The following is a 144,179-nucleotide window of genomic DNA, read 5'->3' on the forward strand; positions in this document are numbered from 1 at the left end:
AAATTTCTGGGCAATGCTGAAGGGTTTAAAATAAATAGGCCTGACCAGCGATGTGTGCAATCAGAACACTCGGGTGGTGACATCATATGGTGTTGGGAAGTTTTTCCTTTATTAGCTAAAAACCTCAACACTTTCTCAAGTGAAGCAACGCTTGTTTCTTCTTTCTGGTGACATGGATCTCAGGTATTTCTTGTTAGGTTCTCAGAACCCACATCAAAAGTGCTTCTTGGACACAATATACAATGAGCTTTGACTGTGGTTGCCAATGGTATGACCACATTAACCCCTTCTATGCCCATGGCGAGATAGTCTCGTCATGGAGCGCGGTTGCGCTGTGCCCATGACGAGACTATCTCGTCATGGACCCCGCCCGCTAATGAAAGGCCCGGCACTGGAGGGGGAAAGGGCGGGGCACTCAAGGGGTTAACATCCAGAATATATTCACTGGGCAACATAATATTCTCTGAAATTGACATAATACAACAGGATATGTCTATTTTACACCATGGACAATCTCAACTATGGTCCATTGTAATATTCAGCTGGTTGTTGTAAACATTACGTTCTGGATACGTGGTGTGGCAATATATCAACATCATGAGTCTGTTTTCTGCATACGAACTGACTGAAAGACAGATATTATGTGCACAAAGAGATGCAAAATATACCATGTTGCACATTGAAAAAATTAGACCAATTACCTTTCACCATGGCTGAGACACCATTCACCAACTGGATAATCCATTGTTACATCACCTTACCAGTCACAACTTTCCAATTCCAATATTGTCTACCATTCCACCAGGTAGGCATATATGAAGCAATAGGGGAAGGTTATATGCATGAATACTAAGCCTGGGCGAAGCACTACGCTACGCTCGCGTAGTTTGCGAAGTTCGCGCTACTTCGCACTACGCGAACTGCACGTAGCACAGTGCGAACACGCGTAGCGTAGTGTTGCGTAGTGCTGCGGTCATTTTTTGCTTGCTCGCGGTCCTCAACGTCAAGTTGGCGACCGCGAGCAAGCTAAATGACATCCCGGCGAGACTTTTTCCTTGTTCGCGATCAGCAACATCAAGTTGGCGATCGCGAGCATGGAAAATAAACCTCCTGGCGAGATTCCCAAAGCGAGGTGGTCAGGTTTCTCATTGCGAGGGGTCGCGTATGCTCGCGACCGCTTGCGATGAGAAACTACCAGTTCGCATTGAGAAAGCTGCTGCTCGAGTAAAAATCTACTCGAGCAGCAGAAAACTACAGCTCGCACTGTGCAAGATGCCATTTTCAATGATTGCACAGTGCCGGTTGCTTGTCCGCACTGTGCAATCATTGAAAACAACATCTTGCACAGTGCGAACATGTTACTACGCAGTTCGCGAAGTGCTACGCGTAGCTCGCGTAGTGCGAACTTCACTTTGCGTAGCTTCGCGAAGTGCTACTTCGCGAACTACGCCCACCCTTAATGAATACTGGGAATTACTATTCAGGATTAGATGCAGGAATGGGGACACGGACGTTTTCCTTAGTGGTTCCAAATGTCAGGATGCTTTTGCGGGTCCTCAATTTGCAAGGATATTTCACTTCATGGGGTGTGCAATGCTTCAGTTGAAAATTTGAACTGTTATCTGAAGGGTTCCACAGCTGCCATGGTTCAGCTGTTTTTCAAGCTGCTCTTCACCGGTAGCTATTTGATCCTGAATGATCTATGCTGCTGCGGAATGGAGCCAGGCATTGCTTATCTGGTAACAGTTAATTCCATATTCACTTGTTGCACACAAGTACTGTTTCCACCTGCCGCACAGTTAGAGAGGTAACGCTATGGACTTTGATAAATGTTTCCAACATACGCTTTGATTCTCTGAGCAAACGGGAAGCCGTGGTTTTTCAAAAAGATGTGGCCTTTAATCAGCCAGAGCGACGTTTGATCTTCAGGTTGCAAGGCCCTCGTCTGAGATACAAACGCTACTCCATACTAACTTCCAGCTGCATTTTGGGGAGCTGGTCCACTGTATATTTAATATGTATGATATGAAGGGTATAGTGCACTTTTTCTAAATCTATTGGCTCTGGACTGGCTATCATCACCTTTCAGACGATTTTCGGAGTTATGCCATCTTTCATACACTCCTTGTTGGGAAGTGTTTTTGGAGATCCCCCCATGTCCTGCTGTTTGTGGCAGGAATTCTGATTTTGAATTTTCTGCTGTGCAATGGACATCCCGGTTCAACCCAGAATGGAGACAGCACGGGCTGTGCTGCAATGCCGTGAGTGCGTGATACACGGCTTCGGCACACCTCAGCTTCTAGAACTGAATGAGCATTGGTTCTTGTCATTTAGGCCTGTTTGGCTTCATTGCATACAATCTGTATTCTACTTCCTGCTCTGTAGCCATGAATGTGCATTGGATCTATGTCTCGGATCACAAACGGTCGGGCCAATGGACATTGAAATGCTGATGGACCCCTTAAAGGCCCATGGGTAGTGTTGTTCCTAGCGTATTCTATTGCTGATGAATGCATTCTTCAAGCCACTCTGGGATGCTTAGGCTCCTTGTGAACTGCTCTACGACACGCTTACCGGATGCAGTGCCTCCCTCAGTGGCAGCTGTGGGAATTCAATGGAACTACCCTTGCTCATAAGCCTGCTTCGAGGTGCGCCTCTGGGAACATCGTTTGCAATTGCTAGCAACAACAATTTTGCGTCTAACACTTAAAAAATTGGCTTTTCCTTGTGGTGGGAACTATTTGGCCTGTTTTTTAAACAAAACAAATCAAAACAGTTTTTGCTTTATTTTTCTAGGCACCATGGTTTTCTGAGTGCTTGGAATTTCAAATAGTATAATGACTTTTAAGGCTTTTATGAATATTTTAAAGGGAAGTTTGCTTTTAGAAGATTTTTTTAGACCTTTTTTAGTATTAATATCATTATTTCCTGCTGGCTTTTAGATAGCTTTTACATATTGACTCTTAGTATGATGAGTGGGTGTTATGTGCCCAGGTTAGGTCTATGTAGTGGAGCTGCTCATTTCTTACATTGTCCTCTTTTTCAGAATAACATTTCTGCTGTGACCTTTTGCACATATTTGCTTGCGTGACAATGTTGGATTAATTTCTTTGAAATAACTTCTGTTTACACATCTGGCTTTGTATCACATTTTACCAATGCCTCGAACACCAAGTACAGGTCCTTTAAGCACGAATGTACAAATGTTGTTCTATCTTCATCCATGGGGAGACAGGGCTGACTACATATCCATAACATTACTGATCTACACGTACATTGCAAGGATGCTTTTTATTATAAATATTCATCCCCACATAGCATTAGCAGAGGAAGCAATTCAGCTGACACGGAGGGTCCCTGTATGCTGAGACTTCACCATGCAGTGGTCTGACATCGCCGTGATGGGTGTCCAGTTTGTGACCAAGAAAGGGTCCTACATTCTCTCCCGACAGGTAATGGGATTGGATCATCCTTTGGGGGGCTTCTTGGCTCTACACCCACACACTCTAAGTAAAAACATAGTCGGGTTCTCATAGTAGGAGTACACCTGATTACTACCTTGTGTTACATGCCTGCATGAGTACACTGTTTTAGCACCATGTTAGAACTATATCTACTATTTACTCTATTAGTGCTTGTAATCACTTTCATCTGCTTCTGTCTACTGATTATCACATCACATTTATTTTATACAAGAATAATGTTGGTTCAATAAATATTTTGAAAACATCCTAATGTGTTTTCTCTGCATATTTCTCTGAAAACAAAAGAGCACAACTGACTGTGCGAGAGGTTCTGATCTGTTACCACAATCCCTTAGGGGTCAGGGATGTCATGTTCAGTGGTTGTCAGAAACTATTCGCTCTCTGGTAGGGTTAGGGGGGCTTATGGTGGCACTGTGAGCTAGCTGGTGTCTAGGCCAACATATCCTGCAGGGGCTTTGAATAAGTCTAGGGCGAGAAAGCAAAAGACACATAATTGGTGGACGGCATGCAGAACAAATCAAAACATTCACCCTCAGTCAAGAGATCTGGGTTAAATCCATCATTCTTTTGCTCACCATGCCACCCCAGTTTAGACCTGGCCATATGCAAATCAGTCCCTGTGCCTCACGGGAACATTCCAGCCCGAACTGCCAAGCCAGGACCTACCTGGACCGGAAACAAGCATCATAGGACTGGTTTCAGGGTTCTGAAAGCACAAACCTATTATAAGCTGGGAAAGAGCTGGAGATCTTGCCCTTGTCACTCTGTGTAGCTTCTTATTGCCCTAAGGGATGCAGTGGAATGTTCCCTGACAGCCTCATGTTAGCAGATATACTGTGCTGCCTGAGGCATGCACAGTATCTATGTTAAACAAAATGGATTGTGCCTGTGTGAGGAAATTGTAGATGAACTACGTTCCTTAGACATGACCAGTCCAGAAATTCACCAACAAATGTGGGGCCTCACAGAAAGGCATGATGGTTACACTCTGGAGCACCTGGCAATGAGCCGCCACTGCAAGTCAGACTAGAGTGAAATTTGGTAGTTTACAGTAAATAGTTTTCATTTCAAAGTCTCTATGGGCTTAATATCGTTTCCGGAAAAGTAGTAAACAATGCTTCCACAGACGTCTACCTTCAATCATCAGTTTTGCAATGTTGGAACAGACTCTGCACCTGGATGACACTCGTGTTACAGCAGAGTGTTGCTGAATTTGAAAAATGTTTTAAAGTCATTTGAGAACTACTGCTCAGTCCTGTGTCCCGGCTAGCTATACATACACTCCTTAGGTGCTGGATATTTGCCAACCCCAGTGCTGAGTCTTTTTGTTGAATTTTGTGGCTAAATTTGCATCCTTTCTTTACACATCTTGGTGTTTCCTAACGTACCAAGGGCTTCAGGAATCCCTTGAGGCGAACTGAGAAAATAGCCAAAATATAGTCTTGTCTTATAAAAATGGTAAAAAAAGTGCAGCGCAAGGAAGCATATGTTTTTCACTAAAAATGGCATGAATACAATATTTGTTTTACTAGGATTACCATCTACCCAGCTTTCAGGAACAAGCGAAATTGTAAAGGAAAACCATTTTTTACAAACATTTTAGCATTTTTCTAATTGGCAGGCCATGGTTTTTGCAGTTAAACCTACTAACAGTTTGTGGTAAAAAAAAGTAGTAAAATCCATGGTTGAATCCAGAAATCTATACATTTTTTAAACCTAGACAAAAGTCCAAACCAAGCAAGGGGTCATTCGTTTTGGTTGCTCATGGTTTTCCAAAAGAAACTAATAGTTGAAAATTAAAATGTATAAAAAAAATATAGGAAAGAATAGCAATAGGAGATACAGTTTTCATCTGTAATTCTTTTTGCCTAATCATGGTTGATTTACAAAAGTAACATATTGTTACGTCTGTCAGACTATTCTGCCCACAGTATTATATATATATATATATATATATATATATATATATATATATATATATATATTCCATCATAAAAGTTTCCCACTAATGAAGAACCTCACACAGGTAGGTGAATTTTCTCGTTTATTTCAGGAAGCTGCAGAAAGTTGGAGGAGATTCTTTCACCAAAGTAAGCTGCCTGACGCGTTTCATGCGCAACCGCATTTCTCCAGAGGCAGACGATGAATACACTGCGTGTAGCCGAGGCATCCCAATTATTACAACCACCTGCCTCAGTGGGCGTTGGCTCTCGCTGAGCCTCCTGGTCTAGGTAGTGCCATTGATTAAACTCGAGTGAGTGGCTTTACACGCAGTGAAAATGTCAAATTTAAAACAACCACAGTGGGTCTGGAAAGAGTCTCAAAACAGCAATCTGCACTGTAATCCTTCCAAAACGACCTTCCTGTCCAAATTGTGCTGCTGGCGTTTGCTGCTGCACTGGTCCATTTCTCTCGTGGCAGGGTTCCTCAAACGACCGGGACCAGCCGTCTATATTCCATCATAAAAGTTTCCCACTAATGAAGAACCTCACACAGGTAGGTGAATTTTCTCGTTTATTTCAGGAAGCTGCAGAAAGTTGGAGGAGATTCTTTCACCAAAGTAAGCTGCCTGACGCGTTTCATGCGCAACCGCATTTCTTCAGAGGCAGACGATGAATACACTGCATGAGCAGCTCACTGTAGCGTTATTGTGGCACTTCTAAGACCAGCAGGCTCTGGGTGAGCCAATGCCCACTGGGGCAGGTGTTAATCATTATAAGATGCCGGTGCTCTTTGCAATGTTAAAGGAAGCCTCTGAAGAAATGCTCGTGGAGCATGAAACGCGTCAGGCAACAAATTCTTTTGGACTCTGTTTTCATTGCCCTGCGCTGTTTTCCTGCACATTAAAACGAAGATTTACCTACCTGTAAGCTGGCTCTTCTAAGTGGGAAACTTTGGATGTTGGATGTATAACGGCTGATCCCGGTCGGGGAAGAGCCCTGCCACAGAGGTGTGGACCGAGCTGCAGGTATTATGCAAGCAGCACTGAGGGCAGGAAGGTCGTGATGCAGGTCAGAGGGCAGCGCAGAGACTTTGAGACATTTTCCATACCCACTGTGGTGTTTAATTTTAATTAAAACTGACATTGCATTTGAGCAGCTCACTGTAGCGTTATTGTGGCACTTCTAAGACCAGCAGGCTCTGGGTGAGCCAACGCCCACTGGGGCAGGTGTTAATCATTATAAGATGCCGGTGCTCTTTGCAATGTTAAAGGAAGCCTCTGAAGAAATGCTCGTGGAGCATGAAACGCGTCAGGCAACAAATTCTTTTGGACTCTGTTTTCATTGCCCTGCGCTGTTTTCCTGCACATTAAAACGAAGATTTACCTACCTGTAAGCTGGCTCTTCTAAGTGGGAAACTTTGGATGTAGGATATATATATATATATATATATATATATATATATATATATATATATATATATATATATATATATATTACTTACTGGCGGTCGCCAGTAGGTAGTTATTGTTAGGACCTATTTTCCATAGGAAATCCGCAACATTCTATTCCCAATAAGTCTGGCGCCGGTTGACGAATCTTTGCAAAATTTTCCAAACTTTTGGCCAGCTCCGGTCCGCTCCTATCCTGAAAGTTTCGTGGTGATTCGTCAAGCGGGGGCTGAGAAAAAAGGGGGGTCCCAAAACACGTTTTCCCCATGCAGTTTCCCATAGGACCTGTTGACGCAGCTACAGCCCGAACTGCTGAACGGAATTACACCAAATTTGGCAGAAAGGTAGACCTTGGTTCAGAGTCGTGCCTTTTGCTTAAATGGTGTAAATCCGTTCAGTAGTTCCTGAGAAAATCAAAAGTAAATTCACATATATATCTGGGCGGAGCCTAACCACACATCTCATCGTGAGATCTGATTGGCTGTCAGCACTTCATCCAAGAAGTGTTGGCAGCCATCTTGGGACCAATATACATGATACCACCTCATTAAAAAGCCTTGCAGTTAATAGAAGGTTTTAAGACTTTAGTTACATTATAAATCATTTGTTGATGGTACCATTCTCATTTTAGGAATTGTGGTATGTTCTAAGGTGATTTTACCATGTGAAAAAGCCTTCTGCTGGGATATCATGAATCATGTTTGAGAGAAAACTATTTTCACATGCTTTTCCCACAGAGGTTTGGAAGGTGATTTATAAGCTAAACTGAGAGCATATTTTCTGTAAATTCACATTATCTTTCTTAGTCTTGTGAGAATGAAGTCTGACATTCTCAGTAAAATATGTACATCCAACAAGGGCAGAGACTGTCAGTTGATTCCTTTGTGTTCTACTGCAGCTTCCCAAAGTGTTCCAAAGAACAACTAGAGCGCTAACACTCCTACTTATGATAAATGTATGGCACACCTGAAGCCATCTTGATTGGAATAAAGTGGTAACTCTTAAAACATTTAATTTAAAAAGGAACAAAATGAGCGGGTTCATTTTGCCATAGAATGTATGATTAGTGCTGCAGAAAGAAAAATTAGGGCACATTTGTTTTTGAGTGACTTCTCAAATCCTCTTCTATTTCATTAAAGAATTCTGACATGCAGACTGAAACATGCACTTTCAATACCAGCAGCAGACTTCCCTGGTGAGCAGTAGCTTTACTACAGTGATCTCATAAGCAACTAGAGTGCTAACATTCTGAATTTCTGGCAAATGTGTGACACATCTGAATGCTTTCTTGATGGAATCAAAGTAAAAAACTGAAAGTATTTCCTACTGAGGAGACTGCAGTAAATGAGGAAATTAGGAAACTTCATAACAAATAAGTCTCCCAAAATGGCCACCAGAGACAAAAGAGCCCAAATGTAGCCCAAATATCACCCAGATGTAGCCCAAGTATAGCCCAATGACAGAATGTCCCATTCGCGCGATCCGTAGCTTCTGAAACGGAAACGCGCGTACACGCACACCCATATTCAATAAAACACTTTCACCTCCCCTTCCAGCTCTGGCGTTCGGAGCGGGGTACCGACGGACAGGTAAGCGTTTCTGTCTTCTACCGTTTTCTCTGTGGTGTTATTCTGGGTCAGACACCTGCACAAAACGCTTTCCCCTGTTGTGTTATTCTGTGTCAGACACTTGCACAAAATCTTTGTAAGCGGTAACCTCGATACTTAAGCTGCTTAATCGGGCAGTATCACACAGCCGATTAGGCTCTCTTTAGAGATTTATTATTGTTACCTCCTTTGCTCTTCTCAGACCATGCCGTAAGATCACAACGGTTTCTAAAAGACAGCCTGTTCTAGCCACTCACAGTCCACTCTCCTGCCCATGGGTAGTAGTCTGTTGATTTAATTTCTTGTTTGTCGTTTTACTTTTTTCTGCCATGGTTTTAGCATAGCTTCCACAAGTACCATTTAAGGGATTTCCGATTTGCCAGCTGAGGCAGTAGAGGGTTTCTGGCCCACGGGCATAACATAATTTGTCTTTGGAATTTCCCTTTTTAGAGCGGTGCCTCAAAAGGCCTGAGCGGATGCCAGGTGAGGCGAGGTGCGTACCCACACTAAATCGGGTAAGTGCACATTAGTACGTGTGTCAATAACACCTTTTGTCTCAAAAAAAATATATCTTCTATATCCTTGAGAATTCATACGATTTTATGAGTGTATATTATATTTAATTACACACAACATTTTGGATCGGTAATGTATACTGTTGTACAACATGATTAAGTAGAGTATCCTTATTAGAATACCTTTTTGTTTTGATTCTATTCAAAGGTTCACCACCAGACAATGCCTATAACTGATCCAATGTGAAACACAGGACTCGATCAGGTTGTATCTGGGTACCAACCATTGATTCAGGCTATTGTCTAGTATCACAGATTTTGTTTTTCTATCACGCTTTTTGCAGTAGCGTTTACATGGTCCTGACGAGAGCTTGGACTTCCCTGTCCACAAGCCGAAACATGTAGACCTAAGATCTGACAGTTATTTGTTTAGGCTGTCAATACTGTTTTTAATTTGGCACCAAGATAGCGCCAGAATAAAGTACACAGTGTCTTGGTAGTCATTTTTAACATCACTTTTGCTTTATCACTATTCTTCGCACTGCAATCATCACCCTACCGTTGGTAACAATTTGGCACGGTTGCCTGGGATAACCAGGGTACCATCACAATCTTCACAGTGGTTGGTACTCTAGGGAATGTCCCTAGTTCCCAAATGATGATGAACCACCTCCGGTGGGTGATGGGAACTTTAACCTCAGTGGAGGTTTCCACATACCTGTCTTAGCTACCTCGGATCTTCTCTCTTTTTCTTGCTCCACCAGTATTTGTTCTGATCCCTGCATTCTAGACCGATAGTATACCTTGTGAGTACTGTATTTGATTTGGGGATTTATACTGTGCAGGTCTTTAAATTGATCCCTAGGACCCCCTTGTACATTTCTTTGTTTGCTATATATATACACATACATATATATAAATGCATATGCATATATATGCATATATATATGTGCATATGTGTGCATGTACAGAGAGGTAGAGAGGTAGAGGTGTATAGGTAGAGGTGTAGAGGTAGAGAGGTAGAGAGTAGTAGAGAGAGAGGTAGAGAGAGGTTGAGATGTAGAGAGCGAGTAATAGAGAGTAGAGAGTGAGTAGTAGAGAGTAGTAGAGAAAGTATCAGAGAGTGAGTAGTAGAGAGTAGTAAAGTGAGTAGTAGAGAGTGAGTGGTAGAGAGTGAGTATTAGAGAGTGAGTAGTAGAGAGTAGTAGAGAGTGAGTAGCAGAGAGAGAGTATTAGAGAGCAGTAGAGAGTGAGTAGCAGAGTGAGTAGTAGAGAGTAGTAGAGAGAGAGTAGTAAATAGTGAGTAGTAGAGAGTGAGTGGTAGAGAGTGAGTATTAGAGAGTGAGTAGTAGAGAGTAGTAGAGAGTGAGTAGTAGAGAGTAGTAGAGAGTGAGTGGTAGAGAGTGAGTATTAGAGAGTGAGTAGTAGAGAGTAGTAGAGAGTGAGTAGTAGAGAGTAGTAGAGAGTGAGTAGTAGAGAGTGAGTAGTAGAGAGTAGTAGAGAGTGAGTAGCAGAGAGAGAGTATTAGAGAGCAGTAGAGAGTGAGTAGCAGAGTGAGTAGTAGAGAGTAGTAGAGAGAGTAGTAAATAGTGAGTAGTAGAGAGTAAGTAGTAGAGAGTAGTAGAGAGTAAGTAGTAGAGAGTGAGTAGTAGAGAGAGAGTAGTAGAGTAGTAGAGAGTGAGTAGTAGAGAGTAGTGGAGTAGTAGAGAGTAGTGGAGTAGTAGAGAGTAGTAGAAAGTGAGTAGTAGAGTGAGTACTAGAGAGTAGTAGAGAGCGAGTAGCAAAGAGCAAGTAGTAGAGAGGGTGTAGTAGAGAGTGAGTAGTAGAGAGTAATTGAGAGCGAGTAGTAGAGAATGAGTAGTGGAGAGTGAGCAGTAGAGAGTAGTAGAGAGTGAGTAGTACAGAGTGAGTAGTAGAGAGTGAGTAGTAGAGAGAGAGTAGTAGAGAGTGAGTAGTAGAGTAGTAGAGAGTGAGTGGTAGAGAGTAGGAGAGAGTAGTAGAGTGAGTTGTAGAGAATAGTAGAGAGTGAGTAGTAGAGAGTAGTAGAGTAGTGGAGAGTGAGTAGTAGAGAGTGAGCAGCAGAGAGAGTAGAAGAGAGTAGTAGAGAGTGAGTAGTAGAGAGTAGTAGAGAGCGAGTAGTAGAGAGTGAGTAGTGGAGAGTGAGTAGTAGAGAGCCAGTAGTAGAGAGTGAGTAGTAGAGAGTGAATAGTAGACAGTGAGTAGTAGAGAGAGAGTAGTAGAGAGTGAGTAGTAGAGAGTAGTAGAGTGAGTAGTAGAGTGAGTAGTAGAGAGTGAGTAGTAGAGAGTAGTAGAGAGTGAGTAGTAGAGAGAGAGTAGTAGAGAGAGAGTAGTAGAGAGTGAGAGGTAGAGAGCAGCAGAGAGTAGTAGAGTGAGTAGTAGAGAGTAGTAGAGAGTGAGTAGTAGAGAGTGAATAGTAGAGAGTAGTAGTAGAGAGTAGTAGAGAGTGAGTAGTAGAGAGTAGTAGCGAGTGAGTAGTAGAGAGTAGTAGAGAGTGAGTGGTAGAGAGTAGTAGAAATTAGTAGAGTGAGTAGTGAGGAGTGAGTAGTAGAGAGTGAATAGTAGAGAGTAGTAGCGAGTAAGTAGTAGAGAGAGTAGTAGTAGACAGTGAGTAGTAGAGAGTAATAGAGCGTGAGTAGTAGAGAGTGAGCAGTAGAGAGTGCGTAGTTGAGAGTGAGTAGTAGAGAGTGAATAGTAGAGAGTAGTAGAGTAGTAGAGAGAGAGTAGTAGAGAGTGAGTAGTAGAGAGTGAGTAGTAGAGAGAGAGTAGTAGAGAGTAGTAGAGAGTCAGTAGTAGAGTAGTAGAGAGTAGTCAGTCAGTGTCAGTCAGTGTCAGTCAGTGTCAGTCAGTCAGTGTCAGTCAGTCAGTCAGTGTCAGTCAATCAGTGTCAGTCAATCATTGTCAGTCAGTGTCAATCAGTGTCAGTCAGTGTCAGTCAGTCAGTCAGTGTCAGTCAGTCAGTGTCAGTCAATCAGTGTCAGTCAGTGTCAGTGTCAGTCAATCTGTGTCAGTCAGTGTCAATCAGTCAGTGTCAGTCAGTCAGTGTCAGTCAGTCAGTGTCAGCTAGAGCAGCTCTGCTTGCCTGGTTCTCTGGCTCTAAAGCAGGTCTGCTGCCCTGGTTCTCTGGTTTTAGAGCAGCTCTGCTGACCTAGTTCTTATGCTACAGAGCAGCTCTACTGATCTAGTTCTCTGGCTCTACAACAGCTCTGCTGACCTGGTTTTCTGGCTCTAAAGCAGCTCCGCTGACCCAGTTCTATGGCTCTGAAGCAGTTCTGCTGACATGGTTCTCTGGCTCTAGAGCAGCTCTTCTGACCTAGTTCTCTCCCTCTAAAGCAGCTCTACTGACCTGGTTTCTCTGGCTCTGCAGCAGCTCTGCAGACCTGGTTCTCTGGCTCTAGAGCAGCTCTGTTGACCTGGTTCTTAGGCTCTAGAGCAGCTCTACTGACCTGGTTCTCTGGCTCTAAAGCAGCTCTGCTGACCTGGTTCTCTGGCTCTAAACCAGCTCTGCTAACCTGGTTCTCTGGCTCTAAAGCAGCTCTGCTGGCCTGGTTCTCTGGCTCTAAAGCAGCTCTGCTGACCTGGTTCTCTCCCTCTAAAACAGCTCTGCTGACCTGGTTTCTCTGGCTCTACAGCAGCTCTGATGACCTGGTTCTCTGGCTCTAGAGCAGCTCTGCTGACCTAGTTCTTAGGCTCTAGAGCAGCTCTGCTGACCTGGTTCTCTGGCTCTACAGCAGCTCTGCTGACCTGGTTTTCTGCACTCACGATGCACGCACCCGACTTCGCAAAAATATATTTAAAAATAATATAAGTTTATTATAAGTACAAATATATTATTTTGATGAATTTCTTACATAATCTCTTGCCTTAATATATATATTAAAGACACATACATATCATAGCATAGCACCCAGCGCGCCCCAGCACATATATGATGTCACGCGGGACCCGCAACCGTGCAAACATCTCATACCGTAATGCGCATGTGTCGCGAATGCGCGGGAGCAGGAGTCGCAGACTGGTCGCATACCAATCAGGCATATCAAGTGATATTAAATGTATATGATGTAACTGAAAAACACGCAGCCGTCGCACACCATACGCGGATCCTTCATGACTTTTCTAAAATGGCGGCTAGAATGCGCTTACCCACCGTGATGTGTACACTTTGACTGCGCGATTTTTTTTTTAAAGAAAATAATATAAATATATTAAAATGAAAACAAGAAAATGAATCAATATTTCAGTTTTAATTTTGCAATTTTCAGAAAAATATAAAATTTTATTTAATGAATAAAATATTTATAAATAAACAGTTAAAAAACTGTAGGAAATCAGTACAAAAAAATAGATATAACTACTATCACACTTAAAAGTTAGCATTTAAAAAACCTTTGAAATTCACTGAAAAAAAACATAGGTTTCAGAGACGTTATAGTTAGAAATTAGCATTTAAGAAACCTAAGAAATTCACAGAAAAAAACCATAGGTTTCAGGGGTGTTATAGTTAGTTGCCCATTTCACTCATACAAAACCATAGAAATTCCTCCGTTATAGTTAGTTCTGTAACTATAATTCACGCGCCCGCAATGCACTGCTGAGGATGTCACATATTGCATCATTCATGACATGGTCAGTGACATCACTGATGACATCTCAAATGACATCACTGATGACATCATCCACTTGACAATCTGATACACCTCATCATACACTAGTATAACCTTTCATCACTCACTGTAAAATACAGTGTAACATATTTGAAACCATTGACACACCAATACCAGTTACTACATACCCACTCACTGATTCCTAAGTCTACACACACAACTACCCATTCAACAACAGAATCATCTATACATGCAGTCATTAATTAATAGAACACTATCAAATGCACTTATACACATATATAGACATTGACACATCAGCAGTCATCTTAGTCGGTTATGCAGTCATCCTACTCACTCATGAAAAAAATGTATCGCACTTACATTTACTCACTTACACAATTATCCAACAACACCTCATTTATTCAAACACATAGTAACTCATCGTTAATATGTTAAAAAAGCACCATTACAATTATACACTCATTCATATAGTTACTCTCACAATCACTGACTCTTACACATACTTATTTACATACACCAACTCTCACATACAATGCCTTTTATTGCTTTACTTTGTTGAAGATGTACAACTAAAACATATATTCGCTCACCAACACACAAATAAATACACTCAGTCACCCAAACAACTGTTTCCATATGCACTCTTAAACCCATACACCTAGTCAATCAACCATTCACACATCTCTGTATAGAGTTACACACACCCCATCCAACCACACACAAACTCAGTGTCCCATACAAATACTCACCCAACTAATCAATAACTAATATACACACTCATGTAATTAGTGACCAACTGATGCAGCATGTTATACAACAACAGAGACAGTGCTGCACACATTCACATAGTTTAGTTACTAATCCATGTATTAAGTGAGACACTTTTAATTACTCACTTAAAAAGACAGTCAGACAGCTACTAAATCCTCCATCCAGACAGGTATATATCCACTCAATCTTCAATACAGATTGGTATATATAATACATATTTAAATTTCAAACTAAACCACATTCAGTGAATGATGTCATCAGTGATGTCATCAGTGATGTCATTTGAGATGTCATCAGTGATGTCATCAGTGATGTCACTGACCATGTCATGAATGGTGCAAAAAGTGACATCTGCAAAAACAACAATTGATGGACAGAATGCAGAACAATGTCATACATTCACCCCAGTACAGAGATCTGGGCCTAAATCCATCATTTTTTTGCTCACCATGCCATTCCAGTTTGAACCCAGCCATATGCAAATCAGTCTTGACCCTGTACCTCATGGGAACAGTCCAGCCCGAACTGCCAAGCCAGGTCCTCCCTGGACTGGAACCAAGCATCCTAGGACTGGTTTCGGGGTTTCACCCCTCTTCAGCCAGGATAGCTTGATTCCAGTGGCATGGAGAGCAAGGGACTCACGTCTGAGCATACCCGTCCCACTCGGGGTGACAAATGCAAAAACAACAATTGATGGACAGAATGCAGAACAATGTCATACATTCACCCCAGTACAGAGATCTGGGCCTAAATCCATCATTTTTTTGCTCACCATGCCATTCCAGTTTGAACCCAGCCATATGAAAATCAGTCTTGACCCTGTGCCTCATGGGAACAGTCCAGCCCGAACTGCCAAGCCAGGTCCTCCCTGGACTGGAGCCAAGTATCCTAGGACCGGTTTCGGGGTTTCACCCCTCTTGTGACATCATCAGCAGTGCATTGCGGGCGCGTGAGTTATAGTTAGCAGAACTAACTATAACGGAGAAATTTCTATGGTTTTGTATGAGTGAAATGGGCAGCTAACTATAACACCCCTGAAACCTATGGTTTTTTCTGTGAATATATATATATATATATATATATCCATGAACCCTCCAGCAGAACTGTAGGAAGAGGCCACACGAGGAACTCAGGAAAGAAGCCTTTAATGGACATGCAGGTAAGGCATAATGCATTTCGACCTTGTAGTCTTCCTCAGATGCCACTGCTACACTGAGAACCAGCCCCACGCCTCCACTTTTGAATCCAACTGCAGACCTCCCACTTCAGAAAGGAAGCACCTCCCCTGCCATGTGATCGCTCACCTGCTGTAGTGCTGTCAGTCCTACAGCTCCCAGAATGCATCATCTCTGGGTAGGTGCTGCGAGGGGAATGGATGATTAAAGTACAAGTGGCATTGGTGCATTGCAGAGTGGGGCGCACTGGTACTAGTGCAAGTTAAGTCCTCGGGCTTCCCTGGGTCCCCGCATACGTCATAGCCGCCTCAGCACCAGTCCGCAGAATTGTAGGCCGGTAAAATATCCGAACCTTTCCGTGAAGTCACGAGCTGCCGGTTGACAGCTACCCTGCTTGACTCGTGCTGACGAGGTGGGCTGGAGCAATCCGATACCTCGGGTGCAAAGAAAAACTGCTCACGCAGACGCCAGTAATGCCACAGCCACTTGACAGACGGGGTCCTCTTAAAGCGTCCCTGGCCGACGCTGTAAATATCCATGAACCCTCCAGCAGAACTGTAGGAAGAGGCCACACGAGGAACTCAGGAAAGAAGCCTTTAATGGACATGCAGGTAAGGCATAATGCATTTCGACCTTGTAGTCTTCCTCAGATGCCACTGCTACACTGAGAACCAGCCCCACGCCTCCACTTTTGAATCCAACTGCAGACCTCCCACTTCAGAAAGGAAGCACCTCCCCTGCCATGTGATCGCTCACCTGCTGTAGTGCTGTCAGTCCTACAGCTCCCAGAATGCATCATCTCTGGGTAGGTGCTGCGAGGGGAATGGATGATTAAAGTACAAGTGGCATTGGTGCATTGCAGAGTGGGGCGCACTGGTACTAGTGCAAGTTAAGTCCTCGGGCTTCCCTGGGTCCCCGCATACGTCATAGCCGTCAGACAGCTACTAAATCCTCCATCCAGACAGGTATATATCCACTCAATCTTCAATACAGATTGGTATATATAATACATATTTAAATTTCAAACTAAACCACATTCAGTGAATGATGTCATCAGTGATGTCATCAGTGATGTCATTTGAGATGTCATCAGTGATGTCATCAGTGATGTCACTGACCATGTCATGAATGGTGCAAAAAGTGACATCTGCAAAAACAACAATTGATGGACAGAATGCAGAACAATGTCATACATTCACCCCAGTACAGAGATCTGGGCCTAAATCCATCATTTTTTTGCTCACCATGCCATTCCAGTTTGAACCCAGCCATATGCAAATCAGTCTTGACCCTGTACCTCATGGGAACAGTCCAGCCCGAACTGCCAAGCCAGGTCCTCCCTGGACTGGAACCAAGCATCCTAGGACTGGTTTCGGGGTTTCACCCCTCTTCAGCCAGGATAGCTTGATTCCAGTGGCATGGAGAGCAAGGGACTCACGTCTGAGCATACCCGTCCCACTCGGGGTGACAAATGCAAAAACAACAATTGATGGACAGAATGCAGAACAATGTCATACATTCACCCCAGTACAGAGATCTGGGCCTAAATCCATCATTTTTTTGCTCACCATGCCATTCCAGTTTGAACCCAGCCATATGAAAATCAGTCTTGACCCTGTGCCTCATGGGAACAGTCCAGCCCGAACTGCCAAGCCAGGTCCTCCCTGGACTGGAGCCAAGTATCCTAGGACCGGTTTCGGGGTTTCACCCCTCTTGTGACATCATCAGCAGTGCATTGCGGGCGCGTGAGTTATAGTTAGCAGAACTAACTATAACGGAGAAATTTCTATGGTTTTGTATGAGTGAAATGGGCAGCTAACTATAACACCCCTGAAACCTATGGTTTTTTCTGTGAATATATATATATATATATATATATATATATATATATTACCTACTGGCGGTCGCCAGTAGGTAGTTATAGTTAGGACCCTGTTTCCATAGGAAATCCGCAACATTCTATTTTGAATAACTTTGGCGCCGGTCGACGAATCCTCGCGAATTTCTCAAAATAGGTGGGGCGCTACGCTCCGCTCCTACCCTGAAAGTCTCGGGGGGATTCGTCAAGCGGGGGCTGAGATAAAAGGGGGGTCCCAAAACGCGTTTTTCCCATGCATTTTTCCATAGGACCTTTAGACAGGGCTACAGCCCGAACGGCTGAACAGAATTACTAGAAATTTGGCAGAGAGGTAGTCCTCAGGTCAAGGAAGTGCCTTTTGTAGGTTTGGTGTAAATCTGTTCAGTAGATTCTGAGAAAATAGCCTTTAAATCAATATATATATCTGAGCCAGCTTACGGTACGTTTACCGTAAGCTTACCGTACGCGTACGGTGGCGTGCGCGAGCGCGATTCTGATTGGCTGTTACATCTAAGTAAACATTCGAATCGGTCGAAACCAGGAAGCGGCGGCCGCCATTTTCTCTCTTATTTTTTGAAAATTTCGCCGATTACGCTTACCGTACGCGTACGGTGCGCTTACGCTAAAAATTTTAATAAAAAAAAAAAACACTCTCTGTGCATGGCATATTATTGTCATCACTTACAAATTAAATTTAACAGATTACCTATCACAAGGAAGCGCATAATATGTCCTCCATGTGCGCACGGTGCGTAACGTGGGCACGCGGTGCGCGTAGCGCACTGCGTGCCCACCTTGCGTGTACGGCGTACCGCAATCTTCTGCTGATGACATATGTGTCTTTATGAAAAAAAAATATTTGTAATATATGTATAGCTAAAAATTTATGGAAGAAGACATGGGCAAATAAGTGTCTAAATACAGTATTAGCATCAGCAGAGGATTGCGGTCGCGTGAGTTATAGTTGCCTGCACTAACTATAACGGGGGAATTTCATTGGTTTTTTATCAGTAAAATTTCCGCTAACTATAACATGTCTGAAACCTATGGTTTTTTCAGTGAATATATATATATATATATATATATATATATATATATATATATATATACATATATATATATATATATATATATATATATATATATATATATATATATGTGTGAGTGTTTGCTGGTTTCCTAAAACATGCAGCGTCCAGAGTTAACCAATGAGCTGTAGCTTGTTTTTTCATTGTGTTCTGACCATGCAACAACTCATATGGCAAAATCTAATGAATGAAAAGTGGCTGTGAAGGATAGCTATGTTTCATTGAAATGTGCACAAGATACACAGTTTATCAGTTGTGGGGATGTGGAGACCTCTGAAGTTGGGGTCATTCATAATATTTTGTGATTCAGTGAGTCATTTGCAAAAAATTGCACATTGGATAACATTTAGAAGTCAATAATGGAGAGAAATTGTATTCATAATTACAAATGTTATACTATCCTGTGCTCCCACAATTCTTCTTGATTGGTATCCAAGTAGTTATCTTCTTGTTATAAAGCATCAAACATCAAACAAGTCAAGCACCGCCACAACCAATGAGTTTAATTCTACTGAAGGTTACCAGGGCTGTAAATATAACACATATATAAAAAATTTGTAAAATACATATAGCAACACAGATATATACAAAATTTACAGTACAAAGTATCTCATAACAATAATCTATACAATATTTATAGTGCAAAACATCTCATAACAGAAGAATTTACAAGATACCACTATCGACAACCACGATTTCAATAAACCAAAATGTCATCCAAGAGAGAGCCTATCAGTACTCCAGTGTAGCTAAACATTATCATACATTGCTATTGTGTCGTTAAGTTTGAAACCATATAATTGCACCAATATTAAGTTTATAAATCTTAAGGAAAGCAATGTGATTATAACATTTTTGATTATGAAAATCCAAATTCATATATCCCAAAAAAAGAGAGCAGCACTGTTATTGTGAAAATCCATGATCACTATATGGCCTACTCCCCAACATTGACTTTCAGTAATAAAACAAGACATCATTTAATTTAGTGATATAAAGAAAATGTCATCTACCTAAAAGAAACTAGGTAATAACTTACAGTATTCCTTATAAGAACATCAGTGTCACATATCATGTGAACTGTTAGGTCATCTATATCGTCAACATTTCTTCAAAGTCCACATATATACTGGTCCACTTTCATTACCATCAGAGCACTATGTAGTCCAGAATAAGTAATTTTCAACTTCCAAACATATAATAATATTGCAACGTGCAGATAGTCTCCGCCTCACAGCCTTAAATATTGCGGGAAGGAAAGGGTCACTGGGGTCACACAATCAAATAAAAAAGATTTTTTATTGTTATATCTAGTTTACCACCAAACAAAAAAAGTCAATAGATCCCAACAGATAAAGCTAGTTAAAGTAATCTTATTGCACACCACACCTCAAACATACATGAGACCATGTTCTAAGAAACATCAATATTGACAGATGTTCACTCTACAAATAGTGAGGGAAACAACCAACAGTTTATGAAAACACCAGCCACTATCAGTTCAGGAAGCTGAAACTCTTATCACTCCCCAGCAATTACCTCATTATGACCATCACATCTGCCAAATATGTATGTATGTATATATGTATGTATGTATGTATGTATGTATATAATAGATAGATAGATAGATAGATAGATAGATAGATAGATAGATAGATAGATAGATAGATAGATAGATAGATAGATAGATAGATAGATAGATAGATAGATAGATAGATAGATAGATAGATAGATAGATAGATAGATAGATAGATAGATAGATAGATAGATAGATAGATAGATAGATAGATAGATAGATAGATAGATAGATAGATAGATAGATAGATAGATATGGATATAGATATATAACCTACATATTTCCATAGGAAAAGCATTTTTACTTGCATATATCTTTGGCGCCGTTCACCGATTCTTCACCAAGTTTTACCCGAAAAGTGCTCCGGTGAATTTAGTTGCACACAGAATGTGTCGGGTGATCCATGTAGCAGGGCTGAGAAAAATGGGGTTAAAAAAAGGGTGCATTTGCAATGATAATTCCCATAGAACCCGTCAACAAGCCTACAGCTCGAACTACTAAATGGAATTGCGCTAAATTTGCCAGAAAGCTAGATTTGGTAACGCAAATCATGCTTTCAGATATTTGGCACAAATCCTTTCAGTAGTTGTTGATAATTTTTTTTTAAAAGTCATTGATATCTGTGTTTGAGGATATTTTACAAAAGAAAGATGAGCGCATGAAGGGAAATGCAGAGCTCTGATTGGCTGCGAACTCTTCAACCAGGAAATGTTGCAGCCATCTTGGGCCTCGGCTTGACCTGAGACTCACAAATAAAATGCAAAACAAAAATGAAAAAGGGCTAGGTAAGAATACTGTGACCCAATAACGTTGGTCCAGGGGTCCAAGGGGGACCCTAACAGGCCAGAAAAGCATTACAAAAAAACAATTGCTTCCAAATCATTATATTCACAAATCATTTGCAAAAAAAAAAACAATGGCTGGCTCCAGCGTTTGCTCACAAATAATCCCCAGGTGGCCAGGTCCCGGGGGCATATTATAAAAATATGAGATGAGCTCATGGGGACCCCCTCTTAGGGCTTATGAAAGCCCCCATGGACCACCACCTCCCCGCGACACTTATTATGGATGCGGATGGGCCCACAGGGCCCGCTCGAAGCCCCGGGGACCGCCACCACCCTGGGGCATATGTAAAATAATTAGAGTGGCCCACATGGTCCCCACAGCAGCGGAGACCACTACTTCCCTGAGCCTAAAATTAATGCAGGGGAGCGTATGCCCCCCAGGGACCACCACCTCCCCAGGGCTGGACCTAAAATGAATGCAGGGGGCAATACGGCATCCCCCACAGTCCTGGGGACCGCCACTTCCCTCGGACAATTTATCAAAAATAAGGGGGGCCACACAGCCCTACACAGGCCCCTGGACCACCACCTCCCTGGGGCTAACTTGCATGCTGGAGGGGGCCTGCATGGCCCCTCTCATGGAGCCATGGATAGCCCTGTTGACCACCACACTCCAGGGCTGGTTCCTGCTACCTCCTGAGGTGCCCATCCTCAGAAGGTAGCTGTTTTCTTTTGCTTAGTAGGAGCGACAGCTCTCACCAAGTAAAAGCAAATATAACTCCGCTTTCTGCTAGCAGGAGCTGTGAAGCTCCAACTTGCTGGAAGTGGATTTTTCATCTGTTTCTCTGCACATAAATATGCGTGTAGAGAAACAGATGAAAACATTGTTCCAACAGACAGGATGCTGCCTTTCAGCAGCCCCTGTCTGTCACAGTAATGCTGGCTCCTACAGGAGGTGTGGAGCTGGCTGGGACCGTGGGAGCCTTGAGGCCCAACCCGCGGTCCCAAAGCAGACAGAGGCAGATAACAGGACAGAAACTAGCAGAAAGAGAGAGAAGAAAGGTGAGAACCTAGCAACAAGAGGCAGAATAGAGGTCAAAAACAAGTGGAAAGACGCAGAATAGAGGTCAGAAACAAGCAGCAAGTGGCAGAATAGAGGTCGGAAATGAGCAGGAAAAGTCAGAATAGAGGTCAGAAAAGAGCAGTAAGAGGCAGAATAAGGCCCTCCCCCTATTCCCTATCCCTCTGCAGACATGCCTCCTGGCACACTAATAGTTGGGAAATTAAGTCCGCTTGGCTGCTGAGGGTCCTTGGGAGCAAAATAAACTCCTCTTACTTCCAGTAATTCCCATGCAGCTGGATTGCTAAGATGTCTTCGGAGACCACGCCCCCTTTTGCCACCACTCTGCAAATGGGTCTCCTGGAGCACTACTAGTTGGGGAATGAAGTCCTCTTGGATACTGGGGGATTTTGGGGCCAAGAAACCCTCCTGGTACCTTCTGTAACTCCTACACAGTGGGATTCCTGAGAGCTGGTCAGAGGCCCTTCCCCTTTCTCCATCAATCTATAAACGTCATTACTACTCAAAAAACCATAGAAATTGACTGAAAAAAACAAAGGTTACAGGGACATTATAGCTAGGAAGTAGCATTTTTAAAAACTTAGAAATCCACTGAAAGAACCAAAGGTTATAGCGACGTTAAAGTTAGGATCAGGTTTTACTCGTACAAAACCCATGAAATGCAGCAGTTATATTTAGCTGAACTAACTATAACTTGCACCCCGGCAATGCACTTTTATGACCTCACATATTACACCACTCATGACATAGCCAGTTACTTTACTGATGTCCTCACTGAGGATCTGTGGTTCCATGAGTCACAGCAGAGCCCTAATTGGCTGGCCGCAACCTAACTGGGAAGTTGCTGCCACCTTTTTATGTATCAAGAAATGGTCCCCGGGGAAGAAAATTTCTGTGAAAAGTAAATAAAGGGGTCAGGGTAGAAATACCCTGACCCCATAAGTGTGATTGAGGGATACCAGGGAGACCCATAAAGGACAATACATTTCCTTATAATGTTTATTTCTCAACCCATGGGAATCCACGGATCTCCCGTGTTCCTCAGCATGGCCCCGTCCCCTGTGGAACCTTGAATCCTGATGTAGCTCATCAGAGGACCCGCACCCTTTGTCCACCACTCTGTAAACGTACCTCCTGGTGCACTACTGGTTTTAGGATACCTGAGAGATGGTCAGAGGCCCAACCCTTTCTACACCACTCTGCAAACGCGACTATCAGTTAAAAGACAATAAAATTCAGTTACAAAACCAAATGTTACAGGGACGTTATAGTTAGGAAATAGGATTTTTAAAACCTTAGAAATTCACACAAAAAAAACAAAGGTTATAGGGACATTATAGTTAGGCTCAGATTTCACTTGTACAAAACCAGAGAATTTCAGCAGTTACATTTGCCTGGGCTAATTAATACTTACGCACACGCAATGCACTGCTTATGAACTCACATTTTACATCCCTTATGGTATGGTCAGTTACATCACTGATGATATCACCGATGGCATTCCAAATGGCTACACTGATGACATCTCAAATTACATCACTGATGACATTATCCAGTGATTGTGAGTATTTTATAAATGTTACTGAGTGTTAAACATCTATACTAAGGTAAGTGGCCGTGGGAGTGCCTGTGTGGTTGAGTGAGTGGGGGTGTATGTTGTGTATAGAAGAGTGAGTGGATATATCAGAGAATGTATACATTAGTGAGAAAGTGTGTGAGTTTTTGTATGAGTGAGTGAGTGGGTGGGTGTGTTTCAGTGGATGTATGAGTAAGTGAGTGGCTATATGAGTATCTGTATGGGTGAACGAGTGGGTGTGTAAGTGGCTGTAAAGGTGAATGAGAGGGTGAATGAGTGGCTGTATGGGTGAGTTTACATGTTTGTCAGTGGCTGTAGATAGTGAATGTGAAGCTGCAAGAGTGGCTGAATGGGTGATTGAGGAGGTACATAAGTATCTGTATGGGTAAGTGATAGGTTACATGAGTGGCTCTACAGGTGCATGAATAGGTGTGTAAGTGGGTGTATGTTTGAATAAATGGGTGTATGAGTGGCTGCGTGGGTGAGTGAATTGGTGTGTGTGTGTTTAGGCAAGTGACTGTGAGTGAGTTTGTATGAGAGAGTATGTGTGTGTCTCAGTGACTGTATAGGTGAATGAGACAATTATAGTGTAAATCCTCAGGCAACTGCTATCTGTTCAATCAAACTCAATTATTCATAATGAACAGAGCTTTTAACAACATGAATATGAAAAAATATCAATTTTTTTTTATTATCAATAAAGAAGTCAAAATATATTCACAAATAGATAGAATATTGCTCTCAAACAGTATTATATCATTCACACCTCTCATATCCCATGCTCATCCACAAATTCACTCATTAATCATAATGCAGAAGACTGTATGACATAAATTCCAGTTAATTTCCTGTCATATGTCTTCTTTATCTACAAATCATTATAAACACATAGAATAATCATTAAGACATACAAGTACTTTATAATATAGCTTCACAATTGATTATGAAACATTTTATAGAGCAGCACAAGGAATCCAATCACATGAATCCATTTAAAGTTGATAAATATCCAATGGCTCGAGTGCAGGATGCACTCAAATTCTCTCTACACACGTTTCAGCTCTGAGGCCTTCCTCAAGAGACCCATAATTCTTTGGTTGAATAATACCTAAATATATACAATGAATAATATAAGAGCCCTACAACTCAGACATGATGGATGATACAATGTGTGTGACCAATAAGCACAAACCTAGATTCTACCCAAAAAAAACAGTATGTGTGCTAGACCTTCACCTAAAAAACACTTCACATGCATCACCCAGGTGTACCAAATAATGCACAAAGATTCATCAATCATCGTTCCCAATAGTGTGCACAGAGGTGCACCAAGAAAGAAGGAAATGGAAGATAACAAAAACTTTAATAAAGCCAAAACAAACACAGAACTTGCCATAGATAAAATCCTATATGAGCCAACACCGACCTGATTCTTTATCACAGGAGTATTTCCATAAGATAATAGATGAGACACACCTACTAATGATGTATAAAATGCTGGGCATAGAAGGCAAATGTATGAGTATGCCACACACTGTGTACAGAATCCTCTCTACTAGCTCGCGACTGAAAGGAAAAAATAATACCACACATACCTTGATTAATTCTATTAACATTTCCCCATAGCATGTCAACAGAGATTGCCTCATGACAATCAATGTACAAACCAGACTACATCTGTTGTGAAAACGGAATGGCTCGTGCGATACCTAGAACCCTTAGCAAATGTTAAAACCAGGTCCTCCATATAAGTTACTGCTGCTTCGATATGTGTTTCAACCCTTAAAGGGTCTCAGGTTCTTTTTTTTTCTAATATTTTTTTATTAGCAATTGGAAACACATAGTATATGAAACAAAGAGAAAGAAACCATCAATTTTACGCCAGTAAAACAATCACTCACCTCACCCACCCCTGCTACACAATTAAATACCAGAATCTTTAATTATTGGTGCAATACCATATTTTATAACAAAATCATACAAGTTAATACCAAGAAAGATAGAAAAAGAAATAAAAAAAGGACTAACATATGAGAAGATCCATTTAGGACAAACAAGGTGCCGGCCGGGGACCTTGTATAGACGCTAGATTAGAGTGCATTGTGTCTAACTTCAACAACTCCTTGCTTCTATCTAATCTAATAGTGGACCCCACCTCCTCAGGCCCTTCCTTTTATTACAAATCCCCTTCCTTAGGAATACTGCCTTTTCTAAATTACATTTTTGAAACACTGGTGGATTGCTGTCCAACCAGGCTGAGGCGATACATAAACAAAATAGGGTCTTAGCAATAAAGACACACTCTCTACCATATTCAGATACTTCCAGGAGGATCACTGCAGGAGATAGAATTACCTGAACATTCAACTTGTGTGAAAAAAAAACAGTTATCTGGGTCTTAATGAGAAATAAGGACAGACAAGTGGCAAATATATGCACAATATAAGCCCCCCTGAGTTGACATCTAGGGCATCGAGTGCCTTTACCATCCCCCCATTTAATAATCCTACTGGGAGTATAATATAAATTATAACATATTTTATAATATTGAATGTATAATTTGGATGATATGAATAATGCCTGAGCAAGAGAAAAGGATTCCCGGAAGCAGGCGTCTGAGATGGCCAGTTGTTCTTGCCATCTCTGCACATGTTTGTCTAAGTCATCCTCCATGTGTTTGTTAAGGAGGGAATAGATCAATCCAATTGAGGGTTTGCGTTCAATTAACAAAGCATCAACCAGATTGCACTGTTGGAACAAATCACCCCTCCGGCTTTGCGAAAAAGAAAATCCCTAACTTGTTGAAACTTTAAAAAAATCCTTATGGCTAAGACCAAATTCATCTCTAATCTCTTGAAATGATTTTATCCCTCTAATGGAAAAGAAGAGGCCCACCTTGTTTAAGCGAGTGTTAACCCAGCATGACATATATTGATATGAAACAATTCCTGGAAGGTTTATGTTGCGATTCAAAGGAGTGTAAAAATTTAGGTGACCCAGACCCGTCAATTAGTTTCAAAGGCGTTCCATAAGGTCTTAAAATGAACCTCCTTGAAGTAGCTTAACTCAATTTGCCTCTATAGATTCCCCCACACCCCTTTACCTATTGGTAACTCATAAGGAGAAGGAAAATAATCAGCTCCTACTTGCCACAATATTTTCTCTTGTAATAAGGGCCCAAGATTCTGTAGGACGGTAGCCCAATAATACAACTTTAGATTTGGAAGACCCCACCCTCCACGGTCTTTAGAGAGTTTCGAAAATATCATAGCTCGTCTGGTTTTGGCATAGGCCCACACAAATCTGGAAATTATTTCATTTAGCTTTTTGAACCACAAATTCCCTATCCCTAAAGGAATGACACAAAAAATAAAGAATTTTGGGGAAAAAGATCATTTTAATAATGTTGCATCGACCCGCCAGGGATAAATGCAGATTATTTAACCTTTGCAGATCTTTCTTGGATTTTTCAATCAAAAGTTCAAAATTATCCCCAATAATACGATCCACATCGAGCATGATAGCAACTCCCAAGTACATTGCACTCGTGGCTACCTGTGAATCCTACCAACATAACTTATTGTTTGCCAGAATTACAGTTTTATCCCTATTTAAGAATAGCCCGAGATACGTCCAAATTCCCCTGCTTCTTTCTCGATCTCCACACTCGGGCGTAACTACGGTGATGTCATCAGCGTAGGCGAGCGTTTTGTTATCCCAACCATTATATGTCATAGGGAAACTCTTCACATTGGATTCTAGCCAGAGATTAAAAGGGTCGATATAGAGGGAGAACAGTAATGGGGAGCAGGGGTAACCTTGTCTAGTCCCTCTTAAGATTGTAAATGACTTCAAGAGTTCCCCAGCAACAAATACTCTGGCCTTTGGTTTATAATATAGCGCCTTAAGTGCTTGCCGGATTTCAGGCCCTATGTGTACTTGTTCAAGCACTTTCCACAGGTAGCGCCAGGAGACCCTACCAAATGCCTTCTTGGCATCTAACCAAATTAAGGCCATAGGGTATCCTGCTACCTGGGTGGCATCCAACAATATGATTGCCAGCCTAGTGCTTTTCAAGGGTATAAATCAATGCTGCCATCAACTTACTACCTTACTAATGATAGGGGACAGACGGGAAGCTAAGATTTTAGAATATATTTTAGAATCCCCATTAATGAGCGTAATCGGCCTATAGGACCCGAGCTCCCTTACAGATTTGTTCTTTTTAGGGAAGACCACAATCTTTGCTTGAGACCTTGAAGGGAGAGGTTTATTGCCTACAAAAATATGTGTGAACAGTCTCACTAGGCAGTCCCTAAGTTCCGGTTCAAATGTTATGGAATTCCGTCGGAATGCTGTCTTTACCAGTGGCCTTCCCAGTCGCCAATGAAGAGATAGCTGTTAGAATCTCTTCCCACGTTAGTTGCCATTAAATTTAGATAATTAGAGATCTTATCCTGATCCCCCATACCAGCTTCCAGATACAATGTCTGGTAGAATCTTTTTAACGGTGATCATATACCATCTGGATCAGAAATCATGCCCCGGACTGGATCCCTTATTTCCCTAACTTAATTCTGGCCGATAATTTGCCTGGTCCTTATAGCGAGTGCACTCCCAACTTGTTCTCCATATTCGTAGGCTTGCTCTCTATTAACCAAAAATCTCGCTGCTGTCTTTGTAATCTTGATGTCATTTATAGTTGCTTTAACAATTATAACCTATCTGCGCATCTTTACTATCGCCCCCTGTTGTGTAGCAGTTATTAATTTCTCTTCCTCCAGGGCTAATAAGGCATATAGCTCTCACATCTTTTGCTTTTCCTTCCTTTCCCTAGTTAGCGAGAACTGGAGAGTTTCCCCCCCCAATCCCAGCTTTTAGTGTATCCCAAACTATTTCCAGGGAAGTGCTACCAAGGTTTTCGCTAAGGAACGTTGCTACCCTCAGTAGGTTAGATAATCATAATTTACCAATAATGTACGCTTGATGCTCCATTGACTGCCCTTTCTACGGGGCCCACCCTCCTTGATTACCAAGACTAGAGGGTATGGTCAAACATGACCTGGGGGAAAATTTCAATATCACAGTCTTGGATTATAGAATGTGAAACAAAAAAAAAGTCAAGACGGGCATGTGACTGGTGCGGTGGAGAGAAAATGGCAAAACAATATTTGGTTGGCCTCCTAATCTGCCACACTTCCATCAGATTATGATCTTCACAGAGACTTCTCAGAGATTGGAATCCCCTGGGTTTCCTACCGTAGTATTTGTTCTGCTCCTCACAAGACCAATTATTAGCTAAATTGATGTTTAGGTCTCTGCATAGAACAATGGGAGCCAGCCAGGATACCAGTTCATTATTCAACCAACCATACAGCCCAGCATCATCTACAATTGGTCCATATTTAGTACACACTGTAAAAGTACAAACATTTGAAATTCCAGGATAACCCATCACCCTAGACTGTTGGCGCGAACATGTGAAAAAAACTGAATCAAATCCCTTTTACAACAAAATTGGTGGTAGAGGCACTCGCTGAAATATAATTGATATAGAAGAACGATGTTTTACTTGTTATACTGTGCTTGAAGGTAGCGTGCCGTAGAGTGGCATCCAACAGTCAAGGATCCCTAAATATGCAAAACTCCAATGATGGGGCCTATGGGGCCCTGGTCTCTACGCACATTTGCTCACAGGTAAAAACCTTGGGGAAATTCTGGTATTATGAACAAGACTGTTCTTTGTTTAAACAAACTCAATACAACTTTAGGTGAAAAATGAGATGAAAATTCAATCTGTCATTAATTATCGCAATTTATTCATTGCAAATAAGTTTATTAGATGTCCATCCTTTACTTCATACAAATCCAAATCTTAAGAACTTTGCTTTGTAAATGCCCAATGCATTTCGAGCCGAGAGGCTCTTCTTCAGGGGCTTGGTATCTAGTAAATAAACAATAAATTAGTGAATGAATAAAACAATGATGTTAGAGCGTCAATTTGCAAATATATAGTCAAAATCCAAATATAAACACGTTATAAAACAAAACTAAGTCGGTAAGTTTAGTGATGGAATAATGACCAGGAGTGACCAACACCACAAAGTGTCTGAATAAAGTTGTGTGGAAAGTTGAAACAGAAAAAAAGAAGAGGAGAAGCTAACTGGAACCTGTACCTTAGCGTTCAACGAGGTGAAAGAGCTCTTCAAAACGGAAAATCCGATCTAAAAAAAGAACCAATTAAGATGTCGTCTCAAGACAATCTTAACATGTAACTGTCAAACGCGATCAAGGATAAGATCTTACCAACGATGTTGACAAGCTCGGTTCGTCGAAAAAAGAATCTGGAAACCAAAGGGCGGAAAAACCTGCCGGGGCTGCTGGTTCGAGGACCAACAGATGAAACTGATGAAGGCAAGAGTGAGAAGCTCTCGTGTATATCAAAGCTGCACTAAAAGTAGAAGAAGGGTAACTGGGAGTGTAAACCCTGACATTGGCGATACATAAAGTGCCGCCATCTTAAGGAAGAATGGAAGAGAACTGGAATGGAATAAGTAAAAGATTACAAGATAGTGAAAACTACGGCGAATAGTGTAGAACAAATGTTGAGTCCAAAGTTAAAGTGGACGCCGAAGAAAAGTGGTTAAAAAAACGAAAGTGGTGAATGGGTGAGGTCTCTGGTCATAGTTGTGAAACCCAAAGGAAATGGGTAATCACGTACATTGAACATGCAATTCTTTCCTGATACAAACCGCTGTAACATTAAATGCTTCATAAGTAACAAGCATAATCTATTTTATCATTGATGCCTTTGTCTATCAGAGTGTCCAAGCGCTTGATCCAATAGGTCTCCCTCTGTAAGAGACTCCTGGTGAGATCTGTATCTGGACGTTGTTCAACTCTTTCTAACACAGAGAATTTGAGTTGGGCAATACTGTGCTTCTCTTCATTCCAATGTGTAGCCAAACTGCTGTGTTTATTCAATGTTCTGATTGTGCTCTTGTGCTCCGATATCCGCACTTTTATTTTTCGTTCAGTTTTTCCTACATATAACTTGCCGCATGGGCACTTAATGTAATAAATGAGTCTGGTGGAATTGCAATCAGAAGTATGGTAAAGTTGAATAGTTTCTCCTGTAAGTGGATGGTTTAGTGTGTTACCGGTGATGACATTATTGCATTGGACGCAGTTGTAACATTTGCTCATTCCCTTGTAAACGATGTGTCCTGGCTTAGTCGGAGTATTGATGATTTCTTTAATGTTTTTCGCACGTTTATACGCGAACATAGGTGGATCTTTGAAGATGTTATTAAAATCCGGCTCATTTTGTAACATTTCCCATCTTTTGATAATAATCTTTTTCACTTCACCGGATACTGTGGAATACTTGGATACAAACACTTGTCGAGTTGTCTGTTTGCGTGGTCGAATTTGTAAGAGACTGTCTCTATTGAATTTAGATGCACGTTGTTTCGCTGTTTCTATCACTTCTGCCGGGTATCCCCTTTCAAGATACATCTGCTGCTGATGTGAGAAATTCTTCTCAGTGTCTTCTGTGGTTGAACAGATCCTTTTTATCTGCAGAAATTGAGACAATGGTAAGTTTTTTTTTTTTAAGCTATTAGGATGAAAGCTTTGAAAATGGAGCGCACTGTTCACATCTGTTTCTTTTTATTTTTATTGGAAAGACGATTTTTATTTGCAGCAACAAGGTACATCGATGGGCTTTGCCGGGGCGCCGGCATATGCCAATACCTTTATGGCAAAATATGAATCAGACTACATTTATAACGATATTGGATGGACTGGAAATTCACTGCTATATTGCAGATTTATTGATGATATATTCATACTCTGGATCAACACTCAGGAAATGTTGGAAGAAAAAATTGAACATCTCAATCAAATTGATGAACATATTCAGTTCACCCATGTAATCAACCCGATCAAAATCTCTTATCTTGACGTGATCCTCACTAAAGAAGTGGGTCATATAAAAACTGAGGTTTTTAAAAAAAGAAACAGATGTGAACCGTGCGCTCCATTTTCAAAGCTTTCATCCTAATAGCTTAAAACAAAACTTACCATTGTCTCAATTTCTGCGGATAAAAAGGATCTGTTCAACCAGAGAAGACACTGAGAAGAATTTCTCACATCAGCAGCAGATGTATCTTGAAAGGGGATACCCGGCAGAAGTGATAGAAACAGCGAAACAACGTGCATCTAAATTCAATAGAGACAGTCTCTTACAAATTCGACCACGCAAACAGACAACTCGACAAGTGTTTGTATCCAAGTATTCCACAGTATCCGGTGAAGTGAAAAAGATTATTATCAAAAGATGGGAAATGTTACAAAATGAGCCGGATTTTAATAACATCTTCAAAATCCACCTATGTTCGCGTATAAACGTGCGAAAAACATTAAAGAAATCATCAATACTCCGACTAAGCCAGGACACATCGTTTACAAGGGAATGAGCAAATGTTACAACTGCGTCCAATGCAATAATGTCATCACCGGTAACACACTAAACCATCCACTTACAGGAGAAACTATTCAACTTTACCATACTTCTGATTGCAATTCCACCAGACTCATTTATTACATTAAGTGCCCATGCGGCAAGTTATATGTAGGAAAAACTGAACGAAAAATAAAAGTGCGGATATCGGAGCACAAGAGCACAATCAGAACATTGAATAAACACAGCAGTTTGGCTACACATTGGAATGAAGAGAAGCACAGTATTGCCCAACTCAAATTCTCTGTGTTAGAAAGAGTTGAACAACGTCCAGATACAGATCTCACCAGGAGTCTCTTACAGAGGGAGACCTATTGGATCAAGCGCTTGGACACTCTGATAGACAAAGGCATCAATGATAAAATAGATTATGCTTGTTACTTATGAAGCATTTAATGTTACAGCGGTTTGTATCAGGAAAGAATTGCATGTTCAATGTACGTGATTACCCATTTCCTTTGGGTTTCACAACTATGACCAGAGACCTCACCCATTCACCACTTTCGTTTTTTTAACCACTTTTCTTCGGCGTCTACTTTAACTTTGGACTCAACATTTGTTCTACACTATTCGCCATAGTTTTCACTATCTTGTAATCTTTTACTTATTCCATTCCAGTTCTCTTCCATTCTTCCTTAAGATGGCGGCACTTTATGTATCGCCAATGTCAGGGTTTACACTCCCAGTTACCCTTCTTCTACTTTTAGTGCAGCTTCGATATACGCGAGAGCTTCTCACTCTCGCCTTCATCAGTTTCATCTGTTGGTCCTCGAACCAGCAGCCCCGGCAGGTTTTTCCGCCCTTTGGTTTCCAGATTCTTTTTTCGACGAACCGAGCTTGTCAACATCGTTGGTAAGATCTTATCCTTGATCGCGTTTGACAGTTACATGTTAAGATTGTCTTGAGACGACATCTTAATTGGTTCTTTTTTTAGATCGGATTTTCCGTTTTGAAGAGCTCTTTCACCTCGTCGAACGCTAAGGTACAGGTTCCAGTTAGCTTCTCCTCTTCTTTTTTTCTGTTTCAACTTTCCACACAACTTTATTCAGACACTTTGTGGTGTTGGTCACTCCTGGTCATTATTCCATCACTAAACTTTTTTTTTTGTTTTTTTTTTTGTCCTCATCTGCCAAGCAAGTTTCAATATGCAATCTTGTAGGTTTACACACATTGTGCTGCCTCAGTAGCCAAGACTGGTAGGGGCAGTAGTAGAACGGAAAGCTCACCCCTCACCAACATGTTTCAACCTACAATGATCACTAATTTGCTACCAGACAGGCAATTGCTAAAGTCCAGCCAAGGTACTAAACTTAGCACCATGAAACAAGTAACCCCCGGAATGAGGTTGATGGCATAATCATTGGACCTGGGGGAAAAAAAAAAAAACCCCAGATGTTCAATGAACCCAATTCAGGAGGTACCAGAAAGATCTTGTATCTGGATTACCAGATCTAGCCAGGTCTAGCTTAGAGACCAGCAAAGTAGAAGCATACCAGTCATTAATAGAAGGAGATGAAGAATCCTTCCATTTTCTGCATATCTCTCTCCTGGCTAGCAGGATAGCATAAAAAATACGCTTTTTTGCCGAGGAGGGGACCCCTTGGTAGCAACCAAAAATTACTGATGTTAAATCTAGGGTAATGTTAACTCCAACAGAAAGTGAAAGAGTCATACTAATGGCATCCCAAAATGGGGACAAATGTGGGCAATCAAAAAACATATGAATGTCAGAAGCAGCCACCAAACCACACCTCGCACAGGCCACACTACTCCCCTCAGAGAATTTAGAAAGACGAAGGGGTGAGTAGTATGCTCGATGAATGGTGAAAAGATGGTTCCTGCGTAACCATGCAGGCTTGACAATATCCCACAACATCTTACAAGACGAAATCCAAAGATGTTGTAAATCGGAATTGATGACGTGTTGAGACCAAAGATCCTCTGGCAGTGAAAAAGTTCCGTCCATTTCCTCCAAGATTAAATTATACCACAGTGAAATTTCCTTCTTGGCAGGTGGCTTATCTGCCAAAAGCGTTATAAGATAGCTATATGCGCCCAAGGGATATTTAACACCATGTGGAGGTTGAGCAGAGTATGCACGAGACCAGCTCAACATCTGAAGATATTTAAGCCTGGAGAAGTGTGGACCAATTTTTGTACAAAGATAAACCCAGGGTAACAAGTCCCCGTCAACAAATAGGTTACCCCACTCCTCCAGCCCTGCCTCTCTCATAGGTGTAGCTAGTGCATCCCCTAACCATGCTGGACCATCAGGAAGGCCCCACAAAGGTGTCCTACTTCCATAGTAACCAACTTTAATTGCTTTAGACATCTGGGCCCACATTCTTGCCATACCCCTTAAAATTTTCAATTTAATTTTTTTGAAAAACTTGGGGTTTCCAAATTTAAAAAGAAACCCTGACTGACTTACACCTTCTACATCCAATAACATTAAATAGAGGGAACCCACTCCAACCCCTACTGGTCTTTTTAATAGAATCCTGGCATGTGAAAGCTGGAAAGCCCAGGCATAGGCCTGGAGATCAGGAGCAGCAAGCACTCCTTTTTCCCTACGTCTCCTAATTTTTTTCCAGGAGATTTTTGGCAGATGTTTATTCCAAATAAAGGTGCTGATATCCGACTGTAATTTCCTGATAGAGGCGGGATCAAAACATAAAGGTTTCGCATTAAACAAAAAAGAAACCTTAGGCAAGATGGACATTTTGACAAGGCTGACCCTGCCCAGTAGGGAGAGTGGAAGATGGGCCCAGGACTGGAGCAACCTACGACAATCCTTTGCAATTTTAAAAAAATTAATAATAGTAATCTGATCGAGGTCAGATACAATATCCAAACCTAAGTATCTCATCCGACTCGCCGGCCGGATTTCAGAATCGAAGGAACTTTGATCGATGTTCCAGGTCATCATCTCAGTCTTTAGAGCATTAATCTCATATCCAGAGACCATCCCAAACTCCGATGCCAGCCTGAATATTGCTGGGAGGGCCTCATGCGGGTCAGAAGTAAAAATGAGAATATCGTCGGCGTAAAGTGCCACCTTTCTCTCCCAGCCCCTGTACGCAAATGCCTTGATGTTAACACTATCCCTCAAAATCTGGGCAAAGGGTTCAGCATATAAATCGAACAGGAGTGGGGAGAGAGGACATCCCTGCCTAGTACCCCTCAAGATGTCAAATGAGTCAGAGAGTATACCATTAACCAATACACGGGCACTAGGATTACTATAAAGAAGACTAATCGCCTGACGAAATCTACCCCCCACGCCAAACTTTGCCAAGGCCTCCGACAGATACAACCAATTAACTCTGTCGAAGGCCTTGGTGGCGTCCAGCGTAAGAACCGCCAAGGGCAAAGACTTCAAACATGCCATATCTATTGACCCAATCAAATCAAAAGTTAGTTCAAAAAGCTGTCGCCCCTTAATAAATCCCTTCTGATCGACATGTAAAATGGAGGGAGCAACCAAGGCCAATCTATTTGCAAGAATGGAGGCAAAGATCTTATAGTCTCCATTCAAAACAGAGATTGGCCTGTAGGAGCCACAGGCGGTTGGAGACTTCCCTGGTTTCAAAATAACAGTTATGGATGCGTTATCCCATGACACAGGTGGTCGTACTCCATCTAGCAGTATCTGATTGAACAATGTAACCAGGAAAGGAACAAGTTCCTGCTCCAAAGATTTATATATTTCAGCAGGCAGCCCGTCAGGCCCAGAGGCCCTGCCTTTCCTGGCATCCCGAATGGCTTCCCTTACCTCCTCTTCCGAGATTTTACTATCTAGCATTGCTGACTGATCAACAGAGAGTTTTGGTAGATCTATTTTCCCAAGCCATTCATTAATCATATCAGTATCCAATTTCTTATCTTCATGATAAATATCTTGATAGAAATCTTTAAATGCTGCTCTAATATCTGCATCAGAAGAAAGAGGGACATTATTGACATAGATCTGGTTGATGTTGTTACGAACCTGATCAGTTTTTACTTTCCATGCCAATAATTTACCAGCACACTCCCCATACTGAAAATGTGCGATTTTACTGGCCTCCCATCTTTCCTGAAGCCGCCGGTTAAGGATCGAGGTAAGTTGGCCTCTTAGGGTCAATAGTTTAACCCGCAAAGGTGCCAAAACAGCTTCTGTGGAAGCTAAGTTGGCATCAATGTCGGCCTGTGCACCAGTCAGGTCCGCCTCAACTGAGGCAATAGCTTCTCTATATTCCCTCCTTCTATATGACATCTTACTTGTAATAAGACCCCTCAAAGAGGCTTTAAGTGAGTCCCAGACCACACCAGGTCCAGCAGAACCCACATTCATCTCTAAGAAAGACCTCACTTCAGATTTTAAGAAAGTGACATCTTCAGGGTGAGAAAGTAGAGAACGGTCAAAAGACCAAGTCCTTACTATGTCAGAGGTAGGTACCATAAGTTCCAGGAAAACTGCAGAGTGGTCAGATAAATGTGACGGGAAATAACAAATGTCCTTAACTGCGTCGGATAGACTATGGTTAATTAATATAAAATCTATCCTGGACTGGTGATTATATTTATAGTTTCTAAAAGAGACACCCTGCTGCTGCCCGGCTCTTAACCTCCAAATATCGATATATCCGTATTGTTTCATCTCATTCAACAAGAAAGATCTTGATTTTGAAGGGACACGGGATCTACTATTATGAGATTTATCCAGGACTGGATCTAAAACAATATTGAAGTCACCAGCTAATATAACTGGTTCCGGGAAGGACAAAAGGTGAGAAAAAATCACTTCCAAAGATGTAGGGTCATCAAGATTGGGACCATAATATCCAACAATAGTAAAACAGGCACCCATAATTACCACAGAAGCAATAACCCATCTTCCCGCAGGGTCCACTTTAAACTCTAATACCCTGGCCCTAAGCTTCTTTCTGAAAATCAGTGACACACCTCGGGAAGTCATAGATTGTGAAGTTGATATCATAAAATCAATCCATTTATTCTTTTTAGCCAAGGTATCAATTTCAGACTGGATCAAATGTGTCTCTTGAAGGATGATGACCTGGGCATCAGAGTCCCGGAGATACTGCATCAATATTCTAGCCCTAGGATTAGTACGGAGCCCATTGACATTCCAAGACATAATCTTTAAACTAGCCATCACCACTGAACCAGAGCACAACCAGTCTTGCCTTTATAATGCGACCAGATATATACCAGATATATACCGACCCACCTCCAAAAGAAAACTCGCAGTACAACATGAGAAACTTTAAAAAACCTACAGAAAATAGAAAAGATGGCTGATGAGGAATTTTTAAATTTTGCCCGTGAACCCCCCCACCCGCCCTTCACCCTCCCCATGGAGAACCCGTGGTGTATCTAACCGGATCAAGTCCAGTAGATGGCACCCCTACCTCAGGCTCCCGTTACACCCCCCCCGAACTCACAGCTAAAGGGTAAAGAAAAAGAAATGATCCCACTTAAGACAGTGTACTCTCTTTTTTTTATTTATTTTTTTATATTATTTTATATATATTTTTTTTTTTTCCCTTCTCTCTCTCTCCCCTCTTCATCTTCTTTTCCCCTTTCTTTCCCTTCCTCCCCTTTCTTCCTACTCCTTTCCTTCACTGAAAATACGAGAAGAGAAATAGATTTTTTTCTCCCTTCTCTTTTATATGCTTCAATCCCTGTGAGCGACCATAAGGCAGTAAACGGACCTAAACCTAAACTCCAAAAAAAAACCGAGTTAAGTGCTATTACCGGATGACTTATTGCCTATATCCAAAAGGAATTCATCGGCAGCTTTGATTGACCTGATGTTTACCATTTTATTATTATACATGACCTTCAGAGAGGCCGGGAACACCAATTGAGCAGAAGCGCCCAACTTCCTAAAGGACTCCAGCCGCCTTCCAAACTCCCATTGCTTCTCAAGTGTGACCCTAGAAAGATCAGATCTGATGAGAAAAGTAAACCCCTTACCGGGTAGGGACTTCTGTTTAAGAGCTGCATTCAGTATCTGCTCTTTGAGAGTATATGTAAGGAAATTAACAAGGATTTTACGCGGCTTTTGCCTTTGTGGGTTCTGTTTGAATGGTTCCCTATGGACCCTCTGAATGTCGGTTGCTAGCTGCTCCAGGGATTGACCCAGACATAAACCTTCCTTCAAAAGGCAAACAATAAACTGCTTGATATCTGCCCCCTCAGACCCCTCCGGAACATTAAGAATACGAATGTTACATCTTCTTGCGTTATTTTCTAAAACCTCCATCCTGTCCAGCAAGGCCTGATCATCTCTTTTAAGTTTAGTAATGTCCTCTTCTGTCTTAACTAGATGTACCGACATTATAGCTAGTTTTTCCTCCAAGACTTCTGTCCTTGTTGACAGCCCATCGATCTTATTATCCAATGATTGACAATAATCGCGAATCTCCTTCTGCATAACTGAGGATTGCTCAAACCCCTTTTTTATGTCCTGAGACAAGGTAGTGAGCATCGTAAATAAAGTGGCTGCCGAGATGTTTTCTGGTGTTGCTTCTTGACAAGGTGGAATGGAAGGTGCAAGAACAGGGACATATGTTGCCAAAGATAGCTCGAGAGACGGCTCCAATACAGTAGCCCCCCCGGAATCGGAGTGGGTAAGACCACCTTCACTAGCAGCTGCAATGTCGTTCTTCATCTTAGAACTAATAGGTGTTGCCTGGCCTCCCACCATTTCACAAGACAAAACTCCACTCTTGGATATACTAATAGGTGGGGAAGGTACGGGAACTATAGGAGCAACTGAGACAGCTGGCGCTACCTCCGTCACAGTCATCACGGAGTCACCAGGAACCGAAAGGGTTGGCACAACAACTAAAGGGGCGGGGGTTGAGAGAGATGATGGAGTTAAAGTAGGGGAAAACATTTGAGCTGAATCATTTGGTGAGGTCATTGTCTTGGATTCCACAAGGTGCAAGACCTGTGGAACAACTTTGAAGTATGACCGAAGAGATGGTGTAATTTTAGATGTAGCCTCGACTCCAGCAACAGGATTACGTGTTACTTTCCCTCTGGTGCCCTTTGATTTCACCTCCTTGGATAGATAAGAGGAGGTTCTCTTACCAAGTTGGGGTGTGAATACGGCACCAGACGAATTAGAGCCGGTAACAGCCCCCCTCGTAGGCACTCTAGCCTGCTCCTTACCTCGTCCTTGACCAGATTTCCCTCCTCTCCCCTTACCTCTGGACGTGTGATAGTGTTGGTGCAAACCGTCAGAATCTTTTGATAGCCCACACTGAGGTAAGACTGAGGCTGATTCCTGTGTGCTTATATCGCTGTAACCATCTGCTGCCATTGTAACCGCTTCAGTATTCTCAGCTGTTACCTGAGAAGAGTCTTCCAAATGGTGAACAAGGCTGTCTCCAACACACACAGCACGCACCAAACTGCGCGCTCTCCTGCCGCGCCGCAGCTCCAGGGCGGCTGAGGACCACGACCACCGGACCAGTGAACAGCCTATGTAATAGGAAGATCCGCGGCAACCAGGAGTACCAGCTGCACCTCCAAGAGTATCAGAGGCGTCACCAGCCGGTATTTTGTTACCAGAGCAGCAAGGCATAGAGAGAAAACAGATCCGCACCAAAGGAAGGAATTAGGACCCAGCGGAAATCAGGCGGCAGGCAGTCAGCAGACCGCGGCCACCGCACGTAGCACACAGAGGAAAACCAGCAAGGCTCCGAGAAAAAAAAAACTGCCAAAACCGGGGGACAGACACAGGCACAATGCAGCGGTAAGAAATTCAAAACGCTAAATTAGTGTCCGCGATCAGCAGCCATCGATAGCACAAGCGGGGGAATCAAGGGAGCCGGGGGAAGCTAGGAAACGGGAGCCCGAACTCACGGAGCACCACGGCAGATCAGCCGTCTGCCGCCATGTTCTCCCCACCTCTCTCCATCATTCCATCACTAAACTTACCGACTTAGTTTTGTTTTATAACGTGTTTATATTTGGATTTTGACTATATATTTGCAAATTGACGCTCTAACATCATTGTTTTATTCATTCACTAATTTATTGTTTATTTACTAGATACCAATCCCCTGAAGAAGAGCCTCTCGGCTCGAAATGCATTGGGCATTTACAAAGCAAAGTTCTTAAGATTTGGATTTGTATGAAGTAAAGGATGGACATCTAATGAACTTATTTGCAATGAATAAATTGCGATAATTAATGACAGATTGAATTTTCATCTCATTTTTCACCTAAAGTTGTATTGAGTTTGTTTAAACAAAGAACAGTCTTGTTCATAATACCAGAATTTCCCCAAGGTTTTTACCTGTGAGCAAATGTGCGTAGAGACCAGGGCCCCATAGGCCCCATCATTGGAGTTTCAAATCCCTTTTAGCCAGGACTGCAACCCCACAAGTCTGCGTGTTTTGATGTGTATCCGCAACCAATTTAAAACCTAGACTATCCAACAAGGACAGCTGCGCTCCCTCTATGTGGGTCTCTTGGAGACATAGTATATCTGCCTATAAAGCTTGCAATTCCAAAGTTAACCTAGCTCTCTTTTTCTTGTCGTTACGACCACAGATGTTCTCTGAGGCAACTAGTTTACTCATTGGCCCTATTTCCTAAATTTTCTGTTACATATCTGACGTTTAACAACTTGCCCCTAACCGCCAAATAATATCTTACTGTCCTTGGCTCCACTATCTCTTCTTGCGATTTCTTGTGTCCATTTATCCTCTCATGTACCACCCTCCCAATCCCCCTACCAGACCCCCCTCCCATTATCCCCTCCCTCCTCCCCCCCACCAAATAAGCAATTGCCTGTGTAAGTTTGCATCTCCAGTCACTTTCGACCCGTGACCTCCCTAAAAAAAAAAAAACAGCAAAACCCCTTAGACTAAATATCCAATTCAAGCCCAAATATATTAGGACTAGACTATCCTTTGAACCCCAAAAGTGATTTCAACTAGCGGACCTTTTACCACCTATTATTTAATCCAATGACAAAGACAAACAACCACTAAATAATTTAATGCACTATATTTTATCTACTTTCCTTCCACCGATTTCTTTCAGGTACTCCGGAGCTTCCATTCTCAAGGTAAAACTAAGTGTTTGCCCTTTATAAGTCACTTTTAGGCGGGCAGGGTTCAGGAGAAAAACTTCTGCTCCAAGTTGCTGGAAGGGGTTAAACAACTGCCGCATCCGCCATCATCTCTCAACTGTTGCATGGGCAAAATCAGGCCTAACAAAAAACGAGATACCCCCGAAGTCATTCTTTGCGTTGGGACGTGCTGATCATAAATCTTTTAGCGCAATAGAGAATTCCAGAAAGAAACCAGACTCACCCTAGGTCTTTCGGCTTTGTTGGATTGAGATTTCTTGATCATTAGTGGGAACCTGTGGGCACGTCGTATCTCTGCACTCCAGTCCCAATTGGTTTTCTCAGGGAAGGCACCCTTGAAGAGAGATATAATGTATCCACGTACATCAGAGCCTTCCACTCCCTCGGGTATCCCTAGGACTCTCAAATTGTTACGCCTCTGTCTATTTTCATACTCTTCAAGCTTCCAAAGGACATTGACCATTGTTGCTGCCTGTGATGCTTCTTGCGGTTTTAAGGCCTCCAAAGATTCCAAATTATCAGTTTTTTCCCCAACCATAGTCATTCTTCCTGCAATGTCTGAGCTGGTTTTATTTATTATTTTCACGGTCCCATGTCATTTTTTGGTAGCATGCCTTGCCCAAGCTCCTGGCTTCATCTTGAACCTTATTGTTTGGAGAATTGTCGCCAGAGATCCTTCAACAGAGGAAGATTGCAGATGCATACCAGATGTTTCCATAATGCCTTCTTTTGAGGATCTTTCAGGTTCCTCGCTGGAGAATGCCAGCTGAGATGCAGAATAGTCCAAGTGAAGATTGCCCAAGGAGCTATCCCCACTGCTGAATTTAGAGGCTTCTCCATCTGCTCCCCTTTTCTTTTCCCTCTTCTTCTTCCCCGAGAGCCTCTCCCAGACAATTTACGTTGGGTTGTGCAGATGTTTTCTTCCGGGGCATCACTGGAGGAAGAATCTGGGACTGGATCGTCGGTTAGGATAGATGATGACTCCCCAATATTAGAGAGATCTGACTCATTCATCAGTGAAAAAGATTTGTTTCCGGCATCAGGACACCTAGCTGTACATATTGGAGGCAACTCATTTACAACCCTCCCCAGGTCTCGAACCACCTCTAAAAAGAGCCCTATATTGTCTTCGGTGTGAGTCGTTTGATGATCTGCAATTACAGGCTGGGTCAAGCATCGAGCTTCTGTGTACCCCTCACTTGATTGCGTCTGTTTGCCCCTGTCCTGACCCCTGTTGTTATTCTCCTTATTGGGGCCATCTCTCCTGATGCTTGCTTGGGTCGCCGGGGTTGGAGCTGTATCTACAGATGCCCCTACACAGATTATGGAGTCAGTACGGGGATCGTCAAGTGGGGGTGGTGTTTCACTCTGAGGAGTTGTTCGGTGTCACCATGTCCTTTTGTTCTCCTGGGGAGGGGGCAATTGCCTTTCCTTCAGCTTTTCCCTCAGCCTGCCTGCTGGCCAAGAATGGCCCTTGCCCCTTGCTTGATTTCTGGTCCACAGATGCAGTCTTACTGTTTCCAGAAAACAAAGTGGAAATTAGGGGTTGACCTCCCTTACCATCACCGGGTGCACTAGATTTCCCCAGTCAGATCCTAGCTCCACTCTCCAGAGTGCTGGGCTTGGGATTCCCTTTCTCCATAGCCCTTTCTTGAGTTTTCCCTCCCCTCACCCCCTTACCACAGTCCTGAGAGGAGGGAGGAAGTCCACCTGGCAATCCAGCAGTCGGGCCAGTTTTCTGAGACCCACGGCCAGAAATTCTAAGTGGTTTGGGAGCTCTTCTGTAACACCGTAGCAGAGAGCACCGTAGCCAAATAACTAACGCGAACAGTCACGCAGCATCGGAGGTGCAGCCAGCCGGCGTCTGCGGTCTCCGCTTGGTCCACACCATGATTCCCAGTGCACCACGCCTAAGCTGCTCGTACAGGTAAGGTCTGGAGATCACACTCCGGAGCAAAGTTCTCTTTCTCCTTTTTTTTTGGGCCGCTGGGGAGTTTCACGAGCAGGAGCGACACGGACCCACGTCCTACACAGGTGCCATCTTGCCTTTCTATATTTTAATACCGATGCTTACTTACCATAGCCGCAACCTGGGTCGCGGATATATAATCACAGGGATATGGCCCTTCTGATGCGCCAGCGTCCTCTACGTGTTCTGAAAGTTGCGTCTGCCCAATTTGTCTTCCTTATGAGGTCCTTATGCACAATTACTACGGTGGAAAAAAAATAGGTGAAATAAGGCATACTCAGCGTACTCCAAAGTTGGAGTTGGAACACACGCCCTGATGCTTTATTCATTCAGCCATGTTGGACCTGGACATAAGAATCTAATAATGTTAACGTGGAAGGTGCCCTGAGTAGCACGGTTCATACAGAGTTCTACTAAGAAATAGCAGACTCCATCACAGAAAATAATCCACCTTACACTTGAGCCAACTGTGATATACTATAATGGAGGCAACTGTCTCATAGTTGGTATCACCTAATTGCATCAAGTCTATGGCGGCTACTTAGGGGAATGGACTGAGCGATGTGACAGAGAGAGATCGAAAGCGCCGAAGTTAGCCTGCATGTTATCGAATTGCATTCTCCCATGAGATTTCATTATTCAACCCTCATTTATGTGTGTCCAAGGTAAAAATCCAGAATACTTCACTTCCCTTACGTATCTCTGAGGGGTCACACTCTTTTTTAGTCATGATTTGTTTAAGAATGACCCATCAAATGTCCACGGGTTTATGTTGTTCATAAAGGTATTGTTTCCCCAAGGGGGCTTTTGTCTTATTGGTAAGTATAGCTGAGTGAAGTTCTATAAGTCGGGTTGCATTGGGACAGGCTATTTCTTCCATGCAGCCAAGACATAACAGTAAGCATGCTACATTTTTAGTTTTGCAATTGGTAAACGTTTTCAGGTGTAATCTACGTTTCTTCAGAGTGAGATTGCCTATCTCCATAGCCATGTTACATGCCTTGCAGGTGTTACATTTAAAATTCCCTATGACAGGAATTTCTCCCACAATGTAGAACTGGATCCAAAGGGTTTCGCTTGGCAGATAGTAATGTACAACCAGATCTTCAAAATTCTGTTCCGTCTATGCGAAACAAGGGCCTAGGAATTTTTCCATTTTGTTCCCCCCCCCTCATTCAGAATGTGCCAATTAGCACGGATAATCTGTTGGACCTTTTCAGTTAGAGCCCAGTGTCACCTACCAATTTTTCATTTTTAGATCCTTGGGTAGTATGCAATAGATGATCTCTGTCATAAAGGCGTGCTCTCTTGAGAGCTACTCGTACCAACCATCTTGGGTATTCTTTCAAAATGAACTTTTCTTTCATGTCATTGGCTCCTAAATCATAATCAGACAGATTTGTGCAATTCCTTTGAAGCCTTAGGAATTGTCCAAATGGAATGCTTTAGGCCTGGGGATGAAAGCTATCAAAGTGGAGTAATGAATTTTTAGCAGTTGGTTTCACATAAAAGTCCACCTCCAGCAAGTCATTATTGTTTCTAGGGCCAAGTCCTCTTCCAACATAGTCCATCAATGTTTCGGACAAAGCGAAGTGGGTGAATTAATAAAGGAAACATCATTCCCTATCATAGAAACGACATCAAATGAGAGAGGCGGGAATCAGCCTTTAGTTAGGGTAAGAGACCGACCTCGGCATCAAGTCGATCTACCCCCAGAGGCGGTTCCATATGTGGTAGTGCTCACAAGAGTCCCGCCTCTGGAAAAGGGCAAAACTGAAGGTTTTCACGAGCTCAAAAATAAAACCATGCATTGGCTCATGTCAAACAGACCCCTCCCTTTTAACATCAATGGGGAGATATTACATGTCCGGAGACTTCCTTGGTTAGGGCGTAGAAGCAAGGACATCGAAGGGGATGTAATTATCATTAACTTTAGAGACCCTAGAGCAGTTAATCACATCTTAGACTACCCCTTGGGTAACACCTGTGGGTCCATAAATCCCCGCGAATTGTTATACTTCTACCCAAGACCTTTAGTCTCATATAATGGATATCCCAGGGCCCCAGCACAAATGACGACACACCGCGCACTTTCTGAATTCTCTGCTCCCCCTGTCAAATACTGTAATACCTTTGCACCTACCTCTGCGGCTCATGAAACTGTACCAGAATGGGTTACGGTGCCCCATGAGAGTCACAGATATGGCCCAAGGAGGGTGAACCACAGGCTACCATTTACTCCCCTTGAAGTCGCAAATAGATTCAGCGCCTTATCAGGAGTCGATGATTGCGACTGACATAGGGGTCTTTCCGACCATGGGCCTAGTTCCTTGGTGAACCAGGCTGTGGACACTAATCCGAATTTTCAATTGCAGATTTCTTGCCCGCAATACTCTATCACTCCTGGGCTATCTTCGCCTCCACCTGAGACTCATACAACGCCCCATGAATACGCTCCTTTGGTTGCAGAAGAGTCAGCTATAAATACCTACCGTCCAGTACTCAGGGTGGAGAGGAAAAAGACACAGGGTGGTTGTTTGTCAAGACAGATTAATCCGATACAGGGTTTATTAACCAAGGATCGCGATGATACAGGGGTTTGTGCCCTTCTAAGGCCGGTACAATGCACTCCGGATGAGATTGCTACGACCACAGATAGGGCTCTGAGGTCATTGGAAATCCTATCGTGGAACGTTGCTGGGTTGCCTAACAAGTTGGATAGTAGTGAATGGGAAACCTTCATTAAAGAATATGACATATGCATGTTCCAAGAGACGTGGGCCAGAGAAAACCATTGTTACCCTGGGTTTGCAACTTTTAACGTCCTAGCCAGATGGGGAGGGAAGGGATGCCCATCTGGCGGTTTATCAATATGGATCGCTTCCCATCTAGGCTGTACGGCCGAGATGGTAGAAACAAACTCATCTGACATCCTGTGTGTGGTCTTACGTTGGCCCACTGGGATGGGCATGACTCTGGTAAATACATATTCTAGACCGGTCGGAGTTGCGGCCACCTCAAGGACAATGGAGGGCTTACTGATATTCCTTGATTCTCTCTCTGGCTCAGAATCACTCTTGGTTGGAGGTGACTTTAACATCCAGTTTGAACCATTCCCGATCCACCTAGACGGGCTTAGTAGTGAGGAGGATGATCTCTGGGAAATCCCAAGTATTGCGGGTCCGCCAGTTAGGTCATCATCACCTCTCCTACTCCAAGTCATAACAATGACCCTGGCAAACTCACTTAGAGCTTGCAATGGTAGGTTCCAAGGGGACATACCGCCACAACCAACTTTTAATAGACTAGGCCAGGAGTCCCGGATAGATTATGTAATGATCAAACTTCAGGACTGGAAACTGGTCCTAGATTTTAAAATAGCCCCCAGGCTAGACAGCGACCACAATGCTCTAACCCTTTCATTAGCCGCTGACGGATTTTTTAATGTTGCTACTCCAGGGAATAGATTATCTGCCCCAAGTCTTACCTTATCCAGCAATAGGCGAAGAATAAGGTGGGACAAACTGCTAGAGAAACCGAATTGCATAAGGACCATCTATGAGCTAGTGGTATCAGCTCTTGAAAAAGTGGAAAGCCTCCTCCCTCAATTGCCTTCGTCAGATGGATGCCTCTCCCTCGGGGACACTCACCAGACCCTTTGCGATAACCTTGCTGAGGTATTGAACCCTGTGGTCCGGGATAGGAAAGCGAGGAGAGAAAGAGCCTCATGGTTCAATGCCAGCTGCAGGGAAGCTAAGAAAGACCTTCTTCGGGCATTTAAAAACAAGGAGGCCCCCTCGGTAATTAGGGAAAAGAGGGTTGCTTACAAGCTCCTCCTTGAAAATGCCAAAATCGACTGGGACTGGGAGAACTGGGCAGAAATGACATCTGCACTTAAAACTAGAGACCCAAGGAAATTCTGGCAAATAGTCAAACATGGCTCAGCCGAGCCTGTTACGGCTATAGAAGGAAATATTGCGCCAGAAGTATGGGAGGAACATTTTTCTCTGCTTTATAGTAGGGCTGGGCTGGACCAAATAGGAATCCAGGCCGGGACCCCAGCTGCCCTAATCATTGATAATCCTTCTGAGATGGAAGATTTCAACATGGAGGAACTGGAAATGGCAATAACTCGCCTTTCCACAGGAAAAGCGCCAGGTCTTGACAAGCTCCCAGCTGATCTCTTCAAGCACGAGGTTGGAATTTGGGCACCCTACCTCTTGGTACTGTTCAATGCCATCATCCATGGGATGGCGGTTCCTCCAACTTGGCTCGGAGCGGAGATTGTCCCTATCTTTAAAAGGGGCTCACCTTTGCTCCCTGCCAATTACAGACCGATCAGTCTGATAGACGTCCCACAGAAGCTTTTCGCGAGGCTTCTGTTGGATCGTCTCTTGGACTGGATCGAAGAGAGGGACATCCTGAGCCCCCTTCAGGCAGGGTTTCGTCAGAAGACCTCCACCATAGACCAGGTCTTTAGGCTGTCCCTTTTATACTGGAAAACAATACAGCTGGAGGGTGGCAGTCTCTATACTGTATTTGTGGACCTAAGGGCAGCCTTTGACCTGGTTCCACGCGGCAAGCTCTGGGAAGTGCTGGCGAATATTGGGGTGCCAGCTGATCTTTTGACAATGATCATCCGCCTCCACACTAACACCTATGCTCGTGTGAGGTGTGGTAGGCAGGGTGCTCTATCAAATAAGTTTCCCGTTGACAGAGGGGTAAGACAGGGGTGCGTACTCGCACCAACCTTGTTCTGCCTCTTTGTCAACGGTGTTATCGATCACCTCAATGGGGTCCCAAATTCGGATGTCCCAAAGCTGGCGGGAAGGAGGGTTCCGGCAATTATGTTTGCGGATGATACCCTCCTTCTCTCCAAGTCGCCGATGGGAATCCAGCGTGTGCTGGATGGTTTCGGGGACTTTTGCAGAGAGCACGGATTGGAGATAAACACTCTAAAGACAAAATTTATGGCCTTCAATCCGCCACCCAGGTTTCACCGCATCCCACGTATAGGGAATAACACACTTGAACGAGTCAACACCTTTGAATACCTTGGTGTTACCCTTAATGAGGAATTGGGGTGGGGTCCGCACCAGGAGAAAGTAAGGATGAAACTAGTGCAACATGTGGGTGGGATACTAAGGATGGTAGGGAAGAATAGGTCGACCCTCAAACCCATAGGCCCACCACTCCATATTTACAGGGTGCAAGCCAGAGGAGCTGTTACATATGGTAGTGAATTATGGGGTCATAAAGTCTTGGATAGTCTGACAAAAGAGGAGAATAGATTTCTTAGGTGTCTAGTAGCTCTCCCTCCTAGTACACCCCTAGTGCCTCTAAGACTTGACCTAGGCATTAGACCCCTGGGAGAAGAATTGGCACTTCGCCCTGTGATCTACTGGCGCAGATTGTGGGCGGTGCCCGAATTGATTCATTACAGACAGGGCCTGCAGGAAGTCCTTAGCTTTCCAAACTCGGGGAACATTGCTTGGCTTAAATTTGTAAGGAACAGTCTGGTGGGCCTAGGTCTAGATGCACTTTGGAACGACCCTCAGGATGCCTGCCCCAGGCTTCCCAAAAAAGTTTTAACCAAATTGTATTATAACTCCAAGGCTCCCACACTTCGACCTATAAAATCTCTAGGGTCCCTAACGCACCAATTCCTTTACATTAAGAATACCTACAGCTTTGAAATGGCCCTTGACAATGTCTACCCTGTAATAATTAGGAAGCTCTATTTGCAATGAAGGCACGGGTCCTTGCCAATTCGTGCACTTACTAGTCTTTGGTCTGTGTCGACATCCAGTATTTGCCCGGCATGCGGAGTAAGCGATGAAACTGAACTGCATATTATATTTTTTTGTCCGGGCTATACTGAGGCGCGCAGAAAATGGATCATTCCCGCTTGTAGGAATCTGGGTTTCACCAGGTGCCACGAAGCCTTTAGAATTCTTAAAAGTGAAATGGCTGTCCACATTGTGTTTGCTGTGGCCAAATTTCTGGGGGCTTTATGGCACAAGCGGAAACGGTATTTAAAAATGTTAATATGATTCATCTTGCACTGTGTTAAATGACATATGATTTTATGTATCAGCAGATATCTAGCTGTGCGGCTGCACCAATGTTATATTCTCTTTTTTCCCCTTTTACTACTAATTTTAATTACCTAAAGTACGGTTTTTTAAATGCTTTTATATTCATCTTATGTATCTTTTATGGAGATTCTCCGAAATAAAGTTTTCTTGAATTGAAATAAATATAAAAACCATGAGAGAGGCATTGTATGATTCATTCCAAAGGGCCAGAGGACGTACAGAGCTCTTCAAACCTTCAATAGTTAGATATACTTCCATTTTGACATTCCCAGGCAATAAAAATGACACGGCACAGGATGATCTCAAGAAAAATATCGGTAGATGGAATAGGAGCTTGCTCTTTCGTCTTAGGGATGGGAGCATAAAATACTCACTTTGCTTCCCACTCGGTTTTAATAAAGACCTAGAGAACCTGCTCTGCCCATGTGGAACCGGTCATAAACAAACAATTTTACACTTCCTGTTTTTCTGTAATTTCTATATCAGATACACTAAACAGTATTTGATCTCATATTTTAAATCACATGCTATTATTGATTATAAATTAGCATTTGATGAAATACTGTGGCTAGGAAGTGATGACATGATTTTTAGAGTAAGCTCATTTTTGCAATCTGCGGTACGATCGAGAAATTCTATGAACATTTCTTAGTTCAATATCCACGCACGGCTATTTGTACATCGACATAGCTGGGTTTGTTGTCTGTATAATGAACCTGCTAGCACTTTATCGCTATTTTGCACAACTGTCTTGTGATTTACACACATTGTACTTACTTGCACTTTATTGCTATTTTTGCACATTTGTCCATGTTATTAACAATGTTGATTCGATTTTCAACTTATTTCAACATGTGTGTATTACGTTATTTTGTATTGTATCCTATTGGTGGTGATGACTTGTACTTTTATGGATATTCCATATCCGAATAAAGACCATTTGACTTGACTTGTATCGTATCAGAATATCCAAAAATTCCATCTACTTACAGCTCTTGTGTGATGTGAATTTCATATTCAGATCACACAGATTCAGCCAACTCAGGAACTCCTCTAGAGTATCCATAGTTCCAGTCCACATGAAAAAATATCATTAATGAATCTTACCCAATGGGTTACAGATTCGTACAATGGTGCCACTTCGCTATGTATAAACTTGTGTTCAAGTCTTGCCATATAAATATTGGCTACTGTAGGGGCTCAAGAGGCCCCCATGCTGACTCCTTTGATTCATATGTTAAGGGCTGTGGAACACACTGCTCCATAACCCTTTGACTACTCACAATATTCTGTGTGATCCTGCAGGGAGCCCATGTTACCCGCACATATATGGACTGCATACATCTGCCAAGTCTGACCCATCAGTATAATAATAACCATAATAATAATAATAAAAGACACTTGTAAAGCGCACAGCTACCCCGGAAGGGGTGTCCCGGCGCTAGCACGGATATTGACAGAGATAGTGGTCAATATATCTTAGTCATTACGACTAAAGAGCCTAGTTTTCAGGGCATTTCTAAATTCTTGTTTGGACTGCAATACGCACAGTTGAGGAGGAAGGTTATTCCAGCATTTATAGGTATCCACCTCGAAAGTCCTTCCCCCTATTCTGGCTTTCGTGAAACGGGGGTGGTAAGGTATCATTTGTGGTTAGACCTATGAGATCTGGGAGGGGAGTGGCCAAAGGACTCTTGGCCACTCCCCTTGCTATTGCCCCATCCTGACAGCCCTTTGCTCCTGCCCCCATATGCCCCAACAGCCACATGATACTCCAAATTCCTCTACCCTTTTTGCCAACCCCTTGCTTCAGCTTGCCCACATGCCAGGCCCCCACCTATTTGCTCTCACAGCAAGTCTCCTGGTGCTCATTTTTGACCCCTACCCATCTAGCAACACACTAAAGGGGCAGGCGGCTGAGCTGTCTTTGCTGTGCCCAGCGCTGGTGCTGTTCACATCAATAAAGGTGATTGGCGAGCAGCAGGTTCTTTTTTTGTCACGTATCATAGGTGTTCCCATGTTTTTTATGGGCTGTTTAATCCATCACAATTTTGATGTGCCCCCTCGCTATAGTCATAGTTGCAGCCAACCAGCAACAGACTGCCAGATGGGGCCAAAGATCTCTATTCTATAACCCAATCCACCAACCCCAAGGCACGGTCCACGGTGCAAGGTCGGTGCTGTCAAGAAGTGTAGAAGCAACGGGCCTTGCTGACAGCTACCAGGCGTGCTGTCAAGCCATAGGCTTCCAGGTGCTGCTGCCCAGTAATGCCGAATGAACGTTCAAGTCAGACTGATCAGCTCTACTGAAAGAACATTTATGCCAGGCTGGACAGACATAGTTAATTAATTTTTATAAGCTCTTCACCTGCAGTCTAAATGGATGTTAGTGCAATACTGAACATCCATTCAGAAAGAACTTCTAGACACTGATGATCAGTCTTTTTGAATCCATTTGTGGGCGCTTATGAATATTTGTTCTGAAAGAGCTACCTTTGTCCTGTTGACTAGACATAGCCAGTGTGACTTTAGGTACTCCTGACAACCACACTGAATGAGCGTCTAGGCGCTGCTTGCCAGCTACATGGAAGAGATTACTAGATCCTGCTGAAAAGTCATAATTAATGAATTTCTAGGCACTTCCTATCATTCACACATGATGTGCTTTTCTGCAGTGCTCACCAATCATACTTAATAAGCTTCTAAGTGCTGGTGATCATCCATCCAGCATAAGCTGCATATTTCCGCTGCTTATCAGTGAAAACCACTCATAAACGTTTCAAAATCACTCAGAATCACATCAGTGATGTCATTTGAGATGGCATCTGTGATGTCACTAACCATGTCCTGAGTGATGTAATATTTGAGGTCATAAGCAGTGCTCCTGCTGGAGGCAGGGAGCTGGCTGAGACTGTAGCGGCCTTGAGGCTTTCCCAACATGCAGACTGGGTGTCCTGGAGGGGCTCCAGGTCAGCCAGCATAACAAGGTCATGCCTCAGGGGATGGCGTCCCTGGGGCCAAATCAGTCCAGGGAGGAGGGCCATGTGGTTCCTCTCCCCAGTATATTTCATCCAGATCGCCTCCCTGTATTCCTTAGTAGTATGCAAACGTCTTCCCACCTTTTACCATGCCAATTGACAGCTTAACAAAAAGCCCTAAAGAGCATTTACAGCCAATTTTGGTGACTCATTGATGCAGAGGAACAAGAGAACATCTCCACCAAACAAAGAAGCACTTACTTCATTTAGTCAAGAGGAAGAACCCCTGTTTGGTGGAGATTCACCTCTTTGCATTCTCATTGTCTTCTTAGGATAAGGATTCACATTATCACAGATTTGTGGATGAGGACCCTCAAGTAACAATCATATTGCTGAAATTACATGCACACAAGATCAATTTATATAGTAACTTGTGGTCCTTTACGCAGCTGTAGCAAAGAATATGCACAAGACATTTACCCAACGAGGTAGCACTTACTAATTAACGAGAAGAAAGTACTGCAGTTGGGTAGATGTTTTCAACAAAAAAGGGAGCTCTTCTGGAAAAAAAAATGAGGTTCCATTCTAGCCCTGGTGTACCTTTCACATAAATTAAACCTAACGGGAAACACCTACAAATATAAACATAGAAGGTACCCCAGTTGAAGCTCCACTTCAGTAAAGCACAAATGTTCATAACTTCTTGGGCTTGGCAAAGGCGCATCAAATGTGTTTCCTCTCATATTTCATGTTGAAAAACAATCTGAAATACTTAATGAAGGTGAAAGCATCGTTAATTTAATGGAGCACAATCTGATCTGTAGTGACTGTGATGAGTGCTTCATCACCTGGTGGGAGCAGACTCCATGATTCTTACCTTTAATAAACCCTAAGCATGCAAATCCCCCAAATCCATAGCGTTACTCACACACCCACTCACAGGCACTCATACACCCACTCACAGACCCATAGCTCCACTTATAAACCCAGTCACAGACCCCCACAGGTACTCACACACTCACTCAGAGACCCACACAGGCATTCACACACCCACTCACAGACCCGCACAGGCACACACGTATCCACCAATAGACCCATGCCACCACTCACATACCCACTGATGGACATACAGCCACTCACACAGCCACTCACAGACCCGTCACAGATCCACTAAGGCACTCACACACCTACTAATAGACCTATATGGCCATTCATACACCCACTCACCACCCTGTACAGCCACTCACACAAGCTCTTTCAAAGTTTAAAGATTACATTTAGGAACTGAAAATGTTAAAAACGTAGAAATTAATAAAATAAATAAAGGTTGCAGGGACGTTATAGTTAGAAATTAGAATTTAAAAAAGCTTTGAAATTCACTGAAAAAAACAAAGGTTACAGGGACATTATAGTTAGGAAATATAATTACAGAAACCTTTGAAATTCACAGAAAAACACGAAGGTTATAGAGACGCTATAGTTAGTGATGTAATATGAGTGATGTAATATGTGAGGTCATAAGCAGTGCATCAAGGGTGCATAAGTGATAGTTAGCACAGGTAAATGTAACTGCTGAATTTCTATGGTTTTGTTTGAGTTACATCTTGAGCTTTAGTATAACGTCCCTGTAACCTTTTGTTTTTTCAGTGAGTTTCTAAGGTTTTTAAAATTCTATTTCCTAAATACAATGCCCTTGTAACCTTTGTTTTCTTTCAATGAATTGCTATGGTTTTCGAAAATTCTGTTTCCTAACTATAATGTCCCTGAAACCTTTGGTTTTTAAGAGAATTTTTAAGTTTTTTTACATTTTATTTCCTAACTGTAACCTGTAGCCTTCGAGAGTGAGAGTGTGCATGAGTGTCTTAGTGGGTGTGGGAGTGAGTGTATCAATGTCTCAACAGGTGTGTGAGTGTCTAAGTGGGCCTGGGAGTGACTAGTGTCTCACTGCATTTGAATAAAACACAGATGCGAATAAAATGCAGACAGGCAGAAAGAAAATGGAGAAAGCTTTATGATGATTCAGATAAAATAACCTTTAAACAATTACAGACTCTATATAAGGAAATGATCGCTAGATCCAACGCTGAATATTATGCAAACCCCATTCTGCTGGCACCCAACTGCACAAAAACTTTTTTCACCATAATGAAGGACCTATCCAACCCGGCCTGTGTGAACAACAAGATCAAAAGATCACAAAAGCTTTGTGACGACATTACCACCCACTTTGAAGAGGAGATCAATAAGATTTTTGATGGTCTCAATTTAAATGATAAAAACACTCTGGATGTGAAAAAAGATCTATCTACAATAGTGGTGATGGAACAACAGAAGAGGTGACTGATAGTTGTCAAAAGGCAGGGCTAGAGTCTTTTCAAATTCCCACTGAGGAAATATTTAACAAACTAGCTCTGAGTGTGTCCTCTGGATCGCCTTTGGACCCTCTTCCGCTGGAAATATGGAAAGAATTTAACTCAGAATTATTTCCCCGTATATGGCAGATCTGTTGCCAATCTTTGGATACAGGAATCGTTCCGGATTGTTGGAAGCTAGCGATGGTGACCCCGCTACTTGAAAAACCCACCCTGATCCTCTGTGTCCATCAAGTTTTAGGCCTATCTCCCTGCTACCCTATCCAGTAAAGATCTTGGAGTGAGCGGTCAGTAAATCGCTTTCCCACTTCTTGGAAAAAAATCAACTGTTAGACAAGGCACAATTCGGGTTCCGTCCAGGGCATGGAACTGAAACTACTCTGGTGACGGTACTCGATAATCTAAGAATGAGGGCAGACAATGGCAATTCGACTGTACTGGTATTATATGATATCTCTGCCGCGTTCAACACGGTGAATCATAGCATTTTGTTGAAGGGACTCGAGAGTTTGGAGTGAAAGGTCTGGCACTGAAATGGCTGCATTCATATTTGACTGGCAGGCAACAGGCGGTGACTATTCCACCCTTTACATCCTCAAAGACTTCCATGCACCACGGGGTACCACAGGGATCAGCAATCAGCCCAGTACTTTTCAACATTTATTTGCGCCCACTCATCCCGATTATCAAGTCCTTTGGCATTGACCTAGTCAATTATGCAGATGATTCACAACTGGTGTTCTCTCTAGAAGGAGATCAGGCAATCTCTATGGATAAATTCCAGGAGTGTATGCTAAGTACCACAAAATGTTTTAGAAGTAACTCCTTACAATTCAATGGAGAAAAAACAGAAATTGTATACTGCTCCATGACTAAAATTACTCGCCCCTTTCCCTTAGAATTTAGACTCACCCCCACAGACAAACCTCTGACCCCAGCTAGAACAGTACGCAATGTGGGAGTTATGTTGGATGATAACCTCCAGTTGGAGTCACAAGTCAACAAGAAAGTGGGCACCTGTTTCTCCCTGATTAGAGCCTTATGAACGATTGTCCCTCTGCTGCCCACTACTACCAGGTCCCAGGTAGTGAGGAGTGTAATAATGAGCAGGTTGGACTATTGTAATTCTTTGTACCTGGGCGCACCAAACTCAGTAATACTGAAGCTGCAAAGGATTCAGACCATAGCAGCCAAATTGGCTTTAAACTGGCAACGTAGAACCTCAACATCGCTGGCTCTGAAAAACCTTCATTGGCTGCCAATTTGCCAAAGAATACAATTAAAATCCCTCTGTACTGTGTTTAGAGCAGTACACGGGCTGGGCCTGAAATCCTTGCAGAAAAAAATTAAGTGGTATGCTCCCAGGAGAAATCTCTGTTCTTCAAGCTCAAATCTGTTGGCTACTACGAGATTTAAGAAGGTCAGGACTGGTGGGAGAGCCTTTGGTGTCGCAGCCTCGCGGCTTTGGAATGATCTCCCCATAAACATTAGACAAATCCAAAACCTGCTTCCATTTAGAAAGAGGTTGAAGACCTGGCTCTTCCCAAGGGAGGAGTCCTTCTTTATCTCCCGGACAGGTCATCTACTTGCACAATGACAACAGCATAAGTCTCAGCGCCAGGATACCCGTGGGGTGAGAGCTGCGCTATACGAGTTTATATTACATTACATTACACTACTGGATGTGTGAGTAGGTACATGAGTGTCTGATTGGGTGTCCGAGTGGGTGCATGAGTTTCTGAGTGAGTGTCTGAGTGGGTCTTTGAGTAGAAGTGAGAGTGTCTGATTGTGTTTGCGAGTGCCTCTAATGTGTGTGTGTCAGTCTGTGAGTGGCTGCATGAGCCTCTGAGTGGATGCATGAGTGTCTCAATGGGTCTGGGAGTAGGAGTGAGTGTGTCTGAGTGGGTTTGCAAGTGCCTCCATGATTGTTTGAGTTAGTCTGTGATTGCGTGCATGAGCATCTGAGTTGGTCTATGAATGGGTGTGTGAGTCACTGAGTGGGTATGTGAGTGGGTGCATGAGTGTCTGAGCGGCTGCCTGAGTAGGTGCATGATTGTCTGAGTGGGTATGTGAGTGGGTGATTGAGTGTCTAGGTGGGTTTGTAAGTGGGTGCTTGAGTCTCTAATTTAGTCTGTGAATGAGTGTGTAAGTCTGTGAGTGGGTCTGTGAGTGAGTACATACGTCTCTGAGTGGGTCTGTGGGTGAGTGCATGTGTCTCTGACTAGGTCTGTGAGAGAGTGTATGCGTCTCCGAGTGGGTCTGTGAGTGAGTGTGTGAGTCTCTGAGTGGGTTTGTGAGTGAGTGTGTGAGTCTCTGAGTGGGAATGTGAGTGGGTGTGTGAGTCTCTGAGTGGCTCTGTGAGTGACTGTATGAGTCTCTGAGTGGGTCTGTGAGTAGGTGCATGAGTCTTAGAGTGGGTTCATGAGTGGGTGTGTGAGTCTTAGAGTGGGTTCATGAGTGGGTGTGTGAGTCTTAGAGTGGGTCTGTGAGTGGGTGTGTGAGTGCCTAAGTGAGTCTCTGAGTGGGTGTGTGAGTCTCTTAGTGGGTCTGAGTTAGTGCATGAGTTTCTCAGTGGGTCTGTGAGCGAGTGTATGAGTCTCTGAGTAGGTCTGTGAGGGATGCGTGAGTCTGAATGGGTCTGTGAGTTTGTGCATGAGGGTCTAACTAGGTCTGTGAGTGGGTATGTGAATGTTTGAGTGGGTCTGTGATTGGTGCATTAGTCTCCGAGTAGGTTTGTGAGTAGGTGTATAGGTGTCTCATTGGGTCTGTGAGTAGGTACATGAGTCTCTAAGTGGGTCTGTGAGTGGGTATGTGAGTGACTTCCCCTTCCACTGTGGTCAGATCAGATTTGGATTCCCTGCTCAGCCAGCTTTCACCCCCTTCACCAACTTGCAGTTTTTTTGGGCCACTAAGGTGCACCTCCCAATGGATAGTATAGAGCTTTCTAAACTAGGTTGTTTGGCCCCTGTCCCCTGGTACCATAGTTTGTACCAAGCTTACCCTGAAGAACACTTGCTCTGCAAAGGGAACATATGACAATGTTCTCCTCCTTCTGGCTAACTGAGAAGAACTCCTAAACTGGGGAGCTCAACTTTCTGCCACTGCTGCCACTACCAATGTCGGATGAACTGGCGTTTTGATGTTTGACTCTCTGCAGTACCAACTTCTACTGTGGTGGTTGTGGATGCAGGTCGCTGCTGGGACTTTGCAAATATGGCAGCTGGCGGCAGTTGGATCTATGGTGCCACTGCCAAATCGCCCCCTGGAAGTTGTGATGGGGTAACATCTGTCTCCACTGGGGCTGGGCTAACATCGATGATGACTGGCTCGTCATCAATCTCCTAGTCTACATCTGCCTCCATAACTCTAAGGCTTTCTGGAACCTTCCTTTTCCCTAGCCTCGTCTGAGTCGTCTCGTGGAATGTCTCACTCTCAAACTAATGCGGGATACAAGTGGTGGCTAGATCATCAGAAGAGGGGCTGGAAGAAGAATATGATTCACCACTAACCCTCCTTTTTCTAGCTGGAGATCTGGAAGACAATTAATATACTGGAGCAAATTGTTCTACTTCCTCAGCATGAAGCTCATCTCTTGAACTGCTCCTACTTTGGGAGGAACTCTAATTGGCAGCTGTGGCTGTTGTTCTTGTTGTCAACTTCTCTGAGTTTCCTGCAACGATTGTGTACTACTTTGCGATAGAGATAAGCCAATGTCAACATCACTGCTCATCAGCGTTGACATGATTAGACTGGCTGCTTCTGTGACAGACATGGGCGTGGGCCTAGATTGGGGTGGGTACACTGATTTATGGATACTGCTCACAGCTTGCTCCACAGAGGCCGGTGCGGCAAGCACAGTTTTTTGTTTTCCCAAAAACATCTGGGGCGACATATCAGTGGTGGTGGTGTGGTAAGCTCCTTCTTCTTCTCACTGGCCACTTTCTTGGTAGCAGTTTTAGCAGCTTTCTTTGAGGCCATCTTGAAACTGTCAGTTAGCAGTGGCACTAGGCTTCACAAGTTGAAGAGATGTCTGATATGTCGGTCACTCACGCGTCACGGCGTGCACAGGCCTTCTTTCTGGCAGTACTGTGGGTTATGTGTTGTTGTCTCTTGTCTTGTTGTGCAGTTAAAAGAAATGACGCAAGAGGACATCAGTGAAACATGGTATTGTTGCTCTTCAATTAGTAGTACAAACAAAATCAATGCCATTTATTGTGGTCAATGCTGTTACTCCCATAATTAACAATACAGTGTAATCTAATTATTCTTAAATCGAAAACCACACCAACATATACTTTCATGTTGACTGACTGACCACTCAGGAAGAATAAGAGAGAGCAGAAACAACTACATACAGATGAAACAGTTTGCTTTATGTGCTGCATGTGACCTCACTCACGTGTGATGTTGCACCCAGGGAAGTGCACCTGACAAATGAAATGGAAGGAATAATGCCTAGACAATGAATGCTGTTGTGCAATGTGTACCTATAGCAGACATGGGGTTGATTGATGCAAGATGTAGTGAAAAATGGTATGAACAAAACAAAATGTAATAAACAGAATTGAAAAATTCAAATTATAAAAATTAAACATAAGTGAAGCTATCCTCAAAGATATAATAATAAGTTATGATTAAACTGCTATCTCATTGCTCGACCATCCATGCAGCTTATGGCAAAGGGCTGAATTTGGCTGGACGGTCAAAATGACTGCCAACCAGTGCCACATTGTCATGAACAACAACAACACTGAGCAGGATGGCATTTATTGGGAACAAAGAGAAGACATGCAGGCCTATTGGGAAAGCACACTGGCTGAATCCACAAAATGGCCACCATCCACATGTTCACAACAAGAAACAGGAGGCCTAGAACAAAGAACGCATGCAGGCCTATGGCAGCAAAAGCACACTGGCTGGATACACAAAATGGCCACTAGCCACATGGTCACAAAAAAAGAAGCAGGAGGCCTAGAACAAAGAACGCTTGCAGGCCAATTGAAAAAGTATACTGGGTCCTACACAAAATGGCCACCGGCCACATGGTCACAACAAGAACCTGGAGGCCTAGAACAAAGAACACATGCAGACCTATGGCAAAAGCACACTGTTTGCCTACACAAAATGACTGCCAGCCACATGATCTCAACAAGAAGCTGGAGGCCTGGAACAAAGAATGTATGCAGACCTATGGCAAAAGCACACTGACTGTATACACAAAATGGCCACCAGCCACATGGTTGCAAAACAAGAAGCAGGAGGAATAAGAACCAAGAACGCTTGCAGGCCTATTATAAAAGTGTACTGGGTCCTACACAAAATGGCCACCAGCCACATGGTCACAAAAAGAACCTGGAGGCCTAGAACAAAGAACACATGCAGACCTATGGCAAAAGCACACTGTTTGCCTCCACAAAACGGCTGCCAGCCACGTAATCACAACAAGAAGATGGAGGCCTAGAACAAAGAACGAGTGGAGTTTTATAGCAAAAGCACACTGGCTGCCTACACAATCTGGCTGCAAGGCACATGTTCACAACAAGAAGCTGGAGGCCAGGAACAAAGAACGAATGCAGGTCTATGGCAAAAGCACACTGGCTGCCTACACAAAATGGCCACCAGCCACATGGTCAGTCACAAATCACAGCAAGAGGCAGGAGGCCTGTAAAACAAACAGCACATGCAAGCCTAGGGACAGCCCACTGACTATACAAAATGGCCTCTGGCCAGTGGCCACATAGCATCTGGAACAAAGGCAAATGGTTGAAAACACACAACACACACACTGGCCTGACAAGGAGGCATGATAAAACAGAGAAAACATAATTAATTCAGCAATGCCAAAAACGAAAATAATTGGGCTAGAAAAAAAAATGTTTACAACAACCCACATCCTTCAAAGGCATTACTTCACCTAACCCTGTACACTGTTTGCATGAAAAACATATGACATACCACAACAAATAACATTTTGTAGTTCAATCCCAATCCATCCAAGACCTAAATGCAGTAAACAACACAGAAACTGTTGTTTCATGCACCCATGACTATCACTCACTGGGCCTGCTGGCTGGAAGTTCAATTGGCAGCAGACTAGGCCACATAGTGAATTCAATCAATATTTCAAGCGTATTAAAACACACGGAGAAAATGTAGCAAACTGTGAAAATATTTTCCTTCACAAAAGATGAAAAATAAAATGAAAAGAAATCAGTGATCACTAGGTCCCTACTAAAAACAACAGCCCACCCATCACAATACATTTTAGAAATCCGTTAACAGTGCAAATAAATTGAGGTGCATGTTCTAAATCAAACAAACAACACCAGTTTTTCAACTTACTTGTGAAATCTCAAATACAAAAGTCCTTAAATCCAATGGGATATGCAGCAGGCAGACACAAAGAGTGATCCTTCCAGCTCCAAATGAAAAGTGACCCGGAGATGGGCAAAGCAGTGGGAGGAGCCTGCTGGACAGGAACAGGAAGTTGGAGACTCTGGGGCACTTCTTTCCAGTTAAAGTTAAAAAGAAGTAAAAGAACAAAAAAAAGAACTCCCAGCAGAAAAAAAGCACAGCCAAATGTCCAAACTCCAACTTGTCAGTTCGGGAAGATTCTGATGCTTCTCGAGAAGAAAATCTTCCCCAGATTGCAACCGCGGTAAATACTGCACGTTCAGGATGATGTACAACAGAAAACATCTGCCAGAAGTCGCTGGCACACCAGAATGACATGTTGGCGACCACAAAGTCTTGCGGGAGCATGCAACCAGCTAGCAAATCTCATGTTGCCTGCAAACAGCCCTAAAAATCTCGTGGCCAATTGTGAGCACCCGGCAAGTTGCTCCAGGGTGTGCAAAATTACATTTAGAGCGCGTGGACAAAAAAAACCTCTGCTCCGTTGTGGAGTTTAATGGTAACTCTGCGTTCTCCACAGAATGCGGAGTGCCGAATTCCGCAAACTCTGCAAACAGAGTGGAGCTTTACACCCGGGCTTAGCTGAACCTCCACATCTGAGCTGCTGGTTTCCAGATAATAAAAGGGACTAAGCTACCAATACTCACATCTTGTACTTTTCGTGTAAAAATGAACATGCTTGGAAGGTGCTACATACCTGCTCTGTGATCTGGATGATGACTCACCAGGCCAGCATAGATAATATGTGTATTTAAATGTATGCAATGTTAGAAATAGTCATTATCGTGGTCATAAAGATATGAAACATACTCTTCACCTGCACAAGTAAAAATAATGTCACAATAGTAATGTCTTCCAAACTAAGAAATATTTGATGTACAAAATGAACTTTTCAGTAAGTGTAGTGCGCATATGTGCAGACACACTCTGGAGATGTCAAAAGTACACTAAATTATATCCCTGATATCCCTGATGTCATTGTCTGTTATCAGTTTTAGCTGCCAACATTACCCCACCATTATAATAATAATTACATCAAAGAATGTCCAAAATCTGTTGGACTCTGTGTCTGCCACATACATATACCTGAAGTATACTCCCTAACCATAGCTCAGGCCTGCTAGTGCAGAGCCTGTATGTGCAGGTTACACTGGCATTTAGACCTGGACGCATTTTCTAAATAGTATTCCACTAGCTACTCTAATAGGAGTTTTAGATGAATTATTGAAAGCCTACCTCTACTTGAGACCTGTTTCTCTTAAAGGGTGACTTGCACTGAAACTGTTCAAATCAGACCTGATTTTCTGGTTAGGTTATAAGCACATAGGTTTTTAGATTCTTAAAGCAAACTGATGTAAGAATACTCAGGATTCATATGATTGGCAGATCCTAGAGTTCCAAAATATCCTGCATATACAGATTCTATATTCTGTGGCCTGTAGCAATTGTGCATCTAGTTTGGGCTTGTGGCCATCAGAGTAAGATGGGACAAACTTACAATTATAGTTTCTTATGATTTATTCTAAATCGTTACTGGAACTGTAGAGTAATGATGGCTATTTTGAAATTAATTACAATGTTTTTAGCAAACTGTCATCATGGTATTTGGAGAGGTTTCACTATCCAATAATAATCCAACATCAAATAATATACCTTACTTATGGAAATGGAGCAGTTTACTATCACCCATAAAAAGGTCCCAAACATAACCCAACTACTATTTATACACCATAGTTTTAGACAGTTACAAAAAATAGTTTTTAAAGCACGTTTCATCATTTGAGAATTTGGTTCTCTGCGAACTCTCTGATGTATTTGAATTGATTGAATACCATGCAAGAGTAAACATAACGAAGGATAAAGATGCTTGACATAATAAGTCGAGGTCGTACTCCGGCAGTTCCTTCATCCAGATAGCTTTTAATAAGGCTTGTGTGTCTTCCATGGACTTTATCAGCATCCACTACCATTCTGATACCTCTTTAAATGCAAGGGGGCGCAAGAGGATTTTGGATTCCCAGAACAGGTTGCCCATTCCCCCTTTTCTTGGCATTTTGGCCCAACTTAGTAATTGGTAATGCTTAAATTTAGAGACAGATCTCTCCGAGATCTCCTGCATTCTTTGCCAAGAAATGAGTTCCGCACCTTCAAAAAGTTGACCCCATCTAAGAATTCCTCTTTCTCTTATGGTTGCTGCAAGAGCATGTTGTAGACAGACTGGTGTGCCAGGTGATTTCCATATGGGTGCATAGCGGCTATAATACGATATCTGTAGCAACACTCTTATTTGATGCCAAATTGTGCATGCTCCCTGAAGGATCATTAGTCTCACTTTTTTTAAGTATTTGGGGTCACCAAATTTGAAAAGAAAAAAACTAGATAGATCTGGTGGGCCGAATGTAAGTGCACGAAAAGGTGGAGCAAGGTCAGGGGTATCCTTCAACAATTGCCTGAACTTTTTTTAAGTGAAAACCTCTTTGATTTTGGAGGAAGTCTGGGCTTGCTATGCCGCCATTTTCCTTTTTCTCCCTAAGTTTTTTCCATGCAATCCTTCCTATGGTCCTGTGTGAAATCTGCCCCACTAAGAAAAAATGATCTTTTCACCATCCACAAGGCATATTGGACACCTCAGAGATTGGCAAACATGGGATCCCAAGCTGTGAAGAACTGTCCAAAGTGCGGAGAAGTAAACTCAGACGAAGCACATATGTTCTGGCAGTGTACTTCCATCCAGATCTTCTGTCAGAAAGTAGGTACGACGCTTTCGAGAACTGTGGGCCAAGAAGTTAAGGTGAGCCTGGCATTGGTTATTTTTGGGGTAATACCGGTTGAGGAAGGCAATAGGATATCGCCTAAAGCATATAAAGCGCTCATTTATATTTTAGTTCTTTTGGCGTGTAGAGAGCTGTGTATTAAATGGATTTTACCTATCCCTCCTCTCGAAAGAGAGTGGGTAAGCTCAGTACAAAGAATAGCTAAATTGGATCGAGCGACTCAGAACACGAAAAGAACAACATTTTGGGGCTTGTGGGAGAATTGGTATAATGGCCCATCCCTAAATTAGTTGCCTCTCTATATCCCCTTTTTATATCCGGTTTTCTCGTATTAAAGGTTTAAAATTTGTATTGTAATTTTTTGCCAATCTGTATTATTATGGTTTATACTTAGTCTAAAGAATGAAGGCATCCTTCCTGGGACATAATCTGTAAGTACCTGTATAATTGGAGTAAAAGGTTGGGCGACAAGGTATAGGAAACGCGGGATGTGATCCATCCCCTCCTTTTAAGGAGTGATCGGGTACCTTCCTTTATTGAATCGAGACAGCCTGAATTATTTTTCTAGTTCCGACTGCATACATAGAGACTACACCTCATTCTCTCCTTTTTCTTCCTTTTGCTTATGCGCAACCGGAATAGGTTGTCGTCTTCCTTATAGGAACAGTTACCCCTTCGTGATTGTATTTTCATGTCCTAACCATTGAGTGCCTACAGCTTGTTTTCGGTGTCACGTGACTCAGTGTAGTTTTTCAATTGGCCTTTGTGTTTTTCTCCCGGACAGCCACACAATAGAGGGGCTTGGTGCTGGAAGGATAGGCCATCCTGACTTGAGGAGAGCAGCAGAACTGTCTCCTGTCACACTTGCACATCAAAGATACTGTCTCAACTCACACACAAAGGACTTCACACTAGCCTAATGTGTATGCGGACAGTCTGGGCCCAGAACAGATAGGCAAGAAATTCCAGACACTTCCTTAGGGAACTCCAAAAGTTTCTTCGACTTCAAAGTCTGCATCAGGTATAAAAAGGAGACCCTCCGACCTACTCTTCAGTTTACTCCTGGACTTGTGGATACTACAGAAGTACTTGCCTGCTAACAGAGAACTGCCCTATTCCTTGTGGCCTACTCTGCTGTCTGAGAAGGAAGACTGGACAAGCACCCTTCGTACCAGGCTACCTGAGTGACTCCAAGGGCTAGTCGTATGGCCTCCTATTCTGAGCTACAGTGACATAACAGTTTCTTGACATCTCCCTGCAACTATGCAGCTGACATTCTGCACTGGATATGCCTGAACCTGCAACTGGAGCAACCCGAGCCTTGCTGGCCTGTGCTGGAGTGAGTTCCCTAATTCACAAGAGTTGCCTGCCAGGCCCTGGACCTTTGGTGTGGCATCAGTTGCGCTCATCTTTGAAGAAAAGGAGAAATTCTAAAGTTCTGGACACTTTGTGACCACGAATTGGCAGTTTGTGCCAAGATCTTGCTGCCCACACTGACCGCCAATACGAAGCTCCAGAGAACCTTACTCTTCACATTAAAGAGAAGCGATGATCAGAAACAAGTGATCTGTACTTCACGCTAAAGGATCAACAGCCCCCTGTGACTGTCAACGTGGAACTCCAGCTATGAGTATCTGCAATGCCTGACAGGATCTTCTCGCTACAGCGGTGACCATGTGCAACGCCCAGCCTGCTCTTCATGCTACATCGATCTCCATCTACAACGCCCTCCCTAATCCTGGCAGCCTCTTCCACCGCTAAGTGGGCTCTTTGTGCTAGGTTTTGGAGGTAACTTTTCAAGTGGGTCTAACCTGCTCATTGTGTCCAGCCTGCACTCTATCATGGTCGGCCTGAACTTGTGACTTTCACCCGGTCACGCACTACCAGATAACCACGAGTGGCTCTAAATGCTTAGAGGCACTCTACTTACTTCAGATCTTTGGAATTTGATATCTTCGGTTCTACTAAATGGATTTTTGTAATTTTAGTATCATATAATTTATTAAATTTTACTCTATTTTTCGAAATTAGTGTGGGGTTTTTCTTGTGTTGTGTTTTCACTTTATTAATGTTTGAGGGCTCCATAAATACTTTATACATTGCCTCTAAGTTAAGCCTGACTGCTTTTGTGCCAAGCAACTAGAGGGTTAAACAGGCTAATTTGGTGATGTTTTTGTGGTTCACCCTGACAAAGATTATAGCTGTTGCTTGAAAAGGGCTCACACCCCCCTCAACCAACAACCCAATTTCTCACAATACCTATAATATCATGATCATGTGGGCTTTAGCTGAGGGTGCATTAAAGAAGTACAATCTCAAACTCCAACATTGCTTCATAGTGTACTGTGTGAGATTTTACCTCTTGGACTATAACTTGGGAATTTGTTCATAAGTATCCTCTGACTTTCACTGAAAAAGGCATTATACTTAAATATATGGTTTAAAGTTTGAATGGAAACGGTCAGCACCATAACAGAATAAAATTGACTACTATTGGATTGAAACAGAGTCAAATGCTTGCCTTGATGGCATGTTATTTACATGCAGTTGACTTAAGAAAGGCACTAAATTTGTCAACTACAGTCCTCTAAAAATGGGAATAAAGTCTGGTTCACAACTAATGTGTGCCAAAGATTTTTGATCTTAGTAGACAAAGCCACTAATGGACTTCAGAATTTGTTGTCGATTTTACCAATGTACGTCAAGCTCAATTACTTACTTCTAAACAATAGTTACACTGGCGTATTGTCATGCGGCAGAGGAACCTGGCAACTTTCTTGGCATGTAAATGATCCAGGAATAGACCCTTTGTGACAGCAACGGTGATCTTAGGACTCTATACTTCTGCTTTTGATGTCCTATGCAAATTGACAGGTTTTATAGCACTTGAATTCCCAAATGAGACCAAAAAAATTTAGAGTGCCATACTACTATTTCCCAAGCACGTGGCAAATATCTAGACCAGAATCATACTCTGATAGAAATACAAACTATCCTGTGAGACAGTGGGATAAAAAAGTGAGACTACACAATTTAAGTATAAAGGTAAACAAATAAGCAACCTGCTCCAAGATGTGTCTTGGTCATTGTCCTCACTAATCCTCAGTACGGTCAACCCACTGGTTATACTATGGGTACCTGCTCATTCACTGTTGTCATTATGCATTGTTCGTTACTATACAAAGTACCTCTAGGAAAATGCAATTGTCCCTAAATTAATACGAAAAGTACAGATGCTCAGCATTTGTAGAATATTTATTAAGTTTATTTCAGACAGCAATAATTCCCAGGGTCATACTGATGACTGTGATTTAGAAGTAAATACTGTTGTTATGCACGTTTTGTCAATATATGTTGTACACCTTGCATGTGACCTTAGGTCTCCATTTTATTTTGAAACCATTCTGGCCTTGAACATTTCTTGCACTGTAACCCAAGCACCCCAAATATTTCAGGAGATAAACACAAAAGGGAATACCTCCTGTGGAAACGACTTTAGCTCAAATGCCTATGGAGGTCATGTTGCAGGCCAAAGACTACATTCACATCTCCTGAAAAAGGTAACATGTGTGCTCAGTCCTTTAGGGTACATAGATTCCAATGAGCCATGTGTGGGAAGGGGAAACCAAGAACCATGCTAGGCTAGGGAGAGAGTGGGGCTCCTGACCTCTGTAAGCCTCTAGAGCTGATCTATGTGATTCAGAAATGGTATTTCCCAGAGTTGTCCTTAATTGTGACCATCCAGGAAAATGTGGCTCATTTTATGTTGTCTGTGATTTATTGATAGAAAATAAATATTGCACACTAACTCCAGATGACCCATAACCTGCCTGAGCACATGTGTATGAAAGCTCACAGAGGGCAGAAAACGCTTCAGGGTCGTAAAATCTTCAATTTGCAAAATCCTGGTGTTTGCTACCACAAAATTGTGTTTTGCCAAGTACTAAACCCATTTTGTGATTCGGTAAAGCCTTTCCATATGGCAATATGGGTTTAACAACTCATTCCAAATCGCAAACAGGAGGGGTGTAAAAGAGGAATCCTCTCCTACTTGCAGTACACAATGAGATGTGCCATTGATGTATGACCATAGTGGTGGTTGCAATCCATTGAAATATTACAGACTCCTCAAAGGAAGTGGTAACAGACACACAAATGTAAAGATTTTTTTTAAAGCCGGATCAGTTCCTTTTAGAACCACAGGGTGCGTTTAAAAAAAAAATGTTTCCCAGTTGGGAATGTAAACACAGGGATGGTGATATGCTGTTCCTCTCAGGCCACCATCCCTGTTTCTGTAGCCAATCACAGGGTCGCAAATAGAGACATTCGTAATTATTATTCATTAGACAGGTTATTATGTGACCCCTGGAGATTTGGTGGCACGACATATTATTACATAGGTTGAATCACAAAATATAAGACTGGTGACTAAAAGTCGATGCGCAGTTTGTGACCACTTTTTGCGACCAGTCTGTTCCTTCATCTGCCCCAATGCCAACATGACACCGAGCTTTGTGACAGCCATGTACCAGGTAAAAATGTACGCAGGGGAAAGATTACCATAGAAAGTACAGATGCAGGTGCAGCTGTTTATGAAGGCACCTGGTCCTCGTCGGTCACGTCCTTCACCATAAGCCCTTTGAATATTTTGTGCCTGGCCTTTCTCTGAGTTAAATTGTGTACATGTCACAATTTACATTGGTGCAAAAGTGCTGCATGAATTTGAGCACGTGCAAAGTATGTTTTTTGCCAAAATATGCAAATATAAATTGTGAAAAACTACATTTGTAAGCTGGCCAGGGTATTTCTAGTTCAGTGAATTAGAGATCCAACGTCATTAACAACATTGCAAAGATATATTTATTTTTTCAATGTTGATTTTTTTTTTTTTATATTCAACCTTCATTACTTGGAATTTATTTACCAATATTAAATATCGACGTTACTCACTGTAAAAAATGGAAAACATGTCTTCGAGCATCAAGAAACAGACATACTAAGGTATCACGAGACCGTTTTAATCTTTATAATGGAATGAAACATTCATTTCTAAATTGCTCCCTCTCTAATATCGCGAGCCTTTGAAGTTCGTGTGATAAAAAGGTATACGGGCCAACATGATGAACTTTTTCTCTGCAAATCAAATTTACATCCAGCGAGGCGGAAGCGAAACGATGTTAGGGCACGCATTTACCACATGCAGACTGGATTATTCATCGGACTCCACAATGGACTGACAAATTATTTGAACACTCAAAATTCTACCCTCGAGGGAATACCAGACACAAAATTGACTCGTCTCATTTCTCCCCTGCTAAGGTCACTGACCTGCTTGCGGATGTGCTACTGAGATGAATTCAATATTCCATTCCTCACGCTCCATATCGTACTGTCCAAAGTATTACTTTTGAAAAACACAGTCTTCAGAATGCTGTGTGTGTGTGTATATATATTGTGTTTCTATTGTAGATTATTAATCAAATATATTAACTTCAATGTGAAAAAAGGGCTTCAGTTTTATAAATCATTATTTAAACAACATTGTGCAGCATATATTTGCTTTTGATTAATGTTTTGAACAGATTAGTATTCAGCAATTTTTTCATTTTTTTTTTAAATAAGCGTTTATCCTTGTATCGTTCTATATCTCATAGAGATATCCACAAGTTGGAAGCTAGTCCCTCATTTCAATGCCAATGCGGCTTAGCTCACAACAATAGCAATTGCTCTGTTATTAGTTTCACTGTTATGTTCTTTATGCATTGAGAAAGTCAATAGGTCTGGCTTTACCACTTCGTACAATTGTCATTATTGTTCTTGTTTGCCCTGCTACACAGCCATCAGGCCACACAATTAACTTGTTCCGCATTAGTGCACAGACACAGAAGTAGGGCATACCCCCGTTTGCAACAAAGTCACAGTCTTAGTTTATGCACTTTCCGATTTTGTTAAAATGGTTTTAAGCCCCCCCTTCTGTGCTCATGCATGACAACAAAATGTGATCACAACATGGCCTTTGCTGTTCTACCCAGCCAGTCTGCATAATAATGCTGGGCCTGATTCACAAAGAGCCTCCACACTCGTGGCAAAGGCCCTGCAGTCATGTGGAAGTCTCCACACTCGTGGCAAAGACCCTGCAGTCGTGGTTGAGTCTCTGCACTTGTGGAGAAATCTCTGCAATGAGAATTCTCATTGCGGAGATTCCGTCTAAGCCTGGGCGGTGAACTCCGCTCCGCTCGCGGAGCTGCGAAGTTTAGGTAACTACGCGATTCGCGTAGAGTGCGAAGTTGCAGATTGCTACGCAATCTACAGCGCAGTGTAGTTGTTTTGCGTCCTCGCGCGCTCAATATTCATTCTCGCGCCCGCGGTAACGTCTAACCGTAATTCTGCGTTCGGCAACTCGATTTTCTCTCCGTTCGCGTGCGCCACGAGATTTGTAATATGGCCGCCCGATCCCGTGAGAGTGTGCGACCACGAACAAGTCATTCGGAAGCGCGAGCTGACTTCCGGCGGCTGTCTTGGTAAGATCGCGATCCCGAACATGCAAAAACTACAATCTGGCGAAGAATATCTCTCGAGCATAAATAAAACCTTCTCGAAAATGAACATTTAACTCAGAAAAACTCCTCAGATTGTGATTTGGCTGTAGTCTTTTGTGCTAGGAGTCCTTTTTTTTTTACTCTTTTTTTCAAGAGGAAGGAAGTGCCCCTGAGTCTCCAACTTCCTGTTCCTGTCCAGCAGGTTCCTCCCAGTGCTTTGTCCATGTGCTGTTCACTTTCATTTGGATTTGGTGCTGGAAGGATCACTTATTGTGTCTGTCTGCTGCATCATATCATTGGATTGGATTTATTTGAGGACTTTTTGATTTGAGATTTAATTTTACAAGTAAGTTGGAGAATTGGTGTACATGTACAGGCCTGTTTTGTCCCTACATTTTTCTGGGATTTTCATTGTTTTTAAAAACTATTGTTGTGGGTGGCCTGTACTTTCAATAGGGGCCCAGTTGTTTTTCTTTGCAATTTCAACCACTAGGGTACCCATGGGTCCATGTGTCTGTGGTGACTGTTGAATTTAAACATCATGTAGGGCATGGATGGCATAGGATTGAATTGCTAAATGTGGTTGTGGTGTATTTCACTGTTTGGGTGTGTGTGTGTTAAATACCTTTGTTGGATGTGTGTGTGTGCTTGATATGTAATTTCTTTCCAATCCTTTCGCATCCCTGTTGATTTTCATTTTTGTATCAAAGCTGTGTTGTTTAGCAGGCCTCCTTTGTCCGGTCATATGTAGGCCTGCTTCAGTTCATTGTTTTCCATGGCCTGTTGTGACTGTGAGTGCCCATATGGCTTGCGGCAATTTCGTGGTGGTAGTTTAGTAGTGTGCTTCTTTTTCCATAAAGGCCTGCATGTCTTTTCTTTGTTCCCCTTGGCTTATGTTTGTTGTTGTTGTGTTCTGGCCATGTGTGTGGCGGCCATTTTGTGAAGACAGGCAGTGCGCTTTTGGCATAGGCTTACATTGTCTGTCTTCCATTTCTTGTTGTTGTGGGTGGCTAGTGGCCATTTTGTGGAGCCATCCAGGCAGTGTGCTTGCTTTTGCCATTCTGTTCCAAGCTTGTGGCCTAGTCTGCCAGTAGGCCCAGAGGTAGTCATCATCAAATCCTGGGTGCATAAAAACTGTTTGTGTTGTCTGTTGAATTTTAACACCATGGATGGCATTGGATTGAATTGCAAAAGGTGGTTTTTGGGGTGGAATTGCAGTTTTTGGGTGTGTGTTAAATAAATAGGGCTTTTCAGCCAGTAGGTAACCCTAGGAATTCAGCTCGCGTACTTTTGGCAACTCTGCACAGCGCGACAATGCGGCTTTACAGTTTTTGTCATTTTCGTGCTCTCAATATGCGTGTTCGCGCACGCAATAACGACTTTTTGTACAGTTTGCGATGCCGAACACGCAGAGTTTGCAATCTGGCAAACAATATCTCACGAGCAACATAAAACCTTCTCGAAAATGATGATTTTGTGCATTTTGCTAACAGAACTCCTCAGGTTGTCATTTTGCTTAGTTTGGAGCACGGAGTCACTTTTTTGTTTCTTTTTTTAAATTTAAAAGAGGAATTAAGTTCCACAGAGACTCCAACTTCCTGTTCCTGTCCTTTGTATTCACTTTTTTGTTATTATTGTGGTGGGTGGCCTGAGCATGTGGGTGGCAGCCATTTTGTGAAGGCAGGCATTGTGCTTTTGCCATAGGCCTGCATTGTCTGTCTTGTATTCCCTGACCTTTTCTTGTTTTTGTGAGTTGCCTGGCCATGTGGTGGCGGCCATTTTGTGGGACCAGCCACTGTGCTTTTTCCATAGGCCCCCAAGCTTGTGGCCTAGTCTGCTAGTAGGCCCAGGGGTACTACTCATCAATCATCATGGGTGCATGGAAGTTAAACAACTGTTTTTGTGTTGTGCGTTGAATTTCAACATCATGTCTGGCATGGATGGCTTTGGATTGAATTACAAAAGGATGTTTTGGGGGTGGAATTGCAGTTTTTGGGTGTGTGTTAAATAAATAGGGCTTTTCAGCCAGTAGGTAACCCTAGGAATTCAGCTCGCGTACTTTTGGCAACTCCTCACAGCGCGAAAACGCGAACTACAGTTTTTGTCATTTTCGCGCTCTCAATATGCATGTTCGCGCACACGATAATGACTTTTTGTACAGTTCGCGATGCCGAACATGCAGAATTTGCAATCTGGCAAACAATATCTCACGAGCAACATAAAACCTTCTCGAAAACGATGATTTTGTGCATTTTGCTAAAAAAATTCCTCAGCTTGTCATTTTGCTGTAGTTTGGAGCACGGAGTCCCTTTTTTTGTTTTAAAATTTAAAAGAGGAAGTAAGTTCCACAAAGACTCCAACTTCTTGTTCTTGTCCTTTGTATTCACTTGTTTGTTATTATTGTGGTGGGTGGCCTGAGCATGTGGGTGGCGGCCATTTTGTGAAGACAGGCATTTTGCTTTTGCTATAGGCCTGCATTGTCTGTCTTGTATTCCCTGACCTTTTCTTGTTTTTGTGAGTGGTCTGGCCATGTGGTGGCGGCCATTTTGTGGGACCAGCCACTGTGCTTTTTCCATAGGCCTCCAAGCTTGTTGCCTAGTCTGCCAGTAGGCCCAGGGGTACTACCCATCAATCATCACGGGTGCATGGAAGTTAACCAACTGTTTTTGTGTTGTGCGTTGAATTTCAACATCATGTATGGCTTTGGATTGAATTGCAAAATGTGGGTTTTACTTTTTTTCTGGGGTACATTTCACTTTTTGGGTGTTGTAAATAAATGCCTTTTTATGTGTATATGTTTGTTGTTGTTGCTCCCTGATGCTGCATCCATCCCATGTGATGCACACATTTTTATTTAGGGCAAACAGGCTACACTACATTTATGTTTTTGTTCTTTGCTATTCTTATTCTTCCTGAGTGTACACAGAACAGTAGTACACCAGGAGCCCTGGCCTTGTTGTCAGTCTCATAAATTGCTACACTGTTGCTGTTCACCGACTTAATAAAATGGTAATAATTGTGACCACCCACCACACACTAAGAAGTTATATATTATATTAGTTTGATTGTACTATCTTTTGACTGATGTTCTTCTGGCTTCTTTGCTTTTACGTGCACAAAAGAATGAGGAGGAGGAGTGTCATCCGACCGACGTCCTGCTGCTGTACACAACATGACGTGTGAGTGACCTGACCAGCCATCTCTGCAACTTGTGTAACTGAGTTCTGTTGGCATCTGAAGAAGATGCCCCCAAAGAAAGCAGGTAGCAGGTCCTCCAGTACCAAGAAAGTTGCCATTGAGAAGAAGGAACAGAAGAAGAAGGAAGTGTCACTTAAGTCTGGTGTGCCGCCCAAAACCTTTTTTGGGACACCAAAAATGATGCCTGCAGCAGCGGTGTACGGGGACCAAGCTGGGGGCAGCACCTCCGCATCAGTGAGCTCAACCCAGGCCCAAGCAGATGAGGGTGGAAGAGGTAGCCAGCCTAATGGTGGAAAGCAGTGATGCTGAGCCTGAACTAAACTTATCGCTATCTCAAAGTAGTACACAATCAACGCAGTTGGGAACACAGCAGATAAGTGGTCAACAACAACAGCCGCAACCACCGCCCGCAATAGTAGTTGTTGTTCCTCCCGAAGTAGGGGCAGTTCAGGAAATTGAGCCTCATGCACAGGAAGAAGAGGAAGGCACTCCTTCAGAAGTTCAATTGTCTTCCAAATCCCCAGCAAGGAAAAGGAGGGTTAGTCCATCAAGTTCTTCGCCAAGCCCCCCTTCTGATGATCTAGACTTGAAAGCCACAAACTGAGTCTGAGAGGGAGACACGTCGCAAGAGCAGGCATGGGAAAAGGAAGGTTCCAGAAAGCCTTACACTTATGGAGGTTGATGTAGAAGAGCAGGATGCTGCTGATGATGATGATGATGATGAGCCAGTCATCACGAACATCACTCCCAGCCCAGAGGAGATGGACACCAACATTTTTACCCTATCCAAAATGGCTGCGAGGGATGTAGCACGCATACCTCCAACACAGGTAACACCAACACGACCTCCAGCTTGCATATTTACATTAGCAAAGAGCCGGCAGCGTCCTACATCCAGCACAAGCACCACCTCAGCAGAAGTAGGTAGTGGTACTGCACAGAGTCAAATTCAACACACACCCTCCAGTTCTCTGGCATTGGAAGTGGCACCTCCAGAAGGAGACAAAATGTAAGCTCCCCAGTGTGGGACTTCTTTACTGTTAGCGAAAAGGAGGAGAACATTGCTATATGCTCCATTTGTCATACTTCTGTTAGTCGTAGTAAGCTTGGTACAAACTATGGTACCGGAGGCCAAATGACCCATCTGAAAAAACACCACGCAATCCAGTGGGAAGAGCACCTTCGTCGCGTAAAAACTGGAACCATTGCTGTTGGTGGGGATAAAGGAGTAGAAGGTCCGCTCACGGTGGAACAGGAAGAAGAAGAAGAGGGAGACATTCTCTGTGGTAGTGGTACACAAAGTAGCCCTGTCCCCAGCACTGCAGTGGTATCGCCCACATCCTCAGCAACAACTCAGTGGCACAAGAGTAAGAGTCAGCCCGAGACACCAAGGAGTACTGCTTTTTTAAAAAGTGCGACATTGAGCATACCAGGAAGGAATACCACGCAGCCTACCATTCTTAGCATGTTTACTAGGCCGGAGGGGCAGTACGAACGCAACCACCCAATAGCACATTTGTACAATGCGAAGCTGGCTAAAATGTTAGCACTGGACCTTCTCCCTTTTTCTTTTGTTGAAGGGGTGGGTTTTCTGGAATTTGTGACAACGATCTGCCAAAATGGAAGGTTCCCAGTCGCTACTATTTCGCCAGAGTTGCTGTTCCAGCACTACATCACGACGTGCTGGAATTGCTTGGAAAAGCCTTAAAACAGAGTGCTGTTCAGAGTATCCACCTGACAACAGAAATGTGGACCAGTTGCCAAGCCACTGATTACATGTGCATCACTGCACACTGGGTCTCTTTTTCGGGTTTTAAAGGTAAGATATCTGGAGGTGTTGTTGACACTGCTGAGATTTTTAATGACAATCGCAAACATGCAACTGTAGCCATGTTTGCTATGGAGAAATCTCATACTGCTGCAAACATTTTGGATGAGTTTAACAGCAAGGTGTTTGACTGGCTGCGACCAAGAGGGCTTAACATTGGTTTTGTTGCCACGGACAATGGCAGTAATGTAGTTAGTGCCATGAAAGATGGTGGCTATTTCAGGCTCCAGTGTTTGGCACACTGCATTAACATTGTTGTTCAAGACTTTCTGAAAAATGAAAGCAAAGTCAGCAACTTACTGACCACCTGCAGAAGAATATGCACACATTTCAACCATTCTTTTAAAGCCCGGAAGCAGCTGAGGGTCATTAAAATGCCAGTCAAAGCACTCATCCATGAGGTGCCAACATGTTGGAACTCAACTTATTACATGCTTGAGTATCTGTTTGAGCAGTACATACCACTCGATGCTTATGTCATGAAAAGGTCAGGAGATCCTACTGTGAAAGGCATGACCGTTGAGATGGCCCAATGGGACCTCGTTAAATGCCTGACAGAGATGCTACTTCCTTTTGAGGTCTTCACACGTGAAGTCAGCAGGGAGGACTGTACTATGGGCCAAGCTATCCCATTATTGTACATGCTAGAGCAAGAGCTGAAGGAGGTGTCTGAAATGTACGCAGGTGTGGATGACAAAGTAGACGCATAATATTTGGCGGGCACCTTAGCCGTTGGCTTATCTGAAAATACAAGGATTCAAAATAACAATGTGTCACATTGACATTACATTACTGCCTCAATTTTGGATCCACGTTACAAATTATTGCTGAGCAGTAATGAAGTAATTCCTTTTTCCAAAGTGGATGTTGCCAAGTACAAAGCTTTGATAGCTGAGGAAGCCACTGACATTGAAAACGAACAGCTCTTAATTAGAGGCCCGCCACCGCAGGCCAGAAAAAGTACTACCGGGCACCCAGAGTCAAGTTCTACTTCAGAGCCCGAGAGCAGTGCGTTTGCCTCCCAGCAGTCACCAACACTACCAGCAATAACATCAACAACAGCACCAACAGGATCATCAGTCATATTAAAAAAAACGGCAGGTGATTGGTTTCTACGGAAAGGGTTTTGTACGTCCATTACTGATGCAAAGGCAAAAGAAGCCAAGCAAATCGGAGCACCCCTGAACATTGAGCGGATGGTTCAGGCTTATCTGGATGACACAACAGAGGTCTTCATGGAGCAAAGCCCATTGGTGTATTGGTATGGGAAAAGTAGCCAATGGCCAGTGCTCAGCAGGCTGGCGATAAAGTATGTGGCTTGCCCTGTTGCAAGTGTCTCTTCAGAGCGTGTTTTCAGTGCTGCTGGTGCCATTGTTACTGTGAAAAGGACCAGTCTCTCACCCAAAAGTGTGGAGAGGTTAACCATGGTCAAAATGAATCAGCACTTTATACCACCGGAGTACAAAATACGTGAATCACAGCAGGAAGAGGAGAGCGACTTCGATGACATAAGTAGTGGGTTACATAATGTACTTCTGTCCGAACCACCAGAGTTTGAGGACGAGCTCCTCTTCCCTGACAACTAGGCTTTTAAATTGTTCTTCCTTCCTTTATTTGTGTGTGTATCTGTTTTTCTGGTTCAAATCTAATCACAACAAATCCATCAACACCGTCTCCTCTTGTTATTTCCCTATTGGAGTTGCACGTCTGTGCATAACTGTCCACTCCACTCCTCAGAGTCATGCTCCATCTTCCTTACTCTCCCTAAATACATTTCAAGCAAGCCAGACAATGGATGGAGATGGAGAATAGTACAATGCAAGTTACCTCTAACAGTCCCTCCATAAGAAGTGAAACGTGACTACATCTATCTTCCGTTTTGTTTCCAAGCCGAAACTCATCACTGTCAGAAGGCTAGGCATCTGATCTTGCAGCCAAAGAGAAGAGCAAGACAGGTAATGATTATTATGAATGATGGAATGCATTGCATTGGATGCTTGCTGACTACGAGTGAATGTGCATGAAGTCGAACTATACTAGTTGTAATGCTCAGATCTCCCCTGGACCAAGGTATGTACCGTCACTTTCCCAGGGAGAGAATATCAGTTCCAAACTTATGGAATATAACATATACACAGCATTTCCTAAGGTGGGCAAACTTTCAACACTCCCCCAAAGGCAAGGCAAGAAAAAAATATATACACAGCACTTCTCTAGTGCGAAACATACTTTGCACATCACTTGCCAGGAGTAGAACAACTTCCTATAACACAATTACCTGCTAGAAAGGAATTCACCCATCCTTCTACAACAGAATACTTGGCCAAGAAGAGTCCACACCTCCTGCTACAAGGAAAAGATGAATTGGTATATCTGGGATGTATTTATTAGTAAATAGCACCACACGGTAAGCCAAATGTACCTATCATAGCAGACTCTAACATATCAATAGTATGATTGAAACACAATCAAGGCAAATATATATGTAGAAATATATATATGGATATAAGAATCAGAAAATAAGAAGGAAAGGAGAGAGTCAGTAAAGAATCAAGAGACAGTTAGTAGCAGAGACACCTCACCTACTGCTTCATCATTTCACCCCACTTTGCTCAAGGGGAGTCCATTGCTTGAACCGGGCAAAAGCTCAAAGGTGACACCAGCCTCCACTCTTCCGTGACAGCACGTCTGGTCCACGGCGTGAACTTCCACCAGGCCAGTGTAGGCTCCCCTTTTTAATACACATTCAAACACAGCAAAGCGTCTAGCAAGCCTCGCCCCCTCGTTCTCATGAGAGCCCGTACCAGCCTGCTCCAAGGCCACTGCATCGGTTGATCAGGCCTTTGCTATAGCTCCGAGACAGGCCATGTACATTCCTCTGATAAGAACCAGTTCTCTCTAGTCAGTAAAGTGTGAAAAAACAGGAGGAAAGCAAAACATGCCCTCTTCTTCGTGCAGGCACAGAAAATGGCTTCAGCATGAAAATGGAGTTAGTTAAGCCATGCACACAGAAAGGCCCAAAGCAAGATCAAATTGAAAAGCAAGATGACATGAGAACATGTCAAAGGCAAAAGTCAGCACTGCCATAAAGCAAGGTAAAGTCAGAAAACAGAATGACATTGGACCACGTCAAAGCCAATAGGTCAAAGTCATAATTCACCTAACGCAAATAACATTATACACTTAATCCCTCAGTATCCAACATTGAGAACATGTGTGCACCATCACCCACAACACTGCACCTCAACATCCCATACCTTCTATTCTTGGCAAGACTATTCTACTAAAAGACAGCAAGATTACAGGACAGAAGAGAAGCAGGCATATGCAAACCCATCCTACATTAAAGCTAGGGTAACATAACACACTTAAAATCAGTTAACATGGTGGTGGTTGAGGGTCATCATAGGGTGTCAGACCACAAAAGTGGCTCATTCACTACATTGCACCCCATGACCCTCGATCATCACCATTCACATATGTCAAAAACAAAATCTCTTAACTAAAGGCACAACTATGAGTGAAGCACTCCATCTTTTAACTGCAAAATGAAATCATTGCAAAGCAAATAGCAACTGTATATCATAACTGAAAAACAAAACTATCATTGAAGCACTGCATATCTCAATTGAAAGCAAAACCATTTAAAACCACATTTCTAAATTGAAAGACACATCTACTTAAAAGCACATATTGAAACAGCAACTCATGTGTTGAAGTGGCTACACAAAAATACATAATTCAAAACAAATCATGACTAAAAAGCAACTATGATCAAAATACTACATTGCAAAACTGAAAAACTCATCAAAAGTACATGAGAATCACTTTAGAGCAAATAAAGACTGCATTCTCTAAATACATGTAAAAGCACTAACTCAGGTGCATCTAGAAATAGCTCATAGATATCTGGATACATGTTGAATGGATACACAAAATAAATTAATCAAGCTTTTGAATGTTCCTAATGCCTCTAGTGGTTAGACTGGAAACTCTACTGCAAAACTTATATATTGTAGCAACAGCAACAGGTTTTTTCTCTTCAGTCTCTAACTCAGAAAATATCTACTCTAATTGCAGCAAAGCGTCTCTATTGGTCTCCATCCCTAAAAACTAAAACAGTCCTTCTGTGTGAAAAAACACACAGACTTCTCCCATCGCATCTGAACTTCACGTTGATAAAACAGTTCTGGCAAAGCACATCCTGTAGTTCCCTCTTCTTCACTTTCACACAAGCAGTTACCCTGTGTGAAAGACACACAGCCTTCATGCATGTAAAGTCGGCCTCACGTGAAGGAAACAGTTCCACACTCTGCTGATCCCTCTTTGCTTGGAAAGAAGCAGTCCATCTGTGTAGGACACAGCTCTCCGGCATCTATCTTCATCTGTATCTCCTTGACAAAGGAGGACCCCATCCAGTCTGGTTAGCCACAGGACATCAGCCTCCATCAGCCACATGACATCAGCCGCCATCGTCTGGTCTGGCGATCACTCCAGGCTTGGGGGGGCGGGGGGAGGGGAACCCACTCACACGGGGGAAGGGAGTCCCACTCACACGGAGGGACTGGGCGAATCTGAAAAAGAAACAAGCATCACTCTTCTTGCAAAAAACATTTTTCAAAAGCACACTTTTTCCGTCTTGCATTTCTGAAAGTTCAATATTTACATTTCTGTCTACATAGCTCTCCTCTAGCTCTGGGGAATTGTCTAAGAATTCTACCAACGCTTTAGCCTCTGAAGTCTTGGTAAAATCTCTCTTTTTCTTTACACAGCAAGAAGGGCTGGGGCAGTCTCCTTCTCTCACTTCTCTCACTGCACCCCTCACAGGTGCTGCCCCCTTCACAAATCTCTGCAGACACCAACTGGCCCCTTGCCAAACATAACAAGCAGAGACTTCTCTGCTGCCTCTAGCTCTCACCTTATCTCTTCCAAGCCAAAGAGCCCTGCACTCCTGCCAACTTTCGTCTGCTCCTATCTGCTCTGCGACTCTCCTCATGGGGGGGGAGGAAACCTGCGCCTTTGCAAGCCTCCCAAACATCTATCTCCAAGAAGCTGTCTCTGTCTACTGGGGAGAGGAGCTGGGATGACCCCTCCCATAGGAATTCCACCTCAGTCTTCACAGAAAGCCTGAACTCTTCTCAGCATTGCTGGATGATCTCACTGCAAGCCTCTCAAACATCTAACTCAAAGACGCTTTCAAATGAAGCACCAACAGTGTATTTCATTTCTTCCCATGTGGCAGATTTCTACGTGCACCCACTCCCAGAACAACTCTTTACATGTCTGAGAGGAAAAACAGCTTTAACCTCTCCTGACCTCCAGCAAGACTTCACATTCTTTAATCTGAAAATGCTCCACCATTCTGTCTAACTAATTCAAGCAAATTCTTAACTGTCATTTGTCTACCACCTCATGAGAAAAAAACTGCTATTAGTATCAAAAAGAAAAAAAAGCATTGGCAATATCAAAAGTCACATACCAAGTCCCATGCTACTTCTGTAACAATATCTGGGACAGCATCAGTCAAAGAAGGTGTATGTTTGTCCAATTCGCAATAATCAACTGTCATGCGCCAAGAATTATCACATTTGCGCACCAGCTACACAAAATAATTTTAAGCATTTGTGATTAGGTTCACCAAACCTACCTCTATCAAGTCCTGCGCAAACTGCTTTTCTGTCTATATAGGCCATTTAATAACCATTGCAATCTCCCATAGGCAAATCACATATTCTCTAACTCTGTTCTGTCCAGTATCTTTAAGTGCGCAAAAGCACAGAATCATCTGCATTTGTCCAGCATCTGAATTTAAAAGTGACCTCTTCTTACCCTGCACTTCCTTGTAACTAAAAAGGGCACATTGCTCTTGAATTAACTCACTAAATACATTTTCATATTTCTGAAGTGACCACATATCAGAATTATTGTACACAATCTGCTGTTGTTCATATTCAAAATCATATTGTTGCATTTCTCTTTTGAAGCAAAAGGTATAATTCACTGTCATGTCTAATTTATGTCAGCAACCGGTGATCGTTAGGTCTAAAACACTGGTCTGTTTACTTCCCTGCACATTCCTTTCTGGCTGAAAAACCTCCTCAGAAGAATTAATTATAACCGTCTTTGTAGCTTGTACTCTGACTGCATTCTCTGTTACATTTATCATATCTGAATCATTCTGGCTGGTCAAAGTAAACAGCTTCAGAGCCTGGTACACGTTTAATTCTGTCTTCAAAGATATATTTTCAAACTGGGCATCAACTAGCTCTGTTTTCAACTCACTACGTTCTTTTTGCAAATGTTCACATTTTTTATGCATATTAACCAACACATTTAAAATAACACCGCTGTCTCTGTCTAAGATGTCATTAATCTCCTGCTGATTAACACCCTTCATCGCTACTCCGGAATCTGTCATCTCGGAGGAGTCCCACGTGTCAGAGTTATGCTCTGATAGTTTACATTCACTTTGCAACTGAAAACATTTTATATGCATTCCGTAACAAACACTTGAAAGGGATCCAGCCCTTTCTGCCTAAAGTAGCAAGCTATTTAGAAGCACTTTTTACAAAACACGCTTAAACACAAAAACACCAATTCTAACTCAGCGCAATTAGCTCACTTCACGAGCCAGCACATCATATGGGCTACCCCCATGCAAATAAATCAATTGATATCTAAGAGTCTGCTTTCAATTTCTAAAAAAAAAAAGAACATATTTCTTCCCCTTTTAAATCAACGTTCACATCCTGCAACCGACTACGCCAAAATGTAATGCTCAGATCCCCCCTGGACCAAGGTATGTACCGTCACTTTCCCAGGGAGAGAATATCAGTTCCAAACTTATGGAATATAACATATACACAGCACTTCCTAAGGTGGGCAAACTTTCAACAATCCCCCAAAGGCAAGGCAAGAAAACAATATATACACAGCACTTCTCTAGAGCGAAACATACTTTGCACATCACTTGCCAGGAGTAGAACAACTTCCTATAACACAATTACCTGCTAGAAAGGAATTCACCCATCCTTCTACAACAGAATACTTGGCCAAGAAGAGTCCACACCTCCTGCTACAAGGAAAAGACGAATTGGTATATCTGGGATGTATTTATTAGTAAATAGCACCACACGGTAAGCCAAATGCACCTATCATAGCAGACTCTAACATATCAATAGTATGATTGAAACACAATCAAGGCAAATATACATGTAGAAATATATATATGGATATAAGAATCAGAAAATAAGAAGGAAAGGAAAGAATCAGTAAAGAATCAAGAGACAGTTAGTAGCAGAGACACCTCACCTACTGCTTCATCATTTCACCCCACTTTGCTCAAGGGGAGTCCATTGCTTGAACCGGGGAAACGATCAGAGGTGACACCAGCCTCCACTCTTCCGTGACAGCACGTCTGCTCCATGGCGTGAACTTCCACCAGGCCAGTGTAGGCTCCCCTTTTTAATACACATTCAAACACAACGAAGCTTCTAGCAAGCCTCGCCCCTCGTTCTCATGAGAGCCCATACCAGCCTGCTCCAAGGCCACTGCATCGGTTGATCAGGCCTTTGCTATGGCTCCGAGAGAGACCATGTACATTCCTCTGATAAGAACCAGTTCTCTCTAGTCAGTAAAGTGTGAAAACACAGGAGGAAAGCAAACCATGCCCTCTTCTTCGTGCAGGCACAGAAAATGGCTTCAGCATGAAAATGGAGTTAGTTAAGCCATGCACACAGAAAGGCCCAAAGCAAGATGAAATTGAAAAGCAAGATGACATGAGAACATGTCAAAGGCAAAAGTCAGTCAATGACCTTACCACCCCTGATAGACCAGGGGCGGACTCAGTTACTTATTGATACGGCAGTGATCCCCGTATATCTTACACCATTTTCTGGAATCCCCTGATACGTGACCTATACAACAGTAACCCCGTCAATGACCTTACCACCCCTGATAGACAAGGGGCGGACTCAGTTACTCACTGATACGGCAGTGATCCCCGAATATTTTACACCATTATCTGGACTCTACTGACACGTGACCAATACAACAATAACCCCGTGGGTAGTTTGGTTCAACTCACATTACCTGATCCTTTGCACGATGCATACAACCCAGTTATATACTCTGTCAAGCAGACATTTACCCGATTAACTACATAATATAGGACCAGAGCGAAATGGATATCATTATTCCTCTTGGGGTCCTCCTCTAGCCACTGAGAGACACCAATCACGACCTGATGCTGTAGCAGCACCCCATTCCAAGATGGCGCCCATAGTCACTCTACTTGGGTGGGACTTCCGACACCAGTCATCTGACATTAGACGCCCAATCAGAGCTCGCCTTCACTTGACCGGACCAGGTCTTATTGGAGCATTGGAAAGTGAATCACACTTCCCGGTTTCGGCGGAGCGGGGTAGGTTTGCAAACCACCCTTGGGCAACAGAACCGTAAGTAACTACCACCTGGTTAGCATCACTATGATCGAACGGTCTGGGATTCCCTAGACGCCGGTGGACGGCTGACCGCTGCTTTTGTGACTGGCCGACCCCAACGCTGCCATGTACCGCGGACCACCGTGGGCGGTGCTTCAGGCTTGGGGTTGGCTCGCTCCTCGAGCGGTGGTTCCCGGTGACCGGGGTTCCGGGGGACCTTGCTTACCAGTTCCTTTGACAACACCTAGCACCAAGCAGGTGTAGTGTATGTATACACCTACCTAGTTGAGTCTCTTGTTTTAGATACAAATTATAGCAGGCTACCACGCCATCCCAAGAGGCTCGCCACGCACCGATTGGAGCGGCACTAACTCAAACCTTAGGTGAGCGTTGTCAGACCTCGTGACGATAATTCAGATTGTTTTGGATTTTTGTCTTTTGGATCACTTGACACGTGTTTTACACTGCATCCACTTATGCATGATCACTCCTTTCGAGCGCAATTGCTTTGTGTATTGGACATGCACACGAGGAGTCCTTGGCTCCAGATTACTATGTATATGAACGACTAAGTGTATTTTAATGTTCTGTGTTGGCCTGTTTTGCTTCTTTTCTCCTTTTCTTTTAGGCCATTCCCATGCGGAAGTGTTAAGTTTTCTCCACACTTCCATAGGGTAGTTTTATCCAGGCACTAACACAATACTTCAATATCCTGTCTTACACCCTCACGTTTTGTAGATAGTTCACATTTCATTGGTCCTGATGAATTGCCGCTGGATCCCCCTGACCATGAGGCGAGAAACATGTTGACCATCTGAGTAGAGCGGAGTAGTCTTTGACTCATTGTGTCCAGACTACCGCTACTCATATTGTTTTTAATAGGGTGGTTTACTGACCCAATAAACTTATTATTCAGACTAACCGACCCTGTTTTAAAATACACTCACTAACGACTACACTTACCTGGCCCTCACTTGCACTCAACCTTCGGCGAGGAACAAAAGATCTCCGTTAAAGAGCCCCATCTTTGGGTGCCCGTTGGGAATTGCAGCGCCGACCCGACGAGGAGCAAATCCCAGATGATGAAGCATGACACCTAGCTTGCTGGGTGTGTGAGGGTTTTAGTTCCACCAGTGTGGGTTCCCCTACCCATCACATGCTATAAGTCCCTAGGCTGTCTAGACATTATCCCTCACTTTATCTCTATCTTGGAGTAGAGTGTACATTTCACACTAACTCCCCTGACCAGGAGGAACGGCATACCCTTCTTTCCTAATTACCTCAGGGCTTGTATGCTGGACCTCGTTAAACATAGCCCACCCGGTTTTATTTCCTTCTCTTGATTGTGATTTATAGCGCGGCTGACAACCGCAGGAACGTATTGAGGTTACCTACAGTATCAATAGACACTGGTAGGCCCACTCCTATACACACTAATCACTAAAACCTGGGTTAGTGGCCATTTTCCCTATACTCCATAAAATGGATGGAGAACTAGGGATTAGTTATGGCGAAGATGCAGTTACTGACATTCTCAGAACACCGTCACTCCTTGGAGCAGACGGGAATACAGCAAGCGTGTCCTATTCGGATGACTGGTCCAACTTAGTCTCCCTCAAGAAAGAATGGCTCAGAATAACAATGCATGGAGCAGTAATGACTGAGTACCTCAGGGCTAACATCGCCCCTAATGGCCTGATTGTCAATATTTTCCCCAGATTATTTCTGGAGGATCCCCCATTTAAGAAGGATTGGTCCTCAGTTTCTTGGAAGTGTACCCGAGATCTCCTGGTTTTGATAATCAATACTGCCAAGAGACTTGCTGATGCCCTGTTAATACGTATACAAGCCGCTGAGGCATCCATGAAGTCTACAGTACATAATAGTACCTTCAAAACCAAGTTGGCAGAGATTAACTCAGAAATAGCAGAAAATAGAGAGTACCTTCTAAAACAAAAGATTGCCAAACTGCAGAAAGATATCTCGAGGTTTGACAAAGAAAAAATCTTCCCCTACCTGAAACCTGATTTCGCACCTAGTAGGAGTAACTACTCCAGTGACGAGGAATCGAGTAACAACAGCAGGAGGGTTTCCAACAACAGTAACTCGAGCTCTGGTAGTTGGGACACCCCTAACCAGAGAAGAAAGAACAACTGGACTTTCCATAATCGAGGGGGATCAATGTTCCCTGGACCACCACAACCCCAGTTTTGGCAATATCCATTGTTTCCTCCGTGCCCTCCCCAATTCTACCCAGGGGCTAACCCCCAACCTTTTTTAGGCAGAGGCTGGGGCAGAGGAAGAGGGCGAAGACGAGGAACACAGCATGTACAGTGGCAGGACCAGTCCCAGCCCCCGATGGAGACCCGGAGCCAACGCAGGGGCAAAAGCACTTAGTCATCAATCTGTCGGACAGACCACTCAATAGCATTGAGCTACGAGTGATTCGCAAAGGACTGGGTTTTGTACCCACCCCCAGGGTAGACAAATTCAGGGAAGCATGCGATCTTCACAGTTTCTTTAGAAAGATTCGCCTAAAGGCCTTTTTCCACAACGAATCTTCTTTAGATGCAGACAATCCTGACACTGGGCTACATAGACCTTCCACTTTCACCCCCAGTGCGGGCATGGTTCCCCCTGAGGTCTTGACCTTTGAAAAGGCCATTCTTAAAGATCTAGCTATGGCACAAGATAGGTCAACCTTTTACAACCTCTCTAAACAGGAAATGGATGCAGCCAGGGCTCTGGCTTACGACGACTCGATCACAATTAAACAAGCAGACAAAGGTGGTGCTACAGTCATCCAGTCCACCTCTGACTAAGAGAGAGAATGTCGATGGCAACTATGTGATCGGAAATACTATACACCAATCACGTTAGATCCTACGCCAAGACTGAAGAACGCTATCAATAGCCTTACCCTTGAGGCAGAGACTAATCGTTGGATTACCAAGAAAGAAGCAGATTATCTTAATGTTCGTGATCCTGTAATACCATATTTCTACACATTGCCCAAGGTCCACAAAGGAACCTCACCGACCCCAGGCAGGCCTATCGTGTCCGGGATTGGCTCTGTTCTTGAGCCGCTGTCCAGATTTGTAGATCACTTCTTACAACCCTTGGTCCAAAGAATACCGTCTTACATCAAAGACACAAGTGACATCCTCAGAACTATTGAAGGGTTTGAACCGAATGGGGAGATTACCCTCCTGGTCACTTTAGATGTGGAGGCGTTGTACACTAATATCCCACAACAAGCAACCCTCACAGTGATCGAAGCGGCCCTTCGCAATGAGGAATGGACATCACCTACACCTGTGTCTTTCATCATGGACCTAGCGTCCCTGGCATTAACGGAGAATTTCTTTGAATTCCGGAATGAACTGTTCCACCAATGCCAAGGGACTTCAATGGGTAGTACATTTGCCCCTAGTCTGGCCTGCCTTTACATGGCAGCTTTCGAAAAGGAGATCATCCAGAGCCCCACCAATCCGTTTGGCGATAACCTGATCATGTGGAGACGCTTTATAGATGATGTCCTCATCCTTTGGAAAGGACCATGGAGTAAATGTGAAGAGTTCTGTCAATGGATTAATGTACAGAACCCTTATTTAAAATTTACCAATCACATCTCCACGTCACACATAGCATTTCTGGACCTAGACATTAGATTGGCTGCTGGGGCTTTGTCAACCAGCCTTTACAAAAAACCAACCGACAGGAACAGCCTCTTGCTTTACAGCAGTCACCATCCCAAGGCATTGAGGGATAACTTACCTTTCGGTCAGTTTCTCCGTGTGAGGAGAAATTGTAGCTCAGTGGTGGACTACAAAAAAGAGGCTGATATCCTAGCAAACAATCTAAAGGAAAGAGGGTATCCGACCAACACTATTACAAAAGCTATGAAACGCGCAAGGAATAACCCCAGAGAGGCATTACTTGAGACCAGGACCAGGGAACAAACTGACATCCTGACCTGTGTTACCTCGTTCACCCCCTCTTCAAACACAATGAAAAAGGTGATCAAAAAACATTGGGGTATCCTAGCTTCTGGCAACCTCTCTTTACCTCAACCCAGATTCGCCTTTAAGAGGACTCAGAATCTGAAAGACATATTGATTCATACCAGACCTGCCAGAAAAGAAACACAGAACCCCCAGGGTACTCTATGGGGGCTTCCACCAGTTGTTGGACATTTTCCCTGTGGTAATTGCACGTCCTGTAAACAGACGATTACTACCAAGGAGGTGGTTTTGTCCGACACCCTAACTTGGTCACTGGCACGCCACACTAATTGCAATTCCACCAACTGCATGTATCTATTACAGTGCCCCTGTACATTAAACTACATAGGGATGACGACACGGGCTATTAAAACACGCATCACTGAGCATAAAAGTAACATAAGATGCTTGAAGGAGACCACAAAACTGTATTCACACTTCAAGAGTCTTCACCATACACCAGACTCCCTGAGATGGGTCGTTTTGGAGTCACATCCAAGAATTACAACACAAGCTTTGTTCAGACTCGAACAAAGATGGGTGCACAGACTCTCATCTGATACGAGAGGTTTGAATGACGATATACCGTGGGGTACACTAACACACTGATATTTTTATATTTTTACACTCTTCCCCTATATTGTCAATGACCTTACCACCCCTGATAGACCAGGGGCGGACTCAGTTACTTATTGATACGGCAGTGATCCCCGTATATCTTACACCATTTTCTGGAATCCCCTGATACGTGACCTATACAACAGTAACCCCGTCAATGACCTTACCACACCTGATAGACAAGGGGCGGACTCAGTTACTCACTGATACGGCAGTGATCCCCGAATATTTTACACCATTATCTGGACTCTACTGACACGTGACCAATACAACAATAACCCCGTGGGTAGTTTAGTTCAACTCACATTACCTGATCCTTTGCACGATGCATACAACCCAGTTATATACTCTGTCAAGCAGACATTTACCCGATTAACTACATAATATAGGACCAGAGCGAAATGGATATCATTATTCCTCTTGGGGTCCTCTAGCCACTGAGAGACACCAATCACGACCTGATGCTGTAGCAGCACCCCATTCCAAGATGGCGCCCATAGTCACTCTACTTGGGTGGGTCTTCCGACACCAGTCATCTGACATTAGACGCCCAATCAGAGCTCGCCTTCACTTGACCGGACCAGGTCTTATTGGAGCATTGGAAAGTGAATCACACTTCCCGGTTTCGGCGGAGCGGGGTAGGTTTGCAAACCACCCTTGGGCAACAGAACCGTAAGTAACTACCACCTGGTTAGCATCACTATGATCGAACGGTCTGGGATTCCCTAGACGCCGGTGGACGGCTGACCGCTGCTTTTGTGACTGGCCGACCCCAACGCTGCCATGTACCGCGGACCACCGTGGGCGGTGCTTCAGGCTTGGGGTTGGCTCGCTCCTCGAGCGGTGGTTCCCGGTGACCGGGGTTCCGGGGGACCTTGCTTACCAGTTCCTTTGACAACACCTAGCACCAAGCAGGTGTAGTGTATGTATACACCTACCTAGTTGAGTCTCTTGTTTTAGATACAAATTATAGCAGGCTACCACGCCATCCCAAGAGGCTCGCCACGCACCGATTGGAGCGGCACTAGCTCAAACCTTAGGTGAGCGTTGTCAGACCTCGTGACGATAATTCAGATTGTTTTGGATTTTTGTCTTTTGGATCACTTGACACGTGTTTTACACTGCATTCACTTATGCATGATCACTCCTTTCGAGCGCAATTGCTTTGTGTATTGGACATGCACACGAGGAGTCCTTGGCTCCAGATTACTATGTATATGAACGACTAAGTGTATTTTAATGTTCTGTGTTGGCCTGTTTTGCTTCTTTTCTCCTTTTCTTTTAGGCCATTCCCATGCGGAAGTGTTAAGTTTTCTCCACACTTCCATAGGGTAGTTTTATCCAGGCACTAACACAATACTTCAATATCCTGTCTTACACCCTCACGTTTTGTAGATAGTTCACATTTCATTGGTCCTGATGAATTGCCGCTGGATCCCCCTGACCATGAGGCGAGAAACATGTTGACCATCTGAGTAGAGCGGAGTAGTCTTTGACTCATTGTGTCCAGACTACCGCCACTCATATTGTTTTTAATAGGGTGGTTTACTGACCCAATAAACTTATTATTCAGACTAACCGACCCTGTTTTAAAATACACTCACTAACGTCTACACTTACCTGGCCCTCACTTGCACTCAACCTTCGGCGAGGAACAAAAGATCTCCGTTAAAGAGCCCCATCTTTGGGTGCCCGTTGGGAATTGCAGCGCCGACCCGACGAGGAGCAAAACCCAGATGATGAAGCATGACACCTAGCTTGCTGGGTGTGTGAGGGTTTTAGTTCCACCAGTGTGGGTTCCCCTACCCATCACATGCTATAAGTCCCTAGGCTGTCTAGACATTATCCCTCACTTTATCTCTATCTTGGAGTAGAGTGTACATTTCACACTAACTCCCCTGACCAGGAGGAACGGCATACCCTTCTTTCCTAATTACCTCAGGGCTTGTATGCTGGACCTCGTTAAACATAGCCCACCCGGTTTTATTTCCTTCTCTTGATTGTGATTTATAGCGCGGCTGACAACCGCAGGAACGTATTGAGGTTACCTACAGTATCAATAGACACTGGTAGGCCCACTCCTATACACACTAATCACTAAAACCTGGGTTAGTGGCCATTTTCCCTATACTCCATAAAATGGATGGAGAACTAGGGATTAGTTATGGCGAAGATGCAGTTACTGACATTCTCAGAACACCGTCACTCCTTGGAGCAGACGGGAATACAGCAAGCGTGTCCTATTCGGATGACTGGTCCAACTTAGTCTCCCTCAAGAAAGAATGGCTCAGAATAACAATGCATGGAGCAGTAATGACTGAGTACCTCAGGGCTAACATCGCCCCTAATGGCCTGATTGTCAATATTTTCCCCAGATTATTTCTGGAGGATCCCCCATTTAAGAAGGATTGGTCCTCAGTTTCTTGGAAGTGTACCCGAGATCTCCTGGTTTTGATAATCAATACTGCCAAGAGACTTGCTGATGCTCTGTTAATACGTATACAAGCCGCTGAGGCATCCATGAAGTCTACAGTACATAATAGTACCTTCAAAACCAAGTTGGCAGAGATTAACTCAGAAATAGCAGAAAATAGAGAGTACCTTCTAAAACAAAAGATTGCCAAACTGCAGAAAGATATCTCGAGGTTTGACAAAGAAAAAATCTTCCCCTACCTGAAACCTGATTTCGCACCTAGTAGGAGTAACTACTCCAGTGACGAGGAATCGAGTAACAACAGCAGGAGGGATTCCAACAACAGTAACTCGAGCTCTGGTAGTTGGGACACCGCTAACCAGAGAAGAAAGAACAACTGGACTTTCCATAATCGAGGGGGATCAATGTTCCCTGGACCACCACAACCCCAGTTTTGGCAATATCCATTGTTTCCTCCGTGCCCTCCCCAATTCTACCCAGGGGCTAACCCCCAACCTTTTTTAGGCAGAGGCTGGGGCAGAGGAAGAGGGCGAAGACGAGGAACACAGCATGTACAGTGGCAGGACCAGTCCCAGCCCCCGATGGAGACCCCGAGCCAACGCAGGGGCAAAAGGACTTAGTCATCAATCTGTCGGACAGACCACTCAATAGCATTGAGCTACGAGTGATTCGCAAAGGACTGGGTTTTGTACCCACCCCCAGGGTAGACAAATTCAGGGAAGCATGCGAACTTCACAGTTTCTTTAGAAAGATTCGCCTAAAGGCCTTTTTCCACAACGAATCTTCTTTAGATGCAGACAATCCTGACACTGGGCTACATAGACCTTCCACTTTCACCCCCAGTGCGGGCATGGTTCCCCCTGAGGTCTTGACCTTTGAAAAGGCCATTCTTAAAGATCTAGCTATGGCACAAGATAGGTCAACTTTTTACAACCTCTCTAAACAGGAAATGGATGCAGCCAGGGCTCTGGCTTACGACGACTCGATCACAATTAAACAAGCAGACAAAGGTGGTGCTACAGTCATCCAGTCCACCTCTGACTACGAGAGAGAATGTCGACGGCAACTATGTGATCGGAAATACTATACACCAATCACGTTAGATCCTACGCCAAGACTGAAGAACGCTATCAATAGCCTTACCCTTGAGGCAGAGACTAATGGTTGGATTACCAAGAAAGAAGCAGATTATCTTAATGTTCGTGATCCTGTAATACCATATTTCTACACATTGCCCAAGGTCCACAAAGGAACCTCACCGACCCCAGGCAGGCCTATCGTGTCCGGGATTGGCTCTGTTCTTGAGCCGCTGTCCAGATTTGTAGATCACTTCTTACAACCCTTGGTCCAAAGAATACCGTCTTACATCAAAGACACAAGTGACATCCTCAGAACTATTGAAGGGTTTGAACCGAATGGGGAGATTACCCTCCTGGTCACTTTAGATGTGGAGGCGTTGTACACTAATATCCCACAACAAGCAACCCTCACAGTGATCGAAGCGGCCCTTCGCAATGAGGAATGGACATCACCTACACCTGTGTCTTTCATCATGGACCTAGCGTCCCTGGCATTAACGGAGAATTTCTTTGAATTCCGGAATGAACTGTTCCACCAATGCCAAGGGACTTCAATGGGTAGTACATTTGCCCCTAGTCTGGCCTGCCTTTACATGGCAGCTTTCGAAAAGGAGATCATCCAGAGCCCCACCAATCCGTTTGGTGATAACCTGATCATGTGGAGACGCTTTATAGATGATGTCCTCATCCTTTGGAAAGGACCATGGAGTAAATGTGAAGAGTTCTGTCAATGGATTAATGTACAGAACCCTTATTTAAAATTTACCAATCACATCTCCACGTCACACATAGCATTTCTGGACCTAGACATTAGATTGGCTGCTGGGGCTTTGTCAACCAGCCTTTACAAAAAACCAACCGACAGGAACAGCCTCTTGCTTTACAGCAGTCACCATCCCAAGGCATTGAGGGATAACTTACCTTTCGGTCAGTTTCTCCGTGTGAGGAGAAATTGTAGCTCAGTGGTGGACTACAAAAAAGAGGCTGATATCCTAGCAAACAATCTAAAGGAAAGAGGGTATCCGACCAACACTATTACAAAAGCTATGAAACGCGCAAGGAATAACCCCAGAGAGGCATTACTTGAGACCAGGACCAGGGAACAAACTGACATCCTGACCTGTGTTACCTCGTTCACCCCCTCTTCAAACACAATGAAAAAGGTGATCAAAAAACATTGGGGTATCCTAGCTTCTGGCAACCTCTCTTTACCTCAACCCAGATTCGCCTTTAAGAGGACTCAGAATCTGAAAGACATATTGATTCATACCAGACCTGCCAGAAAAGAAACACAGAACCCCCAGGGTACTCTATGGGGGCTTCCACCAGTTGTTGGACATTTTCCCTGTGGTAATTGCACGTCCTGTAAACAGACGATTACTACCAAGGAGGTGGTTTTGTCCGACACCCTAACTTGGTCACTGGCACGCCACACTAATTGCAATTCCACCAACTGCATTTATCTATTACAGTGCCCCTGTACATTAAACTACATAGGGATGACGACACGGGCTATTAAAACACGCATCACTGAGCATAAAAGTAACATAAGATGCTTGAAGGAGACCACAAAACTGTATTCACACTTCAAGAGTCTTCACCATACACCAGACTCCCTGAGATGGGTCGTTTTGGAGTCACATCCAAGAATTACAACACAAGCTTTGTTCAGACTCGAACAAAGATGGGTGCACAGACTCTCATCTGATACGAGAGGTTTGAATGACGATATACCGTGGGGTACACTAACACACTGATATTTTTATATTTTTACACTCTTCCCCTATATTGTCAATGACCTTACCACCTCTGATAGACCAGGGGCGGACTCAGTTACTTATTGATACGGCAGTGATCCCCGTATATCTTACACCATTTTCTGGAATCCCCTGATACGTGACCTATACAACAGTAACCCCGTCAATGACCTTACCACCCCTGATAGACAAGGGGCGGACTCAGTTACTCACTGATACGGCAGTGATCCCCGAATATTTTACACCATTATCTGGACTCTACTGACACGTGACCAATACAACAATAACCCCGTGGGTAGTTTGGTTCAACTCACATTACCTGATCCTTTGCACGATGCATACAACCCAGTTATATACTCTGTCAAGCAGACATTTACCCGATTAACTACATAATATAGGACCAGAGCGAAATGGATATCATTATTCCTCTTGGGGTCCTCCTCTAGCCACTGAGAGACACCAATCACGACCTGATGCTGTAGCAGCACCCCATTCCAAGATGGCGCCCATAGTCACTCTACTTGGGTGGGACTTCCGACACCAGTCATCTGACATTAGACGCCCAATCAGAGCTCGCCTTCACTTGACCGGACCAGGTCTTATTGGAGCATTGGAAAGTGAATCACACTTCCCGGTTTCGGCGGAGCGGGGTAGGTTTGCAAACCACCCTTGGGCAACAGAACCGTAAGTAACTACCACCTGGTTAGCATCACTATGATCGAACGGTCTGGGATTCCCTAGACGCCGGTGGACGGCTGACCGCTGCTTTTGTGACTGGCCGACCCTAACGCTGCCATGTACCGCGGACCACCGTGGGCGGTGCTTCAGGCTTGGGGTTGGCTCGCTCCTCGAGCGGTGGTTCCCGGTGACCGGGGTTCCGGGGGACCTTGCTCACCAGTTCCTTTGACAACACCTAGCACCAAGCAGGTGTAGTGTATGTATACACCTACCTAGTTGAGTCTCTTGTTTTAGATACAAATTATAGCAGGCTACCACGCCATCCCAAGAGGCTCGCCACGCACCGATTGGAGCGGCACTAGCTCAAACCTTAGGTGAGCGTTGTCAGACCTCGTGACGATAATTCAGATTGTTTTGGATTTTTGTCTTTTGGATCACTTGACACGTGTTTTACACTGCATCCACTTATGCATGATCACTCCTTTCGAGCGCAATTGCTTTGTGTATTGGACATGCACACGAGGAGTCCTTGGCTCCAGATTACTATGTATATGAACGACTAAGTGTATTTTAATGTTCTGTGTTGGCCTGTTTTGCTTCTTTTCTCCTTTTCTTTTAGGCCATTCCCATGCGGAAGTGTTAAGTTTTCTCCACACTTCCATAGGGTAGTTTTATCCAGGCACTAACACAATACTTCAATATCCTGTCTTACACCCTCACGTTTTGTAGATAGTTCACATTTCATTGGTCCTGATGAATTGCCGCTGGATCCCCCTGACCATGAGGCGAGAAACATGTTGACCATCTGAGTAGAGCGGAGTAGTCTTTGACTCATTGTGTCCAGACTACCGCCACTCATATTGTTTTTAATAGGGTGGTTTACTGACCCAATAAACTTATTATTCAGACTAACCGACCCTGTTTTAAAATACACTCACTAACGTCTACACTTACCTGGCCCTCACTTGCACTCAACCTTCGGCGAGGAACAAAAGATCTCCGTTAAAGAGCCCCATCTTTGGGTGCCCGTTGGGAATTGCAGCGCCGACCCGACGAGGAGCAAAACCCAGATGATGAAGCATGACACCTAGCTTGCTGGGTGTGTGAGGGTTTTATTTCCACCAGTGTGGGTTCCCCTACCCATCATATGCTATAAGTCCCTAGGCTGTCTAGACATTATCCCTCACTTTATCTCTATCTTGGAGTAGAGTGTACATTTCACATTAACTCCCCTGACCAGGAGGAACGGCATACCCTTCTTTCCTAAAAAGTCAGCACTGCCATAAAGCAAGGTAAAGTCAGAAAACAGAATGACATTGGACCACGTCAAAGCCAATAGGTCAAAGTCATAATTCACCTAACGCAAATAACATTATACACTTAATCCCTCAGTATCCAACATTGAGCACATGTGTGCACCATCACCCACAACACTGCCCCTCAACATCCCATACCATCTAGTCTTGGCAAGACTATTCTACTAAAAGACAGCAAGATTACAGGACAGAAAAGAAGCAGGCATATGCAAACACATCCTACATTAAGGCTAGGGTAACATAACACACTTAAAATCAGTTAACATGGTGGTGGTTGAGGGTCATCATAGGGTGTAAGACCACAAAAGTGGCTCATTCACTACACTAGTTTATCTACAAAGTAAAAGTGACTCAAGTGACAGTTAATGTTTCCTTGTTGTTTAATAACCACATTGTACTCCTACTACTGCAGGTGCAGGCCAATCTCTGTTGCAATTTTGTAATATGGAATATATTATAAACTTAATCAGAGTCACTACAGAATGAGTTGGTGTTGGAGAACACGTACCACATGGTCATGATGCTGACCATACTATCTTTGCACACAGTCAGTCAGTTGGATCGGAGATAATTTGTGGAATAGCTGCATTTCATGGACTGGCATAAAAGGTAAACACAATAATTCAATAAGAACCACAGCAGACCTAGGCTACATGTCCGTGTAGTGGTGTGGACTGGAATAGAGTGTGGTGGTATGAGTGACAGTGGCGCATTGATTTAGTCACTTGATTTGGAAAATGCTAGGTTGCTGCATATGCCTTTTGTCTGGCTCTGTCAAAATTAAAGGTAAATGGGGGTTGGGTGCTGGGCCTGGCCTGTGCCGTGGTTGGCCTTTTCTGTGCTGGCTCCTGTCCTGTTGTTGTTGTAGCTTAATGCTGTAGAGTAGACACAATGTATCCAAGCCACCTCAGTCTGAAAGTGTTCTCTCAAGAGTCTTGTCTTCTCTTCTTGCACTCCACTGTAAATGAGTTTATTTTTTTTAATTCAGTTATTTTTCAATACCCCTTTTGATTTTCCATCTACACTTAAAGGCCAACCTTTACCCTGTGCTATATTGGGAGGAACAACTCACACCTTACCAATCTGCATCAGGCAGGCAGTGATACCCAATATTGATGTGCGGAGTGTCCATGGAAGGGAGGATCAAGATGAATGACGAGAATGATGCAACTTCACAATTGGACCAGGATAATACAGTAACTTTAGTATCATTCATCATTTGTCTTTTAATTTGTTTGATTCCTTTTTTCTCTTCAATCATTACGACTGTGTGTTGTGGTTTGTTTGGCAATTGATCCCTACAACTATTTTTTCATTTTCTTTGCTAGCTTTTAAAAATAAAAGTAAGCCCGGTACAGCAAGTAATTTGGTTTGCTCTGAGGGCAGACAGGCAAGGCAAATTTCATATGAATTATTTCTGCCCTGTACTGTCTAATTGTGTAGTAGTAGTTAGTAAGTACAACTCATTAACCATCAAGTTCTCTTCATCATCATGCATGCATTACCTTTTTCTCCCTTTATAGATTTCTTGGATAATGGATCATGGTCGTCTTCCAAGATTGTGTTTTACTTTTGTTGTGTCCATGCATGCTGTCTGTTTTTCTTTGTCAAACCTTTCCCCAAACCCCCCTTCCCATCAATTTATCAATCCCTAACCCTCTTTCCCCGGGCTGAGTGATTTATTGAGGTGTGATGTGACTACATTAAATGTACACCAACAATTGATCACACGCTTGCTGGGGCAGATGTGGTGAAAGCAACACTAATTGAATTTCAAGGCAGGGCAAGGATCTTCTTCTGCTTGCCCACCCATTCTGTACTTCACTTTGTTCTACTGCTCCTCCCACAGTCTCTCTCAGGCAAGTGACTGTCTCTTTTTTTTTCAAATGCTAGGGCCAGTGTCTACTACTACGACCACAACCATGGCATCTTCTCCATTCACTTGGGAAACTAACCATGCAACCATCACTGTTCTGAACTTCATTATCATCAATCACAGGTAAGATATGTTTGGTGGGAGGTATAATGGACTAGGAGGAGAGGCTGACAGTACTAGTAGGACCAATAAAATAACTCAGTGAGGGGTACCGCATCTATCTGTTTGTGTGTTACAAAATCGGCAGATCTTTTAAATCAAACACTGGCTGCGGGCATGCAGCAGCAAGGAAACAAAGGAACAAACCATGTGACGTAAATTCGTAAAACAGTAACCCACCCACAAAACATTAACATCGTATGTTTAAGTAAATAATATATAATTTAATACCCTAACAAAAATACACTATCCCACTCTGACCTGACCCACCCCCCTCCCTAACCCCAACCAATCCAAAAGTGAAAGTCCCAAATGTCCAGAAAAAACCCCAATGCCCAAAACCACCCACCAACAAAAGGAATTAAAAAAGGGGCAAATCAACAAGGTCCTAAATTCGGCGTGCTTTCAGGTGTTTGTCAACCAGGATCTTCACCCGCTCCTCTAGGTGCTCCTCCAATCGGGCCATCCGGAGGAGCATCTGGCGGCGAAATGCCCTGCAGTTACATCCAGGGTGGGGGGCAGCAGTGCTTGATATTAAGGCGTGGCGGCGGGCGGCTGCCTGACCATGGCGCTGTAAAACTAGAGGCGTGGCCTGACTGGGGCCGCCTCCTCCTCCTCCGCCTGAGCCACCAACCGCCGGTATTCCTCGCAAATGGCCTCCAGTTTACGGCGCCGGGCCCTGGCTGCCAACTCCTTCCTCGTAGGTTTTGGTTGGGAAGGAGGATCTATATCAAGAAAGAAAAAGAACATTGTTGTAACCAATACTCTTAGCAAAACAGTAACACAAAATGTATTCAACACATAGTGGCACAGTATCACTAGCAAGCACAGTACATAACATTTGTGGTAAGTATCTATCATCCTACTTCCTCGGACTCTAACATTTGTGGGAGTTTCCGGCATTATACTAGCACTATGTACTCCAGTACACACCAGTCGTCTTGTTCTTATCTCTAGTTTAGCGAAATTACATAACCTTGTTGTAGCCGGCATGCCAGCTCAGTCAGCTAAGCTTGCACCCAAGAGAAACAGATACGAGTCACATGATGCAGACTCACGTTAGTTTTATTTACTACTACTGTCTGCAGGTGGGGAAGCTCATATTTTTGTATTACGGGTGGCACTGTCCATACTCTGTCTGTTACATGAGGGCAATTGCTCAATTTCATTTTCACCCTGCCCTGAGTACCACAAAAAGGCTGATTATTTATCAGATCCAGTGATCATTGCTTATATTATAGATGGTAACACAACATCAGGTCAGTAGCGGTCGGTGGCGGGAGTGCTGCCGGGCGATGACGTTAGGAGGTGCAGGGTGGGGGTAGTAAACTATGGATTACGGACAATCACAGGTAATTAAACAATACATATAAATACATAAAACAAATTTTGCTGCATGCACTGCATAGCCTTTGGTGGTGCAGTGAGCACAATGAAAATCGTTTTATTTATTTTTATGTTTACTTACCTGTATTTGGCCGTAATACATAGTTTACTTCCCACCCACCCTGCCCTTCCCCACGTCACCGCCCGCCAGCACTCCCACCACCGACCGCTACTGCATAGGGTACTTTGCTTTCATTGATTGTGTAACCAACAGATAGGCCAGCCTTTGCAGGCTGTACAAAAGGGGGTGGTGATGGACGGAGCATCAGAACCAATCAAACACTCACACCCAGTCAACAGATCTGGGTTTAATCCATCACCGTTCTTTAGCCCACTCTGCCACCCCAGTTCAGACATGGCCATATGCAAATCAGTCTGACCCTGTGCCTCATGGGAACAGTCCAGCCCGAACTGCCAAGCCATGCCTTCCCTGGACCGGAAACAAGCTTCCTAGGACCGGTTTCTGGCATTTCAGCCGTCTTCAGCCAGGCTTGCTTGAATCCAGTGGCAAAGTGAGCAAGGGACTCACGTCTGAGCATACCCTGCCAACTTATGGCGAACAAAGCGGTACAAAAGGGGGTGGTGATGGACGGAGCATCAGAACCAATCAAACACTCACACCCAGTCAAAAGATCTGGGTTTAATCCATCACCGTTCTTTAGCCCACTCTGCCACCCCAGTTCAGACATGGCCATATGGCTGGCTGACACAATCGAAAATACATTAACATAGGTAGGGAGTGGTCCTCGGAGTCGGAGGAAGGCGCTTGATAATATATATATAAAACGTGCTTGCAAACTACTGTGAGTCAACTGTATTCTGAAAATACTACTTATATTCCCCATGCTTTGCTACTCTGGCGCAGTTTCTTTTACATTCTCTTCAAAGTAAGACTCTCCAGTGACAGTCTCCACCTATGCTGTCTATTGATGGTAGTACAGCCAGGCATACATCCATTAAAGTAAATGTTTATCATTCTTTTTTATATATCTCTTAACAAACCTTAGTTGGTTTCACCAACAACCACCCATGCGTCCGCTCCTTCCTTGCTTGCCTTGGCTTTGAGTTTGAACCAAACACCGCTGATGATACTTGCTATCTAGTATCCACCCATGCTGTGTCGCCCACCAAGGCAGGCATCCTCTTTCACCTTCCACCCATCCTTCAACAACCCATGCATCTGATCTGATTCCTATCAGCCACCTATGCATGCTTCCAACATATCCTTCTCTGCCAGTCATCTTACATCTCGCCCGTCCTTCCACCCTTCTTTCCCTCTTTGCTCAACACATCCATCAAGGTCATCTGATCTGAGTTTTAGTCTTCTCCATAAAACCTTCACAGCTGAGTTGGAGTCAGATAGAAGAGGCCATTAATTACTCAACTCACGCTGCTAATGCTAAGTAAAGGGTGTCTTCTTCAACCGTTGTATAATGTTCACTACAACTTAATAAGTCTCACAGTACAGTGAGTGAAGTGAACACACTTCCATCTAGTAGTAATGTCAAGAGTTAATGTATATAACTTACCACCGCCCGCCACTGCTGCTGGCTCCCCCCCCTGTAGCTCCTGCAGGTGCCGCCTGGTCTCCTGCCCCCTCTGGAATGGCCGCATCGCCATCGCCGCTGGCCCCACCAGCACTGGTGGTTGGTAGTATGCCTAGAAAAAACATTAGACATTTTTTATATGCCTGGAAACCTCCCCCTATTTTATTAGTGTTCACTAGGAAGATTGAAAAAAAAGTTAATACAACATACATCATCACTAGTCCAAATCGGGTACTAGAGCAATAGAGTCAGTAGACAGACACTAGTAGTGTTATATGGTCCCTAGGGTCATCTAGTCCTACTCTACTCTTCGGAAAGTTAGCCTGAGCCATGTAACCCTTTTAGATTCATCATGTCTACTACTTTTTTTGCGCGTAATATTATACCTCGCAGCTTATTGTGCAGTAGACGCCTTTGAGGCCACATGACGGTTGCGTACAAGTGAAGAGGTCGAAAAACAAGTCACTTTGTTATGGAGTTCGGTTAGTCCGTATTTCTTAGCCATCACATGTACATGTTACACTTTTTGCCATGACTGTGAAATGCTTGCACTATTGCAGTATACTATCTAAAGCGCGCATTTTTCTCGTAATAGGCGGAAGATTCCCTTCTACAAACCAGAGATTTGCAGAGCTTATGATGCATGATGTAACCAGTATTTCTATGTTCCAGGGTGAGGGGTCTTCCAGAATTCACACAAATCTTTTGTCTTGTTCTTGTCTTGCACTTGTAAATGTTTACTGTTTTAATCTTATGCTTTTTGCTGTTTACGCTGGCTGTAGTAAAATGTTATATAATGACGTACAGAGCTTGTTACTTATTTGAAAATAAACATTTTGAACTTACACATAGACTCTGTGGTATTTGGTGTGGTGAGGTGGACTTACACAAGTGAGTGAGCAAAAGGGTGTTATTATGTTCTGGGTTGTCTGTCTCATCATCATTGAGTATCTTCTTCGTGTGGGGGGTCGGGATTGGGACCTAATGAGACACTATAGCTAGTCGGTCAGGGGATTGTGGGTTCTTCTGACTGAGGTGTGAGTAAGGTCCAACCTCCCATCACCAACATCCTATTTTCTTGTGCATAGTTCTGTTTGTGGCTCTGCAGAATCACTACAACAGTAGTAGTATGTACTATCCGATCCAAAATACTAGTCAAATATCTGGTTGGGCATTTTGTTGGTGGGACTTGTCAAAGCCTCAAGATTAAGAAGACTAGAAGAGGACAACCCAAAGGACAGGACACAGTGGCTAGAGCTATTGGTCAATCTGAGTTTTATTCCAAAGAAAACCTTCAATAAAGAGTGGCCAACTGGCAAGCTTAGCTACAGACAGACTAGTAGTAGTAGTAGTACAGAGAGTCATAGCAGAGGCAGTTAGAAGGAATTTAGAGGCAGGGATATCCAGAATTTGGAAACATATAGTCAAGGTCAAAGAAGCTTTTGTAAAAAATAGAATTAGAAAGTGGAACCATAATTAATAGTTCAGAAAAAAAAGATGCAGTAAAAGTTAGTGAAATAGTGTTAATATTAACCACTGGAGGACTTACTGGGGCCAGCAGCAGGAGCCTTGGTAGAGGAGTGGTCCTCTCCTGGTTGTTGTTGTCCCGCTGACTCGGACGCTGTCTTCTTGCCCCTGGGTGCTGTGAAACAAATAAATCATTTGGAAAAAAAAGTCAAAAACCATTTTAGGATACAACAATTGCAATAAAATTGACCTATCTAATCAGATGGATCGACTACTGGGCTGCTTGCTGGATTCACGGATCTTCTACTTATTTATGAACACTCCAGTGTTCCATAATCACTCTGATTCCAAATACTAACAAAGCCTAAGTACCACCTGACCTAGACCACCACATTTCCATTTTTAGGCATCAAATGCATAGATGAGATGGAGGACACATGCAGAAATTTGTGCATAACTGCATACACCAAATTGTGGGTTGGTTGCATCTGATCTTGTTCTGCTACTGACTGACCCTGCTAAGCCTACCACTCACTAAACAAACAGCAAAAGGTTATACGGAGGACTGGGGTAAGCAGCACTCAGTGACAGAGGAGGCGTCACACAGACCATAAAACAATTATTAACTAATACTAACTAAACCTAGTATCCATCCACCACTATTTCACAGTAGGACAATGGAAGGACTAGAGTCTCTCTAGCAATATTATTACCTAACTTCAGTTCTCTAAAATAAACTCTTACATTAATCAGCCCAAGCTAGCGCAAAGTTGCAAACAAATAAGAGTAGCACCGAGCACCTGGGTCCTACAATCACAGAAGATTTTGAAACTAATTTACCAGCAATGAACTTAGCAGCAGTAATCTTGTTATTCGTCAAATATGTATACACAACAATACTTATACTAAGTTACTCACCAAGCCCAGCGACCTCGACAACTAGCAGGTCCAACAGGTCCTGCTCCTGGTCCAGGATGTCAGACCACCGGTGGGCCAGCTGGTTATGGGTGCGCCGGACCCCTGAGCACCGAAACACAGCCCGGCGCACCTTCGCCCACCGACGGTGACGCTTCTGGGTAGCGTACCCGGAGCCGGGCCTGCCGCCTGCTGCCAAGGTCAAGGGGAGGTGGCGCTGGATGAAAAAAACAAGGGCGGCCACCTCCGCCTCACCAAAAAGTTTGCGGGCCTACACCCCTGCAGGATGCATTCTGCCACAAGGCAGGTGGCTCTTGGGCGCAGGCCCCTTGCCCTTTGAGCCATTAGTGGCAGTGCCCTTTGCCATGGTTCTGGGGTGGGTGGGAGGCGGAAAAGAAAAGTTAGAAGGGAAAAAAGAAAGTTAGGGGGAAGAAGTAAGAAAGAAGTAATAAAAGTGAAAAAAACACAGTAAAAGTAGAAATAAAATGCAAAATATAAACTTAGGGACAGAGAGAGATAGATGATAACTAAAAAAAAGTCAGAAAAACTGTGTAAAAAACTAAGGATTCCAAAGATTAAGGGAGGATAGAAAAGTAGGCCCAGAACCATAGCATAGAGTGAAAAACAAGATGGCCGCGCCCATTCGCGACCACGAGGGTAAGTTTGCCCGATATTTCTCACGAACATGCAATAATCGTCGCAAACAAGTAAAATGCGCTCCCGAACACGGCATGCGCATCGCGAACACGGTATACGTGACCCAGAACATGAAATTAGGCATCGCGAGCGGGCGGGACAATTGAAAAACAAGATGGCCGCGCCCATTGGCAACCGCATGGGTAAGATCGTGAGATATTATCCCCCGAGCATGCAAACAGCTCCCCGAACACGCACAGTGCACTCCCAAACAAGAAAAAGGCATCGCGAACGGGCGCCCCAAGCAACTACGCACGCTAGCGAAGCTACGCGTAGCTCGCGTAGTGCAAGAACATCTTCGAGAACTAGGCCCAGGGTTACCATCACGAGTGTGGGCCTCCACCACATGTGCGGCGGGAGCAGAGACCCTTTGTGAATCAGGCTCTGTGTGCTTATTTCTTTAGGTGTGATCTGGCTTGGTGGCATTCAAGGTGCTTTCCCTCAATTGAGACCCCCACGAGATGGGTCTCTTCCAGAGTTTCTGGCCTCACCACCTGTGCCCTGCTATACAACAGTTCTAAGGAGGATGGTTGAAGCGACCTCCTCCACCATGGTTTTCTGACCCTTGAAGCAAATACACTAACTCTATACCTTTATTAGTTTGTGTATGAGCTGCAGACAGCACGCTCAGAAACACGAATCAGTGGCTGACACTCTGTATTTCCTAGCTTTGCCATCTTCAGGTGATGCACTCACTAAGTGTTACAGAATAAATATATGCAATTTAGACAGTAAAACATAATTGAAATGAGGAGATGATCCCTGATATGGTCCCTGCTCGAACTACTGAGCTAGTCCTCATGCACAATGTGTTATGGTTATTACTTCAGTCTCCAGAGATGCCAACAGCCTCAATATAAAGCCAGTTTGCAGGGAGTCTAGGCATCACAACCTTTGCTTCACAGGCGCAATAATACAGTTTTTGGGATGTTAGTGTGAGGTGGACAGGATGTGTTCCAGACAGAGCTTTCATTATGGTGCTCACCTCTCCCTATGCAGACTCTGGCATCTTATAATAGATAAGAGTTAAATCTATATGCATCATGATTGACATGGAAAATTAACCAATGACTGAATAGCTTATGAATAAGGGCTGTGTCATACCTGCTGCTCAGCCAGTGTGACTGTGGTGAGAGAATGTTTGTGAGTGGAATGTTGCTTAGTGTAGTTTCAGTTGGTGGATGGGCTGAGCAGCAGGAAGGCTGCTCCCGGTGGGGCTCTAAGCTCTAACATCTGATCTTGAATAAACTTACATGGAAACTACTTGGACCAGATCTACTTTTATTCACTACATTTTGGTAACGATTTTCAAAAGAACCTGCATATTACACCTGGATGATGGAAGCTTTGACAATTGGAAACATTTTCTACTGAAATTTGAAGCCTGAAAAAACTTCTAGGTAAAGGAACTTCTTTTGAAACTAACAGCTGCGTATTTTAAAGCAAAGTGGCACCCCTGAGCCCCACCAGTGATCTTGACATCAGTAGCCCCAACCCAAGTGTGCTGTGGCTGTCTCAAAGGTACTGGAGCTGCAGTATCTACGTTGATCTTTTGCCTGTTTGCTGATGATGAATTGACTGTTTGAGGTGACTGCTTTCATCTTGAATTCAACAGAGTAGTGTTGGGGCAGTCCTACATGCATCTACGAATGTCACTCTGCCAGCTGGATAGTGATTACATTTGGATATTGATGCAAGAAAACTTTCAGCACTTTGTTGTAGGACCTGCTAAAGCCGACAGTGAGCAGAATTTTGGTTTTATACCCTTCTGAGGCACATTGTGTAAAGAGCACAACTTTCATGTGTGCTGCACGTTTATTCTAGGTGTCTGAATTTTTGCCTTGCTGGAGAGGACCTCGTCAAGCAAATCAAACTTGGATTGTGGCAGTTGTGTAGCACGTGTGCTGCGGGGTGTTTGCAGCATTTTCACGCATTGATGTTGGCACCGACAGCAAGTAAGTTTTATTTAGTTTAGCTGACTATGAATTACTGCAGCATCATCAGTGGCAGTTCAACTGTTACAGTGTTTTTTTAAATGTGGCGCTAGTTGGACAACGCACGTGCCCGCCTACTTTCAGCTGGGGATCTTGCGGATTTCTATCAGCGTCTTCTTGCCACCACCCATGAATCTTCTTCTGTGACGTTCCTCGCTCTCTCCGCGTCAGTACAGCTGTGTGGCAACATTTGCTGCATGTTCGTGCCGAGAGCCTCCCTGCTCTACCTCAAATTGCGTGACTCCATCTTGTTCATTGGTCATAGAGACAGAAGCAGTTTCCTCGACCTCTCCGCCAGATGTTCCCATCTTCTCCTCAGTTCTTTTGGCATGGATAATAGGCAAATTTACTTTTTCATTCACCGTCTCGTTTTTTGCTTCATTGAGACAGCGCTCCAGATAAGTTGGTCCCAGTTTATTTCTAACATTGTTGTGGTGATCCTGGAGCTGTGCTGTTGCAGCTATGGGCTACATAGTACTTGGCAAGATGTTTAAAGTGAAAAGTGATACCAGGTTTGCCGTTTGTGAAGATGTCCTGGTGAGGGGAGGTGCATCTTTGTTTTTTTTGTAACTGGGCTACCACTCTCTTTTTTGTGCTTTTGCTCTGGGTACTCTTGATTCTCTTCGGGCTACTGTGTGGACCGGCATATGTGCAGCATTTTGGGGTAACTGTTTGGCACTTTGGGTGAGGATTCGCTCACCAATGGGAAGCACCTGTTTTCAAAATTGTTACTGTCATTTTTGTTGGTGCTATAATTCTTGTTGTCTCCTTCTTTAGAAAATAAACGTTTTAATGGTGACACATTGTCAAATATATATGCTTATCTGTTTGCTTTTCCCTGTTTTGCGGTGATTTGTTTTTGTCTCTGTCATTTTTCTCTGAGCGCTATGTGTTACATCAGTGTCAGAATGCTTGCCTTGTGTAGTTTAAGTCAGTGTTTTTTGTTCGAGTTGTTTGTGTCTTGGATTCTGCTCAGTGAGCTTGTGTGCTTTATACTTAGTCATAGTGTCCTATTTTACTGCTGTGTGCAGAGGAATGTATGTAGAGGTGTGTTGCCTGAGACTTGTAGTTTGTCAGGTTACAGCGCAGTGTTTGCGTTTTACATTTGGTTGCTGTTGTATCAGCTCTTATGTTTAACTTTACTGGGTGTAGTTATGCATGTTCATGTCTTCTGTTTGGAGTGTCTTTCCACACGTACCACCCATCCTTGCCAGATTTTTGAGGACTGAGTGTTTTCTTTTTGATTGCTGTTTTCCTTACATTTTATTGGGTGTTGAGTTATGCATGTTCACTTGTTCCGTGTGGAGCGCCTTTCCACATGTACCACCCTAACTTCGGGTTTGGGTGAAGGGCTATGTTAAAGCCAGATTTGCTAAGAGTGGGCGTTTTTGCTAGTGTGTGATGTTTTCATTCACTACTTATTTGGGTGTTGTGTTGTGTTAGTGATTGATGTTCATATGTTTTCTACGAGGATGGATGTGGAACTTGGTTGTTCCTTTCTGGGTTTGTGTGGACGGTTTTTCCACACTTTCCACTCATGCTTCGGGCATGGGTGAAGGGCTAAGTTTAAGCTGTATTTTTCAAGAATGAGTGGTTTTTCCCTAGGGATTGCTGTTTCCTCCTACGATTTTGTTGAGTTGTGTACTTGTTCATGTTCCGTGTGAAGTCCCTTCCACACGTACCACCCTTACTACGGGTAAGGGTGGAGGGCAATTTTTATGCCGTTAGTTTTCTGTGGAATTATTTTCTACAGCTTCGTAGTTATTGTTAGAATGGTTCCCTATTGCACCTGTGGTTGGCAACTTATTTACTTTTCTCATGTTTGCCTGGCCAGCTGGCATGTTTAAGGTATATGGGTTTGTTTGTGGTTTGCGGTGTAGTAGTGCTTGTATTTTGCTGTGGTACAACGGGAGATGGTGCTTGAGTGTATTCTTATTATAGCACTTGTGTTCCTTTTTCTCATTCTTTTTATTTCTTGAAGCATATTTTCCATCTTTTCTCTTTATGCTGACGTTTCAGATCCTTGCTGTTTTGTTTATGTGTGCCAATGGTTCTGATGTCATTCTGTTGCATGCTATTGTTCTTATGCCATCTTTTGCTTGCATCAGACTTCATTGTTATTCTATTTCGAGTCTTTCTGTAATTATTATAAAGAATGGAGATGTGTTCTACCTGCTGATCAGCCAGTGTGACTGTGGTGAAAGAATGTTGGTGAGTGGAATGTTGGTGAGTGTGGTTTCTGTTGGTGGATGGGCTGAGCAGCAGGAAGGCTACTCTTGGTGGGGCTCTACGCTGTAACATCTGATCTTGAATAAACTTACATGGAAACTACTTGGACCAGATCTACTTTTATTTACTACAAGCTGATTGCTTAGTGGATGACACAACAAGTAATCGTTAGCATGGGCTGACACATTTATACTCTCTTGGGGGACAATCCCTAAACAGGAGTCGCACATTCAAACTCTTGGATTTTTTAATTTCTGTGAAAGTTTTTGCTGCTTTAACAAATTTGCAAACTACTGAGCAAATCCGCATGGAAAATTGTGCCTGGTCAGGGTTTTTCTGTTTCTTTATTGGAAAACCTTGTAATGTCCTTGCTGTATTGCGTTATTGCTGGCAGAAAACTTCTCACTGGGGTAAGACTTCCCCCAAGCAAATTAACATGTTTTCCTCTGTGGGAAAAATTGTTTTTTTCCAGTGGAGAAACCCCTTCTGCTACATCCCCACCAGATGAGGGCTGATCCATTTCCCTTTCCACTATGTGACCAAATGTACTGAAAAAGCCAAAGGTTACAGGGACGTTATAGTTAGGCTCAGAATTCACTCATACAAAACGAATGACATTCAGTAGTTATAATTACCTGAGCTAACTATTACTTACACCCCGCGATGCACTGCTTATGATCTCATATAATAAATCACTCATGACAAGGTCAGTGACATCACTGATGACATAATTCAGCGAGTGTAAGTGTGTTGAAAATGTTTCTGAGATTTATATATATTATACTAAGCTATTGCATAAGGCAAATTACTATTCTTTCTGTACTGCTAATGAGTGATACTGTTTCTAACATATGTTGTCTCAGTGGCTGTGAGACTGTCTGATTTTCTGTGTGAACGGCTGTCTGATTGCCTGTATGTGTCTGTGAGGGGTGTGTGAGTGGATGGATGGGTGAATAAGTGGATGTGGGAGTAGCTGTATGGGTGAATGAGTGGCTGTGGGAGCAGCTGTATTGAGAGTGAGTGACTGTCTGCATGGCTGGGTGAGTGGCTGCATGGGTGGGTTAGTGGCTGTGTGAATGGCTGTATTGGTTATTGCATGTCCCTGTGAATGGTTCTATGGATATGTGAGTGGGTGTGTGAATGGCTGTATGGATGGCTGAGTGAGTATGTGAATGGCTCTATGGGTGAGTGATTGGGTATGTAAGTGGATGTATGGGGAAGTGAGTGGCTTCTTGATGGGTGTATGGGTAAGTGAGTGGGTGTGTGAATGGATGTTTTTTGCACAGTAAGTGTCTGTGTGAGTGGCTATACAGGTGAGTGAGTGAGCATGTGAATACTTGTATCTATGTGTGAATGGTTATGTAAGTGGTTTTGTGGATGAGTGAATGGATGTGTGAGTGGCTGTATGGGTGAGTAAATGGTTCTGTGAGTGGCTGAATGGTTAAGTGGGTATATGAGTGACAGTATGAGCGAGTGAGTGGGTGTGTGAATGGGTGTGTGAGTGGCTGTATGGGTGACTGTGTGGCTGTGTGAGTGGCTGTATGGGTGAGTGAGTAGTTGTGTGAGTGGCTGTATGGGTGAGTGAGTGGGTGTGTGAGTGGCTCTATGAGCGAGTGAATGAGTGTGTGGGTGGCACTGTTCAAGTGGTATCTCCCTTTCAATTCCAGTCATGAAGAATGCATGTGCATCATCAGGAAGCTTCAAATCGTTCCATCATTTAAAGTCAATACAGGCTTCTGAACACTCTTTAAATTTGCAGATTAACAACTTGTGCCTATTTGATTTTCTCTCACAGAAGCAGACACCCCTGCATGAAAGCTTGTATAGTTGGCTGACCCTCCCTTCATCTGACTTCACTTATATTGAAGTTAAAGCATTTCATTCCGGGATGGTTATCTTTCAACAAGAAATATAGGAAGTGGTTTCCATAAATTAAAAAAGTATGGGCACATTGTGCCTCTTCAATGGCCCACTTAGACCACTACTACTAGTTGCAGTCAGGCTTACCCTGGCCAATGGTATCAGATACTCTTTAGCTTACAAAGGAAAGAGTTTATTGAGAGTTTGAACGTTGTGTTGTTTTTTTTCAAAATTTTGAATATATGCGAATACGCAGTGAAACATCACAATACATAAATTCCAGTAGTGCTGTTATCCGCAAATACGACGTAATATTTGAAAGTGTAAAAAATATATATTCAGGTATTATAATTAATGTTTGACATCAGTAGTTCACTAATATAACATGTACAGTGAGGTTTTAATAAGTAATTTTATGGTGCAACACTGTTTTATTCTATTTTGCATTTTTGCGACTACGTCGGTATTTTTGACTACGCCAGCATTCGTGAATATCACATGACTATGGAAGGAAAGGATTTTATTGGACAAGACACTTTTGATTATTTTAGAAAGGAAGTACCCTCCAAGTTTTATTTTCTTCAGAGTTCCAGTGTTCAGATTGGAAGTACTTCTTACTGCACTTGCAAGTTTATAAATTAGCAAATCATTTTGGAGTTTTTTGGGAAAACTTTAAAAGTAAAATGGCATCTGGTGGTAGTGGAGAAAAGGAGCCACACCATGAAGACCACAAATCTTCAGATGATGAAGCTTCAGCGAAGCGCCAGTCTATTGCCTGGGAATTTTTAACCATCCCCTATGGGGAAAAGAAAACAGTGGCCAAGCATATGAAGTTCTCTCTGTGCAACAAGACCCTACCCAGCGGTACATCAAAATAATACTCCTGTGGCACTACCAGTATGTTGACCCACCCAAAGACCTACCACAACAAGCACTTGACCGCAGCCTAGAGGGAGCGCACTCAACAAGATGCATCAACATCAGGTGCAGCACCAATTACACCAGGGGAGCTTATTCCCACTGAAAATGAGCAAAGTCTTCCATAGAAGTCCCGGGAGCTCCAAAGAATAGGAACATTTTGTTTGGATTGTAAAAAGTGTTAACAGTAGGGGAACAATCAGTTTCTGCAATTCTGGTGGCAGCAAAGCACCACAAGCGTTTCTTTTTTGCGTAAATGACACTTGTAACTGCAGTTTTGAGTTAATATGTTTTCAAGTTGCTGTTTTCATTTTAAATAAAAAGAAAATACAAAATGTTTAAAAGACAAAAAAAAGTTCAGAAAAAGAAAAGATAAACCTAAAGGTTCTCGTTAGAACCACCTTTCTTGGTTTAAAAAGAATAAACTGAATGTGTATGTATCTATAAGAAAGAGTATGTATGACTGAATTTCTGTGTTTATAATTGAGTGGGTGCATGAGTAAGTAAGTGGATGTGTAAGTGTTTCAGTGAGTAGGTATGTAGGTGAGTGAGTGGATGTGACAGTGGGTGCATGGGTATGTGAATGACTGTGAGTTTGTATGGGGATGTGAGTGGGTGCTTCAGTGGCTATATTGGTGAGTAACTGCTTGTGTCAGTGGGACTACAGATTTGTGAATAGGTGCCTGAATGGCTGTTTGGGTGACTGAGTGGATGTATGAATATTTGTATGGGTGATTGAGTGTGTGTGTTAGTAACTGTATAGGAGATTGAGTGGTTGTGTCAGTGACTGGGTGTGTTAGTGAAGAGTTAGTGACTATATGGGTGAGTAACTGCATGAGTCAGTGACTGTATGGATGACTGAATGGGTCTGTCAGTGATTGTATTGGTTAGTGAGAGTGTGTGTGTGGCAAACTGTATGGTTATGAGGGTGCATTTGTTAGTAGCTGAAAAAATGACTGGGTGGGTGTATCAGTGGCCGAGTGTGTTTAGTTGCTGTATACATGTGTGAGTGGCTGTATGAGTGAGTGACTGAATATGTTAGTGAATGTATGGTTGAGTGAGTCTGTATGTCAGTAACAGTATAGATGAGTTAGTAGGTGTGTCATCTACTCTATGGGGGAGTGTGTTAGTGGGTGTGTGATAGGCTGTATGGTTGAGTAAGTATGTGTGTTAGAGGCTATATGGGTGAGTGAGTGGGTATGGCAGTGACTGTATAGGTGTGTGATTGGAGGGGTGTGAGTGGCTGCATAGGTGAGCAAGTAGCTGTACTAGCACTCATATAGGTGAGTGAGTAGCTGTTCTAGTACCTGTATAGGTGAGTGAGTGGCTATATTTGTGACTGTCTGGCTGAGTGAGTGGGTGTGTCAGTGACAGCATGGGTGAGTGAGTGGGTGTATCAGTGACTGTAGAGGTGACAGAATGGGTGTGTGACAGGTTGTATGGTTGAGCGTGTGCCTGTCTTAGTAGCTGTATAGGTGACTCAGAGGATGTATGAGTGACTGGGTGAGTGAGTGGATGTGTTTGTAGCTGTATGGGTAAATAATTGGGTGTGGCAGAGGTTACATGGCAGACTGACTGGGTGTGTTAGTGATTGTATGGGTGAGTGGGTAATTGAGTTAGTTCCTGTATGAGTGAGTGAATGGGTGTGTGAGTATGTATATGGGTAAGTGAGTGCATGTCTTAGTACATTTATTGGCAAATGACTTGGCATGTTATCGACTCTGTCAGTGAGTCAGTGGATATGTGAGTGAGTCAATGGGTGAGGGACTGGGTATATGTGTGGCTCTATCAGTGTGTGTCTGGATGTCTCAGTGGCTATATGAGACTGTACCTCAGTGTATACATCGCCAATGCTAGTTTGCAGAACCACACAGAAAGAAGTAATTAGGAAATTACTTTACTACAATCAATGGTGTCATTCATTTGTTTTAAAATATAATGAACATAAATATAACTTAGTATTACTTTTTCAAAATTCCATGATAAACTTTCTGGGCCCAATTCACAGAACTAACTTAAGACAAAATCCTAAACTTACTACCATTTTGGTATTCACAGAAGGCACTTACTCATTTTGGTATTCACAGAAGGCACTTACTCATTTCGGTATTCACAGAAGTTAGGAGTCCTAACTTTAGGACTCCTATTAGGATTTTTCTCAATTTAGTAGTCCTAAGTCTAAATTTAGGACTACTAAATTGAGCAAAAATCCTAATTTTAAGACTTTCGGTACTCACAGAAGGCATTTAGGAGTCCTAAAGTTAGGAGTCCTAATTATACTACTACTAAACTGAGAAAAATCCTAATTTTAAGACTTTCGGTATTCACAGAAGGCATTTAGGAGTCCTAAAGTTAGGAGTCCTAAATTTAGGACTACTAAATTGAGAAAAATCCTAATTTTAAGACTTTCGGTATTCACAGAAGGCATTTAGGAGTCCTAAAGTTAGGAGTCCTAACTATACTACTACTAAACTGAGAAAAATCCTAATTTTAAGACTTTCGGTATTCACAGAAGGCATTTAGGAGTCCTAAAGTTAGGAGTCCTAAACTTAGGACTACTAAATTGAGAAAAATCCTAATTTTAAGACTTTCGGTATTCACAGAAGGCATTTAGGAGTCCTAAAGTTAGGAGTCCTAACTATACTACTACTAAACTGAGAAAAATCCTAATTTTAAGACTTTCGGTATTCACAGAAGGCATTTAGGAGTCCTAAAGTTAGGACTCCAAACTTCTGTGAATACCGAAATGAGTAAGTGCCTTCTGTGAATACCAAAATGAGTAAGTGCCTTCTGTGAATACCAAAATGGTAGTAAGTTTAGGATTTTGTCTTTAGTTAGTTCTGTGAATCGGGCCCTTAGTTTCTGCAATGCATTAGTTCATACTATAAAGTACACAGTAGATATTTCCTATGCTGTAATAGTATTTCACATTATAGTAAAGCATTTTGTTTTCCCTTTCATCCTTGAACAGTGGAGAAAAAAACAATGATAAAGTTTGTTAAACAGTGCAACCATTTGTCATTTGAGCACCTGCTCTCTCCCTTTTCTACACTACATTTTGCTGCCTTTTCCATCAGATGCAAATAAATTGGCATCAGGTAGCTGTGACGATTGGTTACCACACTCTGTTGAACACAGTTCTTTGAAAGAGGAATCCCAGGCGAAGCAGCAAACAATTGCATGGGAGTTTCTCATCATCCCCTTCAGGCAATACAAAATGGTAGCAAAACATGTGAAGTGTTCTTTGTGTGTCAAGACCCTCTCCAGGGGTCGTCAAATAAATATTTGTGTGGCACTACAAGAATGTTGAGGTATCTAAAGCTGTATAACTCCAACCACTGTTGAAAAAGAAAAGGAACATATATATGTTTGTATTATAAGTACAACATTTCAGAAACAAAACAGTACACATTGCTATAACATTAAATTATAGTAAAACATTTCATTTTAACATTTTTACTGTTCTCAGCTTTTATACTTATTAACCATAAACAATGTGATATATACTGCATCATCCTTGAACAGTGGGGGAAAAAATAGCATAGATCGTAGAAGAAGAAAAAATGCACACTCTATCACTACTAAGTTAAACTGTGCATTGCACTCACTACAATTAGTTAATCAGTTGTTTTATTAACAGTTAGTATACTAATATAAACAAACACTTGCGAAACATAACTGTTTTATTATTATAACTGGCACAATATTAGTAATAGATATAAAGCGCGCTTGAATTTTAGAGATACTTTTGAAATCATCAGCCCTAGTAGTCCGAATTATGTCTTAGACACTGATGATCCACATAGAAGAAATACCGTACACCACTTTTTAAATCAGAAATCCTCCTTAGAACTTTGGCTGTAGAAACAAGAGGTAAGAATTCAGAACTTTGTAAGGCAGTTTTGGTTTCAATTTAAGGTTGGTGTCATTGCATTCCATCCATCCAGTTTGACTCTTTAAATAGACAGTATAGTGTGAAGATGTTACATTAAGTCCTTCATGAAAGATGATCGTCATAGAAGTATAAGTTGTTCCAGAAATTGATATTTGTCGAGCTTTAAAGCTTGTAATTTGAATTTTCAATTTAGATCCATCTGCTCTGCATCGTTGTAGCATTAATGTAAGGTATTTTCCACTTCTTTGTATATGCAATGTAGCCAGACCATCTGATCTCCAATTTGGACAGGTCATATTTTGGTTAGCTGTTTTTATTAATCTATCAAGAGACACTGTTTTGCAATATATTAGTGTTAAGTACAGTAATCTTTCAAAATTGATCTGAGTGGTAGATGTAAAAGAGCAATCTTCACACTCATGGTTCCATGTGTAACTCAGTCCAAATAAGTCATCAATACTGATTTCTTCTTCTTCTAAAACTCTAGGGATGAACATTATAAATCCCTGTGGATTTTGTTGACTGTTCTGAGTAACTAGTACTGATCGACTAGATATATATACTAGATCTCGAATGCCAGAAGCACAATGTCAGGGCCAGCTTTAGGGCAGTGCGATAGTGCAGCAGCACTGGATGCTAACCTGGAGGGGGGCGCTGACCTCAGGTGGGGGCACTGTGTTTAACAATAACTTACAATTTAAAAGCAGCTGATGCAGAGTTCCTTGTGCATCCACATTTCAGTCAGCAATAAAAATGTCAAGATAACTCTTGTGAATAGTGCTCCTAATAGAGCAGCTTTGACTCGACATAAGGGTTAATTGCCTGCAGAGGGTTATTTGCCTGCTGCAAAGAACAGATCTGTATTTAAAGTGCATTTATAAGATGTGGTAAATGAAGCAATACATTGAGAACAACATTTGCATAGCAGTTAACACCAGAAGTGTTTGACAACTGGTAACCTACAATATCTCCCTCATTTCTCCAGTTTTTTCCTCTTAACTAATTCAGCTTTGGACGGATTATCCACTTTCATTAATGGGATACTGTCCTATATGAGGAGCGTATACATGACACAGCTTGCATCAGCACTAACTTTCCTGTCATCAAACTCAACCAAAAAACAAACCGAACATTGTTCTTACTCGAAACAATGCAACATATGACATGCCTTCTTTAAATACAGTACTACCATAAAAGTTGTGTATTCACTTAATCCTTGATATTAGACTTGGAATCTTTTGGCATTGTTTCCCCTGTCTTTTTTGCGCCTGGCCTCCTGTTTTTGATTATGTACTGGACTTCGTTTATTCTGGTGTTTGGACTTTGGGCACTTTACCACTGCTGACCAGTGCTCAAGTGCATGTGCTTTGTGTCAAAAATGTAATAGCATTTGGTTTCTCCCTGATTTGCACATTTTATTTACTAGTTAGTCCCTCATACAGTGCACTGCACGTGCCCAGCTCCTGTAAATCAAATGGTACTAGTTTGCCTTCAGCACTGATTGTGCCACCCACATAAGTAGCCCCCAAACGTGTCCCAGGCCTGGAACTCCAGAGCCTGTGCCCACAGTTTTTAACTGCCATATCGACCTGGCAAATACACCCACTTGCTGGGCGTGAACCTTCTCTTTTACCACATGTAAGGCACCCCTAAGGTAGGCCCTAGGCAGCCCCAGGGGCTGGGTGCTATGTATTTAAAAGGTGGGCCATGTGATTTTGAGTTTTACATGTCCTGATAGTAAAACGCTGCTAAATTTGCTTTTCACTATAGCAAGGCCTATTTCTCTCATAGATTAGCATTAAAGCTGTCCTGTAGCATTTTACACGGGTATCTATCTTCCAATTGGAAGCTGATAGAAAATTGGAGTTTGGTGTCCCTGGACTCACAATTTAAAAACACATCCATTGGTAATAGAAGGTTTTTAAATTCTACTTCTTATAAATGCCACTTTTAGAAAGTTGGCATTTTCTTACTTCAACCATTCGGTGCCTTTGCCTATCCCTAGAATACATGTCTGGGTTGGATGACAGTTGAGCTTTGTGAATTCACTATAGACAGTCACACACAAAGGGAGCTGAGGTGGGCCCTGCATATCTTGGCTGATGGGTCTTTCCAGGCTGGAGTGGTGGGAGGATGTAGTAACTACGCATGAATCTTCGGAGGAAATCAGGTATGTTTATTACCAAGTTAGAGCTAAACAGTAGTGAAGGACAGACACACAGGAGCTCCACCACTGTCCACTAAATTTAAATATTCCTAACTCAAGTACTGGCATTTCAAACTGCTCTACATCGTGACATTGTCACATAGGTTCTTCAAGACATTCTATTTGCATTATAAGTATTACACATCTTGCTTTCTCCCACAGTGACACAAAACAACCTCAAACAACACATTACAATCAGGTAAGAAACCTGCTAGGTTTAACTATCGTTCTATAACTCAAGTGTCTGGGCATGGTCTGGAAATCCACAGATTCATTTTGAACTCCTTTCATCTGTACACATTCTCACCCTTGTGCAAGATTGTCAGCAGAGGAACCCTTTTTGGGACAGGAATTTCATAGTTACCAGGCACCTTACCCATCTTAACAACTTTTGCTGAATTCCACAAGTGCCCCAACTAACTTTGATTATATATGTAGAAAACAATGGTCCTGAGCAGACACTAAATTTTACATAAAATTAAATATAGACCACAATGGGTTACTATACACATCCGATGTCCAGCCGGACAGGGGATTTTTATTTTTCAGATACTAAAGGATATGGTCAAGGATAATGAAAACACTACATTTATCGTGGGGCACAATCCTGCACCCTACAGCATGGGGAACGTGCGGGGGGGGAAAAGGAATAACAATGCAGACAGTTTAGGACAAACAACAGTTACAGGCAAAGACTGAGAGCCGTTGCAACTTGCAGGTATAAATGAAGTTGTAGCAAGTTTGACAAAATAGAGACCACAACGAGTAAGCACAATGGATATTTGTGGCACTATTTTTAAAAAGTCGACGTTTCGATCCCAAGCTCATTGATTAACGGGATCATCTTCAGGACTAAATTTATAACATTTGCCTGGTTTTTAACGCCTGTCAGAGTAAAGAAAACAAAGAAAATAGCTTGTGTGAACAAGGGAAAACTTAGAACATATTAAGATTACTCGAAAGTTATAGCATGTCAGAAGGTCAAGGTTATCAATTGTGCACATGGAGTTGTGGTTAAAACGATCGTGCTCGGGCCTATTCCGGTCAAGTGAGTGGGGATTTGTTTGTGAGTGTGCTATGGCAAGCAGGATTTAATAAGTGACATTCAATGGGGGAATGATGAATGACTGGAGGTGTTTGGAAGTTTAAGGCATCGGCGGGCTACCTAGTTTCTACGTAAAAATGGTTTAAAAACTAGAACCACGTGAGTTATTAAAGGTGTGTGAATGTGCATTCCGATCGTGAGCGGCATGGGGGACAGTCCTATTTATTAAAAAATAAGAACCGGTATTGGGAGGACGTGAAGTTATGAGAAACACGTAACCGGGGGTGTTAACCATTACGGAATGGCGCGTGACTCAGTGAGAAAAGTAAGTGTAACATGTATGCTTACCGCAATTGAGGACATAGGGGTATCACATATGGTAGGTCAGAGTGGAAACTGACAATGAAGAACAGCGTTGTTGCGTTTGGTTTGGTCGCTGTGAAAAAAGTTACATTGCGGTTGGATTTGGTGTGTCATAATCGATGTGGGGTTGGGATGTAAATGAGTCTAGGGCACATACCTTGCAGTTAAGGTTTCTATAAAACTTAGTGGGCGCTGGAGCGTGCTGCTCCTTGCCTGGATCGGCTGTTGGGTAGTTAGACTGTGGTGCAGATGGGCCACATTTCAATGCGCCAAGGTATTGCTTCAATATACTAATATGTTACAGTCCAAGCTTGAGGGAATTGAAAATAAGGGGCGGTTTTAGTCAAAGGCTGCCTAAGTGAGGAAAAATCCTTAAAACAGTCAATTACATCGGGGTGAGGGGTTGTCTTACCTGTGGAGAGATACAACACTGGAGATCTCTGTCCTCAGCAACAATGTGCTGTGTAGTAACCGGCTCAATGGCAGGCACTGGGCGCTGGTGCTTAGTGCTCTCATTTAAATAGAGCGGGAAACCACTGAAGGACCTCAGAGGGGTGCCAAAAGGGAGGAAGGACTATGGATGGGTGATAGCTGTGTGTAACAGCGGTAGCCATCTTGGGTGAGTGAAAAACCAAGTGCGGTTAGTGTGAAGTGCAATGCAAGGGCGTGCGTAAGTGTCAATGTGTGACAAAAAAGGAGTAATTTACGCATTAACTTATTACAGTTATTTACAGAACATGCTTGGGATAATGGCCTGCACAATTGGAAGTAAAATTTGAACATGTACTGACGAATGTGGTATATACAGTTGAAAGTCACAGTTTGTGGCATATACAGGTACAAGTCAAGGTTAAGAATTTTCTCAAGAGATCAACCAGAACAACCAATTAAAATCCAAGGTGTTGCAGTATGGTATTAGTCAATTCATAAGAGGGTAGTCCAGTCCTCATTCCTATTCAGGCCATTTTTGATTGTATCAAAAAGGATTATTGCTTTTAGTTCTTCACGGTTTAACAAATGGGTCATGTTGCCTCCTCTCTGTGGCAATTTGAGTACCTTCAGAATCGTCCAGCGGATGTCATCTTCGTTGTGTTTGGCATCCGTGAAATGTTCCACCAGTGGTGCGTTGGGTGTGTTACACCTGATACGACTTCTGTGCTGTCCAATTCTTGTCTTTACTTTTTGTGTAGTCTGGCCAATGTACAGTTTCATGCAAGGACAATGTATTAAATAGATAACATTGCAGGTATTGCAATTAGAGAAGGCATTCGAATTAACTGTAATGTTATTGGCAGTGAAACTTTTGCCTTCAATCGTAAAATCACAAACATTACAACCACCACATTTGAAATGTCCTAGGATAGGAGAAAGACCCCAAAAAGAATCAAGTGTTACATGGGGGACAGTGGTGGGAAGAGCTGCTCTTACCAAGTGATCTTTCAAATTTCTGCTTTTACGGAAAGCGAATAGCGGTCTTTCAATGCTAAGACTACCTGCATTAATGACTGGCCAGTGCTGAATTATAGACTTTCTTATTTGGTTGGATACTGGTGAAAAGGTAGTGATGCAGGCTATTCTTTCCAGTTCACGTTTGGGTTTGGGAGTCAGAAGTACATCACGAGGGCAGTACCATGCCCTTTTGGATGCATTTTTTACTATCCTCTTGGGGTAACCACGATCTTTCAGTTTAGATGAGAGAGTGGCTGCCTCTCTGAAGTAGTCTGCTTTGGAAGAGCAGTTGCGCCTGATTCTCAGAAATTGAGAATATGGAAGTGAATCCCTCAGGGCCCTGGGGTGGTTACTTCCGTAACTGAGCAGCGTGTTCCGCTCAGTGGGTTTTCTGTACAGGCGTGTGAGCAATTCGCCTTCAGAGTGGAAGATTGTCAGGTCAAGAAAGGCAATGGCAGACTTATCAGTGGAGATCGTAAACGATAGGCCTGAGCAGTTGTTATTTAACCAATGAAGGAATTGTTGTAGTGCACTGATATCATGTCTCCAAATGATAAAAATGTCGTCAATATATCTTCGCCATAGGCAAATGTCTGGGAGGAATGGATTTGTGTCAGTGAGAATGGAACCTATCTCCAATTGGTCCATGAACAGAATCGCTAAGCTGGGGGCAAAAATTGCGCCCATAGAAGTCCCTTTGATTTGTTGGTAATACAGGTTATCAAAAGTGAAAAAATTTCTTGTCAAACAGATTTCTAACAGTTGTAAAATGAATAGTGTTGGAACAGTATGGGGGCGGGGGCGGGAGTCAAGTGTTTTTTGTATTACCAATAGAGCCGCTGTCTGGGGAATGTTGGTATACAGGGACTCTACGTCCATGGTGCATAGTGTATCTGATGTGGGGTCGAATGGATGGTGTTCGATAAGGTTTATCATAGCCATGCTATCTCTCACATAGCAGGCAGTGACAGGTACAAATTCTTTGATGAAGAAATCTACGTAAGAACCAAGAGGCTCAAGGATTGAGCTGCAGGCTGACACAATTGGGAGTCCAGGAGGGTTGGTAGAATTTTTGTGGACTTTGGGAAGGGTATAGATGACCGGTGTGCGTGGTGATTTCACATTTAAGAAAATGAATTCTTTTTTGCTTAAAAAGCCCTGACTGACAGCTTCAGTTGTAAGTTTCAAGATAAGGGCCTGAATTTCCTTGGTAGGGTTGCCTGGAAGTCTCTGGTAGTGTTCAGTATTGCCCAATTGGCGTAGGATTTCTGTTGTGTAAGTGTCTCTCTCCTGGAGCACTATGCCGCCACCTTTGTCGGCACTCTTTATCACCAGGGTTTCATTGGTTTTGAGCGTATTAATCGCTTGTTTCTCTTGGAGAGTAATGTTATAAGGTATAAATCTTTTTTTGCTCTCCAGATTGGCCAGATCTTTAAGTACTAACTTCTCAAAAGTCAGAATCTCCACCGGTAACATACTAGCAGTGGGTGAAAATGTAGATGGGGGACGCAAAGGGATATTACCCCTATCTCCAAAAAGATTTTTACAACAATAGATTCTACTCTAACCTTCAACATAGTAGACCGTGGGGTCGATTCAACAGGCGCCAAAACCTGGTAGGCTTTTCAGATACCTCTGCCGACTCGTCTGATAGCTCAGATCAAGCAGAAGGATCAAGCTCAACAAGACGAGGAGGAGCTCATTCTGACAACTTTTTTAGGCAGAGGCCAAGTAGACACACCACAACGAGGGAAAGCGAAGAAAACACAACGGTGGTACAACCCACCAGGGGAACGCAAAACACGCAACAACTATTACAAATGGCAGAGTCCCCCATCGATACCACAGCAATGACGGATGTCATTCCTATTTTCAACTTGTCCAAACAAATATTAACAGAGTCTGAACTTTCCTTGCTTAAGAAAGGGCTCTCGTTTGTACCTACTATCCGTCCCAACTTTATGGAGCTACAAACGGAACTCCTCAGATTTTTTAGACGGATCCGCCTTAAAGCCTTTTTTCAACTCCACCCATCCCCTACCAACACTGCTAATACCCCTTTCCGTCCCCCATCTACATTTTCACCCACTGCTAGTATGTTACCGGTGGAGATTCTGACTTTTGAGAAGTTAGTACTTAAAGATCTGGCCAATCTGGAGAGCAAAAAAAGATTTATACCTTATAACATTACTCTCCAAGAGAAACAAGCGATTAATACGCTCAAAACCAATGAAACCCTGGTGATAAAGAGTGCCGACAAAGGTGGCGGCATAGTGCTCCAGGAGAGAGACACTTACACAACAGAAATCCTACGCCAATTGGGCAATACTGAACACTACCAGAGACTTCCAGGCAACCCTACCAAGGAAATTCAGGCCCTTATCTTGAAACTTACAACTGAAGCTGTCAGTCAGGGCTTTTTAAGCAAAAAAGAATTCATTTTCTTAAATGTGAAATCACCACGCACACCGGTCATCTATACCCTTCCCAAAGTCTACAAAAATTCTACCAACCCTCCTGGACGCCCAATTGTGTCAGCCTGCGGCTCAATCCTTGAGCCTCTTGGTTCTTACGTAGATTTCTTCATCAAAGAATTTGTACCTGTCACTGCCTGCTATGTGAGAGATAGCATGGCTATGATAAACCTTATCGAACACCATCCATTCGACCCCACATCAGATACACTATGCATCATGGACGTAGAGTCCCTGTATACCAACATTCCCCAGACAGCGGCTCTATTGGTAATACAAAAAACACTTGACTCCCGCCCCCGCCCCCATACTGTTCCAACACTATTCATTTTACAACTGTTAGAAATCTGTTTGACAAGAAATTTTTTCACTTTTGATAACCTGTATTACCAACAAATCAAAGGGACTTCTATGGGCGCAATTTTTGCCCCCAGCTTAGCGATTCTGTTCATGGACCAATTGGAGATAGGTTCCATTCTCACTGACACAAATCCATTCCTCCCAGGCATTTGCCTATGGCGAAGATATATTGACGACATTTTTATCATTTGGAGACATGATATCAGTGCACTACAACAATTCCTTCATTGGTTAAATAACAACTGCTCAGGCCTATCGTTTACGATCTCCACTGATAAATCTGCCATTGCCTTTCTTGACCTGACAATCTTCCACTCTGAAGGCGAATTGCTCACACGCCTGTACAGAAAACCCACTGAGCGGAACACGCTGCTCAGTTACGGAAGTAACCACCCCAGGGCCCTGAGGGATTCACTTCCATATTCTCAATTTCTGAGAATCAGGCGCAACTGCTCTTCCAAAGCAGACTACTTCAGAGAGGCAGCCACTCTCTCATCTAAACTGAAAGATCGTGGTTACCCCAAGAGGATAGTAAAAAATGCATCCAAAAGGGCATGGTATTGCCCTCGTGATGTACTTCTGACTCCCAAACCCAAACGTGAACTGGAAAGAATAGCCTGCGTCACTACCTTTTCACCAGTATCCAACCAAATAAGAAAGTCTATAATTCAGCACTGGCCAGTCATTAATGCAGGTAGTCTTAGCATTGAAAGACCGCTATTCGCTTTCCGTAAAAGCAGAAATTTGAAAGATCACTTGGTAAGAGCAGCTCTTCCCACCACTGTCCCCCATGTAACACTTGATTCTTTTTGGGGTCTTTCTCCTATCCTAGGACATTTCAAATGTGGTGGTTGTAATGTTTGTGATTTTACGATTGAAGGCAAAAGTTTCACTGCCAATAACATTACAGTTAATTCGAATGCCTTCTCTAATTGCAATACCTGCAATATTATCTATTTAATACATTGTCCTTGCATGAAACTGTACATTGGCCAGACTACACAAAAAGTAAAGACAAGAATTGGACAGCACAGAAGTTGTATCAGGTGTAACACACCCAACGCACCACTGATGGAACATTTCACGGAAGCCAAACACAACGAAGATGACATCCGCTGGACGATTCTGAAGGTACTCAAATTGCCACAGAGAGGAGGCAACATGACCCATTTGTTAAACCGTGAAGAACTAAAAGCAATAATCCTTTTTGATACAATCAAAAATGGCCTGAATAGGAATGAGGACTGGACTACCCTCTTATGAATTGACTAATACCATACTGCAACACCTTGGATTTTAATTGGTTGTTCTGGTTGATCTCTTGAGAAAATTCTTAACCTTGACTTGTACCTGTATATGCCACAAACTGTGACTTTCAACTGTATATACCACATTCGTCAGTACATGTTCAAATTTTACTTCCAATTGTGCAGGCCATTATCCCAAGCATGTTCTGTAAATAACTGTAATAAGTTAATGCGTAAATTACTCCTTTTTTGTCACACATTGACACTTATGCACGCCCTTGCATTGCACTTCACACTAACCGCACTTGGTTTTTCACTCACCCAAGATGGCCACCGCTGTTACACACAGCTATCACCCATCCATAGTCCTTCCTCCCTTTTGGCACCCCTCTGAGGTCCTTCAGTGGTTTCCCGCTCTATTTAAATGAGAGCACTAAGCACCAGCGCCCAGTGCCTGCCATTGAGCCGGTTACTACACAGCACATTGTTGCTGAGGACAGAGATCTCCATTGCTGTATCTCTCCACAGGTAAGACAACCCCTCACCCCGATGTAATTGACTGTTTTAAGGATTTTTCCTCACTTAGGCAGCCTTTGACTAAAACCTCCCCTTATTTTCAATTCCCTCAAGCTTGGACTGTAACATATTAGTATATTGAAGCAATACCTTGGCGCATTGAAATGTGGCCCATCTGCACCACAGTCTAACTACCCAACAGCCGATCCAGGCAAGGAGCAGCACGCTCCAGCGCCCACTAAGTTTTATAGAAACCTTAACTGCAAGGTATGTGCCCTAGACTCATTTACATCCCAACCCCACATCGATTATGACACACCAAATCCAACCGCAATGTAACTTTTTTCACAGCGACCAAACCAAAAGCAACAACGCTGTTCTTCATTGTCAGTTTCCACTCTGACCTGCCATATGTGATACCCCTATGTCCTCAATTGGGGTAAGCATACATGTTACACTTACTTTTCTCACTGAGTCACGCGCCATTCCGTAATGGTTAACACCCCCGGTTACGTGTTTCTCATAACTTCACGTCCTCCCAATACCGGTTCTTATTTTTTAATAAATACGACTGTCCCCCATGCCGCTCACGATCGGAATGCACATTCACACACCTTTAATAACTCACGTGGTTCTAGTTTTTAAACCATTTTTACGTAGAAACTAGGTAGCCCGCCGATGCCTTAAACTTCCAAACACCTCCAGTCATTCATCATTCCCCCATTGAATGTCACTTATTAAATCCTGCTTGCCATAGCACACCAACAAACAAATCCCCACTCACTTGACCGGAATAGGCCCGAGCACAATCGTTTTAACCACAACTCCATGTGCACAATTGATAACCTTGCCCTTCTGACATACTATAACTTTCGAGTAATCTTAATATGTTCTAAGTTTTCCCTTGTTCACACAAGCTATTTTCTTTGTTTTCTTTACTCTGACAGGCGTTAGAAACCAGGCAAATGTTATAAATTTAGTCCTGAAGATGATCCCGTTAATCAATGAGCTTGGGATCGAAACGTCGACTTTTTAAAAATAGTGCCACAAATATCCATTGTGCTTACTCGTTGTGGTCTCTATTTTGTCAAACTTGCTACAACTTCATTTATGCCTGCAAGTTGCAACGGCTCTCAGTCTTTGCCTGTAACTGTTGTTTGTCCTAAACTGTCTGCATTGTTATTCCTTTTCCCCCCCCCGCACGTTCCCTATGCTGTAGGGTGCAGGATTGTGCCCCACGATAAATGTAGTGTTTTCATTATCCTTGACCATATCCTTTAGTATCTGAAAAATAAAAATCCCCTGTCCGGCTGGACATCGGATGTGTATAGTAACCCATTGTGGTCTATATTTAATTTTATGTAAAATTTAGTGTCTGCTCAGGACCATTGTTTTCTACATATATAATTGATACCCGTGGTCCTTAGCCATTTTTCGGGTTCCCTTGTTTGTATAAAATCCAACTAACTTTGATGGCATTACCACAGATCTTTTCCACATCGACTGGACTACTGAACTTGCTCTTTCCTTTCTGCACATGGACTGAGGACTTGATGCAAACCATGTCCCTAATCTTCATCGTGATCAACTTGACATTTCTTTTTTTGCCATACCAGATTTTCTACTTTTCTTGTGAAAGGCTCACGTTCTTCACAACTCCTTTATTTTCCATTTCCGACTCACTCTTAAGTCATTTAGCCATCCATGCAGGACAGGAACTTGTGCTCACCTTCCTACCCCTCAACAATTTGAAGGGAGACATCTTGGTGCTAGAGTGAGGCATAGTTTTATAGAACCATAACATACTATAGACAGACCTTACCACACCCATATTTGCTCTCTTGGCCCACTTTATGCAATCACCCACCACTCACCACAGAGAGAGTACCTGAGATGTTTAACCCCACATGACTCCAGAAAAAACTTACAGTTATTTACTAATAGACTGTGTGCTATTGTCTGAAACAAGGAATTCAGGAAATCCCTCTCTCGTGAAAATTTCGCCAAGAAATTCAGCAATTGCACCAGCTCTAGGTTCTTTAACCATCTTGAACTCAGGCCATTTCGATGCATAATCAACCAGTACAATGATAAATCTGGCACCACAAGGCAAAGATTCATATGGTCCCATAATGTCAATCCCAAGCTTGATTCACGGTCCTGAAGGACACTCAATTGGTATGAGAGGTGGGGTAGCCACCTTCAGAGTCTTGTCAGCTGTGTGGCAAAAACAACACTCTTCCACCATCTCATCCACCTCAGTTTCCATTCTTGGCCACAAAAATGATTTGTGAATACTTCACTTGGTGAAAGAAGTTCCCAAATGTTCTTCATAGGCATTTTTAATTATGCTGTTTCTCACAGAATGTGGGGGAATCAAACTTGTCTGATCTTAGAAGTAAGCCATTCTCAATAGAAATGTCAACACTCACCTTACCATATGGATGTAACTAAGGAAGACAGCACCTTCTTTCTAGGCCAACCTCCTTTAACTAAGTCAATGACCTGTTTCAAAACTTGATCATCCTGCACAGCCTCAATCCATCCTCCCTCTGCACAAACCTTCTATTCTGGTATTTCCAACAAAGCAACTAAACTATCTTCAAAATCTTCATCCATCAAATCAGACAACTTAACATCACTGACATCATCCTTTCTACATGGAAACCATGAAAGAAATTCAGCTCCACAGTTCATACCACCATAAATGTGAACCACATTGAATTGGTACTGCATCAATTTGGTGTAGAGACTTAAAATTCTGGGCATAAATCTCCTACTTACACCCCACCCAGAATGTAGATTAGTGGCTTATGGCCAGTCTCAAGTTTAAACCTCCTTCCACACACATATGTGCGAAATTTCTCGATAGCCCACTAACAAGCTAAATCGGGGATAAAATTATAATAAAACTCACACAGTCCAAGAAAATTTTTAACCCTGCCTTGTCAGAGGGAGGAGGGGCAGCAACAATGGATTCCACTAACCCATGTCTGGGACTAAAGCCGTCCTTGGAAATTACATGTCCCAAATACTCTACTTCTTTGCATAGAAATTTGCACTTCTCTTTCCTCAACATGAGTCCGTGCTCTTTGAAAATACCCAACACTTTTTGGAGAACAGAATTGTAGGCTATAACATTTTCAGCAAACTCCAACACATTGTCCTGGAATACTAGGACACCCATTAACTTCCTCGAGCACATTCTACATAACTCTTTGGAAGACCGAAGCTGCCCAAGACAGCCCAAATGACTTCCAACGGTACTGAAAAGTACCAAGAGGTGGAATAATAGCCGTCACGTATCTTGATTCATGATGAAGTTTTACCTGGTGGTAAGTAGAGGCCAGGTCTAGTTTTGAAAATACAGTGGCACCGGACGTGAGCGCAAACAAATCATTAATTTTCGGTCATGAATGTGAATCCACCCATATTTGCTCACAATTGACCACATCTCTTGCGTGCCACCACTAAGGGAGAGAGCCAAAGAAATGATTCAACTGATTCAATTATTCCCTTATCACATAACATTCTGAGTTATTTTTCCAGATCCTCCCTGACACTTAAAGGCACCCCTCTGAGCTTGAGCTAAACAGGTACAGCTCGATCCTTCAACTTGATTCTGCACTGGAATCCTCGGATTGTACAGAGATCCTTACCGAACACAAATGGAAATTTTCTATTCCATTCTATAGCAAGTTCATGGCATTCAACAACAAGAGCTTGTTCTTGGGCACCAGGCTTCAAAATTATCCCGAACAATCCTTGATGAAGCCAGTCAAGAATATTGAGACCATTAACCGCCGCATACACTTTTCCTCTGATCCTCCTCCCTTTTAATTCCATAACATCTTCAATATACCCTTCAAGTTCAATATTGCGTCGCTCGTATGAAACAGGAGAGCAATCAGGAGGCATCAGAGGTCTATCACCCCACGTTTCTGTGAACAATTGCTTTGTAATCATGGTGATTCTGGCTCCAGAATCCAGTAAGAGCCTCAAAACCTTGCTTCCAATCAAAATGTCAGCCATGGGATCAATACACGTGACAGGATCACCCACCCTGGGTTCAGCCCCTTTGCACTCCTCACCAATCGCAAGTACCATATCTTTCATACCATAAGTCTCGGAACCAGACTCTAGGTCCGAAATCAACCACACATGCAACTGACTTCTTGTAATTTTTCTTTTTAAAACATACCTTTGCAAAATGCCCCAGTTTTTTCAGAAATTGAATTTGACATTGGTTGCAGGACACCTACTACCCTTGACATGTGGTGGATTACCACACCAAAAGCAAACATTAGCACTAACCGAACATGAACTCTGCTCTTTAACATTTTTAGACACATCAGTTTTCAATACAGATTTTTGCAGCTAAACAAGGCCTTACTGTAGAAGCTTTCACAGCACAAACTGCCTCGAAAGATCTATCCTCCAATTCCTCAATCACAATCTGTGAAATGTCAATGCTTTTTGTCACTTTCATGGTTTCATCCAGTGTCAGGTCACCCATGGCCAAAAGCTTCTGTCTAATTTATTTGTCCTTGCAGTGACACACAAATTGATCTCTGATAAGTTTATCCATGAAATTATCAAACTGACATTCAGTAATAAACCTACACAATACAGAAATATACACGTCTACGTCCTACACAGCACTTTGCTCACATTAAAACGTTTTTTGCCTTAAAACTATCAAACTAGGCTGTTTGTCAAACCTTAACTTGAGTTTCTTCAAAGCCCGCCCAAACTCATCTAGTACTTCAGCATCATCTTGGCTTACACCGGTAAATGCTTGAACATGGACCTACCCTCAAAACCAAGAGAGTTCATAAGTAGACATTTTTTTTCTCTAAGTTCTGAACTTTGATGCACCCATAGCCTCCAAGTAGATCACAAATACATCAAACAACACACTCCGCATAACAGGTTTTTCATCTGGTGCATCCAAGAACAGAGGTGTAGGTGCGACAGCCTGAATAATCCAGATTAAAAAGAAAACAGATGAAACTACACTTGTGGAAACAAAACAGTGCACTATAGAACAAGGCACTTGTAAGGTATGCAAATCACCTAGCCTGCAAGCACAAATGTCTTCCTAATTGGAAAAAGAGAATACAGCTAAGCAATAGTATGCTGTCACCACCCCTTTAAAGCATGTGTATCCATGACAGTTTTTAACATGCACACACAAAAACAAAATATAAGGCTAGCACAATGCTGTCCAGTAAAGGTGTACCTAACACAGTTAATCCTCACTCTAAACTCTTAGCACAATGCCTAATGCAAGAACTCTGGGGTGGTCCTTGGAAATGTTGCATTACAGTTTAAGCCAAAATGTGCTCAAGACTTTCCGATTAGTCGTTGTGTACGCATCACAGTTTGTATATGCACACAAAATCTAAGGCAAGCACTTGCAATTAAAAAAAAAAATGAGTTCATCAATATATGTACAAGCACACAGCTTCCTTATCAATGGCATGCAGGGTTTGATCACGCTGAAAAAAAGTACAATAGTAGATACGGTGTGTGTGTATCACCGAAATGTAACCCACGCTGCCCTTCAGTAATTACAAGGTGTGCGCATCACCATTAGTGCACGCACTCAAATTCCTTAAATGACCAGCACACCTTTTTTAGCATAAATTTCCACAAAATGACTTAATGTTAGACACAATGTGCATATCACCGGATGGTAACACACACACTGTTGGATCTCTGCGACCTAACCTTTAATTAATTTCTAGTAAATAAAGATGTACAGAAAGCACATCTAAGATGGCCACCAGACATCGTAGCCCTGAGCACTGACGCTGGCGTCTATAGCTCATAGAAACACTTCTCCAATAATGGCTGAGGTGGAACAACTAAACTGCCAACTCCAACCCGCTCTCTGAGGCCATGGCAAACAGGAAACAAGAAGCCTTTAGGGTCAGGATCAGGGCAGTTGCACGGCTATAATAGCTGTACACACACACTACCTGGGCTCATTAGATGAGTTTTCCCATACTCCATATACCTGCCTGAATTTTTCAGCAAGGTGCAGCCTCACGATCTAAAGCATTCACACCTGTCAATGCACCTTAATGGGGTAATGAATGTGCTGTGCACTCACCACCTCTTTTGACTTTGTTCAGAGCACCACGTACCAACCTGATTAAAAGTATGCTTTTTGTCAAATGCTACTAACTACGACTGAAGGCTGAAGGAGTCCGGCAGCAAGGCACGGCCAGAGTCCCATCGTGAAGCTACAGCTCATTGCAAACAAATTGTAGTACCTACACAGGAATCTTCAGAGGAAATCAGATATGTTTATTACCTTATTAGAGCTACATGGTAGCAGAGGACGGACACACAGGAGAACCAATGGCCGACGCAAGGACTACCTCCCTGGTGCTGCGCACGTCCATTGGCCGACGCAGCCCTGCCCGCTCTTTAATTCTTCCGCACCATGGGAGAATTTGCCCCGCGGTTAAGGGGTTAAACAGTATTGACTCAAATACTAACATTCCAAAAGGCCCTACATCATGACATTCTCAAATAGGTGCTTCAAGACATTTGATTCTGCCTGTACGATCAGTATTACAGAGCAGTTAACACTTGCCCCTGAGTAGGACTGTGCCTTTCCCCACACAAAGGGCTGCAAACCCCCCTGTAGTGTTCCTGGAGCCAGGGCCAGGAAGGACAGGGTCCTGTGTACTACAAAGACATGTCTTTGAAGTGTCCCTAATTCAAAGGCCAAAATTGGTATACGTACTGGACCTCTGGCACCATAACAGTAGAAGCAGTTCTGGACTGAGGACATTCTGCCAGGGAGGAGAACTGTTGGACTGCCAGGAGGGACTGCCACTTTGTCACTTTGCTGCTTGATTTGCTATGTTAGTCAGCTGTCTGTTGCTTCTTGCCTGGAAGTGAGAGGACTAGATTTTGTTCTCTGCATCCTGCTTTCTGAAGTTTCTCCAAGTGCTTGAGTTGAGCTTGCCTCCTTTTGGAAGTCTCAGGGCCATCAAAGACTTCACCTGCATCTTGCTAGCAGCACCTGAGCTCCTCTGCTTTGAGTCCTGACCTGCCAAGTGATACCAAATGCAGTCCAGGACCAATAGAGGTGATTCTGGTACTGCAATGAAGAAATGAATGCATCGACTCCAAGCGTCATTTCGGAACAAGCGCATTCCTGGGAAATTGATGCATCGCAACTGCCTGCACCAAAGCCGTGGTCCCCACTTGCTGAGTGCGTAACACAATGACTGTGACTTATAACGCAAGCCTTGATGCTGCCACAGCACCTTTGAAGTACTGCCGCTGCATGAGTGTCAAGCACCACTTCACCGAAGTCTGTGACACACTAATCCAAATCCGACGCAGCGCCTGTGGCCTGGTGTTCTAACACCGACACCATCGAATCGACACACCGAGACATTGATGCATCAGTGACACCAGGTTGCCTTCAGGGCCCAGGGTCTTGCACCTGCAAAAAATGCATCACCACCCCTGTATCCCACAATGTCCCCGGGCGTTGGCAGCTCAACGCATCCAATGCATCACTTTGCTACAAGTGACACCTTATCTCCTTTGCACATTGTCCCGAGGGCGAACGTGCCAATGACCTGCATAGCTGTAAGGAACCAGCGCATCACTTGTCTTCGCGACGCCTCACCTCCTCTGCACATTGCACCTTATTTAGCATTGTGACGCATCCAAGGTACTGTACTGAGGTCCGTGCAACTCCTGTAGATGGCCTGTGCTCTATCATGGTCTAACTAAACTTGTGGATTTGTCTCAGGCAAGCGTGACCAAATAGCCCCAGTTGGAGCTTTTGTTTTCTAAAACTACAACTTCATTTAATAGTGAAGGATTCATATCTTGACTTTTCTATGTTGGATTTTTATTGTTCTGGTCTTGTTTTACTCAGATAAATATTGGCTACTTTCTAAAGCGGTGTGAAACACTTTTGTGGTATTTTCACTGTGTTACTGTGTATGCGTGTGTGTGTGCACAAATACTTTACACATGGCCTATTTAGTTTAGGCTGATTGCTCTGTGCCAAGCTACTCAAGGATGAGCACAGGTGAACTTAGTGTGTACAACACTTACCCTGACTAGATTGTGGGTCCCTACTTAGAGAGGGTGCAAACTACTGTGCAAACTACTGCCAACTAGAAACCTCATTTCTAACACTTGAGTTTTATGGATCGTTACAGTCTATGCTAGAGAGACTGGGAACTGCTGCCATCGGACATACAAGTCCTTTACAAGCAAAACGTGTACAGCACATTGGCCACTCTGCTTCACGCCATTCATCTAATCAGAATTTATAGCTAAATGTTCAACCTCATCCCTATTTGGAAAATTAATTAAATAAATAACTTTAAATAACGCACCATTTACTAATCTTTCTTCAACATTTCTATCAAGCCGCAAAATTACTCTACAGTTTTGACACACACAATAACACTTTTTTAGTCCTGGATACAGATTTCTCCAATTAATCCAATTTTACTTATAGCTTTCCACTTGGAAGTAGTTTTACTCCCTGGTGTTCAATTTTTTCATTAACTCTAACTTCAAAAATGTCTTCTTTGTCCAGTTATAGTAGTTGTTCATTAAAATTAGAGCACTCTTAAAGTGTAGACATTAAGCAGATTATGGATTTCCCTTCTTCAATGGAATTGAACACTACCTGTGCTGCTGTGTTCTTAGAGGTGAATAAGTCGAGTTTCTAAGGTACGTTTCCCTTCCTTTGTCAGAACTCCTACTCTAATGCCCTTCAGAATATTTACGTATTCCATGTCAGATGCTTTACACATAAAATACGTTTAGCCAAACGTCTACATTGCCAATACTTCCCAAAGAATTATGAGTTTCATCATGCGGAAGTGTCTTGAAAACCTGCTATCCTTTGACGGGGATAAGTTGCAGTAGGTCACCAAAAACAATTAAATGCTTTCCTCCAAACAGCACATCATACTCTGTTTTTAAAATCTGCTGCAGTCTCAAGTGTAGGAAAGCAAGCATTAGGTTTGAGACTATGCTCACCTCATCAATGATTACAAGCTTCATTTTCTTCAATACTCTTGACACCTCATGACAAGCTTGAAGAACCAGAACCAATTGGCCCTGGCGGCGCAGGGTACGCCTTAATCTCCTGGGTTCTCCTGCTCAGCTACACAGAGACACGGGACACTCTGTTAGGCGTTAGAAGTTCAGATTTATTAGCTGCAGCTAGTACAGTTATCCCAGAAGTACACAAGGTAGGTTCTCAGGAGACTGCCACTTCACTCCATGGCGCAAAATCTTATATACCACATAGGTGATATAAACATTAACCAAATACACACCCAAGACATATAAGAAAGAGCCAATAAGAAAAGTTGAAAAACAGGACAGAACCAATAGGAAAGGTTTGAAAACAAAGTGTCAGATGACTCGAAGAAACCTCTCCTCCAACTATGTTTGTCACCCCTCCCTCAAACTAATTCATTAATGGATTCGTAACTAACTTGCAGGTGGCGAGATACGTTTGTGTGTGTTGGAGGACAGTTGTGAAACGAGAGAATGCTAGCAGAGACAGTGAAGGCCAGACGATAAGATAAAGTCAGAAAAGAATAGTGTGAACCAACAGATAGTTGAGACGGGGATTAGAAAAACCAGACAGGGATTAGTGTACTCGGCCAGTCCTAACACCAGCTTTGCAAATAGAGGCAGAAGGGTTATTCCGACACGAAGCTGCAGAAAAAGCAGAATAGACTTTGTTCGCCGTGCTGCCTGAGTGATGGCAACACAAAATGGCGGCGGAGCACAAAATGGCAGGTCGATTCAATCACGATCGAAAATCGAAGTTCCTCAAGCTTCACCAGATAACTTTAGGTATTCCAGTCTATTGTCATGTTCAACAGGTAGCACATGTAGTAGATGCACAGTAATCGCTTTAAAGTCGTGTGCAGCTAATCTAGTTAGTGCTGATACTACACACGATACATTTGATTGTATTGCCCTCTGTATATAAGTGGTGAGAACTTTAATTTAAAAAAAATCCCAATGCCACCTTGACCACTGATGTCTAATAGTATTGGCTTAAATGATGAGCATTTGCATTCTTTCTTCTCAAGGAGGAATCTGTGCTCTCTTTTTTCTCTTATCTCTATAGAATTTCTTCCTGTTCATTGTGCAGTTGTCCAACTAAGTGTTCGAAATCAACAGTTTCCTGTCTCGCTTGTTGTATTACAGTTTCCACCTCATTCATGGCTATTGTGGCTTCATTTTCAATAATTGGTTGTCCAGGAGGATCTTGACTCAGCGGTGCCAAGCTTTGATGGCTTTGGGAACTCTCCTTAGCTATCTCAGCAGCAATTGTTTCCTCCTGTTAAATCTAATCATTTAACATTTGCAAGTAGTTTGGGAAGCCTGATTGATTCGCTCACGTATTAGGCACCAGGGGCCCGATTCACAGAACAAACTTAAGACTAAATCCTAAACTTACTACCATTCTGGTATTCACAGAATGCACCTACTACTTCTGGTATTCACAGAATGAACTTACTACTTTTGCTAATCTCAGAATGAACTTAGAACTTTTGCTATTCACAGAATGCATTTACGACCACTAAACTTACGCCCGCACTCGGCCCGGAATTTCCGGCTCCGGAGCGGAATTTCCGGCTCCGGAGCAAAAAGTCCGCTTTCGTGCCGGAAAGTCCGCTTAAGGGCCGGAATGTCCACTTAAGGGCCGGAAAGTCCACATCCGGGCCGGAAATTCCGCTCTCGGACCGGAACTTCCGATTTGGGCAAGTCTACATTAACTGTGGCCATTGATCATTTGAGCCAAGGGTAAACACCTGTCCAAGTCCCTACCATCCCCCATCGTGCATCAGCTGACACACTCCAGCCAATCCTAGGTCGGCAGCACGTATAACTGCAGAGCAGACACACACACAAACCCTTACAACATGTCACTGAATGTGTTTGTTGCACTGCCCCTTGCCATGCGGCAAAACCACTTGAGTAGGAGGAGAGCAGAGAGGATCTTCAGGCAGAGGATCAACCTATTTGGAATTTCCAGCCAAGATGTAAGGGGTAGGTTTCCCTCCAGAAGTCATCTTGGATATGGTATGTGAGTGGGAGCAGGAACTTGACTCTGTGGCCTGCTGCTCTCATGCAATCCCAGCATATCTCAAGATCCTCTCTGCGCTCCATTTCTTTGCCACTGGCTCTTTCCAAAGGGTCTCCAGTGAACATGTGGGCATATCCCAGGCAAGCCAGTCGCGGTGCCTGCATCAGGTACTGAGATGCATCACTGCAAGATCCCACAACCACATACAAATGCCACGTACACTGGCCCTGAGACAAAGGGCAGCATGAGATTTCTATCTCATTGTACCCATGTGGCCCTTCAGCCACCCCGCCACATTGCACACATCTTCTGCAACAGACACCGATGGCATTCCATCAACGTGCAAGCTGTCTGTGATGCCAGGGGGAGGTTCATTAATGTGCATGCGGTGTTCCCAGGCAGTACCCATGACAGCTCCATATTCCGCATGTCACCTCTTGCCCGGCGGATGGCTGCGGGAGAATTTGACAACATGTGGCTACTGGGTAAGTACCAAGCGTTAGAAATGAGGGAAATGTGTTTGGAAATGTATGAATGCCCCCCAACATTAACCATTGTACAATAAGAATCATAAAGCTACATACATGGCCCAACAGATACTGCATGTAATACAGTACAGATCATGTCCTGTGCAAGTCAAAGAGGGAAATGTGACCAACTGCCCTTTCCCCTCTCCTCAGGTGACGCTGGGTATGCACTCACCCCACATCTCCTCACCCCTTACAGGCGTGCAAACACTGTACCACAGCGTAGGTACAATCGGGCACACATACGGACTCGAGCCATCATAGAGCGCACTTTTGGTCTGTTGAAGTCGTGATTCAGATGTCTCGACCGTACAGGGGGGGGTGCTGCAGTACTCCCCAGAAGTCGTGTGCAAGATCATATTAGCCTGTTGTGTCTTGCACAACATTGCCTTAACGCATGGCTTACACATACCGCTGGAACCTCGGCTAGCTCTGAATCTGGGAAACCGGGCCATGGCACATTACCGAGGTCAGGGCATGCAAGTCCGTGAGCAGCTCGTTGCCACATTTTTCACATGAGCAACCTGTAGTGGAATGGACTAAATGTGGATTGCTGTCTGTTGCCAATGATGAAACTTGGATATACACGACTGTTTCAATAAATTCCTTCCTGAGACAACTTTGCAAGCCACACTAACTGCATGTTCATCACAGCTGGTGACAGTAGTCAAAAGGTTGAGCGTGCTGCAGCTCATGTGCCCATGTCAGCGATCAGTGTAGTGGATGTCCCGAAAGAATCTATTGACGCTGATGGAAAATGATACATGTACTGAGAGACACAGCCGGACCTCATGAGGATGGGTCACTGAATCAGAAAAGGCCATAACCATAGCATTGGCGGGCCTGTGCCATCAACAGATGTGACTCACCCACAAAAGATGCGCCTACGACGTGAGTGATGTCATGGGTGAATCAGACACCATGGGGCAGATGAATATGCCCTGTGCACCACTGTTGCGCCCCGTTGTGTCACTTTAGTGAGCAGCGGCGGCGCCGACCCAGCGCCATGCTGCGTGCTATTTACAACGTGACGCATCTAGGGAGATGCGTCACGTTGTCAAGCTCGCGCCACATGTGGGCGTACCTGCACAGGGGGGGGGCTTCTGGCACAGGAATGCCTCCGAAAAGTGGCTGATTGAAATCCACAAGATTTCACTCAGACACTTTTCAGGCCATGCTGCGTCAAAACCCTGCGCCTGCTTGAAGCAGGCTTAAGGATTGACGCAGCATGTCAGGGATAGGGGCACCCTGAGCCGTGCTGGAGCTGTGTGGCGGTTGTGACGCAACTCCAGCAATGCGCCAACCTTACGCCGGCCAGATGCGTCACGCATCTGCTTGTCCTTGCGCCACGATGCACGGCATTGTGAATGCGGCGCTTCTGCGGTGGTGCAAGGGCAAACTTGCGTGACGCATCTCCCATGGTGCATCCCTGCTGATCTGCATGGATGTGCCAGGGAACATAAATCTGCCCCCATGTGTCTGTGATATATCCACACTTCTCCACCCCAATGTTACGTAACACATCACACAACTCTGCTACTGAGCACCCAATATGGACTACATGTACCATGATGCAAAGCATGAGAAAGTGAAACAGGGGTTTCATGTTGTGTCAGCCCCCCCGCCCATTAGTGCAGAAATGTCTTTAAATGGTCTCTTCCACCTCTTGTTACATTTTAATAATTCACACATGCACTGTCTTTTCTTTTTTATCCACAACAGAACAGCAGGATGGCAGTAGATTACATTCATGATTGTGGATGGATCTGGATGAATACAAAATGGCTGCCAACTATTTCCTGTGATGTATTTCCTGCCTCCCACTCCCTGTCAAACATATCCTGTATAAAAAAAATCTGTTCCGGGTCATTTTCGGATTTTACGGCACAAAAGCGGAAGTCCCGATTACGGAGCGTACGGCGCGTGTGCGGACCCTCCGCTCCGGAACCGGAAACTGCGCTTGCGGGCCGTAAACTCCAAAAATGACCCGGAACACATTATTTCATTCATGAAATGTTTTACAGGAAGTTGGAGGCAGGAACTACATCACAGGAAATAGTTGGCAGCCATTTTGTGTTCATTCTGAGTCATCCTCACTCACAGATCAGATCCTCTGACAGCCTGCTGCTCTCATCATACTTATTATCCCCATAATGGCTGAGGGTTATGAAGAGAAGGCACCCCCTTTCACTGAAAGTGAGTTAGACATCTTGGCTGAGGGGGTGCTGGGCAAATATCCTCAGCTATATGGGGACCCTGAACACCAGCTGAGCAATGCAGCCTGGGCCAGGCTGTGGGCCAACATCGGGGAGCGCTGCAGTGCAGTGGGAGTCCACACCAGGAGTGCGAGGGCATGCCACAAGCGCTGGGAGGACCTGAAACGGTGGTCCCGGCACAAGGCTGAGGAGATGGTGGGCCAGTCCTCCCAGCACCATGTGCATCGTCCTCGCCTATCTCCACTGTACCGGAGGGTCCTGCGAGCAGCTTGGCCAACCCTCCATGCTCAGCTGGAGGAGCATGAGCAGCAGGGACATGGTAAGTGCATCATATGCTAAATGTGTCTGGGAGTATGATGTGAGTGAAACAGTGCTGTACCATTGTGTGTCCGATGCTTCCATTCACTGATTCTGTGTCCATGCAGCAGTCACCAAGCATAAAAAGGCACACTGTGGCATATGGACTGTACAGGGCAGAGTGCATTTTGGGAGTTGTAGTTTCGTCATGACAACTGGCTAAATGAATCTGATAGCTAGGGGTATACCCAACTATTACACCATCCATTACCTGGGTAAAGTGAACACAATATATGAAGAAACGTGGTATGGAGGAAAAGATATAACTATATTTGTGAACAAGGACACATTTCATGATCCTTTCACATGTGATTAAATTCACTTCTCATTTTCTTTGTATTTGTGCTGAGCATATACAAAAACATATATTTACAAAACATAACCTCTGCACATATAACACAAGTAAGCTACTGTCCTAAACATTAATTTTCAATTGTGGGTCCCCCCTTCAATAGTGTGGACAACCCCAGAAGTCATATACATTGCATGAGAAGTATCAATGTCCCCATAAATTCTAAGGCAATGCAATGCTAAGGCTACGCGAGTTTGTTCAGGAGAGCACTATCTGCAGCATACGCTGCAGATAGTGCTCTCCTGAACAAACTCGCATAGCGAGAGTTAGCACCGATAGATGCGGAAGAGCTATCAAGGAGAGGCTAGAGAAGCAAGCGTGTAATCACGACGGAAGACATCTTGACTTTAGAACACGAAAAGGGGTCCCAGCTGACTTTTCAATAAAGAGATGGAATAGGGCGTGGATCCCCTGCGTCCCACTCCTGGCTATTGTACAGTACTTACGCTTGGTATGCTGAGTAGAGGGACCAGCCTAAGATTGCTGCGGTTTTCCTTGTCCTGAAGAGGCCAAAAGGAATTGATTGGCTGAAACGCGACCGGGTCGACATTTTGGTTTTACAGAGGGACCCAAAAGAATTTGATTGTGTTGGGATTCAACAACCTTGCATTGCCTTAGAATTTATGGGGACATTGATACTTCTCATGCAATGTATATGCCCTCTGGGGCTGTCCACACTATTGAAGGGTGGAGCCACAATTTTAAATTAATGTTTAGGACAGTAGCGTAGTTTTGTTATATGTACAGAGGTTTTGTTTTGTAAATATATGTTTTTGTATATGCTCAGCACAAATACAAAGAAAATGAGAAGTGAATTTAATCACATGTGAATGGATAATTAATAGTGTCCTTGTTCGAATATATTTGTATATCCTTTCCTCCATACCACGTATCTTTATAAACTGGCAAAATGAGCCATAATAGTGCATTAATACTGAAATCTGCTCCTCACGCACCACTACAATTGGCACTAGGAAATCATGTGTGCATTGGATGAGCAATGGTACAGACACTGTCCAGTGTGAGCATGGCAGGCCAAAGGGCATTGGATGCTATGACTTGCATTGCATTTGTAGAGTTTGGGTTCCAATTGTGACAAATCATCATGTGCCATGGAGTCAAGACAGACTTTGACATCCTTGCATCACTCCTAAGCGCTTCTAAATTTGCAAGGGGTGTCCACTGACAGACATCTCACCCTCAGTGGGCTGTTTGACATTTCACATGTACAGGTAGCTGTCACAACAATCCCCCACTGTTCAGCGGTGTACTGCATTACCATATCAGTCACCAAAGCCAATATGTGCCACTGGATAGTCAGATCATGTGTGGGGACAGCCCAAGGCTAGACTCACAATGTAGCTACACAAATAGCCCAGAGCCTCAGTGGATGTGTGACCCCCATTCGCCACTTGTTTTGTCCCATACAATGACACAAAGCAGATGACACTTGTCCAGACCTTAAATAGCTGCGACTCCCTATGAATGTCCAAAATCTGAGAAATCAGGACTCTTCATGTTCTCCATTGGTGGACTGCTTTTGGAACCTGCACATGTAGCAGTGGCAGGACACACAGATCACCAGAATGCCAGGTTGAGGGTTGGCCAATACAGTTGTGTAAGCCACAAACATCCACGTGAGATGGCCATGTCAGACTAAATCCAGTAAATGACAGTGAACATACACGTAATGTCAGCTCATAGACGCTGACAACTATAGAGTGTGATCAGAGGAAAATAAGTCTGAGCTTGGCTCCTCTATATATGTGTCTCGTCCTGCATGACACAACCATAACATTAGGATTTTGCTTACATTTCTGCAGGCACAGCTGGCGAAACGGAAGGGCAGCTGGACCAGGTCCGGAGCAATAGGCCACCAGTGCGGCGGCGGCTACTCCCTCTTTCCACCAGCGAGGAAGAGGAGGATGAGGAGGGACCCTCAACATCAAGAGGCAAGGGGATTGCGCCCACCCGGACTGACAAGGGACACCCTGATGCTGGTGCTACATCCCGGGTGGAGGCTGAAGACATTGAAGGGGGGGGGGGTAAACCCGACACCTCGGACCATGATGTGTTGGAGAGCTATTATCCCCATGACTCTTCACCTGTGGGCCCTGAAGAGGTGTCCTCGGGGCAGGCCAACACACAACCTGGGCCTGCCATCAGCCCCTCCCTACCTCTAGAGTCCCCCATGCCATCGGGGGCTCCAGCTGAATCCCCTGCAACAAGTCCCCCTCATCGTCGCCGCCAGCCCCACAACATCATTGGCTCCGGACCTCAGGCACCACATCCCTCCTGTCCCCCCCAGGCCCCTCCCGGTGTTGTTCCTCCTGTGGCTGTGCCAGTGGACTTGATGTGGATGTGTGAGGGTCAGCCAGACATGTCCGCTCGCATCATGCTACAAGTGTGTATGGAGGTACGCATGATGCGAGAGGACATGCTCCGATCTATGGCCACCCTCGCCACCAGCATCAATTCACTGACCACAGCCATGTCGTCTGTTGTCTCCCCAATCCCTTCCCATACCACCGTCAATGACTCCCCCTGTCCGTTGCCCCACACTGTTTCCCCCCGTACTCCTCGTGTGTCACGAACACATGTGGTGCCTGTCACTGCACCTGCCTGACGTGTGCCTGCATCGAACTCAGAGGATCTGGACATTGTGGTCCTAGAGGATGACCAGAAGGACACTTGACTTTTGACGGAGACATTGACGTGAACAATTATTTCAGTTTCCCCTTGTAAATAGACTGTTTTCCCTGACGCTCCCTGACGTGTTATATTTTTGTTGCCTCACCCCAATCCAGGTTCCCTTCTCCCTCTGCATCAAGACCATCATTTGTTTTCCTTCCTCCCTTCCAAACGGACGGTTGTTCTGTTCATACCTAAATATATTTGAGGAATTCTAATTACTTCTACTTGTTTGACTTCATTTAGAATGTCGGGTTCTGAATCAGGACACATATTTGGTGAGTCATCTGCTATGCACATAATAGCAGATGACTCACCAATGATGGCTTGTTGCAATGAAGGGTTACACTTGTAACTGTGTCACACACACACATACCTTCTCACATCTCGAGGCCACCTACATCGTTACACAGGACATGAGACACAACAGAGTTCTTTTTTTTTAGGTCTTTATTTGGTGAACACACAATCACGTGGTTACATTGTCCTGGGTTCCTGTCACCGGGGATCGAGCTTGCGACGTCGCAATTTGGGGGGGAGGACCACTCGGAGTGCTCCGCTCTGGATCGCCGCCTACGTGGAGGTGGGTACTGTCCAAGGGACTGTCCAGGGTCATCTACATGTGCTGGTGCAGATGGTGTGTGCACACTTGATGGTTGTGCCTGGACAAGGGCCGGTTGTGCAAGTGGTGGGATTGCCTGTACAGGGGGTGGTGGTGGTTGTGCAGGTGGTGGGAGTGCCTGTACAGGGGGTGGTGGTGGTTGTGCCGGTGGTGGGAGTGCCTGTACAGGGGTTGTTGGTGGTTGTGCATGTGGGGGCAGTGCCTGTACAGGGGTTGATGGTGATTGTGCAGGTGGCGGGAGTGCCTGTACAGGGGTTGGTGTTGGGAGTGCCAGTTCAGGCACTCCCACTCAGGCACTGGTGTGGATGTCTCCCTTTGCTCTGTTGCTGTGCAGTTGGTACAGGTGTGGGGATGTGCTGTCCTGTGGGCAGATATGATGGCTCCCCTCCCTGCGTTGACCGTGAAGGGATAGTTTGGCTCACTCTCAATATGCCCTCCCTCATCTTCATGGCCAAGGCATGGTGTCTTGCACCCTCTTCCCTCTGGATGGATAGCATGTCTCGCATATTTCTGGACATGTCCTGCCAAGTCCTATCCATCCTATCCAAACCTTGGCTCAGCCTTGTTGGTCCTGGACGTGAGGACTGTGAGGGAGTGATGTCTGTGTTGTGATGCGTGGGTGCTGTGGCTGGTTTGCTCGAGTCTGGGGGACAGGCCATGCTATGCTTGGGAGGAGGCTGACAAACGTTCCTTTGCAGAGGATGTGATGCCCTGACCGATTTAGCCAATCTGGCATGATAGCGCGCATTGGCATCTTCATCGTCATCAGACATGTAGTCCTCATCATCCACCAAGTAGACGTCCTCAGGGAATTCATCCTCCTCCTCTTGAGCAGTGCTTGCAGACGACATCACAGCTTGGAGGATCAGGGGATTCTCCCCTCTGATTCCCCGTCGGCCCGCACTGGTCATAGGCCTGTCATCCTCGTCCTCAGCATCCCCTGGAACAGAGGTTGCAACCGTATTAGGGATTGACCTGGTATAACATGTGGTGCAACACAAGGGTTTGTATTAACTGTACTTTGCATCAACAGATGAGGATCATGTGACCTGTGTTGGGTACCACCACAAATGACAGCTCACACCATAGCACTGAGGTGTTACACAGATACAGGCAAACTCACCAGCTCCAGCCACAACTCTCTGTCCCTTGGTGTTCCCCCCTAGTGTCACCTGCTGGACCTGTCTCCTCACGGCTTTTGTAGGCCTAGCTGTCCCTGAACCAGCAGCTGTAGAGGGAAGTGACAACATTCTCAATTATCTGCATCACCAATTGTCAGACACTCCTGATTTGTATTTCACTTTGTACACAACAACTGCTGATTACATGCAGAGGGGAATCAGGATCTCTGTCATGGCTTTGAAGTCGAAGCCAGTGACACACCTCATGCCAGAATTACCGGAAGGACAGGTGCGCGGTGGTTTCAACGCTGCAGCCAGGCTGTCATGCAGTCCCCGGGATGGTGCACGCTGCTGTGGTCTCATCCGGTCAGCAGCTGTGATAAGACATACAGGTCTATATTTTGCAACCACAGATGGTAGCTCTGAGCCAACATGTCATTCTCAATGACCATTTGTGGGTAATCCAGAACAATGTGCAGCATGTTTAGCTCCTGAACTTTACATTTGGGCACCTGCTCACATGCAGCAGTTGCCAGCTGTTTCCTCCACACAGCAGTGACATCAATAAGATGACACATCAACAGACACACCTCATGCTAGAATTACCTGAAGGACGGGTGCGCGAGAGTTGAACTGCTGCAGCCAGGATGTCATGCAGTCCCCGGGACGGTGTCCGCTACTGTGGAGTCATCCTGTCAGCAGCTATGATGAGACATACAGGTCTATATTTTGCAACCACAGATGGTAGCTCTGAGCCAACATGTCATTCTCAATGACCATTTGTGGGTAATCCAGAACAATGTGCAGCATGTTTAGCTCCTGACTTTACATTTGGGCACCTGCTCACATGCAGCATTTGCCAGCCGTTTCCTCCACACAGCACTG

Source organism: Triturus cristatus, chromosome 2_2 (genome assembly GCF_964204655.1).
Source record: "Triturus cristatus chromosome 2_2, aTriCri1.1, whole genome shotgun sequence".
Taxonomy (NCBI): domain Eukaryota; kingdom Metazoa; phylum Chordata; class Amphibia; order Caudata; family Salamandridae; genus Triturus; species Triturus cristatus.